The sequence below is a fragment of the Saimiri boliviensis genome, chromosome 13 (genome assembly GCF_048565385.1).
Source record: "Saimiri boliviensis isolate mSaiBol1 chromosome 13, mSaiBol1.pri, whole genome shotgun sequence".
NCBI lineage: Eukaryota > Metazoa > Chordata > Mammalia > Primates > Cebidae > Saimiri > Saimiri boliviensis.
The window spans coordinates 95,357,357-95,477,917 of record NC_133461.1 but is presented as its reverse complement, the minus strand read 5'-3'; the positions used below and the strand labels follow the sequence as shown (position 1 = coordinate 95,477,917).

Here is a 120,561-nt window from a genome sequence, read left to right as displayed (position 1 = left end):
GGCAAAGCCAAGATTCAAACCCATATACTATGGTGGATATTTTGTAGTGTTTTCACTTAATCTTTAACAGTTTATTGTCCCCAATTATAATAGGGTCAGAGATAGTAAATAATTGTCGAAATTCCCATAATATAATGGTAGAACACAGATTTCATCTTGGATCTACTGTTCTCCAAAGCCCAATATTTTCCACATTAGGCTACCACAATCTGAGGACTGTTCTGCACAGCAGGAACACAGAGTGACAGAAGGAATCTCCACAAGATTTCAGCATCTCTGAGTTCCAATCCCAGTTCTTCTAACTAAATCTGGGTCAGTTACTTAACCTCCCTGAACCTCAGGTAGTGAGCAGTAATGTTCCCCCTGCCCTATCTTCAGAGAGTTGCAAATAACAATAGTAGATTCTAGTGAGTTGAGGTGGGCTTGGGGGTTTGTGCTGACAACAGCAATGAACTTGGAATCTTTCCTGGGCTCCTGGGAAAAATTCTATTCCTTCTTTTTGCATGGCAGCAGCAGAGTACCATGTGCTTCCCCAGAGAGTTCCAGTCGCCTGAATTTGTGTTAATATCACTTCCCATATGTCGGTAATTGTATTTCTCAATGCAAGGGGAAGACCAGGGAATAGAGCCCACAGCAGAGCTGGGGAGAAGTGCCAGGTCTGATCTAAGAAAAACATCCTGTTGTCCTCAAGCTGGGAAGCCAGAGCTTCCCATTCTAGGCTTCTGTACAGGTCTGTAGGGGAAAGAGCAATGGCTCTATTTATTGTATCCTGTTCTAGAAAGGGAACTCACCACCTCTAAAAAATTTGATTAGGAGTGGTGAATTTAGCAGTGTTCTGCCTTGGGTAAAATGGTCCATTCATCATGTCAAAGTTCTGCTGCTGTCTTGGAGTCTTGGATTGTCATCCCCTGGAGTTTCATTTGGTGATACAACATTACCTAGGAAAAGGCCCAACATTACCTAGACAAGATGGCAAGAAAGAAGTCCCATTTGCTGCCCAAGAGAGATCCTGGGCACAGCCAGGGCACACTGGCCAGATATAAGACCCTGGATTTTAGAAATCATGTGGGCTCCCTGTCCCCACCCATTTGGGGACCTTGAAATGAAGAAAGCTATCTTTGCAAAGTACATGGCTAAGCACTGAATTTCCAAAAAAAAAAAAAACAACAACAACAACAACAAAAACCAGATGGCTTAAAAATGTTGGAATTCAGTGATAACTTGGTTTACTTTAGCACAGTATACAAAAGCATTAAATTAGCAAGGATTTTTTTCTCCCCTATTACAAGTCAGGATAGTGGTTTCTGGAGAGAAAGGAGATGGCTAGTCATGGATAGGGGACAGGATGGGGACCTCTGAGAGGCTGGAGGTCTCTTAAGGTGTTTTTGGTTTTAGTGTTTTAACAAGAAAGAACACCCAGCACTAGTGAGGGTGCAATGAAATCATGGTGAGACCAAAGGCTGTCACACATCTTTTTTAAAGCAGTGGAGCTAGTAAGTCAAGAGCTTTGGTAGTGTTCATATTCTTTGTCCTATACTTTTGGAAATCTCTTAAATATTCCAGAATACAGATGAATATTTATGTACTAACGAATCATCACAGTATAGGCAAAAGTCGAAAATACGCTAAATATTAAACAGAGAAAATACGGGTATATTTACAATACAGTGTTACATAGTATAAACTGAATGCTTAATAAGTACAGTTTCCCATGCAATTAAGAGGCAGAATGCAAAATTTATTTTCTTTAGCTTCAACTATATTAAAGTACTTGGAGTCTTACAGTAAATAAAGATCTGGTTTCTTTTTTCTTTCTTTCTTTTTTTTTTTGAGAGGGAGGCTCACTTTATTGTCAGGCTGGAATGCAGTGGCGCAATCTCAGCTCATTGCAACCTCTGCCTCCTGGGTTCAAGTGATTCTCCTGCCTCAGCCTCCTGAGTAGCTGGGACTTCAGGTGTGCACCACCACGCCCAGCTAATTTTTGTATTTTCAGTAAAGATGGGGTTTCACCAAGTTGGCCAGGATGGTCTCGATCTCTTGACCGTGATCCACCTGCCTCAGCCTCCCAAAGTGCTGGAATTACAGGCGTGAGCCACTGAGCCTGGCCAACTTGGTTTCTTAAAAAATGACATTAAGGGTATCTTTAAAAGCTCAGTATATAAGCTAGATATTACTTGCTTCCTGAACAAATTCAATTATTTGGCATTATAAGAAACTCCACCCCAACACACTGCCAATGAAAACATAAAAAAGTGCACTTTTGTCAATAGTTTGGTAGTTCTTCAAAAGGTTAAACACAGAGTTATCTTATGACCCATTTGGAGGTATTCCACTCCTAGGTGTATACTCAAGAGGAATGAAACATATATCCACACAAAAACTTGTACATGAATGTTGCTAGGAGGATTCATGACCCCAAAGTGTAAACAACTCAAATGTCTGTCAGCCAATGAATGGATACAAAGTAGTATATTCATATAATGGAATATTACTTGGTAATAAAAAGAAATGAAGCATGATTATGTGTTGTGACCTGAATAAACGAAGGAAACATTATGTTAACTAAAAGCACTGTATGATTTCATTTATAAGAAATATCCAGAACAGGCCAGGCGCAGTTGCTCATGCCTGTAATCCTAGCACTTTGGGAGGCCAAGGAGGGTGGATCACTTGAGGTCAGGAGTTCAAGACCGGCCTGGTCAACATGGTGAAACCCTCGTCTTTACTAAAAATTCACAAATTAGCTGGGCATGGTGGTGCATGCACCTGTAATCCCAGCTACTCAGGAGACTGAGGCAGGAGAACTGCTTGAGCCAAGGAGGCAGAGGTTACAGTGAGTCAAGATGGCACCACTGCACTCCAGCCTGGGCGACGGGGCGAAACATCTCAAAAAAAAAAACAACAAAAAAAAAACAAACCAAAAACAAACAAACAAACAAACAAAACAGACGAAAGGGGCTTTTGAGAAGTATTGCCAAAGGACCACAATTCCCCTCATGGTACATGTAATCTAAGGAATTCAATAGAACTTTGTTATTTTGAAGTTACTTTTGTTTTCCAATAGACCCCAAATTAAACAACATGGCTGTTTTGTAAGTGCATCTACTGAAAGTTTACACCTTAAACACAGCTCTTCTTGACATGATTTCTATAATTATATACGTTATATATATATGTGGTCCTCAGGAGAAAGTAGCCAGAATTGCCATGGGTTTTGGCTTAACAAGATAGAAGGGCAAAGCCACAGTAGGTAGAGGCATGATTGTTAAAAGGTTTGGTATAAAAAAAAATGTTAAGTTTCCTCTAAGTCATAGGATTATGGGACTCTCTTCTTCATACTTACCTGCACTTTCCAAGTTTTATCTGAACAATGAAAGTCTATTAGGTAAAACACTAACACAGCTTCCTTAGTGCTAGAGCCACACTTGAGTGCTACTGATTAGCAGATCCTGGGGGAAAAGTCCAGTAGAACCAGTAGAATTGAATGGCTTAACTCAGAGCACACAGAGGCTTCCAGCAGCCGAAGCCGGAATCAGAGTCTCAGCCTCTCTGGGTTGGTCCCAAGTCCTGTGTTCAGTGCTTGCTTCCAGCTCCAGCTTCCTGCTTGTGAGAGGCTTTGATTTCCATGAGCTGATCCTTTAGATTTTGGAGATCTTCTATGGACAGCACAGACCCACAAACAGAGGTACTATGTAAGGAGGCTAGATCTGACTTCTAAAACTGTTCCGTCACCAGAGAGATGAGTAACTTCCTTACTCATAAAGGGAGGGCTGTAAAGAACTAGAACTATTTAGACTGAAGACTTGGAAGTCGTCAACTATCTTCAAAATGGCAGAGGATTAACACTTGGGAGAGCCCTAGGGGACAGCCCAAAAATATTCCCTCTGTGAAATTATAGGGAGGGAAGCTGCTTGGTTTAGGAAGATTATTCCAACTACCAGAGATGCCGATCCCTGAGTGGACTGTCACACCTTCACCAGAAGCTGGATCTCACTGCTTCAGATGCCCAGAAAGCCCTTCAGTTACCAGGAAATGGACGGAAGAGATATCCCTGCCATCTCTCTACCCAGATCTTCCGATTCCACAGTACAGGGATCCTTGCACCGATTTCAGTTTGTTTTTATCAGAGCATGTCCCCTTATAGCCCCCAGGCTAACATGCAGCTCCAAAAAAAGCACCATTTGATTCAGTGAACCGTTAATGGCCACTGAGCCCAAAGTGTCTGTTTCTGGAACTCAGTGTTTAGCCAGTGCGACACCGTTCAGGGACTGCTGCCCTCTTGTGGCAATGAGGAATATGAATGCTTAGAAAAGGAATCAGATGCACTTTGAGGCTATTGTCTACACACATACTCCCATCTTACCTTCCCCACAAAGCTTAACTTTTTAGTGTAAGCCCTGAAGTCCTTAGGTCCGTACAGGCCTTTTGGTTTACATTCACGCTACCATTCTGTCCCCTAGGATACCGGAACTTTAGCCAAAATACAAAATCCTGGTTTCTAGCGAGACTGACATCGGTGAACGCCATTTTGATGTGTGGAGTGGCCTTTGAATGTTAACCTTGTGCTGGGGGAAGAGCTCTGGCCTAGGCTTAAAGACCCAGGTTCCAGCTCGTGTTCTGCCATTCCCTTATGACCCCCGACAAGTCATTTTCTAGTTGGGCTATATGACCACTGTTACCTGGAATGCTGTAATTTATTAGATTTAGAAAATGCTCTAGAGTTTGGAGATGAAATTCTTTGGAGAAAAGTGGCGTATCACATGTGCACTACTTATAGCTGCCAACCACAGCAAAGAGCCATGTGTTTGATTCTAGGTTAGGGGCCCTCAGGCTCCTACAAAGGAGACCTAGCTATTGTTCATGTGTGCCTCCGTCTCAGGGTCAGCCATGGTCAGATGCTTTGCTTTTCCCTTTACAAATGTGGCAGACAGATGAGGGAGGGTCCCACAATTCCTAGCTTTCAGATTTATCTGCAAAACATTTACTAAGTTTTCTGGATGGGTTCTGCCACTAGCTCAGGAAACAAAGCTCTGTGACCCATTAGTGACTAGAAGATTTCACACTGTTTCCAAACATGTTACCCGCTACTGTTGCCAGTGCAGGGCTTCCTATGGAGGAGGGGCAGCTGGGGACACCACATGGTTTGCCTGAATGCGAGGCAGGTGTTCAACCCGAAACTGGAAAAATGGCTCGGAATAAACCTACAGTTGGTAGCTGAGTAAGGAACATGACTGTTTCATTTAAAAAACCCACTTCCTTCCCCTTAAGTTTTCCCACAAAGAATAATTTTCCCTCAAGAACTGCCTTGCCAAGTTTTTCTTGCTGTAGTCTCTAAATGCTATTTTAAATGCAGTCTGGGGAACTATTTTCTGTTGGCTCCTAATACTCAATTAAGTTAGCTTTTCCTTACTAGAGTAACAGAAAATTCCAAGGGCAGAGGATGCTTTGTACCTCCACACTTGCTGAAAACAAAACATCTTAGTGAGGTATTGATGACATTAGTCTGGAAATATTTTTTCACTGACATGAAATCTTACACAGTTAAGTGACAGTCAACTGCAAGGAGAGATGCTGAATGAGTCACTTAGCCTGACCTTTGAGGACACCTGACTTCTTACCAGGGTTTCTCATTAGATCTTATTCTGGCATAAAAAGGCTCCTTAAGAAAGTGTTTTCAGTAAAAATAAAGTTACAAACTCACATGAGTGCTGCATAACCAACAAATTCTAAGTATCATGTAAGAGTAGTAAGGCAAATTTATCTTAAAAAAGGTTTGCTAGTAACAGTGGCCTGCTATGGACCAGGCACTGCCCTAGTGTTTTACACACAAAAATCTCCAGTCCTTATAATAACCCTAAAAGGCATACAAGCAGACTCAAATTTGCTGAATGACTAAGCACGGCCATCCAGTACCAGTAGAACCATGAAGAGAAGTCAGGTCTACCGAGTGCTTCTTCTAATTAAGCTTTTTCTTCTATGTCTCCTGAAAGCTGATTTGAACTGCAGGGGAGAGAAATGGGAAGCTCCATGACAGCACGCCCTGTTTCTTTATACACTGGACACCCCTGTGAGATTGTATATGAAATGAGTTCCGGCTTGCCTCAAGCTGTATTTCACTATTTAGCACCCTCTTTCATTCACAGAAGATGGGTTTTAGAGGTCCTGACAAAGTCTGAAATGAGGAATGCTGGAGAGCCCCTGTAGGAACGCTGAGCCCCAGATGGAACTACAGCGCACTGCAAGGGACAGTACTAAAAAGAACGGCAAGGACAGCCTGGAAGACATGTCCCTGCAACACAAGGGCTACTTCTCAGTCCTGGTTATGATGCTCAGGCCTGTGAATTGAAGAGAAGCAGGATTACAAATTTGCTTCTTGCTTTCCTCATTAGAAGATACAGAGTCACATTAGTTAACTTCCATTTAATTTAACATTTATTTTCATTTTATATCCAGATGTCACATTTTCTACATTAAAATATAATCATGCTGACTCCCCCCACCCACAGCCCTCCAAAGAAAACAGTGAAGAACTTAACATAACATGAAAGATGGAATGCGCAGAGTAGAGAAGTTGCTATTGCACCCAAGTGACGAAGAACACAGAGACGCAACGGGAGACACGGCAGAACTGCATAGAAGATCGCTCAAGGCTCACACCGACAAGGCGCAGGAATTCAGAAAACTCTAAAGCCTGGAAATGCTATCGTTTGTGCCACAAAGATTACCCTGAAAAGGTAGAGAGAGGTCAAAAAGCAGAACCAAAGAGAGGATTTTCAAAGGGTGCTCTCTAACAGAGTTTAAAATATCCATCAACAGACGTGCTTCTGCTCCCCACCTTGCCTTCAGCATCTGGTCAACACTTTAGAAACTGAAACCACTGTGAGCATGTCAGAATGTAGAAAGGCTGTAGGGTTTCTATTCTTTTCTTATACCCCAAACAACAAGCCTATTCGCGATTTAAATCATGTGACTTCTCTGCTTGGAAACCAAGTAAGCATTACCAAGACAAGGAGTCTCACAGCTACCAGACAGATACCAGCTGTGCAAAAGTTACAGGATTCTGTGTATTACTTGGAGAGGGAGAGTTGCAAGACACAGGAATCCCAGTACATATGTACTAAAGAGAAGAAACTCCTTTCACTCATCTATTCGTTATACGGGGAAGATCAAGTAGACATTCAAAATCACCTGCTTCGAGCAGCAGCACAGCCCATCAACAGAGGCACACCAACACACTGAAAGCAAACATTCAGGGAAACGCCTCTTGGACCTTCTAAAAGGAGACTTCTTTCAGACCGGATCTTGCCCCTAATGCAGAGACCAGAGCATTATCACTTCAGAGACTGGTACTCTCGAGGGAGTTGAGAGGTAAGGTCTAAGAGACCCAAATCATGAGACCCTTATCAGGAAACTAACTACAACGCTATGTACAATACATACATCAATAAGAAAACGTCACTCCAGCCCCGCAGCTACTTTAAACACAGCACTGAGGACCAGGTTTTCTGAACAGGGGATATTTTAAAGTCTGTTAGCAGTTTAAAACATTGCAACACTGGCACAATATGTTACCTATTCTTTGTTTTTAATAACAGGGTAACACAGTAAACTCCAACACAAAGGTGGGGATGGGGGAGTGCAAAAGGAATAACGAAAACAGAACCAGTATTTCACAAGAGCACGGAGCAGTGCGGAAGCAGAAGCTAATGCTTTGCAGAGTCTCGAGGGTAAAATTCGCTGAGGGTGCTCTGAGGAATTCTCTTCAGCATTTCTTTGGGGAAGATTCGAAGTAGCTGCCAGCCAATGTCCAAAGTCTCATAGACAGTGCGATTTTCGTAAGGACCTTAAAAATTGAGATTGAATTAGTAAAAGCAAACGACTTCCAACTTAGCAATGTTACTCAGTACACATTGTTATATGACTAGCAGTGTATTAAATGTGTATTAAAAAAAAAGGACTCCTAAGACTAAATGAGGGGTGAGGAAAAGAGGGCATAGACAGTGAGTACCATAAGGAACCAGGGAAGAAGAGGTGGGTGGGCTAAGAGGGCGAGCGGTCTTGCGGGAGAGCGTGGGAAGACAGACCTGAGATTTGACAACTGGGTTGGATACTTGAGCAATGGAAACTAGAATCAATGTTTTGTCCAGAGATTAGTGAGAAAAGTTACCCAAGCACAGAAGGTTCCCACAAGGAGAAAAGGTTGAATTTGAGGGTGACTAACGCAGATGGTCAGAAGGCCATAAATGTCAGTCAAGCACCTGAATACACATAACCCCCTCAAGAGTATCAGTAACCAAAGGTCAGTGGTTTTCTGAGTTGTTAAAATTATTTTTGATGGCAGAATCATCCTGATCCCACAAATAAATCTTATTCTTTGATTCCAAGGCTGGAGGATTCTTTTTTCTAGATGAAAACTTTAAGATATTCACGTTCTGCATTAAAAAATTTCTAATAATCATGAATATTTTGGGATTTTAATATTATTAATGTATCATACAACTGGAAAGGTATACAAATTCTAAGTGTACAGCCTGATGCCTTTATTCGAAAGTAAAAACACCTGTTGTAACCCTCACTGACATTAAGAGACTATTACCAGCATTAGCAGGGGTGACAGAAGAGACCATGCAAAACAGCTTGAAATTCCTGCTGATGCTATGTCATAAAAATGATTACAGGTATTTTTAGTAGAGGGACAACCAATAAAATGAGTAATATATTTACCCTGGCAGTGGTACATAAGGAGTCAAGGAGACTGGTGAAATGTTGGCACCAATGGCCAAAGATGATGGGACAAAGGTTTGGACTAGGACCTTTCGACTCAAGAGTGGCCAGAGACCAGCAGCTTCAACATCACCCAGGAACTCACAGAAATGCAGCATCCCCACCAAGGTCTGGTGAACCTGAATTTACATTTTAGCAAGATCTCTGGCTGATTCAAAAGCATACTAAATTTTAAGAAATACAGGACTAAGGTATTATAATGGGAATAAAAACAGAATAAGGTTAAGGTATTTCAAAGGAAAACAACACAAATTAGTAAATAATTGATCACTGGAGAATAAACAAAGAAGGTTAAGAATAATGCCCAGTTACTAAGCTTGGTTAACTGGGACAATGATTATACCAGAGGTAGATAAAAATTGAAAGGGCACTGCAAGGCAGGTCAGTTGGAAAAAAACTTTGGTTCTGAGTAGACTGAGCCTGAGGGGCTGGTGGCGTAAGCAACAATGGTGTCCCTATGGCAGCTAGATATATGGAATCAGAGGTCTGGACAAGAGGTAAAGGTCCACACGTCATAGTCCACAACAGACTGAAAAGTGGACACTGGGAGGGAAAGCAGAAATAACAGGTAACTGAGCTTTCTGGAATATTAACGATTAGGCAGAAAGGTAAGAAATGAGAAAAGGAGATAAATACAGATGAGTCAGAAAAGTTCCAAGTCCCAAATGTCAAAGCAGATCATTGCTGACAAGTTAGCAAAAAGGAGAACTGGCAATGAAGTTGCAGAGCAGAGGGCCTGGGAAGGAGGATTCTGAAGGGCAATGGAAGAAGGAAACAGTAAGATGGTAGCTAAGTCACTGGAAAACCAGGTCAGTATCTTCCCAAGATGTTTAGAAGGCAGAGGAGAATCAAAGGGTTAAGGCAGGCAGGTGACAGAAGCTTTTCTCTAACCAGAGACATAACTATATAGAAACCAAAGTGAATTCTCTCAGACTTGGAAAGTAGTTTTCAAAATTACATACAAGGCTTTTTGTGTCTGTAAGACAACAGTCATCTTACCCTGAGCAATAAAGTTCCTCTCAAACTTCTGCAGAAATTCCAAGTAGAGAAGATCATCTGAGGTGAGCGCTTCTTCTCCCACCACAGCTTTCATGGCTTGCACATCCTTCCCAATGGCATAGCATGCATACTAAAGAGAAGAGGGCTCCATCAGCTTAGACAAGCTCTCAAAATGCCCGGGCATCTGGGATACAGGAATGGATTGCTCTTGTTTTCCTCACAAGAGCCCAAAGAAGGAATTTACAAAAACAATTCACATAAAGTTCACATGAAAGCACCAGAAGGAATATATTCTCACTCAGAAAGGAGTCTTCAGGCATACATTACACAGACATTCCTAACGCTCTATAAAAAACACACTTCTTCAATATGTTAGTGAGCTCAAAATTTACAGAGCACCTGAAAATCAGAAAGCATAAACCATGGAGAAATTCATGTTCAAGTTCTATTTTTTTAAAAAAAATCTGTGATATCACAAGTTTACCATTTCTACTTTATGGTCGTAAGTATTTTTATAACTATACAAATCAAGGATTTCAGAATCTACATAAAACTGTACATGTTAGTGCTCTGGTGATGGCTTAATATGTTAACCAAGAAATAGGTTAGAGTAGCCTTTAAAGAATACTATATAATTAACATTAACATTGCTGATAAAATTTTAAACAACCGTATTGCTTGGCTTTTTATTTAGAAACTAGATACCATTAGACACAAGTTTCAAGCTCATCTTGATCGTCAGCAGCTATCCTTATGAGAAAAGGCGGCTTTGGTTCTAATGAATGATTATGTATCCCACTTCAAGCCTACACTAAAATTCCATGTGGATGGGGAAGAGAAAAGTGGTAAGGGTTAAAGACAACAGGTAAAAGCCAGCAGAAAGTATCCATTTCTTTCAAACACCAATCTTAGAAGAATGCACGTACCAGCTGGTTAGATACATCGGCATGGTCCTTCCTGGTCATCCCCTCTCCAATGGCAGACTTCATTAACCGTGATAGTGAGGGCAGCACATTGATAGGCGGATAAATCTTGCATAGAATGAGAGGGGGGAAAATACTACATTTAAGTACAAAACTCAAGTTTTATTGGTAATAAAAAAGCATTTGGAACTCATTACTCCTTAAGTCACAGAAAACCACTGCATTTGTCTTCTAGATGCAACCTACTCTTTCTTCCTGGGAAGAAAAGGTAGTAAGAAACACTTTATAGCATAATATTTCTTTCCAGAATCAAATCCAACAAAGTGTCATCTGTAACACTGTACAAGGCTATTTTAAAAAACTAAAACTTTCAACATCTGCTTGGCAAGTACTACCACATTATGGAGTCAAAATGGTCTGAACTCTGACTCAAAAAATTATGCACAAGATTAAAAGATTAATAATAATTCCTAAAAGCTGATTTTCAAAGTCAGCATCTACTAGGGAAGCATGGAAAAGTCTGTTTTTCTATTAATAACAAGATTGGTAGATGTTATCTGTCTTCACCATTATGAAACAGAATTCCAAAAAAAGTTCTTGGAGACAAGTGACTCCATTTTAAGACACAATAAAGAAAAGTCACAATTCTTAATTCTGGCACTCTGCCCACACCAGAATTTAAGATTAAAAAAATGACAATTTTATACCTATATTAAAAACAATTCAAGTTGATAACTTTCTAAGCAAAGCAATTCCTAAGAGCACAATCCAAGTCCCTAAAGAGTAATGGATGAGCAGGTCTGCAGGCTTCACAGCACTGCTCGCATTTCATACCTGTCTGTTGTGCAGCTGTCTGTCCACATAGATCTGCCCCTCTGTAATGTAGCCAGTCAAGTCAGGGATTGGGTGAGTGATATCTACCGGAGGAAGACAGATAACATTAAGCATGGCATCCTTAGGTTATGAGTTTTAAAGTGGCCATCTCAGAACCAAACCCACAAGAAGTACATCTGTACTACCTACAGCATTACTCAGAAGAGTATTATTACAGTCATTTTCTGTGATGCTGGAAATGTTCTGTCTCTGTGGTGTGCACTTCAGTAGCCATTAGCCAATATGGCTATCCAACACTTGAAACGGGGCTAACAAAACTGACATACTTAATTTCAATTTTATTTGATTTTAGTTAACTTGAACTTAAATAGCCAAATGTGGCTAGTGGCAACTATACTGGCCAGTTGAGTTTGGTTGCAGCAGTTAGATGTGTGCTGGCTCTATGAGGTAAACTGGCTACATTTATAAAAGATACTTTCTCCCCTAGGTAAGTGCTCTGCCCTCAAAATATAAATTAAGTTTCATTTTAAACATAAAGTTCCCTTATAGAAATTTGTCAACCTGATGTATACTGAGAACATTCTTAGTTCATAACCTATCTCGGATGGATACACATTTCACCATGCAAAATGTAGGCATGTACACAAATAAAGCAACACCACACAGGCTGCACCAAAAAGGGCACACAAAGCAACACATTTCCAAATCTGTTCCATTACATCATTTTTGTAGCTACTCCTTTGGAACAAACCACATTTTCATATCAGAGGCAGTACAGAGAAACAGTGTGAATTATGAACTCAAACTGGGTCCTAAATCTTATCACTTGCTAACCCTGACAAATCATTTTACCTCCCTGTGCCTCAAACAGCACCTGCCTCAAAGCTGCTATGAGGAGCAAATGAATGAATATTTATAAAGCACTCAGAACAGTGCTCAACTACAGTAAGTACTAACTTACTGTATTTCGTAAGTGTTTTTCAAAAACTGAAATAAGGACAAAAAGGCAATACAAAAGAGGAATTCTGAACAGTCGTACCCCAGGAGCCACCCTGAGCACACATGCAGACAGGCATGGGAAAGTCATTTCTAAACAGCCCTTGGCTAAAAAAATCTGTCTCTAAGTCTAACGGACTTTAGCAGCTGTACTCTTCACGTGGCACTTAACATGGCCATCTTAAATTACTGGTGCACACACATTAAAAAAAAACCCCAACTAGACTGGTAACTTATAGTAAGTAGAGACCATAAATTCTTTTTTAAAATTCTTTACATTTAGGACACTGTCCTGAAAACAGCAGGCACTCAATAGTACCTAATAAATGAAAGTTAAAGTTAAAAACTTAAAATTATGAAGAAAATTGCTTTTCCTCCACAAACGGATAATGGTAACTATGGGTAATTTTCAGATAAAAAAAAATTTTATTTAGGCACAAATAACCAAGATAAACTCTTAGGGGATGTGCTCTCAAAATAATTTCAACTCAAAAAGGTAGATGGGTCTTCTCTCTCCTTAAAATGATTAGGTGTGTTATAATCCAAAGACCAAAACTTACCATCATTAGGCATGGTAAGAATAGGGATCTGAGTAATGGAGCCGTTTCTCCCTTCCACTCGCCCAGCACGTTCATATATCGTGGCTAAATCTGTATACATGTAACCTGGGAAGCCTCGTCGACCAGGAACCTCTTCCCTGGCTGCTGAAACCTGACAGTAAGTCAAGGAGAAGAGTACCAGGCACCAGATTAGAACAAGCTTTGTTAGAACATGTTTGTTTGAACATGCCTAAGTACAAAATTGAAAAGCCCATCGTGTTTATTTTAAAGACTGTCTTTAAGGATGATTCAGAAAAATCTCCCAGCAACATAAATTCAAATTATTCTGTAACAAAAATATTGACAATGGGGGACCAGAAGGTTTCTGCTAAAATCTTATTGCCATAATTTAAGTTTTCAAATAGTTTGCTAGAAGAAAATCTGACTACAATTTTATAAATCAAGGGAAGTTAATTTTAAAACAGAAAAGATTCTTGGTCCACAAGATTTATTCCATGCGGTCAAACTAGCCATATTTATGTAATCTAATCATAAAAAAGGTTAAAAGGGAAGGAAATGCACACCAGGAATCATCTGCTTCACTTTACAACATTATTTAATCCTCACAGCAACCCTATGAGGAAGGTGTTACCTCCAATTTACAGCTGGAATCGTGGGTCAGAAAAATTAAACAATTTCTTAAGGTCACAAAGCCAGGAGTCCATTCCACTGCACAAAATAGGAATGGTGATAAATGATCTTTCCCTTAGAGTCATGGATACTGGAATACAGGCGTGCATATTAACCTACAATCAACTAGAACTCTAAAGCATTATGAAATGCAACTTCTAAGGGCTACTTTGGCATCTTCAAAGGAGCTTGCTACAGCAGTGCTCCTCACAGTGTGGTCTGCAGACCAGCTGTTATCAATGAGCAATAATCACAGAGAAAGCAAGATACCCATTTAGAAACTCTCATAGCAATTAGGAAGTCTTTAGAAGTCCTTTTATGTGCTTAAAAGAGTAACGTACTCAAAATTTCAGTAACTTGTATACAACAAACACCCCAAAACTTCTAGGGGGTAACTGTTCAAACCTTTCCTTTACTTAAAATAAAAAGCAAAAACAAAAACAGATCTTGCTTTGTTGCCTAGGCTGGAGTGCAGTGGCACAATCATAGCTCACTGCATCCTCTAATTCTTGGGCTCAAACTGTCCCCCCACCTCAGCCTCCGGAGCAACTAGGATTACAAGTGCATGTGTCACTCTGCCCAGACAGTTTCTTAATGTTTTTATGGAGTTGGGGTCTTGCCATGTTGCCCAGGCTGGTCTTGAACTCCTGGCCCCAAGTGACCCTCCTGCCTTGGCCTCCCAAAGTATTACAGGCATGAGGTACCATGCCCAGCCTGCTAGAATCTTAATATTTTACTAAACACTTGGTTGTCTGAAGAAAAAAGTGCTGAAGAGAGTACTGTCAGATTATCGTATTTTTAAAAATATTATCATTTAAAAGGGATTACAAAAAAGGTTAAAAATTAGTAGTCTGGACAGAAATAGAACTTCCTGGGAGAGTAACGAATAAACAACTTGCATTATTTACTCCCTTTTACAATCAGTTTAATCCATGGAGAGAGTGACAGTAAGATAAACAGGCTAACCATTTACATCTTATCCTCTAATTGCTTCTACCAGGCTCACAAAAAGGAAGTATTTTCCTTTCTGATTTATTAAGGCATTCTACTAATATATGAATAGTGAAATTAAAAAAAAAAAAGTAATTAAATAACGAAAACTTACAGAGCGACAAGTTAACCATGAAAATTAACCACTTTTGTGTAACTGAGGGAAGAACATGAACGAGTTACCTCTCGAAGTGCTTCAGCATAAGAACTCATGTCTGTTAGGATAACCAACACATGTTTCTCACATTGGTACGCCAGAAATTCAGCTGTGGTGAGAGCCAGCCGAGGAGTAATAATTCGCTCAATGCTGAAAGGGAACGTAAGTCTTAGATTACTCAAACCAAAAGACCAAAAACAAATGATTCTGGAAATAACAGTACAATTCCCCTTTAAAGTTTTAAATAAATCAAAGAGAGTAAAGCAATCGTTACTTTACAAATTCTTATGTAAGGTATTAACAGTTATTTATAAATGTCCCAAATCTCTTAGTTACACAGTTTCTCAACACTGGGATTGGGCAGCGGGGTGGGAAGGAGAGAGAGGGAAGAAATGAAAGCCAGAATTTTCAGGTAAGAGGAAAAAAATCATTTATAGAGTTGATTGTATTAGGTAATTTATAAGTATGATCTCATTTAATATGCAAAACAACTCCATGAGACAAGTATCAGCTGTCACATTTTATGAGTTTCAGAGCCTAAGTAATTTGCCCAATGCCAGATAACTAACTACCAGAAAGCAGGACTGGACTTTAAATATAGGGTTAACTCACTGCTAGGTCCAAATGCTGTCATTACCACATTTTACCTCACCAGTCCTAAGAAACACTTTTGATCCTAAGTCTGGGGCACAAAGAAATAGCTGTTTACTTACGTTGGGTCATTAGCCAAGTTCAAAAAGAGGCAGACATTGTCCATTGAGCCATTTTCTTCAAAGTCAGACTTGAAGAACCGGGCAGTTTCCATGTTTACCTAAATAACAATAACTTCATCAGTGCTGGGAGAAGAAAGATCCTTAACATTTCTTTCTGACAAAAGCCAAGGTACAGATTTGAATTGCTCCTTCTTTTAAAACCTCGAGTACCCCAAAAGTTTTCACAAAAGTCAACAGAACAAAGAGGCTGCTTGGGCACAAACAGTATTATTGTTAAATTTCAAATTAGTTAAATGCTAAATTTTAGTCCTTAGTTCGGCCAAAATGCCAGACTGCAAATTCTTTACCTAAAGAAAAATTCAACTATATAGTTTGTTACATTGTTCTCACAACACAAGCACAATTTTATATATCATACTAAAACAAACAAAAAACTTCTACTTACACCCATAGCAGCAAATACAATTGCAAAATTTTCCTCACTGTAGTCTACTACATCTTTGGATTTCTTTACCAAACCAGCCTGGCGACAGATCTGAGCTGCAATCTGATGAGCAAAGCAGAAGAATTCAGCTGAAATCTACAATAACATTTCTACAACAAAATAACTTTTACTGTAAACTTTCTGGAATCGTAATCATAAATGAAACTGGGATGTTTTCGCGGATTTACTCAACAAAACTATTTTGTACTTTTTGCAAAGATATGCAAGGGTAAGCAAGAAGAAGCATAAATACAGATTTAAGGTAACCGGATTAACAAACAATAAGACTGAGTATTTACTTTGAAAACCCTTTATTTGGCTTCTCAATAACAGTGATGCATTTAGAAATTCTTGTCCGCTAAATTTCATACCAAACTGACCCCAGTCCTCACCTCATTGTGTGGTAACCCAGCAGCAGAGAAGATAGGAATTTTCTGCCCCCTAGCAATACTGTTCATACCATCGATGGCTGAAATGCCAGTCTGAATCATCTCCTCTGGGTAGATTCGACACTGAGGGTTGATTGGCTGACCTAACGTATTTCCAAAAGGGAAAATGTTAACATGTTGGCACAGTATTCATGAATGAAATCAGAAATCTTACCAAATTAAAATAAAAAGCACCAGAAGACCAGAACTACATAAAGCATCTCTCTACTACAAAAAAAAAAATCAGTTATTTTTCAAATCTGAAACTTGAAATAATTTTTTCCTTTATTCTTTTGTAGACTCACAAAACACAGGATAGTAGAATTCAAGCTCCTAAAGTAAAATAAAGGAGAAGTCCTAATTTCAAATTCATGGTTTTACCATACACATTTCATGTATATCCTAGATATTTTACAGTGTCTTAACATATTATTAATACATAAAATTTTAAGATAATTTCTAAAAAATATATAATTAAATAATAAAATAATTTATAACCTATGGAACGTGTTGCCTATCTACTCTAAATGATATCACAAAAATCACTCCCTATCTGGCAAAGGTACAAGACAGAGAGAAGTTATTTTTCTCCCAAACACAGAAATCCATCCTACCCATGATATCAAGGAAGTCTTCAGCCAGTACAACAGGGCCTCTGTCAATGGGTTTTCCTGACCCGTTGAATACCCGACCTAGAAAACAGTAACAAGAAAGGATGGAGTAGATGCTGACTTTCAAATGTTTAATTTTTAAACGACCTTATGGAAATACGTTTAAAATGAAACAGATCTCTGCTTAGAATGAATAATATCCATTTACCAAGCATATCCTCAGACACTGGTGTTCGGAGAATATCCCCAGTAAACTCACAGGACGTTTTCTTAGCATCTATACCTGAAGTCCCTTCAAATACCTATCAAGAAAAAAAATTAATCAGAAGGGTAAATTAGATCACAGGCATGTTAAACAGCCCTTATAAACTGAAGCACATGAACGTACACTACTGTTAATATAATGAGCAAAGAAATACGATAATAAGTCAAATTGTCAACCTTTAGATCAAGGGTTCATGCTTACAGATCAAATTCAATAAGCTAAGCATGGGGTGTGTGTGTGTGTGTGTGTGTGTTGTGTGTGTGTGTATTTATATTTTAATTGGGGTGTGTGTATTTATATTTTAATTGGGGTGTGTGTGTGTGTGTGTGTGTGTGTGTGTGTGTGTATTTCCATTTTAACTGGCCCCACAAAGCCTAAAAGCTTTACTGTCTGGCCCTTTAAAGAAATTCTGCTAATCCCTGCGATTTCTAAGGGGAACGTTATTTGAAAAAACTGCCATTACCCAGAGTGAGGTAACATTAAAAATTAGGAACTATATGAGACGATTTAAAGAAACAGACTCAGACAGATGACCCTTTTAGTTTCATCATATCATCAGTGAATTCTGCTTTTCATCTCTCCTTCTACATGACTATCCATTTAAAAAAAAGCCATTTTACTAGTGAAGCCATTGGATTAAGTGGAGCTTAGGTGGCTGACATTGAGCAAAAAAACGTGCAATAATAATTTTTTTTCCCTGCAGCTAGTAACCAATCTCTAAAGACTCTAAAAACACTTAGGCAGTGATCATCACAGAGAGAAACAAGCAGTGCTCCCTATGTGTGAGCAACTAGGAAACAGTTCAGCTGGCCAGGTTTTGAAAGTGAACCTTACCTGAACTACGGCCTTGGAACCACTAACTTCTAGAACTTGCCCACTTCTCTTCGTACCATCTGGTAAGGTCAAATGGACAATCTCAGCATACCTGGGAAACTAAAGAGGAAAAAAAAAAGGATGAACGACCAATGTTTTAAAAGCCCCTCAAATTACTACACATGCTCTGTCTCTACCATGGCCTGTCTGAATGTGCAACCCCCTACTCTCCAGACACAGTTTACGCTGAGAGCTTTTAATATCCTCAGGTAGTTTAATTCCTTACAACACACATCATTGACACATATACTAGCAAACAAAGCATAAGGTATAGGAGAAGGGTCTTAAATCCATAGAAACATGGCAATTAAATGTACTGCTTTTCCTCGGCATGCAAGTTTTAAAGTTTTGAGGTTACAGAAAGGTATCGATAAACATGTTCCCCCCACCTAGAACTGATATTTGCTTTCTAGGCTGTGTGTGTAATCATCTGTGTGCTCCAGGTGTGGTTGATAGGGGAAGAATAAAATGTTACTAAACAGGCCAAGCGAGGTAGCTCATTCCTGTAATCCCAACACTTTGGGAGGCCAGGGCAGGCGGATTATCTGAGGTCAGGAGTTTGAAACCAGCCTGGCTAACATGGTGAAAACTCCATCTCTATTAAAAATAAAACAATTAGCCGGGCATGGTGGCACACGCCTGTAATCCCAGCTACTCAGGGGGCTGAGGCAGAATTGCTTGAGCCCAGGAGATGGAGGTTGTAGTGAGTAGAGATCACACCACTGCACTCCAGCCTGGCTGACAGGGTAAGACTCTGTCTCAAAAAAAAAAAGTTACAACAAGTATGTCAGAATTTCCCAAAGCCATTTGATGGGCTACATACAGGCCATGCCCATTTTCTGCCAAAGTAACTCTGCAAGGAACCTTATTAATTTATAATCTCTCTAGCAGCATAAAAAAGTAACATTTCCCTCCATCTTTGCCAATCTTATGTTTTTAAATTTAACTTTTGTCATTTTAATAATAAAAATGGCATCTTTTTAGTTTGCATTTTCTTGACTTCTACCAATATTGAGCATCGCTTCATGCTTATCACTGTCAATTATTCATTCATATTACTGATAATTCAGACTTTATTATCAGCAACTGAATTGCTTATTAATATTCTTTCCTCACTTATCAAGTAAATCCTTCTTATTCATTTATAGAAGTTTTGTAAATTATCTGTATCAATAGATCAATCCTTTTGTGAATATCTTCTCTTAGTCTACTTCCTGTCTTAACTTTGCTGATGGTATCTTGTCACAGATAAAAACACTTTTTAATAAAACATACTGTGGTCCTTTATGACTTTATGCCTTTTATGTCTTGTTTGGAAAACAGTCTGAAGTCATAAAAATGGTATTCTGTATTGTCTTCTATCAGATTTACGTTTCATTTTCTAGATCTTTAATCCATCCGAATTTATTTTTGGTAACTAATTTTCTTTTATGTTTCTCATCAGTATATGGAAAATCAATTGCTCTAGCAATATTCTGAGCAGCACAGTGTCCCCCATGGCCTTGTAATGTTGAATTTACCAAGTTGAATTCTTCTGAATTCACTTCTTTTACCAAGTGAAAAGAGTTAATTTCAGGGCTCTTAATTTTGTTCCACTGACACATCTGCTTATTCCTGAACCAAATCCTCATTTTTAATTACTCTTCTCTCATTGTGTTAACTGGGGAGGCGAGTCTTTTCATTCATGAACATGGAATCTTCACTTATTTTAGGTCTTCTTGTATGGTCTTTCACAAAGTTTTATAGTTTTCTGTAAATAGTGACTCTGGCATACAGAACACTGAAAATTTTTGTAAACTGACCCTGTATCCACTACCTTGTTTTCTACCATTGTTTCTAACTGTCTGCCACTGAATGACTTGGGTTTTCTGATTCATTAATCAAATGATCAAGAAATGATGATGGTTGTTCTTTTTCCCGTAGAATCCCTTTATATCCTAATTTCTTTTCCCCATATCTCTGGGCAAGTTTTTAGCAGAAAGATGGTGAGTGAGGATTGGAAATTTGAGTCCCATCCCGACTTCCTGACAGAGTAGCGGTACTGGAAATTGACTAATCACCACTGGTAATGACTTGACCAACATGCTTAGGTAATAAAGTCTTCAAAAAAAAACTTCAGCTAATAAAGTCTTAAAAATAAAGTCTTCAAAAACGGAGGGTGCTTGGAGAATTTCTGGGTTGGGGGGCAAGAATGCATCCACGTGCCAGCAAGGTGGTCCACCCCAGCTCCATGGGGACAGAAGCTTCTGTGCTAGATACTCTTCAGGACCTCACTCCATGATAATCTCTTCAGCTGGCTATTCATTTGTATCCTTTAATATACCCTAAATCAGTAATAGTAAGTAAACTGTTTTCCTGAGTTCTGTGACCTAATCTAGCAAATTATCGAACTTGAGAAGGGAATCTTCAAACTGTAGCCAAGTTGAACAGTAGCTTTGGGTAACCTGGGGACCCACTACTTTTGACTGGCATCTGAAGTGGACTGTTAAGTCTTCCAAGTAAGCCCTTAACCTGTGGGGTTCACACCAACTCTTTGCAGTGTGTCAGAAATGAGTATTGCAGAAATAGGTGTCTGCCACAGAACTGAATTGTTGTAGGAAAAAACACGTAACTCTGGTGTCAGAGTGAAGTACATACTGAAAACAGCAGTAGATAGGAAACACGAGTTTTCCTTTTACTGATTTCAATGGGAATGTTTATAGTCTTTTAAGTACATGGTTTGCTGCAGGTTGTGGTAGATACTCATTAAGAGTTGGTTATATTTCTTATTTTCCAAGAGGCCTTTTTTAAAATAAGTAATTTAATCCATTTTTTTCTGTATTTATTGAGAAGACATAAAGTTTTTTCTAGTGTATTCCATGAATCTGTTGAATTACATTGTATCTAATATCAAATTATCTACTTTTGCTGACATTTTACATAGATATTTTTGGTAATATCTAACATGTGAATGTATTTTATTAAGACTTTGGAATTTATGTTTATATGTGAGAACAGCTATCTTTCTTTTCTAACACTATCCTTTTTCTGGTTTGGAGTCAAAGATATGCTAACGTCACAAAATGAGTTGGCAACAGTGCTTCATCTTCTTCTACTCTGATATAATTTGCATAAGATTATCTATTCCTTGATCCTGTATGTTTTATGTTAAAAACAAAAGCCAAAATCTAAAAACAGAACAAAACATACCACTATAAATCTCATGGTCTAAATCGATTTTTCTACAACTATATAAAATTTATTTACCAGTGTTTCCTCACTTATAACTATACCCCAATGTAACATTCAATGAAACTTTTTTAGCTCTCTTAAAATTACTTCCTCAGAGATGGTTTCTAAGTTCTTCTCAGTATCATCTTTCACAGCACCCTAACTGACTCTTCACAGCATGGACCAATTAGACATTGACACTGTATTTACTTATCCACTATGCTAAGCTCAAATAAGGCAGAGCCCATTCTCATTGTTGACCATTATATTTTCGTATTGGCCTCAAGCACTTAACACAATTGAAGCCCAAATATTTTTTGAGCTGTTTCAATAATATACTTTTACTAATACTAAAACAACTGGTAGGGTGCAGGGGCTCGTGCCTGTAATCCCAGCACTTTGGGAGGCTGAGGCAAGTGGATCACCTGAGGTCGGGAGTTCAAGACCAGCCTGACGAACATGAAGAAACTCCATCTCTACTAAAAAATGCAAAATTAGCTGGGCATGGTGGCACATGTCTGTAATCCAAGCTACTCGGGAGGCTGAGGCAGGAGAATCTCTTGAACCCAGGAGGTGGAGGTTGCAGTGAGCCAAGATTGTGCCACTGCACTCCAGCCTGGGCAACAAGAGTGAAATTCTGCCTTAAAAAAAACCAAAAAACCCCTGTATTTTAAAAATGAGTTCAAAAGTTTATTTAACAGAGAATACAGAAAACATTTACAAGATAAAAAAACAAACAAAGCTTTCTAATATTTTCCTCAAAAAGCAAGTGTAGGCGCTATTCTTTTATAAAACGTTAATGGGCACCTGCATAAATCTTGTACAACTTAAGTTTGATTAAGGCTTTGAATCAATCTGCAGCACACTACAAAACTGCAGTCAGGAGTAAACTTGCTAGGTTTCATCTTGAGATTAGTTTCTACAGGTACCTTATCATACACAAAAATATTACCTTAGTGATAAAGGAGAAGAGACAACGCACTTTGCCCTTTCTTTGAAGAAATGTTTCTCAATGTATTTTCTGCTTCCAGAGGGGTCACATGCCAAGCACAAATGCATCATTAACCTCTCTCAACAAACTAGTAATTGTATTGCTCTTCCCTGACCCACCCCAGTAACCAATGCATAATTACTGTTCTAGAAAACACAGAAATTATTTTCTTGGATGATATTTTGGTCATCTGGCTCAGGGAAAAAGCTTAGCCCAGGGTACCCAATTAGAGACTATATCCTGTATCTCTCTTTCTAAGATGATAATGTCGTCATAATTCTTAAGTATAGGTCTTGCTTAAAACAAAAACAAAAACATGTAACTAAAGACCTTCACAACAAACTGAATAAGTAAAAACTTTCCTTTGCTTTTAAGGTTTTGAAATAATCTGTTTTTACACATTCATTATTTGAGTATCACTGACAGACTGTCAAAAATAAAAGTAAGATTGTTTATTCACTCAAGGGCTTAAAATTTAGTAGAAAAGATAAATACTATGAAAAAAAAAACAACCCTGTAACATTTGACAGTCTATGACAAGGGCCATAAGATACTATACATTTTTATAGTACCCTACGAGTTATAAGAGACACTCAAAAGTATTACTGCTGCTTTTTCCTCCTAATAAAACTGTTAGGTAAGACTGACTTTTTGTCTGTTTTGTAGACAAGGGATTCAAGGAAACAGAACTCACAGCAGAACCAATACTGGAATCCTGTCTTCTGACTTTTGGTCTAAAAACTCTTATCTCCTACATAGCACTGACACTCAGTCTAAAGCATCACTGAAAAATCATAACAAAAATTTAAAGTGTACTAAATAGGACTCAACACCACATTTTAAACTACATAAATAGACCATAACAAATAGTGGTATTACCTTAACGTGATCTAAGATCACTAGTGGACCATTGACTCCAGATACTGTCTTGTATGCTGGAAAGAAACATAGAAGAGTCAGCTTTAGTCAAATAGCACAAAAGCTTAAATTATCTCTCTGGCATTACTAAAAATCCTTTCTACTTTATCAGACCTATTAGAATACAGAACACTCAAATAGCTATGAAATTTTTCAATGCATTTATAAAACATGTCTGTGCCTATTCAACTTTTCATAACCCAGCGTCATCCAGCCAAAAACATTTTGAGTCCTTACTAAGTCATTATTCTAAGCACCCAGTATACAAAAACAAGACACAGAAGGACAGATTCTGCTTGCCTTCAAAAATTGTCTATGCGAGGGGGTGGAGTTAGAATGTGATGAGATAAGGTCGCTAACTACGGCCTGCAGAGGGTTTGTGGGAACACAGTAAAAGAGAGGAATAGTTCTTACCTCAGAGAGAAAAGGAAAAACTTCACAGAGGAGGTGGCATTTAGCTAAGTAGACAAAGAAAGGGAATCCTTAATGTTAAATAGAAGTGACAAAAGTCACAAAGGAAATCAGAGAAATTGTAGCCTGTAAGGTAAAAAGCCACAATTAAATGGTGTCATAAAAACTAGGAGAAAAGGGCTGGGTGTGGTGGCTCGATCATGAAGTCAGGAGATTGAGACCATCCTGACCAACACGGTGAAACCCCATCTCTGCTAAAACATAAAAAAATTGCCAGCCATGGTGGCGCGCACCTGTAGTCCCAGCTACTTGGGAGGCTGAGGCAGGGGAATCGCTTGAACCCAGGAGATGGAGGTTGCAGTTAGCCAAGATCGTGCCACTGGACTCCAGCCTGGCAACAGAGCAAGACTCTGTCTCAAAAAAAAAAAAAAAAAAAAAAAACCACACACACAAAACAAAACAAAACTAGGGAAATAGAGCTTTTGAAGAAGGGAGCAGGCAATGGAAAGAAAGGCCAGGGGTCAAACAAGATAAGGAAAACATCCTTTAAAAAATAAAAGTTAAATGTTAACTGCAAGGTTAGAGACTGGGTTTTCCACTGCAAAGTATGCCCTAGGAATAAACTGCTACTCTATTTCAGCAGGTCCTACCCAAAGCCCTCACCCTATCACACCTGTGTGGCAAGTGCAACGGGGGAATAGGTGTAAGAACACTCAGAGGAGAGTAATTCTACCAGACACCTACAGAATTCATTAAATTTCAAACGCAGAACAGCTGAAAAAAATACATGAACTAAAGTTTTGAAGATAATTTACTATAAGGCCTAAAATAATTAATGTGAAGCTGTGGAGCAATTGGGAGTTTTTCACTTGCTTGATTTCTTTTGAGGTCTTCTAATGAGCTTGCACAGCGATTCCTGGCACATATGTGGACTCCGAAGAATGAGGAAACCATTTACTAACCAGTCTGTCCACTCAACGGGGTCTGGAATTCAAAATTACAACTCCTCTGGCCTGAGTGAGGTTGAGAAGCCAGGACCCTCGTACAAATGCTGGGATGGAACAGACAGTGCTATCACGGCATCCATCTTTCATGCTAACAGGACGTTTAAATTGATCCAGACATCAAATATTTGCTTGAACCCATCAGTAAGCGTACTGTAACTGTCTCAACAGAGGCCCTCCACAACTGAAGTGTATTTTTTTTTCTCTTGAAATAAAAAGCAAGCTACTTGGATGGTAAAAGGATTAATCATTCCCTTAGAGTACTAGAAAGACCCCATTTGCCGCCACTTTTATGAAAACTATCCCCACTGTTTTAAAATGTTCTAATACTCATAAAAAACCTTATTCCAACCCTATAACAATTTTCTTCATTGTTCTCATTTAAAAAAGACTCCCAACACTGCTTTTCAATTACTTTCTAAAATTGCTAAGTGGAAATGGAAAGGGAGTACATTAGAAACATGTTTTCTTGAAGGCAGTTTTCAGAAATACAGAAATGCAGACCTTTCCAAAACGTTTACCAAACAGCTGGGGTCGGGGAGGGGATATGGTGTTGAGATTTATGAGAAACTGTTTTGAATAAAATGCAACATCAGTAAAATATATCAGGTTCTTAAAATTCTCTTTATTTTTTCAACACGATTATAGCTACTTTAAATGTCTCATTTCTACAACATTACTTCAGAATCTCACGGCTAAAATTCAAGCTCATTCTAAACTACGAAATTTTGCCAGTCACAAGCAAAAGTAAGACCAAGAAAGAAACACTAGTCATAGCTTCTCCTGGAAACAGTGAATCCAGTTGACTTCTATTACAGAAAACAAGATTCTACTTCTTCAAAAAATCTCTAAATTTGCAACAATGTAGACAGCATTTTAAGAAGCCAGTAAGCAACCTTGCAAGTTAATTGGTAACACCAACACACATTTATAAGTACTTTTTAGTCATTCTCATTTAATCTCCATAACAGATATACGAGTGAGCTATCATTATTCTAAGTTTTAGAAGAGAAAAATTATTCTCAGAGAATATACTGTGTCTTGCCCAAGGACACAAGTAACTAGCCCAAGGATCTGAATCTACAGTCTGGCTCCAGAGTCACTTATTCTTTGACTCTACTACAGCCCAAATTCAAAAATTGAACTGGTCCATTTTTTGTAGTGTGGTATCTTGTTAGAATTATGAAGCAACATCATCCTAAAAAATTTCACAAGCCTGCAATTTTAGTTATGAAAAATAGGTTTTTACTGCTTAACACACTAGGCAGTATTTCCCTGTGTCTATCGTAATGAGGAAGGAGAGACCCAGGTATCTGGAATCACCTCCCCCTCAACTTCCACAGTACATTTCAGTAGAAGAAAAGGCTGGCCAACTGGCACCTCCTGAATCCCCTTCCTGTAGATGGCACGCTTGGTATTGGGGAAACTCTCCAGAAGACACTGTTTTTACTTAAAACAAGATCAAACCTCCATCCAGAGACCAGAACCTTTTCACATGTGATTCCTAAAACTATAAACGCAAAACCATTCATATGCGATTTCTAAAACTGTAAACCCGAAACCCTTTCATATGTGATTTCTAAAACTGTAAACCCAGAAACCTTTGCACATGTGGTTCCTAAAGCTGTAAATCCAAAACCCTTTTCACCCATGATATCTAAGGCTGTAAACCTAAAATTTTTCCACCTGCAGTATCTATAGTGTAAGGCTATATAAAGGCAGAACCTTCCTTTGTTAAGAGAGCTGGGTTTTAGACAAATCATTGCCCAGCTGGGATCAAGCCCTTTTCCTTCCTATTCAGTGTTCAAGAGCAGCAGCTCTGTTTCTCCCAGCTGCTCCTGCTACGGTAAAACAAATCTTTTTCCAGTGGAGTCATAGCCACTGGAAGAGTTTAAGTAGAGAATGGAGTATCTGGTGGAGGTGTTTCAGCAGTTTTCCTGCAATGGAAATCATAAAAAACATGAGGCGATCAGGAGATACTTCTGATACAAACTAGAGGTGAAACATGCTTGGTATAAATTCAACTAACATATAAAAACTAAGCTAAAACGTGTTATAAACCAAACAAGATAAAAATTCGACCCAGCTTTATAGTTGAAAAGAGCTTCATGCTTTTACAGAGCATCTTCAGACAGGCTATCTGATTTCATCTTCACAGAACACAATGAGGTGGGTGCTATGGTTTAAACATCCCCTTTGAAACTCCAAAACAAGTTGAAACTTCATCCCTGATGTAGCAGCATTGACAGGTGACACCTTTCTGTCAAAGGGTCTCTTTCAAGTCCCACAAGAAAAAGGTTCTTATCAGATGTGGCCCCTCTACTTTGGACTTCAGACTCCAGAGCTTTAAGAAATACATTCCCTTCCTTTATAAATTACCCTGTTTCAGGTTTTCTATTAAAAGCAACAGAAAATGGTCAATACAGTAGGAAAGGCTGATCTATCCTAAAGAAACTAAAGTCCTAAGTTTGTTTTTAAATGGGAGAGCCAGGCTTCTGTTTCATTTTTCTTTAATTTTAAAATTGGTGCTCTAAGACCCTTATAATATTTTTGGCCGTAGTCTCCAGTACAATTAAAAAGTATAAAGAACATACAGCTTCTAGCACTTGGACTGTAAGTGGGGACTAAAAGACAATTTTTATAAAACTACTACTCTTTTCGACATTACCTTGTTCTTCAAAAAAGGCAAAAACGCATTTACAAATTACCTAAATATTTCTATTTAGCAAAATACTGACCACTTTTCTCTCCAAATGAACAAGAATTTGAGTCTGTAGATGGGTGTATGGGGATAATCAGAACTTCTGACAACACAGAAGAAACATGCTGATATTATATTCTGAACATTTTTACAACCAAAATGTCTTGGCTTTGATTCTTAACTATCATATAAAGCAGACAACATTTATGAAGTAACATTTAAAACCCCAAATCTACATAGGTTTTAAGGAGCATATATTTTGTCAGATGACATCCTCTTCCTCCTGCAGTAAAGGTTGTTCAACACTACTAACACCATTTAATGATTATGAAATACTCCGAAAAAAAAGTTGGCAGCCATTGCATAGTAAGAGTCCTAGTCTTTTAGCCTCCGCCTTATTAGCAAAACAAAAACCCAGAGCAATCATTTTCTCTTGTGCAAGAAGAGCAGGGACCCACACCCTGAGCAGTGGGCACCTGAGAAAAGGTTCTAGAAAAAAAAGCAGGAAGATTCCTATTTTGACCTTTTGCAGGGATAGCTCTGCTTTATGATTTAAGAAACTTTATGGTTTAAGAAACTAAGGTCAGTTGATCTAGGGTCTCAAGAAAAATGGAGATGACCAAACTTAAAATACATAGCATCCAACAGGTCTATGTATGTTGTTGAAGCCTTTCTTTTAAAAGAAAATCAAGTTTTCATTCCTTGGGACTTCAGAAATACAACTAAAATGCTCAAGATAATTTCCTAATTTCAAGCCTGAATATGTTTTCCATTTCTTGTTAAAAGTCCTATCATCTTGAAGCTGTTTTTAAAAAGGATCTAATCTGTACAGTGGAGCTGTCGATATTACTCCATTTCTTCACTCAAAAAAGCACACCTTTTTGAGTTTAAATGCAAGTTACGCAATTACAAGACACATTCTATGCATCAGGCACTGTGCTAGGCAGTGGGGACACAAAAACGATCCCTGACCTCTAAAGGTTCGCGTGAAGCTTTAGGCTGGGTGCCATAGCTCACACCTGTAATCCCAGAACTTTGAGAGGCCAAGGCGGCCTGATCTCTTCAGCTCAGGAGTTGGGAGACCAGCCTGGGAAACATGGGGAAATCCCATCTCTACCAAAAATACACACACACACTAACTATAATTGCACAACCCCTTAAATGATATCATCAATCTTTATTTACAAAATTAAGAGGTTGGCCACGTGCGGGGCGGTGGCTCACGCCTGTAATCCCCGCACTTTGGGAGGCCGCACTTTGGGAGGCCGAGGTGGGAGCACTGCCTGAATTTAGGAGTTGGCAACCAGCCTGGACAACACAGTGAAACCCTGTCTCTACTAAAATACAAAAAAATTAACTGGGCGTTGCAGCATGCACCTGGAGTCCCAACTACCCGGGAGGCGGAGTTGCAGTGAGCCAAGATTGCCCCACTGCACTCCAACCTGGACAACAGAGCAAGACTCTGTCACAAAATACATATATAAATAAAACGTTCATCAGTATTTATTCAAAAGCAATTAAAACTTTTGAGTAGAATTAAAAGTGGGGCAAAATAAGAAGATATTAAAATGCAACCAGTTGTTAGCCTAAGTGTGTTATCATTTATGCTTTTTAGATTACATGGAGACATAAGGGAAACAACTCAACCGGGCATTTCAACTTCCTACTCTTTGACTCCACCCATTTCAGGATCTATCCACTGAATTATTAGAGCAAGGAGCTGAAATGCAAGTTACACAATTACAAGACACATTCTATGTGTCAGGCACTGTGTTAGGCAATGGGGACAAAAGAAGGACCCCTGATCTCTAAAGGTTCAGTGTGAAGCCCTATGCTACAACAGTTTTGTCAATAATTTCTAGAAAAATCCTTCAGCAATTAGCTAAGCGCATAAAAACCACAGAGAAATCATATTCATCTCTTCTAAGGGTTTACAACCTTAATCATGGAGTATTCTTTAAACAACATTATTTCAGTTGATATTCTGAATTGACACTGAATGATTAATTATATGGAAACTACTGCACCCTTACAACCTTTTTTGAGAGGCACTACTAATGTCGATCTGTTCTGCCCAAAGAAAAGCAATGCATACAAACGCAATTCATACAGGAGAATTTGCAATTCATAGGTATAAATTTATTGCCAAGGTCTGCATAAGAATGTAACATCTGTCGATTTCCTGAATTATCTACTTCAGCTCATATAAGCCCCAACAGACATTTTCTAATTCGAAGAATTCCCAGTGTAAAAGGCACATCTCAGCAACCCACCGAATCAAATGTTTTCCTCTTTCTTCACACTGCAGTGCTATCACATGACCCAGTGACAGATCAGGATGTGGATTAGTCAGGCTTCAGATCACCCAGACTAACACCCTTCATCTGAAATCCTTTTTTAACGAATCGGCCACCTACAGACAGACACTCGGGCAATTAACCAGTGAAAATGCAGTCTCACCACCAGGGGAAACATCATGTGCTTTTCCCAGTTTTTTAAAAAGTCTATTTCGAGGGCTCTTCGCCAGTTCCCAAGAAAGCTGTGAAGAAGTTAAGACGCTACACAACTGCAATCTCTAGTAATCAAGAACCATTGCTTTTGGAATTGCTGAGCTATCCACTTAAACCTAGTTCATTAAGGCCTTTTTATTTAGATAATCGAAACACTTAAGCCTATGCACACATACCAACTATGGGCAAAGCCACTTGGGTTCTCCCAAAGAACCTTGCCCTCAACCAAGGTTGGTTAACTAGTCAGTAAATGAAGAGGCCACGGTAGAAAAAGGCCCAGTGGAATTTAAAAATTTGGATTTTTAGTCCCTGCTCTGCCAATAAAGTGTCTGAAGGATGGCAAATCCTACCCCTCCCAGAACCTTGGGCTTCTCACCTGTAAAATGAGAGGGTTGGACTGCACGACCTGCAGGGTACTTTTCAGCTCTAGCGTTCTCTGATACCTAGGTGTCCTCTTGTGGAGCAGCCCCTCCACCGAACACCAAGCTCCATCTCCCTCTGGCTGCTGGCCTGACCTCCATCCACGAAAGGCCTGACCACGTCAGCGATGGCTGCTACCGTCTGCCCTAGGCAGGAGCTGAAGACCCCCACTGAGGTCCTTACCAGGGGGAAGGGAGGGGAAGAGGCGTTCCCTCGACCCTAGACATCCAAATGAAGTCTGGGGAAGATCAGACTGGAGTGACAAGAAGTGGCCCTCGGGGACAAGAAGCAAATGCCTTGAGAAGGCTCCAGCCTAGGGAAACTGGGGAGGCGAGAAGGGAGAGCAATAGCCAAGAGCCCACCCACCCCAGGAAAAAGTTCCCGCTGATGCTCTTCCCCACGGTCCATCTCCCGGAAATACAAGGTACAGGCAAATCTCCTTCCAAAGAGACAAGTGGGTCAGGGTAGGAGGGGAGACGCAGGAGGGAAAAACAAATCCCACCCGCTACCCGCTGGCTAAGCAGGTGAGTGGGAGCAAAGGGCTAAGCTAGGGAGCAAAGACCGGAGACGTCTGGCTCTCTGATACTCACTGAGACGAGGCTGGGAGAGGTAGTTCCGACTAACTGCCAGCGCCTGCTCCCGAGCTCCCACCGCCGGTCCACCGGCGGGCACGGGTAGCTCGGGCGCGGCCCCGTTGACGATTCCCCGCATAGCCCGCAGCGCCATCTTGTCTCCTCCGTCCCGACTGGCCCAGCAGCGACGCCGCACATGCGCAGATATACCAAGGCGGCCCGCGCCCCCGGCTCCGCCCACACGCGCTGCGGCGTCCCTGCCTCGCTCCGCCCCCTTCGCGGCCGGCCGCCCCCAGCCTCGTGACTCGGCGCCGCGCGGGCTGGGCGCGGGCCTGCGGGCGAGAGGAGCTGACCAGAGTGCTGGGAGGCGGGCGCGGGCGCGGAGGGACGGAAAGCGAAAGAAGGAAGATGGAAGGAGAGAGAGGAAAACGAGCCGAGTAAGACGCGGCACAGCGGGGTTGACGGGGAGGAAGGCAAGCACGTGCAGGCAAAGGTCAGCAGATGTCCATTTCCAGTGGGCTTTCATGACGCTGAATGGAGAGAACGCAAGCTGTGAAAACCGCTTTGAAAAACAGAAGCAATGGAAAACATGTTTCACTGATTATTAACACGTGGTGGTATCATGTAGTTCACTTTACTCCCTACCCAATTCGTTCACGCCTGTATCCATTCAACAAACATATATTGACTTGTTATAGGATGTACGTAGGGGTGTGAAACATAGGAACAGATTTGGAAACTGTCTAAGGGGTGGGACTAGCATAGGATGACAGCCCAGGCTGGAGACTGGAGCCAGGGAATGGATTGTTATGGAGAGGGAGTCTCATTCTGTCGCCTAGGCTGGAGTGCAGTGGTGTGATCTCTGCTTACTGCAACTTCCGCCTCCGGGGTTCAAGCGATTCTCCTGCCTCAGTCTCCCAAGTAGCTGGGATTACAGGTGCCCGACACCAGGCCAAGCTAATTTTTGTTTTTAGTAGAGACAGGGTTCTACCATGTTGGCCAGGCTGGTCTTGAACTCCTGACCTCAAGTGATCCACCGGTCTCAGCCTCCCAAAATGCTGGAATTACAGGCATGAGCCACTGCACCCAGCAGTTTATAATTTTTAAGTTTAATGTCCAAAGTTGGCACGAGTAAAATTAAACAGAAATTGTAATACTTTATTGATAAGAGCACAATTGGTATAATATTTAGAAGAGCAATTTGATGGTATCTCATTAAAGTATTTTGGTGCTAGGAACTTATGTTTCTCTCTCTGTGTAGATATATCTGTATGTATCTATGTACTCAGTACAAATATTTTCCATACATTACATCATACACTATATGGTATATATTATTATATATGGTCTACACACATATACATTTATTTATACATACACACAGATATTCACTGAAACATTTTTGTAATAGCATAAACCTAGAAATACTCTAAATGCCCATTCACAAGTTACAGCCTATTAAATCAAAGGTGTCTCTCAAACTTTTGAAAAGAATTCAGCGGAGCCTCAGGTGTTGAGATTTAAACAGCAGCAACAAACCTCCAAGACACATTATTAAGTTTAAAATAAAAAAGCAATTGCAAAATGCCATATAGATTAATATGTGAACTGCCAGGGGAAATTTTACTTCTAATTTAACAATCTTTCTATGTAGTTTCACTGCTTTAACATATGTTTGTACTGATTTTTTCAAATACAGTTAATGACAACTTTTTTCTCCAAATCACAAATCAAGTCTTCTCATGCCAGATTTTCACAATGGTACATAAATTTCATATATGAATATCAGACTTAGTTATTACAATTTTTATCTTGTTATTTTAGGAGTAGTTCATGGCTTTTACTTTAAAAAAAACTTATTTTAAAACTTTTTACTCTGGTATTGGAAATTAGTTCTGGTCTAACGTGTATAAGTAGAGTGGTAACCAACATTTATTTAACAAATATCTGTTGAGAAAATATACATGTGTATTGGGTGCTGATCTAAATTCTGGAGATATATTTATAAATAAACAGTCTGTCCTTCTGGCACCTATTGGAGGAAGAAAGTCAGAAAACGGACATGTAAATAAAGTGCCTGGTTGTGATAAGTATGATGACAAATGATAAAACAGGATAAGGGGAAAAGTGATCAAGATGAAGAGATTTGAGATGATGTGATCAGGGAATGCACCTCTCAGTCATCTGAGACCTGAATGGAGACAGAAAGCAGATCATGGGAAGCTCCAAGAGACATGTGGCTCAGACAGAGGGTTTGCAAGTGCAAAGTTCCTGAGACAGAAGAAGGAAAGTGGGGCTAAGATGGACACAGCTAAGCAGAGAGCATCAGGAGAGAGGGCAGGGCAAGATCACGTAGAGCTTTGGAGGCTATTCGATAGAAGTTTGAATTTCATTCTTACGGTGATTGTAAAATTTTACAAAGGAGGAACATCATCTGATTAGGCTTTAAAGAGACATATTAGCCAGGCATGGTGGCTCATGCCTGTAATCCCAGCACTTTGGGAAGGCAAGGCAGGTGGATGATGAGGTCAGGAGATTGAGACCATTCTGGCCAACACAGTAAAACCTTGTCTCTACTAAAAATAGAAAAATTAGCTGGGCGTGATGGGGCATGATGTGATCCCAGCTACTCAGGAGGCTGAGGCAGGAGAATCGCTTGAACCCGGCAGTCAGAAGTTGCAGTGAGTCAAAATTGTGTCAATGGACCCCAGCCTGGCAACAGAGCGAGACTCTGTCTCAAAAATAAAATAAAATAAATAAAGAGACATTTTGTTCTACTGGGCAAAATATGAATTGGTGCAGAAGGCAAGAGAAAAATTGAGAGGCCAGCTAGCTATTTTAATTTTCTGGGTGAGCAACACAGACTCAAACCAGATGATGGCTTTCCTAAATAGCACGCTGATCTTAGCTCTGTCACAGAACTGATTGCAATAATGATATCATTAAAAAGTGGCCATTTATATCTTTCTCCTCCACTTTTCCACTCTGTAACCTCAGATATGGAATGAGGGGGGTGTGGAGCACAGTGCAGCTGGGAGAAACATTTCAATGAAAAAATTGATAGAAATAAGTCCAAGATTGCTGTAAAACAGGGTTACTAAGTTGGGCCCCTTACAAGTCTGTGAAACCTTATGCAAAATGTATACATTGGACATTTTCCATAGAAATGACCCACAGATTTCTATCAGATTGTCAAAGGAGTCCAAAAGTCTTAAAGAAAACAACCAGATAAGCATCACTAACTAATTGGGTAAGGGGTATTGCCATTTATGGAATCACAAGTGTTTAATCAATTTGCTACATGGTTGTATCAGATAGTTGGTATAAATTGACACCATCTCTAACTTCTCAGACAACTACATGTTTAACAATTGCATAATTTCTTTGTATCTTATGATGGTACCTGCACAAAGTGCAGGTAAACCAAAAATGTTAGTCAATTGAAATTGAGAGTTTCTCAGAATTATTTAGCAACATTATATAAACACTTCTCGGGTTTTAAAAAAATATCTCCTTAATATGTAAGAAAGACAAAGAATAAATCAAATGTTATGTACATAGAAAAATACATTTAGGAAAATACAGAAAATTTTTAGTTTCTCTAGTAATGAAGAAATTCAAACTAAAATAACCATGAGTTTCTACCATATCTGTTATATTAAGAAAACTAACCAAGTGATATTTTTTTTAAGTATTAGCAGAATTCGGGGCTAAGCGTTGCATCAGCACATTTCTGGTGGCTTTGGAAACTGGCCAGCCCTTTTGGAAAGCAACCTGATATAGCTTAGGGATCATAAAGTTGTTCATACAATTTGCTCCAGTAATTTAATTCCATAATCTCAATGATGGGATTATGAACTCAAGGAATAAATGTTTATAGCTTGTTATGGCAATGCTATTCTCCATAGTGAAAATGAAATAGTAACCTAAATATCCCATAATAGTAAACTGCACCAGTAGTGTATATTTAACAGATACTGACATGAATATGATATATAGCTGGTGGAATTTAAGCATATGGAACTATATATACAAAATTATATTGAGTGAAAGCTGAGCACAGATATAGACCAGTTGCAAGAGTGTAAAACATGTTTGTACGTTGGTAAAAAGCAGGAGATTGTGCAGTGATGTCAATAATTGGTGCTGCAATTTGGAGAGAAAAAATTTTTTTTTCCTCTAACATGTGTATTAAATATCCACAAGTCACATATACTCACACAGAGAGTATCATTGGGGGGTGGGGTCACTTGCATAATATTAGGTGTAAGAGGTGCTAAAACAAACTAACTATGGCCTGAGAAGGATTTTGTACTTCTATATTTGAGTCTTTGTGGATGAACTGCAACCTAACTTAATATGTAAACAAAATTGAAAACCTAACTTAACAGTTTGCACCTGTAACAGTAGCTGAGTCTTGGCCAGTCCCCACAGTGGTACTTCAGCCACTCATGCACTGCTGAGCATTCAAACTGTGTTCAAATAAGGCAAAGACTGAGCTGTAACCAATCCAGCTCTATCTGTACCTCATTTCTGATTTCTGTAGGTCACTTCCCTTTTCTATCTATAAATTTGTTCTGACCAGGAGGCATCCCTGGAGTCTCTCTGAATCTGCTGTGATTCTTGGAGCTGCCTGATTTGCAAATCATTCATTGCTCAATTAAACTCCTTTAAATTTAATGCAGCTTAAGTGTTCCTTTTATCAGGTGCATGGGGTATGGACTCTGAAGTCAGACAGACTTACTTTCAGTCCTGAGTTGATTAGTTCTATGACTTTGAATAAAATTCTTTCTCTCTAGGTCTCCTTTTTCTCATTTATAAAAATGAGAATAATAGTATCTTCATAAAATTGTTATATTAAAAGAGATAAAGAATACAAAGTATTTGGCCAATAGCAAGGGCTAGGCATGTCTTAACTAACATTGTTGTAACATTATTACATGCTTCCATTTACTGATTAATAGAATATTTATGTATTAATATGTGTCAGGCTGTTTTCTAAGAGCAAAATGGCATGTCTCCTGGACTAGTTGCCTAGTTTGTATTAAGCAGGGACTGTATCTTATCATTTTCTTGTCTTCTATCTGAAGTACCTAGCAAGGTAACTTGCACAGAGTGCTTAATAAATGTCTATTAGATAAATGAAAATGTGTTGCTCTTAAGAATGAACAGTTGCCCACCAATATTATTCTTCCATAGGGAGGGTTTTGTGTGTGTGTGTGTTTTTTTTTCCCCCTAAGGAAGAGTCATCCTACTGAAACTGTACACTGGTTATTGTCTTCCTGTTATTTACTGAAATCATACCCTTGTTTTATGTTCAAGGAATGCAGAAATCTCAGGAATTCCCCAGGAGGAAGGAATGTGGTCAAAACATGAGACTCAGAATCACCAGCCTGGTTTCAGTGCTGACTGCCTCCTTATACACAGTGTAACCCTGGGCCAGTCCTCGATTCCTTCTGTCTTTGAATCTAGGAAGATTTCATGTCATGCCTGCTTCTCAACAATTTAAAAGGAGCTTTCAGAAATCAACACCTTAGGCAGAAAGCCAAACTGTTTTTCTTTTATTACAAGTGATCATTGAGGAAGAAAAAAAGAGAAGAGCAGGGTAAGAAAATCTCATGCCGGTGACTTGAGTTTTTCCTATATAATGTATATTTCTCTTTATTTGCTGGAAAATTCTAATCAAGGAAAATATTATGAAGACAAACCACAACAGATTAAATAAATAGACCTATGTGTTTTTTTGTAACAAGGCATACGCCAATATAAAATCATCAATACAAAATTTTCAGCATAAGATGGGAGAGGAAGCTAATTTGTTTCTTAGATATTTTGTTGTCTTGTTGTGTTGCCTTTTTTTTTTTAAAATGAGTCAGAGTCTTGCACTGTCACCCAGCCTGGAGGGCAGTGGCATGATCTCGGCTCACTGCAACCTCTGCCTCCTGGATTCAAGTGATTCTCACACCCCAGCCTCCTGAGTAGCTGGGATTACAGGTGCCCACCACTGCACCCAGCTAGTTTTTGTATTTTTAATAGAGACAGGGTTTTTCCCTGTTGGCCCAGCTGGTCTCCGAATGCTGATCTCAGATCATCCGCCTGCCTTGACCTTCCAAAGTGCTGAGTATACAGATGTGAGCCACCGCACCTGGCTATGTTGGCTATTTTTAAATTCTTACCATCAGATGCAGAGTGAGGTTTATAGGCTGAAAACTGTACATTAATCTCCCAAAACTGAGATCTCTGGTTCTCTTTCAAATCCCATATTACTTTTGTTGTCAGTGGAGTCACAGATGTGCTGTACAATAGAGAGGAAAGAGCGGAGGGTCCCCTATGATCAGAACAATGGCTACTTAAGAGAGCTATGCAAATGTTTAAGTATAAAAACCAGGAAGAGGCTGATGAATGGAAGGTCTTTTATTGAGGGCTGCTTCCTGTTGCCTGGCCATCTGAAATGGGACATGTGTCGTTGAAACTCCAAATGTGCTTTGTCACAGACCCTCTTTTGTTGCCAGATCACGACAGCCTTTTTACATCCCAAGTGTTCCAACAAAAAAGCATCAGATACTTTGACTTGATGGAAAATTATTCAGACATTAAGATGAACAAAAAACAGTCAAGCATGGGAAAATTTTCACAGTACAGTACTGATTAGAGCATTCTATATGAAGTGGCATACACAGTATAATTTAACTATTTGTGTTCCCGTATACTTGGAAAATATTGTAAAGAAATGTATACTGATATTAACAGTGATTACTCTGAGTTATGAAATGTTTTGCTTTCTTTTTTAATTTATCACATTTTTGGCTTGAACATTCCTTATGCTTTTGAATCAAAAGCACAATGAGAAATAGTAAGGTGCTTCTGTTTAAAAGGGTATCATTTTCATTTTAACAGGGAACAGGTTTTATGGCTGGTGGTAAAATAAGGATGCAATCAGGTAAGTTAAAAGTTCTATATTACAGAGTCCTGATAGAAATCAGGTCAAAAGAGTTAGTAGCAGATGCATAGAGTCAACCTTAGATGAGCACTCATTGTTTTATCTCTGAGACCAGTATGATTGTAAAATCTAGAATAGATCTTAGGACTCAGCTAAACCCCCTCCTTAACAGATGAGGAAACTGAATCTTAGGGAAGTAAAGTTATTTTCCTAAGTTCTGGAAGTGAGATACCAGCAGTCTAAGCTTTCTAGACCATAGTCCATTCCTTTTTAACTCCCTTGCCTCTGAAGCCACCTAGTTCTGGCTCCGTTGTGTGTATACAAATTTGGGTAAGTCTGGGAAATCCTTTCTGATGCAGAGTAATTATAGAGGGTTTATTCTAACCCCATCTAAGGGAAGCTTAGGAGATCGAATTAATTCTAAGACAGTTGTGGGTGTCTGATCTTCTGAAATAAAAATCTAAGGCCGGGACTCTGACCTGGCATCTGCCCGAAGCCTCTTTTCTGCATCAAAGATGTTCTGGGGACCACCTGGACTGATAACATAGGACAGCATCCGGAAAAATTCTAGGGACATATTCAGATTTGGATCATTTCCACCAGTTGTCATGGCAATGTAGCAGCACTGTCTCAAAGTCTGAATCTGAGCCAGGAAAGGCCTTAATTCTTGGCTTATTTATGATGTGTTTATCAGAGAAGTCAAAGCACTTGAATGACGTTTTCTATCAACAAGTACATACCGAGTGAGCACTGCTAATGAATTCCACATAATGCTGAAAACTGCAGATGCTCGGAAGGACTGAAGGATGTATTTCTGCTCTCAGTGGTAAGTACATTGGACTGAGATTGGAGGAGCAGCCTCAGATTTATTCCTAACTAACTCTGTGCCTCTGGGCTTGGGTGGCTGTTGAGAAATGTTAAGTTGTTGAGAAATGTTAAGTTTATGAACATTGTGAAATGGTTAGTGTATGGTAGAATATAATGTTTACTAGGAAGAAATATGACAAGAAAAACCTAGCTGTCCCCCACCCTTTAAGTAGAAAACTACTTGGGGCATTCCAAAGTGGCAGGACAATGTATAAATATCATCCACCGGTTAAAACAATTCTTTTAGATATTTGCCCCTGCCCCTGTGGCTTCCTCGTGGAGAATACTTTTTAGTTTGTGATCAATGGTAAGTGGGCACCAGCTGCCTACTTGGCATATTTTGTGTTATGAGAAAACACCAAACATCTGTTTGTTAATAACGATCACCTGTTCAGAGAGAATAAATGTGTGGGTCAGCGTCTACTCGGGGCCCTTCGGCCTGAAATGCTGTCGGCCCCTGAGGCCCTCAGCTCAGAAGGCTGCTGGCCTCCCCTAGCCCGCCCCTGCCATAGACCCACTTTGCTGTTCCATCTGGGTGTTTGCCTCTCTGTTCCTTCAGCGCAGCCTGGATGGGCGTTTCCACGGCCAAGCTGGCTCTCGGTAGGTCACATCTTTAAAGCAAAGGCAATGTGGCTGTATAATACACTCTTTCAGAGCAGTGAAAGGCTGAATTGTAGAGATAAGATTAACACACACGACTTTCCATCCAAAACAGTATGGAAGAGGATGCTGAGTTGTCTACTTGATAAGAGAAAGGTCAAAGAGGGTTGGCTTAGGTCAGGTGGTTCTCATGGGGGTTGGCGGGGGGTGTGCCTGGGGAGGAGAGGTGGGCTTTTTCAGTTAGACATAAGTTGGGAAGGATTTGGATTTGAGCAGCAGTATTGGGTGGAAGTAAGTCTTGAGCAAGGCTTATGCATTCTCACAGTTAGTATGACATAAGCGTTCTGAAGCAGTTCACAATGAATGCTGCATTTACAAGAGGAATTTATTTTAGGGAACTTAGTGTTTGGAAATTCTCTCAACAAAAAGAGGAGTTGAGTGAGAGCAGAGTCAGTGTTTTACTGTTTCTGTGATAAGTAAGTGCATAAGGTAAATATTATGTGCCTACTGTGTGCCAGGCCCTCTTTTAAGTGCTTATTGTTCATTCATTTTTTGGATCTTTGCAAGAACCCTCTAAATCAGCAAATGAAAGTACTGAGCAATCAGGTAGTTTGTCCAGAGTCTCACAGCTAAGTAAATGGCAGACCCAGAACTAAAACTAATCATTCAGATGCTCCTTTTCTGTGTCCTAGTGTTTCTAACAGGTATTTGTAGAAAACATGGCATTTGTCTCTAAGAGACATTAACATAAACATCCGTTATTTCAATGGAGCAGACATTAATTTCCTGCTCCATTGAAATTATGGATATTTCCACGGACTCTCTGCTCACCCACCATGATTTTTGGGGTGCTGGATTTTCTGTGTCTTGCATATAAATTAAAGTTAACAAGGAGCTATTGAGATCAAGGCTAAGATCTCAAGAATCTGTGGTGGGTTTTAAGCTACTCAGCTCTGCCTGTGGAATTCCACTCACAATCAAGGATGGGTGGGTTTGGCCTGCGTTCCAAGTGAAAGGTGGAATTTCCTCATTCCTGTTCTGAAGCACCAAGGCTCTAGGAGGTGCATGTCTCCTTCAAAGCTTCCAGGACCTCACCAGTCTTATGTGATGCTCAGAGAGGCGAGCATGACTCCTCATCATTACCAACAATGACAATCAGCAGTTATTGATCACCGTGGCTGGGCTAGATGCCTGGTGCTAGGTGGAATACCAAGATGAGTAGGATAAAACCCCTGCCATTAAGTAGTTGAGGCTCTAGAGACAGATGACCATAATCCAGGGCAACATCTCCCACATGTCACAGAGCATGATATCTCTGCTTCTGGATCTGGCCAGTCAGCTGCTTTTTTTTGTTTTTGTTTTTGTTTTTTGGTTTTTTTTTTTTTTGAGATCAAGTCTCACTGTTATTGCCCCGGCTGGAGTGCAATGGCACAATCTCAGTTCACTGCAACCTCCACCTCCCAGGTTCAAGTGATTCTCCTGCCTCAGCCTCCCAAGTAGCTGGCATGCCCGGCTACTTTAGTATTTTTAATAGAGGTGGGGTTTCTCCATGTTGGCCAGGCTGATCTCAAGCTCCCAACCTCAAGTGATGCACCTGCCACAGACTCCCAAAGTGCTGGGATGCCACCGCCCCCAGCTACCAGCCTGCTTCTTAACCATCTCCTGCACAGCTCCAAGGTGAAACAAAGGGAAGGAGGTAGAAGTTCTGGCCAGCAGATGTAACTGTGGCTGCATTCCCCATGCAGAGAAGGTTTGAGCCAAACTAGGCAGAGATGATCCACACAGAGATGATCCACATTGGATAGTTAGGGAGGGTTTTTGAAATGGTACACAGTCATCTCTCAGTATCTGTGGGGGATTGGTTTCAGGACCTTCTCTAGGAGCTAAAATCCATAAATGCTTAAATTTCTGATATAAAATAGTGTGGTATTCGCACATCCTCCTGTAGACCTTAAGGCATCTCTAGATTATTCATAATCCCTGATACAAAGTAAATGCTATGGAAGTAGTTATGGTACTTTGTTGGTTTTTTATTTGTGTTATTTTTTATGGTTGTATTGGTTTTTGTTTTTTTGTTTGTTGGTTAGTTGGATTTCTGTTGTTTTGTTGTTTTTAGACATGGGTCTTGTGCAGTGGTGCGATCATGGCTCACTGCAGCCTCGATTTCCTGGGCTCAAGAAATCCTCCTGCGCCGGGCGCGGTGGCTCAAGCCTGTAATCCCAGCACTTTGGGAGGCTGAGGCGGGTGGATCACGAGGTCAAGAGATCGAGGACCATCCTGGTCAACATGGTGAAACCCCGTCTCTACTAAAAATACAAAACATTAGCTGGGCATGGTGGCGCGTGCCTGTAATCCCAGCTACTCAGGAGGCTGAGACAGGAGAATTGCCTGAACCCAGGAGGCGGAGGTTGTGGTGAGCCGAGATTGCACCATTGCACTCCAGCCTGGGTAACAAGAGCTGGGATTACAGTCGTCTGCCACCACACCCAACCTGTATTGTATTTTCTTTTCCAAATATTTTTGATGTTGTGAAGGGATGCCAGTTTTAGTGGTGGGTCAGGGGTAGGGCTTGAATTTCCCTATCTGTAGTCCACTTATTGATTGCTGTGTTTGCTACCATTGTTCCTACAATAGAAATGCTCAGTGGGATTCCAGCTGATGTTGATTTTGCTTTTTTAGAGCCTCTTGTTTCCTTGGATCTGAAACCAGCACTTCCCTTGCTTTACAGTCATAGCAATTCCCGATCTTTATGGAGACATATCCCCTCCTACAGGGTCCACAGTGCCCTGTAGATCATGGCCATATAGTTTCATCCCTGACTCCTTCTTGGCTTTCTTTTCAGAAGCCCATGACTTCTGAACCAAAGTCAGTCTCCAGTTCAAGGCTGGGGTGATGGCATATGTTGAATGTAAGAAGTCGGAACTGATTGTTAAGTATTTGAACAGCAAGGGAAACAGGAAGCAATGAGAAACAAAATCACCCTCCAGCTCTGAGTCACAGGACCATCTCCTCTGGAAGGCCATGTCAGCTGCAGCCCAGGGTACGTGTAATTGGGTTATAGATATTATTTGGCCTGGAGAAAAAGCTGTCTGTCTGAGGATGTTGTATGCCAACCACTTTAACTGGAAAGATAACAGAACCACTATCAAAGAGTCTCAAACTTCCATTTCAGTCTCGAAAAGGTCTCAACAGGATGCTCTGGCTAGAAATTAATATTTCTTTGCAAGGGCTCAGAGTCCACCAGTATACCTACATGTAGACTGAGCTGTTACTTTTTACTGGCAATGTTTTGTTTTTAAATTTTGTTCATTATTATTTAAATAATAAGTTAAAAATCTTCTGTAATTTTGCCATTGGGCCTAACCACTTACGTGATCACAATATACATAAAGTATTATTTTTATATTTTTAATTGTGGCAAAATACACATGACATAAAATTTACCATTTTAACCATTTTTAAGTGTATGATTCAGTAGTGTTAAGTATAGCCACTTTATTGTGCAACTGACCAATCTCCAGAAGCTTTTCATCTTGAAAATCTGTACACATTAAACAATCACTTCCCATTTTCTTCTTCTCTCAGACCCTGAAAACCACCATCCTATTTTCTATTTCTATGAAATTGACTCTTGTAGTTACCTCATATAAATGGAATTATGTAGTATTTGTTCTTTGGTGATTGGCTTATTTCACTTAGCATAATGTCCTCAAAATTCATCCATGTTGTAGCATGGGTCAGAATTTCCCTTCTTTTAAAGCTAATGTTACGTTGTATATCACATTTCATTTATCTGTTGGGCAACATCTGGGTTGCTTTCACCTTTTAGCTGTTGTGCATAATGCTACTTTGAATTTACATAAAGGGTTTTCTTCTTTGTTTGTTTTTTAAGACAGAGTCTGACTCTATCACCCAGGCTGGAGTACAGTGGCACAATCTCAGCTTACTGTAATCTCTGCCTTCCGGGCTCAAGTGATTCTTGTGCCTCAGCCCCCCAAGTAGTCAGGACAGCAGGCATATGGCACCACACCTGGCTAATATTTTTAATTTTTAGTAGAGACAAGGTTTTGCCATGTTGGCCAGGCTGGTCTTGAACTCCTGACCTCAAGGGATCCACCTGCCTCAGCCTCCCAAAGTGCTGGGATTACAGATGTGAGCCACTGCACCTGGCCCCAATTTACATAGAGTTTTATATTCTACTTGTTTACCTTCTGCCATAACTGTGTATGTACATGTTATTATATATGTAATCTATAAATTAGTATTTATATATAATTTTTTCCAGCTTGATATATAGTATTCATAATAACCTTTTTAAAAAATCTGTTTTAATGGCAACATGACAGTCTTTTGTGCTCATGGACTTAAATAATTTCTACAGTTGGACATATGAGATGTTTCTAGTTTTCCTCTAAATCCTATGATAAAAATTTTGTACCTATGATTTCCCTCCCTCCCCCCATATTTTAGCATACCTTTTAAAATAAATTCCTAATAAGTCAAATTACTGGATCAAAACCAACATACATTTTATAACTTAAAAGGCAAAAGATAGAAAGCCACATTGTTTTCTAAAAGAATGATATTTGCCTAACTACACTAATGGTGTGTGTGAATTTGCATTCCACTCTACTCGCAGCTTCATTTTTTTTTTACATTACGTGACTAAAGGGAGGAATATGAGAGCTCATTCATTTTTAATGGACAACACTTTGATTATTAATAGTGATGGGCATTTGTAAGTAAACCCCAGACTTGGCCAGCGTATGAATACCAGCATGGTTACAGTAAACTGGAAAAAATAAAACATAAATATATACATATCTATGTATATATATATTTGAACTACTATGTATTATGAATATAATATATGAACTGAAAAAAATATCTATTTGATATGGGTATGTATTAGAAACATGCCCAAATAGTAGGTAATCCATAAGTGATAGCTACTGTTATTGTTGCTGTTATTATTGCCCAGCATATGATGATTCTTGGTCTATACCTGTTTTCCCAGGTCTTCAGTTTCCCCAAATCATGATTTCCCAATTTTTGGGGGGCATCCCCAGTTAGGTGGTATCTCGGAACAGCTTTTCTTCCCTGTGAGGCCTTTCTACCCAAGCCCTCTGCCTCTAACGCCTTGTATGTTGCACAGCTGTATTCTGCTGGTGGCTGTCACCACTCAGAGTTCCAGTACTTAGGGTGGAGGGCATGCATAGTGGCAGAATTGTCACCTGGGCCTCAAAAGGGATGCTACCTTTTTCCCAGAGTCTTGCCAATATCTTTATTAACACAGACCTTCATTTTTTGGCCCTAACCCCCTCTTTCCATGAGGCTCAGGCCACAGGGCCTGCGTGCCTGCGTGTAAAGGGGGGCTGTGTGCCATGCCCCCTGCAGGGAGTGGGGCAGTGGCACCCCAGAGATGTCCACCTCCTAATCATAGAACCTGTGAGTATATTACCTTACATGGTAAAAGGGATTTTGCAGATATGATTAAGGATCTTGAGATGCAGAGATGATCTTGAAATATCTGGGTGGGCCCAATGTCATCCCGTGAATCCTTATAAGTGAAAGAGGGAGGCAGAAGGCTCAGAGTCAGAGGGAGAGTTGAACATGCATTGCAACTAGCTTTGAAGGTAGAAGTGGCCAGGAGCCAAGAAATGCAGGAGGTTTCTAGAAGCTGGAAAAGGCAAGGAAACAACCCTCCCCGAGAATCTCCAGAAGGAATGCAGCCCTGCCAATGCCTTCCTTTTAACCCAGTATGAGGTATTTTGGACTTCTGACCTCCAGAACTGCAAGATACTAAACACATGTTGTTTTAAGCCACCAGTTTGTAGTAATTTGTTACAGCAGCAACCTATAGGAACTAATACACTCTGCTGATGTCTTTGTTTCCTCTCCCTATTTCTCTCTCTAGGTTTGCATTTTAAAACTCTTTCCATCTAGGCCAGGAGTTGTGTCTCACGTCTGCAATCACAGCACTTCGCTAGGCTGAGGCGGGAGGATCACTTAAGGTCAGGAGTTTGAGACCAGCCTGGCCAACATGGTGAAACCCTGTCCCTACCTAAAATACAAAAATTAGCTGAGCATGGTAGTATGCATCTGTAATCCCAGCTACTCAGGAAGCTGAGATGGGTGGGTTGCTTGAATCCCGGTGGCAGAGATTGCAGTGAGTCAAGATCATACCACTGCACTTCAGCCTCGGTGACAGAGCAAGACTCTGTTTCAAAAAGAAAAAAAAAGTGAAAAATAAAAAACTCTTTCCTCTTTTAGCATTAAATCAAAAGTCCTCTAGTTAATTCCCACAATTGGGAGGACCCACCAGTTCCACAAATAGGAAACCTCTGCACTGCTCTTGCTCATGAATTGTATTTGCTGTTTCATAAATTGTTTATGTTCTTTGAACCACCAATGATTTAATGTCAGAATAATATAGATCAATAGAGCCTCTCAAGATCCTACAATGAGCTGCACTCTCTTCTGTAGCCAACTATCCAGTCGTCCATACAAGAAATATTTATTGGCTGCCACCATGTATCAGGCATTGAGCCAGTACTGAGATGTGAAGACACAGTGCACCGTCTAAGCCTTTACAGAGGCCATAGATCTTGGATTTTTATGGCTTGAGAACAACATGCATTGTTTATTTCCAGGAAGCTAATTGGGGCATATGGAGCCTCTTTGACTAAGTAGCAAGGAACGGGAAATGCACTCTGGTTTCATCTTGGCTTCTAGTTTGTGTGTTCAGACCCAGGTAAGAGTTAAAGAGTTTGATGATAGATAAGCACAGATGCAAAACAGTGCAGTCTAGTGCCTCTTTGCTTAGGATGCTATCTCCCCTCTCTTTATCCTCTCCGGCTCTGCCTTCCTGCCTTTGACGCAGGGAACTAAGGGTCTGAATAAAACCTGTTGGAGGTTGCAATTAAATCTTTGTGGACAAAGGGAACACACACGCGCATGTACACAGCATCCTCAGATAACAGGAGGCAATAAATCCATCAGCACATCCGCATTCAGAGAACGGCATCCCTGCTGTCTTGCTAACAGCTGCCAGTACCTCCCTGAGTGCCTCTCACCGAGATGGGCTCTAAGGTAAGATTTTTCTCTCTCCGGACTGATTTAATCTTTCCTTGTCATTTGTGTCTCTCTCAGAGGATTTTGACTGCTAAGTACAGTTTACTATTGATTTGTTGGCAAATTATTGGTTTTGTTTGTTTTTGTTCTGGGATTTTGGGGTGTGTGTGTGTGTGTGTGTGTTTTCTGTCATCGTAGTACTGACTTCATTCACTAAATCTTTTACTTTTCCATAGTTTGTCTTTTATTCTTATCCATACATGTCCTAAGTCAATTTGTATTCAGAAATACCTAATTTATACAGAGAAGTGAAGGATCTTAAGTAATTGCATGCATTTACTGGTTAAAACTTAACTGATAATTGGTTCAGTTAGGACTTTGGTCACATTAATTCATAGTAGGGAGCGGGTTCTTCTAGCCCTGGGCTTAGAACAGAGTAGCTCAGTGCTTGAAATACTCCCAAAAACTGAGGCTGACTATTGAACTCCACTGATAATTATTTAAAATTATTTACCTTAATTATAAAAGTAGCTCATTATATAATATTTAGAAATACACAGAAGATAACTAAAGTCATTGATTATAAATAACTGGCATTTGGGTATCCTTCTACTCTCTCAAAAATGTGCCCATATATTTATTTTTAGACAATTGAGGTCAAGCTGTAAAACAGTTTAAGTTCCCTTTTTTACTTAACATTATAGTAATAGTATTTTCTACATCATTAAAATTATTTGAAAATATAATTTTTAAGAGCTATTTAATAATCTACCATTAACATGTTTGACTTTTTTTCACTAATAAAAATAATTCAGCAATTGATCGTTTTGAGCATAAATCTTTGGCTGTACCTCTGACGTTTTTTTTGGGGTGGGGGATAGGTTCCTTGAAGTAGAGTTGCTAAGTCAAAGAGTATATGATTTTTAGGGCTTGACAGATTTCATGATGGTAATCTATTTTAAAATTTAAATGACTGGTATTGTTTATACCACAACAGAAACCATGTCAAAGAAAATGAAATTCTTCCTAGAAACTCTTATTACTTGAAGTTCAACAAGGTACTGTGACTTAATGCTGACGAATGATATAAAATCCCAAATAGAAAACTAATCAGAAAATCAGTATTTTATTTTCACAGACTAAGGCATCTTTCTGAGCAGGGGTTTATAGCTCAAACAGAAGAAGGAGAGTGCATCTAGAACCACAGAGCAAGGGGAAATGGTAGAGGATAAGCCTGCAAATTGAACAGTTTGGGGTTTTATTCCGGTTTGACTCTAATTGTGCAACCCCAAACAAACCTAACCTCCAGAGGCTCAGGTTTCTTATCTGTGAGATGAAGGTTGCTGTAGGCCAGTGTTTCTCAATGGGCAGCCTAGGTGACACTGTGCCATGTGAAATATTTTGGGATATCACCTAGAACATAGACCATACTTTTTTTTTTTTTTTTTTTTTTTGAGACAGAGTTTCACGCTTGCTACCCAGGCTGGAGAGCAGTGGCGCGATGCTCACTGCAACCTCCGCCTCCTGGGTTCAGGCAATTCTCCTGCCTCAGCCTCCTGAGTAGCTGGGATTACAGGCATGCGCCACCATGCCCAGCTAATTTTTTGTATTTTTTTTTGCATGCCATATAAAATTACTTTTTAAAACATCCAATATCAGTATTTATGTTGGCTTTAAAATTTTTTTGAGAGATGGGGTCTTGCAATGTTGTCCAGGCTGGACTCAAACTCCTGGGCTCAAGATATCCTCTCCCTTCAGTCTCCCAAGTTACTGAGACTCCAGCACATGCCACCATGCCTGGCAGTATCTCAACGTTTTAAGAGAGTGTATTTAGAGGAAAAGATGAAGTAAATGGTAGTACAGGTGGTCCTCAGATATGACATAAACCATCAAGGTGATAGGCAAGTAAATATCAGATGTTTGAAAAACACAGGGTTAAGTCATCTGTAGAGCAACTATTTATGTCTGGATTTATATCAAGGCATTAATTTCAAGAGAATTTAATGAATTATAGATTGATTTCAAGGAAATTTATGTCTCGATATAAATCCAGAATCCAGACATAAATAGCTAGTAAGCAATGCTCACCTAGAAGGCATCTGGGAACCAGGTAGAGTTATTGAGATGTGTAAGAAGTGAACAGTGATCCAGACATGGAGATGTTTCCAAATATTATCCTACTACTTGCAACCCTTTGCACTTTTCGTTTTAATAGTGAGTTTCATTCATTTGGGCAGACTCCCTCCCCTCTTCTGTAAAGGCTGCAGGAGACCTGTAGCTGTCACAGGACCTTCCCTAAGAGCCTGCAGGGAAGACTGCCCCAGCCCGGCCCTCGTCATGCTCCGGACTGTTCTGGATGCTTCCCAGGGGTTGCTGAAGGAGGGGAGAGAGTCTCGGCAGCTGGTCCTGGTGGTGGTATTTGTTGCTCTGCTCCTGGACAACATGCTGCTTACTGTGGTGGGTACGTTTGGGTGTCTTTGTGCTGAGGGTTAATTTGTTTGGGCCCCAGGAGGCAGCGTACATCTTGCTGGATTTCAACAGTGAATGCATCTGAGAATTTTCCTTTTTATGCTGAAAAACATACAGAGGTTGCTGAGGACTGGGAAAAAAAAAGGCAGAAAATGGAGTCTGAAGTTTATCAAACATAGCTAGAAGACTCCAGAGGTAAAGAAAAGGGGGTCCAAAGAGGGTCTGACTGGAGAAGAGGGTGGTCTGGAGCCAGAACTGCTTTTCTTTCTCCCAAAACTGTCTTTCCAAGGTGCTAATGACTCCAAGTGCCTCTGGGACAGCAAGCATCTTCTCAAGGTGGTGCCTTTCCGGCCTCTGCTCTATAAAAATAGCATATTTTATTTGGATATCTGATTTCTTATCAAGACCTTACCTTTTACATGGTTCTTTTCTTTGGAATCCTGCTTTTTTTAGTTGATACTCTTCTAATCACTACATTAAGTTATACCTGTGTAGAAATGGGTACTAAGAGGTTTCCCCTCTTGGGTAAAACGTGTGTTTTTTGTTTGTTTGTTTTGTTTTGTTTTGTTTTGTTTGAGATGGAGTCTTCCTCTGTTGCCCAGGCTAGAGTGCAGTGTGTGATCCTGGCTCATTGCAACCTCTACCTCCCAGGTTCAAGCAATTCTTCTGCCTCAGCCTCACAAGTAGCTGAGACTATAGGCTCCTGCTACCATGGCCAGCTAATTTTGGTACTTTTAGTAGAGATAGGGTTTCATCATATTGGCCAGGCTGATCTTGAACTCTTAACCTTGTGATTTGCCTGCCTTGGCCTCCCAAAGTGCTGGGATTACAGGTGTGAGCCACCACACCTGGCCAAATATATGTTTTTAAATAAGGATCTGTCTGAGACAAATTGTTAATCCAGTACAATCAGTTCTCATTATTCATGGTTCTGTCATTACAGTTATGCTCTATAAAGTTGCTGCAAACAGTGGATTAGTGAATACTGAATCATTGCTCCCAGGGGAAACACACACAAACACACACATACACACACACACACACACACACACACACACGATTATAATCTTAAATCTTAAACATCTTAAACATCCTGGTATATCTTATTTTTTTTTATAAAAAGAAAAATAAGTTCAGAAATATTAAGTGACTTGCCCAAGGCCTCTCCACTAAGAGGTGCCAGAGTTGAGATTCAAGCCCTGTCCAGTGGTCCCAGAGGAGTTGAGGCTCCTCTGACCACCCTGCCCTGCCTCTTCCCATCCCCCTCCTCTGGCCATGTCTGTGTGAGAGTTGGACATGTCTGTGAAATGTCATGGTAGCTCAGTGTGTATTGGTTTGGGTGGTTACATGTCAATCTAAGTGAGTAGGAGAATTAGGCAATGTGGAATCCATGAACAATGAGAACTAACTGTATAAGGTCAGAATTTAGCTACTAAGATAACTTGGGCAGGCACAGTCTTTTAGTAGGCTTTAAACCATGCCACTTTAGACACCATCCTTGGGCATAAGGCTGAACCTCATCATAGTGCCCCTGAACCACGTAGTGGCAAGATGACATCTTTCCTTACCTCATATCACCTGATGTCTTTGACTTTCAGTGGTAAGATGACATCTTTCCTTAGCTCCCATTACCTGATCTCCTTGACTTTTGGTGATAAAATGACATCTGTCCTTATCCCCATCACCTGTACTCCTTGCCTTTCAGTGCCAATTGTGCCAACCTTCCTATATGCCATGGAGTTCAAAGAAGTCAACTCTTCTCTGCACCTCAGTCATGCCAGAAGTTCCCTGCATGCCCTCACCTCTCCTGCCTTTTCCACCATCTTCTCCTTCTTTGACAACAACACCATGGCTGTTGAAGAGAGCATGCCCAATGGCACAGCATGGGTGAATGGCACTGCTAGCACCGTTCCGCCTCCAGCCACTGAAGCCATCTCAGCTCATAAAAACAACTGCTTGCAAGGCACAGAATTCCTGGAGGAAGAGAATACCAGGGTCGGGGTTCTGTTTGCTTCAAAGGCTGTGATGCAACTTCTGGTCAACCCATTCGTGGGCCCTCTCACCAACAGGTATCTCACTGGGTGCAGGGCCCCGCAGAGTACTCAGGAGTGGGAGGACTAGAAAAGTATAAAAAGGGGTTTGGAAGTGAAAAAGAAGAGATATTCACTTCTCTGGTTTCCTGGGGGAGTTAGCTGTTTGGAAAGCTCATTACTCAAATAATAACATGTTATTGATGAAATGTCATGGGCTCAGATTTTCTTTGTGATATAGTGCATATTGAATACTGAGAAGAGAACCAGTGAACAGCAGTGTACTGTGACGTTCTATCAGTGACCTGGAGCATGCCTTGAATGGGAGGAGGGTAGGAATGTGTCAGCCCTGTTGTAATCTAGAGCGCTGGCTTCCCAGTAGTTGTATTTAAGATTATTCTGATGTTTTCAAGAGATATGCACTCTGCCTAGGCTATCCTTTCTGGAAATGAGAATGTTGGTCCTGATCTATGGTCATATTTGCATGTTTGTTTATTTGCTAGTACTCATTCACGTGTTCTATTTCATTTCCACACTACATTCAGAGCCATGTTTTACCATACACTCAAATAGCTGCATTTCTGCTCCTACTTACACTTAAAAATGTCATCCAAGTATAAGAGTGACTGCTGGAAATGTTTCTTTTTTTCTTTCAATTCCCTTTTAGGATTGGATATCATATCCCCATGTTTGCTGGCTTTGTTATCATGTTTCTCTCCACAGTTAGTAAGTAATTTGCTTCCGCTTTTCTTCCCTTCACTGATTACCATTGATTTTATCAAGTGAATGTGGTATAGATAGCAGGGTAACCTCGAAAGTAATTAGGCATCTTGGCCGGGTGTGGTGGCTCATGCCAGTAATCCCAGCACTTTGGGAGGCCAAAGTAGGTGGATCACTTAAGATCAGGAGTTTGAGACCAGCCTGGCCACCATGGGGAAACCCCATCTCTACTAAAAGTACAAAAATTCACTGGGCTTGGTGACACATGCCTGTAGTCCCAGCTACTCAGGAGTCTGAGGCAGGAGACTTGGTTGAACCCAGGAGGCGGAGGTTACAGTGGGCTGAGATCACACCGCTGCATTCCAGCCTGGGCCACAGCACGACTTTGTCTGAAAAAAAAAAAAAAAAAAAAAAAAAAAAAAAAAAAAAAAAAAAAAAAAAGCAAGTAATTAGTCATCTGACTAAGCAGACTTGGATATTGATTTAAATGTTCTGCTATTTTTGGTATGTGGACTAAAACAGTAGTGACAATTCAGTCTAGTTGGAATTGGTCTATTCTGCTACAGAACAGATATTTACTTCAGCTGGACATCATGAAAGCTGTTTGAATATGGATGCTCTGGTGTGTGTGTGTGTGTGTGTGTGTGTGTGTGTGTGTGTGTGTGTGTTATGTATGTATCAGTAATCCCTTGAGCAAGTTTAATACAAATTTTCCATCTATGAGAAGAAATGATATTACTTTGATATGCCATTGTAAAGGGCAACTAACAGAAAAAATGGAAATTAGACAGTAACATCTGGAAAATTCCAAAAAGCCTACTGCTTTTCAGGTAAGGACTTTAAAGGTTAAGCTTAGAAAAGTAAATTTGCTAAAGAAACAAGAGAGGGAAAGACAAACAGTCTATCCAGGATCAGCTAAATGTTTCTAATAAAATGGAGATGGAATAAAAACAGTACATGAGAAAAATAAGTCTGGAAATTGATGCTGACAAGCAAGGGAAGAAGGAATGAAAAGGGGTTAGCATTTGGAGGTGAAGCGGGGGGAAGGCAGGCTATGGATCCAGCCTTGGTTTCTGATGGCCCTACTGATCCTTTCTCCCTCACGTTTTTCTTATTACCTTTCTGTTACTTACCTACTTTCTCTCTTCCTCCTCTTCAACGTTTCTTCTTTCCCAGCATAGGACTTGATTCCTATCAACCCAATATTTAACAAGAATTTTTTGCATTCTGGGCTGGAAGGCTGCAAAGCGCAAGAAGTTGAGATGTGAGGTTCTCTCTGAGAACTGCGTCTTATTTGTGAAATTTTAGCCGACTTGAAGAAATTCAAGTTAGCACCATTCATGGAACTTCTAGAAGCTCAGCCTATGTTAGTCAGCAAATCAAAAAATAATAAGATGCCCTATTTAATCAAATGAGGCTTAAAATTTATTCCATAAAACTTTATGCAGTGTGTGTGTAATGCCCAGATGACTACAGTCACATAAAGAATGAAACGACGTGATTCCAGGTATCAGAAGTTTATGATGGTTGCCTGGGGAGATGTGAGACACACACTGAGAAGTAAGAGATTGCCATGTGTTAGTGGATCTCAGACTTTTTAGCATGAGGTTCTTGACTGATTCTCTGCTAAGAATTCATGGTTTAAAAGCTTTTCTTATCTACCACACCATATATATTAAATAATGATTATTTCCATAAGGTAGCAGTGTTGCTATACTGACTTGGCCTAATTCTAACAACAGCAACAAAAAAATACATTTGACGTTTAGAGTATCCTTGTAGCATTGTCCAATGTTTTAAAAAATACTTGAAAGAGATTGCTGATGCCCATTACTACCCTTAACCCCTCCAACCCCCAACTAGAAGCCATGCCTAATGTAATCAAAAGTGAAATGGTGGCCCATGTAAAGGGTGCAAAGTGGAAAAAAAAAAAAAAAAAAAAAAGCTTTGGTTTCCTAAATAGAATGACCAACTCTCCTGGTTTGCCTGGAATTGAGGGGTGTCTTAGTCCATTTAGTGTTTCTATAAAGGAGTACCTGACACTTGGTCATTTGTATTAGGAAGAGGTTGGTTGGCTCATGGTTCTGCAGGCTTTACAAGAAGCATGGCGCCAGCATCTGCGTCTGGTGCTGGCTTCAGGAAGCTTCCACTCATGGTGGAAGGTGAAGGGGAGCTAATTGTGCAGAGATGAGAGAAGAAGCAAGAGAAAGGAGAGGGAAGTGCCTGGATTTTTTTTTTTTTTTTTTTTTTTTTTTTTACCAGCAGCTCTTGAGAGAACTGTAGAGTGAGAACTCATTCACCCCCTAAGGGAGGATATTGAACTACTGATGAGGAATTCACCTCCATAATGCAAACACCTTCCACTGGACCCCACCTCTAACACTGGGGATTAAATTTCTTTTCTTTTTCTTGAGATGTGGTTTCACTCTTGTTGCCCAGGCTGCAGTGTAATGGCCAATGGTGAAATCTTAGCTCACCACAATTCCCACCTCCTGGATTCAAGGGATTCTCCTGCCTCAGCCTCCCTAGTAGCTGGGATTACAGGCATGTACCACTACACCTGGCTGATTGTGTATTTTAGTAGAGAGGGGGTTTCTCCATGTTGGTCAGGTTGGTCTTGAACTCCCGACTTCAGATGATCCGCCCTCTTCAGTCTCCCAAAGTGCTGGTATTATAGGCATGAGCCACCGTGTCTGGCATGGGGATCAAATTTCAACATGAAATTTGGTGGGAACAAACAGCTCATATCCACACTCTAGTGAGGGGCTTCCCAGGATGGAAGACTTCCTGTTCTTGTGGGGTTTTTTGACTTTCAGTCTTAAAAACAAGGAGGTTCTGGGCAAACCAAGATGAGTGGGTCACTCTGTTCTCAAAGAACTTTGGAAGATTAGACTGAAGAGACTGGAAATAACAAAGCCTGAGAAAAGATGCTGGTGGCCAGGAAAGGGAGACCAAGAATGTGCATCTTTGTGAGACAAGGAGTAGTTCAGTGTGATCATGTCTGTCGGGAAATAATGGGAGAAGCTTATAAACACAACCGAAGACGTCGGTAATGAATGGGCAAAGGGATTAAAGTTCTTCTGATTCAGACACTTTAAGGAGATTATTCTTACTCTAGCAGATGTTGTTCTGGGATTGGAGTTGAGGCATGTCTGGACTCAACTACCCTGACCACCAGCACCCTCTGATTTAGTTTTCGATAACATATTTCTGTAGGTTCTCAGTTTCATGTGTGTTCATCTTCAATAGACTGACCCTCTTCAAGGGCATGAACTAAATGTTATTTTTATTTTGCATTTGCTACAGAGTCTAGCAGAGCTGCATGTTCAGTAAATAAATTTAATAAATGCTGATTCTGTCTGATTAAAAGATCTTTCAATATAAGATAAAAAGAAGGATCTGATTGTATCACAAGATAGTATTTTCTACCTTATTCCTATAGTCTTCAAAGCACCTACTTACTGTCACTGTACTCCAGATGACCCTATGGGACCCAGCAATGATAAAGACCAGACTGGGTGTAGCACATGTAGAATCCAGAAGTATGGTCTAAGAGCCAGTTTCTAGCCCAGGACACTGTGCTTCATGGACATCCCTGATTTCTGTGGACAGAATGTTGGGCTCTTGGCAAGAGATGTAGGGATTCAGGCTTCCATCTGCTGTGTGGTGAATTGGTTTATACTTTTGTGGTTTCTCAGTTTTCTTGCCATTTAAAAAGCGGTTCTGATTGAGGAGTGGGAAATTAGACAACTCAAGAAACAGGGAACAGTCATCATGCTTTATTAAAAATGTATGCATCATGACTCATATCTGCAGTATCATAAGCATGTTCCCTGGCAGCAGGGGAAGCAAAGGCAATTTGCTAACTGCCGTTATCTTGCTATTCTTTTTACCCAGTGTTTGCTTTTTCTGGAACCTATACTCTACTCTTCATGGCTCGAACCCTTCAAGGCATTGGATCTTCTTTTTCATCTGTTGCAGGTAACACTGACAACTTCATTAAGCACACACACATGCACACACACACATACAAACATCTGTTACTACCTCAGACCCTATATTTATATGAAGAAATTAAAGAAAACATCATCTGTATAGGTAGACATTGTGATTCAGAAATAAGGGAATTGGTCTGGGCACAGTAGCTCATACCTGTAATCCCTGCACTTTGGGAGGCCAAGGCAGGAGGATAGCTTGACTCTAGGAGTTTAAAGGCAGCCTGGGCAACATAGTGAGAGCCTGATCTCTATACAAAATAAAAATAAGTTAGCCAGGCATGGTGGTGTGCACCTGTGGTCCCAGCCACCTGGGAGGCTAAAGTGGGAGCATGGCTCAAGCCTGGGCGGTTGAGGCTGCAGTGAGCCATGATGGTGCTACTCCACCTCAGCCTGGGTGACAGAGGTAGACTTACTTAAAAAAAAAAAAAAGAGAGAGAGAGAGAGAAAAAAAAAAGAAACAAAGGAATTGTAAAATTGCTGACAGGGTCCATAGAACCCTGAGCCTGACGTAAATTCCTGTTCTAAGATTTCGATGCAGGTAGCTCAGGTCAGAACAAGCCTACAGTAAACCATGAAGGCCAGGCTTTTATTTAGTGCCATTCAAGGGTCCTTTTTCTGTCCTCCTCTTAGTACTTTATAGGAATAATCATGTTAATACTACTGGTAATACCAGCACAGTTTTCAAAGTATAGCCGAATACAATATCTAATGCAATCCTATAAGGTTGGTATTTTATGCCATTTTACCATGACTACGAAGGCCTGAGAGTCCAGCTGCTGTGCAGCACCAGCTCACCCTCTCTTCCAGGTCTCCAGTGCTTTCTTGCTCTTCCCTGGGCACCCCCATTAGATAGAACAGTCTGTCTTCCTAGGGTTTCCTTTCCCTGACCTGCTCTGTAACCCCTCATTCAGGGAAATGTGCTAGGAAATGAGAAAAGGCTGTGAAACATGGTATAATCAGATAATGGATTTTCTGTGTTATCCTTCCCAAAGGACTTGCACTTTCAACAGCATCTTAAACAGCAGTGAACAATGTGGGGTTTTGGAAGACTAGGAAGCGAAGTACTTAAAAAATACTATGGGTTAAGTTTTGTAAAACCCCTGGAACTGAAACTCTAGCTAAGATTGTCACTGAAGAGGTAACAGGGTAGGACCAAGGGCTCTGGGAGGCAGACAGAACCCCCAGGGGTCAGCTGCATCTGTCACTCTCTGTGCAGGTCTTGGGATGCTGGCCAGTGTCTACACCGACGACTATGAGAGAGGACGGGCCATGGGAATCGCGCTGGGGGGCCTGGCCCTGGGGGTACTGGGTAAGTGGCACCCGCAGGAGGGTGGGACTCTAGGAAGTAGGTGTTCCCGAGGTGTGGAAGACAAGTATTTTCCTTCCCTCATTGGCCCTATCCTATTTCGACTCCTTCAGAAATATCCCTGAGAAAAGGTGAAATTTCCTTCTCTGTAAGAAGCTGGGAACACATAAGGGCCGGGGAAAGGTCCAGAAGCCCAGTCTGCTGGAGGAAGTGAGCATCCTGGTGTTAGAGGCCACTGTCTTGCCTTCGCTCCCACGCACACACTGCCAGAGCCTGGCCATTGTCAGATGCTCTGCTAAAGCTAGTACAAGCATAATCTCTTTTATTCCTCACCACCATGAATAAAAGGAGAATGATTGTCCCCATTATAGAGATGAAAATAAGAATGGTGAAATAGCCATCCAAAGTCACACAACCAGGACACGCAGGAGCCAGGATACAGACTCAGATTTTCTGGCCTCAGAAAGAAGCTCCAAACCATAAAGTTACCCTTTCTTTGAGGCTCATCCCTCATACTATTTAACTGACAAGCTGCATACTTTCACATACTACACACCAAACACAATGCCAGCATAGTAGGGTGGGAAGCACCAGGCATATTCCTGCCCTCCAGGAACTTACAAGCTCATTGAAAACACCTGAAATCTCTTCCCTGGCCTATGCCCCACCCTCAAGCCCCATGGGGAGCAGAGGAAATAGAATCCCTATTATTTGTTAGTATCCATCAACCCAAATGGCCAGTCTAAAACTGGTGCATTTTGGACTCCTTTATCATGTCCCAAATGAATAAGCTCCCAAAGGAACAAGCTTGTTAGATCCTCGACAGTCACTGCGGGCTCCTTGTCACTTCTAGGTTAGAATTTGGCAGCAGCTTCCCTCTTTTATGTTCCCTCCTTCCACCATGATGCTGCCTGAAGAATCTTCCTGAGCCCAGAGCAGGTGGTGTTTCTCCCTTGGTATTTCTCCATAGGCTGCAAGGCCAAGTAGATGACTCGTCTGCGTATAGAAGGCTCCTGCCGATGCAAGGCTCTACTTTTCTCCTCTCAAATACTCATAGTCTGGTAACACTCACTTTCTTCTTTTTCTTCTCCAACAACATACTTTTTTCTGACACCTCTGTGTTCTTCACACAAGCTGCTTCCCTTCCAGGTAGTCTGCACTTGGCAAAGCCCTCGTGGCTGCCTGAATTCCTGAGACATCTACTGAGCTTTCATTGCATGCAATATTTTACTGTCAAATTTTCACCATGCTTTAATTATTTGGGTCCCTCCCTACACACACACACACACACACACACACTTCCTCCACTGAGAACAGGGGTCATGTCTCCATCTCTGAATTCCCAAAACCTCAGGTGGATCTTAGCCCCTATTAGGCGTTCTACAAATGCTCATGGGGTAAATGTGGATAATTCTCACTGGATGGGACTCACCCTCACCTCTGGAATCTGTATCTGCTTTGCCTTTCCAGTAGGAGCACCCTTTGGAAGTGTAATGTATGAGTTTGTTGGGAAGTCTGCGCCGTTCCTCATCCTGGCCTTCCTGGCACTACTGGATGGAGGTGAGTTACCATCAGAGCCTCCAGCAGCTGATAGCCCAGGTCAGGTTGGGAATGCATTATGCTGTGGTGTCTGTCTTGAGTAAGAATGGGTGGCGTGGACATGTTTTGATGGATCAAGGGCTGCCCCATTGCAGAAAAGAGATAAGCTCAGGAAGTTAAATTTATGCGTAACAGTTTGATAGCACTATAGCTGTTACTGGAGCCCCCAGCTAATCGGTAGACACACTGAACTGTCTCACCTTCTTTCTTTCTTAGCACTCCAGCTTTGCATCCTACAGCCTTCTAAAGTCTCTCCTGAGGTAAGCAGACACAAAGCTCCATTGCTAACATATACAGGATGGGTGAACACAGGAGCCCAGGCATGCCTGCCAAGCCATCAGAAGAAAAGCGAAGAGGACAGAGTCAGGGAAAGTGAGAACTGTGTCTGAATTCTAGGACCCATTTCAGGGAGTATGGGGGATAGTGAGGTATTTGGCTTGATGTTAGAGAAAGATGGTTGAAGAGTCTTGTGAAGAATCAAAGCAGCTATGCAGAATATGTATATATATATATATATATATATATATATATATATATATATAAAATATATGGAGATCTCCAGATACATATGGATAATTATATATGTGTTTGTATATATATTTGGGTACCTCCAGATGTATATGAATATATACATATATGGCATGAACCGTCACCCATTCTTTCTCTTTCTAGCAAACAAACATTATTATTATTACTAATTTTTTGAGTCAGTTGACAGTAAATTGATTATATCATTCCCTTACCACTTGATACTTTAGTGAGTTTTCCCTAAGAACAGGATTATTTCCTTATGTAATGACAATAGAGCTATCAAATGCAGGCAATTTAACATTGATGCAATACTTTCATTTGCAGTAGTGCCTACTCTGATTGTGTCAATTATCCCAATAATGTCTTTCATGGGAGCTTTTTGTTTTTAGTCTCTAGTGCAGGGCCTGGTCCAGGATTGCATAATACATTCATGCGTCACATCTCTCTAGTCTCTTTTAATCTGGAAAAGTTCTCAGCCTTTATCTTGCATGACATTGACATTTATGAAGACCACAATTATCTATAGGGTATTCCTAAATTTGGTTTGTCTGATGCTTCCTCTTCATACTGTGGCCTTCTGAGTGTCACGTCTGGTGGTATGTAATGCCTGTTCACCTCTCAGTGGTGATGTCCATTTTGATCAATGGGCCAAGGTGTTGCCCGGGTCTCTTGTGTAGTTATTATTTTTCACCTTGTAACTAATAAATAATCTGTGGGAGACACTGTAAAATCATATAAATCTCCTACTCCTCCTTGAACTTCCTCTCTGCCTAGATTTGTTATCCATTGATGATTCTTGACTGAACCAACCTTTAATGTTTACAAAATGCTGGTTTTTCTAGTTCACCAATTCCTCCAAATCATCAGTTGGTACTTTGCTGTAAGGAATAGCCATTCTTCCAAGGTAGGCGGATCACTTGAGACCAGGAGTTTGAGACCAGCCTGACCAACATGGAGAAACCCTGTCTCTACTAAAAGTACAAAAAAAAATAGCTGGGTGTTGTGGTGCATACCTGTAATCCCAGCTACTCTGGAGGCTGAGGCAGGAGAATCCTTTGAACTCAGAAGGTGGAGGTTGCAGTAAGCCAAGGTCGTGCCACTGCACTCCAGCCTGGGTGACAAAGTAAGACTCTGTCTCAAACAAACAGACAAACAACAACAACAACAAAAAGGAATAGCTATTCCTTTCTTACTCTCTTTATGTATATATATTTATAAATATTTAGACCTAAATAGATATATAATAATTTTATGTCAATGTGATTATATTCAGAAAAAACCTTTAAAAATAATAATATGTTATTTGATTATTAGCAGTGTGGAATCATGGAGTCCTATTTTTGTAGTTCACCACTCTTCTTACTTATTTACTTATTTATTTTTTTTTTTGGAGACAGTGTCTCATTCTGTGACTCAAGCTGGAGTGTAGAGGTGTGATCATGGCTCACTGTAGCCTCCAACTCTTGGGTTCAAGTTATCCTCTTGCCTCAGCCTCTTGAGTAGCTGGGACTATATAGACATATTGCCACACTCAGCTTATTTTTAACATCTTATAGAGATGGGGTCTCCCTGTGTTGCCCAGGTGGTCTTGAACTCCTGGCCTCTAGTCCTTAATTATTCTGATGCTTAAATTGTCCCAGATTTGGCAAGTTAAAGCCCTTTAATTGGTCGCTGTGACATTTTAACATGCCTTCATTGTTTTTTTAGTAATGCTTTACTTTTTGATACAAAACTATGTCCTATGTTCATCTTGTACTTTCTCTGACTCAGCCATGGAATCATTTCTCCAAGGAGACTAGGTTCTTATTAGTAGGGAATGATGTTTAGAAACCAAGCTATAGGCATTCGATGTATCCTTTGCTACTGGGGTCACCTTGTTTCCCTGCCATCTGAGTGACAGAGCTAATACACACAGGAGTTCATACTGAGACCTCCACTTCCAGTCCAGCTCCACGGGATTTTTCCCTGCCTTCACCTTTCCATACTTGTATTCTCCTTCTTTCAAAGCGAGAAATTTGGCTCCCCCTATTATACATACAGGTAAAAAACATTCACCTGTTTGTATAATTCTGTAATATGTACCCATGCTACTACAAAAAACAAACCTACCAAGTATTAGTCTGCTCAAACTGCCAGAACAAAATACTACAGATTGGGTAGCTTAAACCACACATATTTATTTTCTCGCAACTTGGGAGGCTGAACGTCCACGATCAAGGTCCTGGTGACAGTTGGTTTCTGGTGAGGCCCCTCTTCCTGGCTTTCAGATAGCCGCCTTCTCACATGGCCTTTACTCATTTTGTATGCACAGAGAAAGTGAGCTCTGATGTCCCTTCCTCTTTTTATAAGGATGCCAGTTTTTCAGATTAGAGCCCCCACTCTCATGACCTCTTGTAACCTTAATTACCTCCTTCAAGATGCTGTCTCCAATCACAGTCATATTAGGGTTAGGACTAATTTGACCAAGGTTGGTGGGGGGGGGGGTACTCAATTCAATCTATAAGACTGAAATAATTTTATTTTTTGAATATATAGAACATTACTACCTAAAAGTTAAAATTATTCAAAGAGTCATACTCAAGAGAGTGTCAATCCCTCCACAGTCTTTCTCCCCTTCCCCTCCCCCACCCCTACCACTCATGGATAACCACCTTTAATGCTTTCTGGTTTGTCTTTCCTGTATCTTTGTGTTTTTTTTTTCACAAAACAAATAGTTTATGTGTTTTCTTATTTTTCCTTTCTTACATGAAAGGCAGCACACTGTGCATTTTTTTTTTGCTTTCTTTTTTTTCTCTCAATAATATGTTCTAAAAATTACTCTATTAGTTCATAGAATCCTGTCTCATTATTTTCCAGCTGTATGCTCTATACATACACACAAAATTGTGTGTGTGCACACAATGGTACACAATTGTGTGTATACCATATTTTAGTCCATGTCTTATGTTTAGGTAGTTTTCAGTATTTTGCAGTGACATATAGTGCTGTAATTTGCATCTGTGCATTTTTATAATCTTGGTATTAATTAGAGTCAATTCCTAGAAGTGGGACTGTTGGGGCAAAGGGTTTATTGGAATTTTTAATGCATATTCTAATGATTTACATCTGTTTCTTTACTTTGAATTATAATGGGGTGAGAGCATGATTTTTTTAGTTTAAAAATCTCTAAATTTCTCAATCCACTATTGTGTGTATGCAGAGAGGTTTATCTTACCAAAATGATCAAATCTGTTACAAGAGAGAATGTAGTAAACACCATAAAGGATTAGGACATAGCGTTCAGGGTGTTTGAAAGAGGGAGAAGTCCCAGCTACTGAGTTGGGGAACAGTCTGGAAACAAAGGAGCCATTTAAGCTTGACCTTAGAGAATGGGTAGAATGTGGAACTACGGAGAAGAGAAGGGCCTGTAGTTTAGACAAAGGTAATAATGATGGTTGAGGGACTGCTGGGATGCATGGAAGGAGGGTGGGGCGACCAAGTTTACATGAGAGTGTGACCTGGATGTTTAGGGTGGAATTGTAACCCGCTTCTTCTACCTCAATCCAGTGTGGCTCAAAATGATCAGAATAAAGAATTCAGAAATCTTGAGAGGCTTTTTGAGTTACGGCCTCTATGCTCGCCTTTGAGATTCAGTGCTCTGCCTGTGGTTGTCCCGGGACAAACATTAGTGCCAGGGAGATCTAGTGGAAACTAGGAAGCCAGACGCCTGTTGTCCAACACTGGCCTTACTACCAATCCACTCTGACCTGGTTGATGGTCATGTGAAGGCAGGAATTATGGCTGGAATATGTTGCTTCTTTATCTGTGACTACTGCAGTGCCTATCTTGCACACAGGGGCCCTGCCTCCAGCTCCCTTTGTGGCATCAGGCAAGTCACTTTCTCTCCCTGACCTGGGTTTCCTGGTCTGTGCAGTAAAGGAGCTGCCATAGATGGTCTCTAAGCCCCTAATTGCACCTTCTCGGATTCTGGGAAAATAGGAGAGATACCTGCACTGTACAAATGGGCATTAATTTTTTCATCCATGTTCTCAGAGTGCCAAGGGGACTCCACTCTTTACGCTTCTCAAAGACCCTTACATCCTGGTGGCTGCAGGTAAGTTGGCGATGACCTCCTATTGAGCCATGGGTGTCTCGGCTTCAGGCAGCCATGGCTGCTCACAGAACGATCTCCGCAGGGTCCATATGCTTTGCCAACATGGGAGTTGCCATCCTGGAGCCCACACTGCCCATCTGGATGATGCAGACCATGTGCTCCCCCAAGTGGCAGCTGGGTAAGTGACCTCAGTCCCCCGCTTAGGGCCTGGCAGGAGGAGGTGAGCCGTGGGTGCTTTTCTCTCAGTGTCGCACAGGGACAACGTGCTTCCTTTGTAGAATGACTTCCCATGTCCACACCCGTGAATCAAGCCCAAGTAGGTGTGCGGTCCCTCAGAGAAGCAGTCTGAGAAAGGGGAGGGCGGGAGGGGATGCAAGGGGCTATGGAGAGGTCACATACCTGGTTGTGTAGTAGAATGATTAACAATTTCCAGTCCAAGGATTCAGGTTTTCATTTCAGCTCCTTTGATTGTCTGTAAAAACTTGTACAAATGCCTTAAACTGTCTAAGCCTTGATTTTCTGAGTGCTAAAATAAGCATCAAAATAGTATCTAGTTCAAGGGAAATTGGTTGAATAAATGACATATGAGGTGGAAATGCTTTGTACTGTATACAACATTAATGTGCATGTTCTTCTCCCTTCAACTCCTCATCCTCAAGACTACCCTTTGGCTATCTTTCTTTCTTTGACTTCTGAAAGCATGTTTATGTAGCATTCACTTAGGAAAAGCTATGGGCCCAGGAGAGAGAGGTTCTAGCTTCCTCTGTTGATGTAAAGACAGAGAGGAGCTTGGGGAGGAGGCTCTAGCCCTTCCCAGGAACCCTGAGGAAAGAGGACAGGGAAGGCTACGTGCAAATTGCTCCATCACTGCAGGGAGGAGAGGCTTACAGGGCCAGAAGGGAAGCTGATAAGAACCTGATATAGTTCAACATGAAATAAAAAGCACTAAATCTAATTTGGGGGTGGGGGGGGGGGACAATTCTAAGCAAGACTCCCAGCTGCACTCCCAGTGCCAAATTGAATTTTTATGGGTTGCAAGTGCTTCTGACCATGACGGTTAATTGAGTTAGTTGCTGCTCAGTGCAGATGACGCATCCTCTGCCCCAAGGCTCTGGCCACTAAGGCTCTCGACTGGTGAGCTGCTACAACACAGAGTATCCCCAGCAGCCTACGCACCAGCCTCAGTTGCCAGTTACCAATTACTCCATTACAGTCACTCAGTTACCACCATCTTTTACAGCTTTCCTCAGTGTTATCTGGTCTGTGAAGTCGGACATCAAAAGTTGTCAAATAGTTACATCAGAATCACCTGGAGAGTTTGTTAAAACTTTGGTTGCTCGGAGCCAGTGAGCAGTTCAGTCAAAATAAGTTTTCATTCCTAGTAAGTTTCCAGGTGATGCTGATACAGCTGGTCAGTGATTACACCTTGAAAATTGCTGCTGTACATGGGGAGCACCCCTCAAGATTGTTGAGGGGGACACAGGAGTCCATGCTTTGGAAAGTCATGTATATTCTGCCACTGAGTGCTTGCTATGTGGCCCACCATATGCTAGGTAGCATCATCAAGGGGAGGAAATAGCCCGAGTCCACCTGGGTTTGAATCCTGACCAGGTCACTTACTGATTGTGACCTTGGATAAGTTATTTAGCCTCTTTAACCTCTGATATGGTCTGAATGTGTCCTCCAAAATTTATATGTTGGAAATTGAATCCTTAATGCAAGTCTTGAGAGGTGGGGCCTTTGAGAGATGATGATATCATGGGTATACCCTCATGAATGGATTCAGGCCATTATCATGGGAGTGAGTTTGCTATAATAAAAAGAGGGTTCAGCCCCCTTTACCTCTCTCTCATGTGTGCTCTCTCCATATGATGCCCTTTGGCCATGTTATGATCTAGCAACCAGGCCCTCCCCAGATGAACAAACAGATGCTGCAGGCTTGCCCTTGAACTTCCTAGCCTCCAGAACCCTGAGCCAAATAAATCTCTTCTTTTTATAAATCACCCACTCTGGTATTTTGTTATATTATAGCAGCTGAAAATGGACTAAGATGGAAAATGGGTACTGAGAAACAGGGCTGCTGCTATAACAAATAATTGAAAATATGGAAGTAGCTTTGGAACAGGGACATTGGTAGAGGCTGGAATGATTTGGAGGAGCAGGCTAGAAAGAGCATGTATTGCTGTGGGCAAGGCATTAAGGGCGATCTAGTGAGGGCTCAAAAGAGGAGAGCTGCAGGGAAAGTCTGAATCTTCTTAGACTTTGGTTAAGTGGTTATGACCAGAATGTTGATAGAAATGTGGACAGTAAATGTCATTCTGATGAGGTCTCAGATAGAAATGAGGAACAAAGTGTTGGAAACTAGAGTAAAGGCCATCCTTGTTATACAGTTATAAAAAATGTGGTAGACTTGTGTCCATGTCCTAGGACTTTATGGAATGAAGAAGGTAGAGGCAATACAATAGGATATCAGGCAGAAGAAATATATAGGCAGCAAAGCTTCAGGCTGCTGTGTGGCTGTTTAAACTGCATATATAGTGCCATGTGAGAGCAAAGAAATGACTTAAAGGTGAAATTTATGATTAAAAGAGAAGCAAAACAGAAAGACTTGGAAAATTTGCTGCCTGGCCTTGGAAAGAAGGAAAAGGTGTCTTTAGGAGAACACACCAAAAGTGTAGCCAGGCCACCTAAAGCAATTAGTGTAGGTGAAAGGGAGCCAGGTACCATCTATCAAGGCTGTGGGAGAAAGACCCCAAAAGCATTTTAGAGATCTTTGGAGCTGTTCCTCCCATTGCTGGCCCAGAGATCTAGGAGAGCAGAATGGTTTGGGAATAAGCCTGGGGCACTCCATGGGCTCACTGTGCAGGACCACCTTGGGGTTATGCTCACTGCATTTCAGTGCAGTGCCCCTTAACTGTGCCAGCCATGGCTCAAGTGGGCCCAGGTGTGGCCTGGCCTCCCACTCACTCTGGAGGGTGCAAGTGGTAAGCCTTTGTGGTGTCTATGTGGTGCAAATATTGCAGGTGCACAGAATACAAGAACTATGGGTGCATGACTTCTTCCACCTAAATTTCAAAAGATGTCATGGACAGCCATTTCAAAGATCACCAAACTGTAGGGGCACCAGCATGGTGGCCTGCAAGCACAAGATTCCAACCCATGAGAGCTGCTGGATAGACTGAGCCCAGAAAAACCATAGGGGTGGGCTGCCTGACACCTTGTGGGGGTCCAACCTCCACTCCAGTGTACCCAGGATTTTGAACATGGAGTCAAAGGCAATTATTCTCCAACTTTAAGACTCAATATCGTTCTCCATTTTGGGTTTTGGGCTTTCTTGGGACTTGTTACCCCCTTCTTCTTCCCTGTAACTTGCTTTTGAAATAGGAATGTCTATTCTAACCTTGTCCCACCATTGTTTTTGAAAGTACATGCAGTTATCCCCACAGAAGATTGGTTCTAGGACTCCTCATGGATATCAAATTCCAAGTATGTTCAAGTCCCTTACATAAAATAGCATCATATTTGCATATAATTTGCATATCTATCTTCAGTAGATTATATGGATTATAGTACATCGTCATATGTACTATATCTCTAGATGACTTGTAACACCTAATGCCATGTGAATGCTATGTAAATAGTTGTTATACTATATTGGTTTCTTATTTGTATTATTTTTATTGTTGTATTGTTATTTTTAATATTTTCCCTCAAATATTTTTGATCTGCTGTTGGTTGAATCTAAGGATGTGAAACCTGCAAATACAAAAGGCCAACTGTAATTCATTTTGGTTTCACAGGCTCACAGCTGGAGGGAATTTGTATCTTGAATCTTACCCATATCTAATTTAGACAAGAATCTGGACTTTGGACTTTTGAGTTTATACTGGAACCAGTTAAGACTTCTGAAACTATTGGGATGGAATGAATGTATTTTGCATTGTGAGAAGGACATGAGTTTTGGAGGCCAGGGGTGGAATGCTATTTCTCCCCAAATCTGTGTGTTGGAAACTTAGTCCTGAATGCAACAGTGTTGAGAAGTGGAACATTTAATAGGTGATAAAGTCATAGGGACACCACCTTTATGAATAGATTAAAGCAATTATCTTAGGAGTGGAATAGTTACAAAAGGTGGGAGTTTGGCCCCCCTTTCCTTTCTCTCTTGAATGCCCTTTCTCCATGTGGTACCCTTAGGCTATATTATGACCCAACAAGAAGTCCCTCACCAGATGGCCAGGCACATGCTGGTGTCATGCCCTTGCACTTCCCAGCTTCCAGCATCATGATTCAAATAAATCTTTTCTCTTTATAAATTACCCAATCTGTGATATTCTGTTACAGAAGCAAAAAGAAAAAAGTCTAAGACAAACTCCAGTTTTTTTTAATTTGTAAAAATGTAGCTATTTTTCAGGGTTATTTTGATATGGTATTTTAAATGGATTAGCACAGTGCATGGAATATAGGATATACTCAGTAAATAAATTGTTTTTATAGTTTTAATAATTATTTTTGTTTAAATCATTTCGATAGTCATAAAATGTGTAATCCCTTATCCCTTAAAGATTTACTGTGAAAAACAGATGTGTATCTATAGGCACATATCCTATTTTTGCATAAAATACTGCTAAAATGTAAGATACAGTCAGATCCTAAAGAACAAGCAACATGGATTGAGAAAAATCCAATTCAGGAAATTTTGCGCTGTTTAAAATGATGTCAAGGAGATCTAGGGGGCTCTCGCATGTCCTAGAGGTGCTTACTTCCACATATTAGATAAACAATTGAGTAGTTTTAATTTTTTTTTTTACCAATTAAATATAAACAAATGAGTACAGTTTGCAATGGATTGCCACCTGTCCAGATACCCTAGACAAATACACTAAGGTGTGCTTACTTCCCCTCCATAGAAGAGAATATTAAAAACAAACAAGCTGTCAGCCAATAACTGTTCAAGTGTTGACTTTTGATTTAATTATAGTTGCCATGGTATTTTTTGTTAGGCTGTATTGTTTTTTTCTGGACTTTGGACTTTTGAGTTTATACTGGAACGAGTTAAGACTTCTGAAACTATTGGGATAGAATGAATGTATTTTGCATTGTGAGAAGGACGTGAATTTTGGAGGCCAGGGGTGGAATGCTGTTTTCCCCCAAATCTGTGTATAGAGAGGGATTAAAAGGGCTGGTCAAATCCAGAGAAACTCACTCTGCTAATCTCAAGCAGTCCCTTATACCAGAGCCATCTGTGCAACCCCACTGAGGAGGTAGGGTAGTGGAAACACCTTGAGTTAGAGTGAGACGGACTGGACTCAAGTACTGACTCTGTCACTCACCAGTTATGATGATAATAAACAAGACCAGTACTTGTAGGGCACTTAATCTGTGACAGGCACTATGCAAAATGCTTGATATGTACTATTTCGTTTAAACCTCTCAACTGGCCTGCCTAGTCTGGTAGAAATTATGATTATCTCCGTATTTCAGAGATTTCTTGATCTGACTCAATTTCCCAATGCTCTTTCAAATCCTGGGCCTCTCATCAGCAAGCATCCTATGCCCTCATCCTTGTCTCTGAGCGTGTCTTTCATCTTCTCGCCCTACGGAGACCCTGATGTTTTCTGTGAACGTTGTTTTTCTGCAGCATCTAGATGGAAGTTCATGTTCTACACCTTGCTCTCTTTGCTTCTTCTGAGTCATTTCTTCTCTGTTCTCCTTCAAAGACCTCAACTCCTTTGAAGATCATGTTGTTAGATGACACCAGCCCACGCTTCTTCTTTGCAGTCATCTAGTGACCCCTTAGTTGCCCCTCCTCATTCATTAAAGCTGTTGACATCTGGCGCATGTTCTTTTCACCTCTACTCCTGTCACCATTTTTGGTGACTTCAATATCCAGGTGGTTAACTGGATCTTGGCCTCCTAATTCCTTAATCTATTCTTTTGCAATGATCCTTTTTTTCCTTTCTGCCTTAACCAGTTTAATCCTATCTATGTCCTCACCTCATGTATTAGTTCATTTTGCATTGCTATAAAGGAATATCGGAGGCTGGGCAATTTATTTTAAAAAAGAGGTTTACTTGGCTTATGGTTCTCCAGGCTGTACAAGAAGCCTTGCACCAGCATCTACCTCTTGTAAGGGCTCACAAGGCTCACAACCTTCGAGGAAGGCAAGGGAAGCCTGCATATCACATGGCAAGAGAAAGAGCAAGAGAAATGGGGGGAGGTGCCACAATCTTTTAAACAGCCAGCTCTTGCGTGAACTTACAGAGCAAGAAGTCACTCATTATCATGAGGATGGGGACAGCATCACGCCATTCATGAGGGATTCATCTCCATGACCCGAACATCTCCCACTCACCCCCACCTTTAACATTGGAGATCAAGTTTTAACATGAGATTTCAAGGGGACAAATATTCAAGCAATATCACCTTGACATCAGTATTAATTATATATCCTCTGAAATCTCAATTCCAAACAATCCACTTATCTTCTTACATATTCCCAGCTCAGATGTTCTAATGGTCTCTATCAACATTTTTTGACCAATCTCGGATCATCAGTTCATTGGCCTCAGTAATTTTTCTTCCATTACTACTCATGTCGTCACTTATTTCTTTACTCAATGTGGATTCAATGGCGCATGGTTAATGTCACTCCTCTGAAACTCCTCTCTCCCTTTGGGCTTCTCACTTGGCAAAGACTTAACTATGGCTAAGCTATCTTGTTGCCTACTCCTTGTCTATAAATGAGCCATGGCATGGGGCTGCCAAAAAACGCACAACCAGTCTGTTTGGTCTCACTTTATATTTATGGCCACACATCTAAAGTGGGTTTCACACTGTCCAACAATCTTTCTATAAGTCCCTAGTTATGTTCTTCTTCTTTTCCAAAATGACTATTTTCTATTTCTTTGTTTTAACCTCATATGCACTCCCATCCCTTCACTATCATCATTCTCAGCTGTTGACTTTGCCATCTAGTCACTGAGAAAACGGAAGCAATGAGAAGGGGACTCTTATGTTTCCATCACTAAATGTACCCAATTTCCTGAACCTGTGCCCACATTCACAGCCTTCTCACTAATTATGTTGGAGCATCCCAGCCCTGATCAAAGGCCAGACTCCTCTTTTGGATTCCATCTCCCCTCACCTTCTTCATTGGCTTCTCCTCATAACCTGTGCTATTTCTGCCCTCTTTGCTAACTTTTAAGGGTAGGAGTCCCCCAGGGCTCAGTCCTTGGATCTCTGTTCTTTATTTAGTCTTTCATAGGCAACCCCATCCATTTGCATGGCTTTAAGAACCATGCGCAAACCAATGTCTCAAAGTTCTCTCTCCTTGGAGCTCCAGATTTGCATATCTAACTGCCTGACAGCTCTGCTTGGATATCTAATGGTCACTTCAAACGTCTCATGTTTCCCCCACGTTCTTGCTCTTCCACCAATCTTCTCTATCTCCAGCTACCCAATTGATTAAGACAAAAACCTAGGTTATCCCTGATTTCTCCCTTCCCCTCCTCCAACTACATCTGTACCCAATCCAACAGAAAATGCCACCAACTCTACCTCCAAAACCTTCCATTTTATTCACTTCTCACCATCACTTTTCTGTGGGATTCTGCAAATAGTTCTGGCTTCCACTCTTGTTCCATGAACCCATTCTTCCGAGGGGACTTTAGAAAATATAAATCCAATTATGTCCTTTCCTTCCAAAGCTTCCATTGCCCTTGGAATAAAATCCAGGTTCTCTCTAGGGGCTTCATTTTCTCAACCACCACTTTCCTCTAATGTGTCAGCCACACCAATATTCTTTCTACTCTTAGAACAGACTAAATGATTTCTTTAAGGGCTTTTCATTTGCATGAGGTGCTTCCTATTTTCTGCTTGAAATGCTGCCTTTCAATTATTAAGGTCTCAACTTGAATGCCACTTCCCCAGAGAAGCCTACCCCAACCCCAACATCCCGGGGAGCCGTTCTGAGTCACTCTGCCATATCACCACATTAAATTTCCTGCACATAACTCAACACTTTTCAAAATTATCTTTTTCTGTGCATTTGTTTCCTTGTTTGCTGTCTGTCTCCCTCCCCTGGAGTATAAGCTAGCCGAAAGCTAGAATTTTGTGTGTCTTATTCACCTCTGTATTTCCAGCCCCCAGAGTATCTGGCACATGGCAAAAGTTTGTTAAAATGAATGAATGAATGGATGAGACTCAGAGAGGGTAAGTAAAGTGTCCAAAGTCAGAGAGCTAACAAGTCATCAAGCCATGATTTGAATGCAAAATTTGGAGTACTTCCTTGTGTTGTCACCAAAAACCATGTGGCCAGACTTCAATTTACAAAATATTTTTACATGCATTATCTAATTCGTTCTGCACTGTAACTTGGTACAATGTAGTCATAGCTTTGCTTTTTCCAAATGTAGAAACCAAGGCTCAGAAAGGTTTAGTAATTAATCCAAGCTCCCCCTCTGAGCAACAGAAAGGCAGGTAAATAGCAAGGCAGGAATTCACTTCCCAGGAAGTATGTATGGGTATATGGCATCCAACCACACCACCTCTTAAGCCCACATCCTCATGCTGATAACCAAGGGTGTTTTATACATGGGAATGGCTTACCAGGGTCATTAATTAGGAATCTAAGTAGGGAGTTGGAAGCACATTAAATGTACTGAGGCTAGGCCAAGTGCAGTGGCTCACATATGTAATCCCAGCACTTTGGGAGGCCAAGGTAGGCAGGAGTTAGAGATCAACCTGGGCAACATGGTGAGACCCCATCTCTACAATAAATAAATAAATAAATAAATAAATAAATAAATAAATAAACAAAACTAGGTGTGGTGGTGGTCCCAGCCACTCTGGAGGCTGAGCTGGGAGGATTACTTGAGCCCAGGAGGTCGAGGCTGCAGTGGGCTGAGATTGTACCACTGCACTCCAGCCTGGGTGACAGAGTGAGACCTTGCCTTAAAAAAAATAAATCACTGAGGCTAAACAGAGCCCTGCTCCTGAAGAAAGCAGAGGTATGAGGTCCTATGGCAACTACTGTGGGTTTGCAAAGATCCTCAGATCATAAAACACAGTGGCTTGGGGATCTTGGAAGGTTACAGGGGTGGACTTCACTGTCTTGTAGGAGACCAGGCATTTGCGAGTAAATTGAACATGTCCTAAGGTAAGCACCTGTGTCCTTCCCCAGGTCTAGCTTTCTTGCCAGCCAGTGTGTCCTACCTCATCGGCACCAACCTCTTTGGTGTGTTGGCCAACAGGATGGGTCGGTATGTAGGCTGGGGATCTGGGACGAACAATAGAAATGTAAGATGGGAGAGCACCTGTCCCTGTTCCTGGAATGATGAACAGCTTCCCCAGGGTTGAAAGTTTAGGACAAGCACACACTGATAAAAACTTCCCATCTGGAGGATGGGCAGTGGGTGGGTGGTGAGGGCAGGATGGAGAATGGATAGTCTTAGCTCTGAGCTGATTGGTATAGAAGAGGCAGTGGAGACATGACGGGTAGCCCTTACTTTCCAGCCATTTACTGTCCAGTTGAAGAGATAAAATAACCACGACAAAGAACAGCTATGAAAAATGCAGTACTTTGGGAAAGTGGTTTTTAAATTATGTTCCGTGGAAGCCAGGGGAGTTCCATGGCCACTGAGGAGGAAGGGTTGGGGGCCAAGAGGTATGGGTCTAGATTCCGTCCCTCCACTGTGGTAAGGACAGATTCCGTTCCTCCACTGTGGTAAGGACAGATTCCGTTCCTCCACTGTGGTAAGGACGGATTCCGTTCCTCCACTGTGGTAAGGACAGCTTTAATTTTATCTTTGGAGTTCAGCACCAAGATTTTAGAAGCATTGCCATAGGACATCAGAGAAGGAAAGAAGTTTGGTACTTTCTGTGGTTTTTGAGGGTGGACCTCAAGGACCAAATAAAATATGGACAGGTGGGAGGCAGTCTGAGCTTGGCAACAGCATGAGTGAAGTTTGAGGGCTACTTCCAAGGGTCAAGTGCCTTCTGAGTCAGCTGATTCCTCCTGTAACGGAAGGAAAGATGTGTCTATGGCACCTCCTCTGCCTTTACTATAGAAAGAGGGGGTGGAGCCAGTGGGCACAAGGAAAGGGCAGGGAGAGAGCTCAGTTGGGTACAAACTGGTCATGTAGGGATGCAGTCCTCAGGTCCTAAGTGGTTGCTGGGATTAGGGCTGGTAGGACAGGCCAGCATAGTGGTGATGGGGTCAGGTGTCGGGGAGCTCTCCTCTAGCAGTGTTTGATGATGGCTCTTTTCTTCCAGGTGGCTGTGTTCCCTAATCGGGATGCTGGTAGTGGGTACCAGCTTGCTTTGTGTAAGTATAATGAGACCTGGGGGAGGGGGAAGAGAGAGAGGGAGGGAGGGAGGGAGGGGAGGGGAGGGGAGGGGAGGAGAGGGGAGGAGAGGGGAGGAGAGGGGAGGAGAGGAGAGGAGAGGAGAGGAGAGGAGAAGAGAGGAGAAGAGAGGAGAAGAGAGGAGAAGAGAGGAGAGGAGACAGAGAGACCCAGACATTTAAAGACTACTTTCCTTTAAAATCAGCAGAGTAAGCATGGCAAGAACCGTCAGAAAGACTGTTTCTGAGTAGGCAGGAATTTAGCACTGGGGGAGATGCCACCAGCTGCACTTTGCCCTGTCTGCTGTTTACCAGCTGGAAGTACAGGTAGAAGGCTCTCCTCCTAGGGTCCTGGAGGTCTTTGACCCTGAGACATTCTCCAGGTCAACCACTTCCCATTGAGGGGAAGTGGGAAAGGAGAGGGAGAGGGCTGGAGGGCAGCTAGAGCCAGAGGTCTGAGGCTCTGTGTGTGGATATATGAAGTGATACATGTTGGTATCCATTTCTGGGGGCAGCAAAATGGTGCATTTTATGACTTCATTTACTCATCCCACGTGACAGATCCCCATAAGTCCCCAGGGAGCCATCATTTATGCCCCAGTCCCTGGCACCAGAGGCTTGATAGAAGAAGAAAGAAGGACTTTCCCATTTCTAGGAGTCCTCCTCAAACTCTCTAAGCCTTCATTTTCTCTTCTCCCCAGTGGAGATGAGAAACACAGAAACCTCCTAGGATTGAGGGAGAGGAGAATAGGGCTACAAGGCACTGTATGCTGTGCTCAAGACCAGCTGATGGTCATGAGCAGGAGCAGGGGATCTGGGTTCCATGGCAGGTTTGCCACTTTCTGTGCATGTGACTTTGAGTGGGTTACCTCATCTCTGTGTGCTCAGTGTCCTTGTCTATGTGGAGAAAGTTCTGATGGTGTCCACAGGGTTGTCGAGGTAATCCATGTAGACCACAGTGGTGAGCACGTGGTGAGCCCATAGAGAGTCTCAGCCAATACGATTGATAAATTATACACATTTCTTGAGACACGAACCCTAAAACTTGTTATCAGCCAGTAAACAGTATGCTAAACCCTTGAGAGGTAAGGGCCCTGGGGTAGCAGGTTTGAGTGACAGGTGCCCAGAGAGGGGGATGAGGAACCTACAAAAGAAGGAAAGGGTTTTTGTTGGAAGACTAGGAGGGCAATGGGAATGAGTCTCACAAGCTCCCTGACACAGCACCCAAACCACACCACCTGCCCCATCTAGCTTACAGCTAACTGGTAGTTGGGGTCTCTTCTCTGTCTTCTTTCTCCAACAGCTACCATGTTTGAAGTCTAAACAAAACCTTTGGGCGATATCATTAATGGAAAACAGAGGAAACTTTATTCCATGAAGAATGAGGCCGGGAGTGTACATTTAGGTGGAGAGCCGTAGAGGAAGGGGAGGAGGTATCTAGTTAGAGCATAATGGAGTCAAGTCTGAGGTCCAGATTTCATCTTGCCACTCATTAGATCTGTTGACTTTGCAAAGAACAATAAGCACAATGTCACTGGTCAAGTTGTCATATCCTTAAATTGGAGGTGTAGATTCTTCTGTGAGGAGGTGTGAGAGTACAGGAGGATGATGTATGTGGCCAATAGTGCACTCTGAATAAACGCATGTCATGTGAAAACTCTTTGAACCTTGCTCCCACCTGAACCATCTGGAGTCCTGATGACTCTTCCTTTTTCTCCTTGCAGGTTCCTCTGGCTCACAACATCTTTGGTCTCATTGGACCCAATGCAGGGCTTGGCCTTGCCATAGGTAAGAAGTGCCCTCAAAGGAAACAAGAAGCCCCTGAATGTTAGCTTTGGGTCTGATGCCTTTCGCTCCCTCCCTTTTCTCATCAGAGGAGGTAGGTGGAGAGGCAGAAGGAGCAGGAGGGCAGCTGGCAGGGATATGGAGAGATGAGCTCCTAATTCCCGCATGGAACAGATGTTGGTCTGAGGGAGAGGACAGTAGGCAAAGCCAGTGTACTAATGGAGGAGCAGAGGAGGGGATGTGGATGGGGCTGACTGTGGGTGAAGCTGACTGTGTCCTGTTTGCTCTGGCCACAGGCATGGTGGATTCCTCTATGATGCCCATCATGGGACACCTGGTGGACCTACGCCACACCTCGGTGTATGGGAGTGTCTACGCCATCGCTGATGTGGCTTTTTGCATGGGCTTTGCTGTAGGTATGTTGGCAGGACCTGGGTGCCCCACTTTCCCCTATCTACTGTTTACCAGCTGGAAGTGCAGCCAGTAGGCTATCCTCCTAGGATTCTAGAGATCTCTGACCCTGAGACATCTTCTGGGTCACCCATTGCCCTAGCATAGCATCTTATGGGTGATAGAGGCTCCTTAGACACTTGTGACTTTGATGTGTCTCTCCCAGGTCCATCCATTGGGGGTGCCATTGTGCAGGCCATTGGTTTCCCCTGGCTCATGGTCATCATTGGGGTCGTCAACATCATCTATGCTCCACTCTGCTACTACCTGCGGAGCCCCCCAGCCAAGGAGGAGAAGCTTGTAAGGAGCTCTGACTGCTTTTAAAAAAAAAATCACTTGTTTCCTTCCATCGTCTCTCTCATTCCATTTCATCCTGGGCTATTATTTCCTTCCTCTATTCCTGTGTTGATACTCTATCTGCTTTGCCGTGTTTCTCAATCCCCTTCATCTTCATATTCTTTTGTGTGCTTCCTTGATTACCCTTCTCTAAGTAATCACTTCCTCTTTTTCTGGGGCTGTCAGGAAGGGTCTTAAGTAGAGAAGGGAAATGGGGGCAGAGGACCATCAAAGATATCCTGTAGTTACTGTTCCTAGCTTGCTAGTTACTAGCAAGTTGTGAATTACCAAGTTATCTCCCTCATAAGTGGGCAGAATTCCATTGGCACATCTGTTCATTCATTCTAGTGAACCATTATCCTTACCAGGTGACCTTTTTAAAAATACAAAAACTGGGGCTGGGTGTGGTGACTCACGCCTGTAATCCCAGCACTTTGGAAGGCTAAGGCGAGTGGATCACAAGGTCAGGAGTTTGAGACCAGTCTGGCCAATATGGTGAAACCCTGCCTCTACTAAAAATACAAAAAAATTAGTTGGGTGTGGTGGCGTGCACCTGTAGTCCTAGCTGCTTGGGAGGCTGAGGCAGGAGGATCACTTGAACCCAGGAGGCAGAGGTTGCAGTGAGCCAAGACCCCACCACTGCACTCCAGCCTGGGCAATGGAGTGAGATTCCATCTAAAAAAAAAAAATAAGTGGGGGGCCGGGACAAAAACCCCAAGGAAGAGATCCACACCATAGAATTTTCTTTAATGACACACTTTCGACTTACTGCAGCACAAGCATCCTGAGGGCCTTGATTGGTTTGGGATGGCTTCAGAGGCTGCTCAAGGGAACCAAAAAAGACAGGAAGGTGTGATAGGGAGTGGTGTTGATTCCACTACCACTGTTAGATTCAATTAAACGCATATGAGATATTTGTCCCCACAAGGGTTGATATACTTGGTACCTCGGGAGGCCAGTGCATGCAGTTTCTCGAGTTCTCAGCAATGCCAGTCTCAGATGAGCTAGTGGGGAACGGGATGGGGAGACTGGTAAAAAAAGATGTGCAGTGGCTTCTCTTCTTGCCTCTCACTGCAGGCTATTCTGAGTCAGGAGTGCCCCATGGAGACCCGGATGTATGCAACCCAGAAGCCCATGAAGGAATTTCCCCTGGGGGAGGACAGTGATGAAGAGACTGACCATGAAGAGTAGCTGCAGAAGGTGCTCCCTGAATTTTATGATGCCTCAGTGACCACGTCTTTCCCTGGGACCAGATCACCATGGCTGAGCCCAGGGCTCAGTGGGCTTCACATCCCTCTCCCTGGGTATTTCTTTCTTCCCATGGACACTGTCCCCGATGCTCTCTCACCTGTGTAACCCGTAGCTCTCCCTCTATGGCTCAGTGGCGCATCTTTTGTGGAAGGACAGAGTGATGCACCCTCCCAGGCTGCTGTGAGGTTGATTAAACTTGAGCTGTGACGCATTCTGCAAGAGGTGACTCATTTCATGGAGGCGGCAGTGAGCAATGTGTGCCTGGAGCCAGTGGGGCGACTGACAAACCTTGCTTATCTGTTGCCTGATTTTCTTTGGCATAGTCCCAACAGATTGTAAGAGTTTTATCCTCTGTTCCTCAACATGTCTCTTCCTGGGTTTTCCCAGCTGAGTTGAGAAAATGTTCTCAACATGTCCTCCTGCCAAGTGCCAGCTTGAAGAGTTTTTTGCCTTTTTTTTTTTTTTTTTAATAAAGTGAGTGATTTTTCTGTGGCTAAATCTACAGCTGCAGAAAGGGCTTTACCCTCAGTAAAAAGCATCTTCTATTTTTGTTATTATTCGGAAAGGGGAAGAGCCCATTTCTCTTATGCTGGAGTTATTGACGTTCTCTTAACCTCCCCTGTGTGTTCCTACCTTTTCTGAACCTCTTAGACTCTTAGAAATAAAAGTAGAAGAAAGGCAGAAACATAATTCATGAGACCCAGGATTTCATGGGAAGTAGTGAAAAGAAACTGCCTTGAAATCCCTCCCGATTGTAGATTTCCTAATAGGAGGAGTGTAATGAGGCATTGTTCATACTTGCTAATAAATACGTCATTGCCTAATTCAGACCTGGTAAACTAGATGGTGTTTTATAGCAAAAGAAAGTGTGTGGGCAAATAGAGCAAGTACTTTAAATATTCTCACACTGTGCTACCTTTTTGAAACACTTATTGGGCGATGGGATTTCAAAGAGATGGGAGACGTGGCACCCCCTTAAGTAGCTCCCGATCGATTTGGGCAAACAAGATGTGCACAATATAAAAAATTATTAATGCTTCAAGTTAGTATACATTTTGTGTTCAGGTACAAGGTGCTCATAGGCTGGGTGGGAAATAATGGCAGAGATAGAGGCAGAAGCAGGATGGAGAGACCCACAGAGACAGGCTTCTGGGGTACCTGGATATCAGATTGGAGTTTTCAGACTTTATCTGGAATAACATCTGGCTCTGATTTTTGCACTGCTCTGTAGAAGTCTGCTGGCTCCAGTACAAAACTTGAATCACCAGAGCATATTCAAGCTGAACCTTTCAATGAATCTTTATCATGCAAACGATAGATACCTGACCTACTGATACGTTTTTAGGGGGCTGGCATTAATTAGACTCACCTGATTTCCAAAACCAGCTGTATTATAATCATCTTTGGTCAGGATGACATTTTTTTTCAGATTTTGAAGGAGCCCAAAGGTGAAATTAGAAAATTGTGTGTCAAAATATATAAACTGTAAGTACAAAGGCACAGTGAGTGAATGACCACTGGGATGCCTTACACAGGTGGGAGTGGGATGGGGCAGGATCGGGAGTTCTGGAAGTGATAGCCTGCTTACTCTCACATCCACCTGGGGCAGGGTTTATAATAAAGGCTGGGCTTGTTACAGAAATGAACACTTTTTAAAAATGTGAATTTTTTTTTCAGAGAAACTCATTCCTGGCTTGCCAACTAACATTATTTGAACAATATGCAAAGATATGGATAAAGGGAAGCCAATGGATACAGTTTGAGAATTTTAAAACAATTCTTGACAAGGGTCAACTCCAGGTCAGGTTCAGTGGCTCACACCTATAATCCCAGCACTTTGGGAGGCTGAGGCAAGAGGATCACTTGAACCCAGAAGTTCAAGACCAGCCTGGGCAGCATGGTGAAACTCCTCCTCTCAAAAAAAAAAAAAAAAATTAGACAGGCATGTTGGTGTGTTCCTGTAGTCTCTCCGCTTCTTAAGAGGCTGAGGCAGGAGGATCTTTTGAGCCCAGGAGGTGGAGGCTGCACTGAGCAGTGATCATGTGACTGCACTCCAGCCTAGGCAACAGAACGAGACCCTGTCTCAAAAAACAAAGACAACACCAAACACTACAAGTAAGTTAGGACACTTTATAGATCAGAAGTAGGTTAAAGATCATAAATGTAGCCTATATATGGAAGAGTGTAAAAAGGAGAATTCCACAAAAATAGGGAATGGAATTAGTCTTTATTAGTGGCCTTACAAATGCTGTACAGAAGAGAATGCACGGTAAACTCCCCATATTCACAGGTCAGATGAATTTCTTCTAACAATGAAAATGCCACCCAGCAAGGAGGAGCTACAAGAAGTTTCCTATGAAAGTGTCATAAAATGGCACTCAACTCCACTCCACTGTGGGACAGTTGAAGACATGCATTTTCCTTGCAGAGACTACAGCCAGGCACAGTGGCTCCCACCTGTAATCCCAGCACTTTGGGAGGCCGAGGCAGGTGGATCACCTGAGGTTGGGAGTTCGAGACCAGCCTGATAACATAGAGAAACCCCATTTCTACTAAAAATACAAAATTAGCCTGGCATGGTGGTGCATGCCTGTAGTCCCAGCTACTCTGGAGGCTGAGGCAGGAGAATCGTGTGAACCCGGGAGGTGGAGGTTGCAGTGAGCCGAGATCACGCCATTGCACTCCAGCCTGGGAGAGAGAGAGAGAGAGAGAGAGAGAGAGAGAAAGAGAAAGAGCATGCTCACTCGAGAGATGGGCTTTCAACCACCAATTACCAAGTAGCAAAGAAGACAGTGCAACTGATGAGCTGTGGTGCTCAATAAGCCAGGAAAACGTTGGACTTTATCAGAGCATTGGAAACAAAGCAGAAGACACATCCTTTCCAAAGTGAAGAAGCAGGAAAAGTTTATGGGTTCCACACTAGGGTGGGAGCTACAGCACCTTAAATTCAGGTGGTAACTACGGAGGCTGAAGAAATGCAGAGAGCATACGGGTTGATGAACGGGTGGCAGGAACAGCAGTGTGGCAAGTAACAGGAAAGTTCTTATGGGGAGGGACCCAAATTCAAGAGGATATTATTAAAGTAGCCTATGCCTTTAAGAAGACCCAGTTTTGATGGCCACAGTCTCAGAACACCTCCGCTGGAGGAACTCTAAAAATCACTGGAGGGCTAGCACTAGGGTGAGTACTAGGAAATATTTTCTCCCACTGTGTTGTCTTACAGAATTGACTTTTCCAAGGTAAATCCTAAGCCACATAAAATATATATATATTTTAAATTATAGAGACAGGATCTTGCTGTCACCCAGGCTGGGGTGCAATGGTGCAATCATGGCTCACTGCAGCCTCCACCTCCTGGGTTCAAACAATTTTCCCACTTCAGCCTTCTGAGTAACTGGGACTACAGGTGCATGCCATCACATCTAGTGTATTTATTAATTTATTTTAAATTATTTTTTGTAGAGACAGGGTCTTGCTTTGTTGCCCAGGCTTAAAATAAATTTCCTGGTAACATTGGACCCTATTCCTGAAGGCAGCTCTGTAATGCTTGTACAAGTCAGTCATCTGACGTTTACATGAAGAAAGGGCGGTGCAGCCCTTCCACACAGTTTCCCTGGATGTGTGGTGGATTCTCTGCAGGCTTTGACACCCCAGGGCTGTTATGTTACACAATTCAGTCATGCTGAGCTCACCCCTACAATTTTGAGTATGGGACAGGAGAACTTTCTCTGCAACGAGGGAGGATTGGAGCACTGTGGCTTTGGTACACAGCGCTCTCTGCTGTTGCTGGGAGGGGCTCAAGGAGAAATGGTCAAGTCACAGGTGGTTGAGGGAGGACTGAATCAGGAGTAAACACATCTAATCCTGAGGTCCTAGCCTAGCTCTGATGCTAGCTAGCTGTGTGACCAGGGAAGAGTCATTTCACATCTCTGGCCTTTGGCATCAACTTCTGTAGCTCTGGCTTTCTGTGCCTCCATCTGCCACTGGCTCATTTTGGGGTAACTTTCGTCAAGCTCAGAGGCAAGACCTGAGCAAGGAGCCAAAGACAAAGGTGAGACATCAAAGCTGAGAGCCAGCATCACCCCAGAAACACAAATGTCACTTCAGGTTTCATTTGTTGCTTTCAAGAAGTTATTACAAGTAAAGTGTGCTTCATCCCCCTCACCTTCTTCTTGCCCTCCTTGTCTTCCTTCTTCCTATCTTCCTTCTTCTCTTCTGGCTCCCCTCCTCTTCTGCTGTCCCTCTTCCTCTTCCTCCTCCACTTCCTCCTCCTCCTCCTCCTCCTTTTTCTTATCCTCCTCTCCTCCTCCCTGCTTCTTCTTTCCCCTTTTCTCTTTTGTCTGGAGAAGGAAGAGTACAATGTTAGCAGAGGCATGAGCGTGGCCAAGGTCTTTTAGGATTTGTCATCCAAACTGAGTTATTATGTGGTCTCTGGAAATCACAAGGGAGAAGAGTGCAGTTTGGGGATCATACTTTACTTGTTTTAGCCACTGATTTAACCCAGGTCAGTAATTGACAATTCGTCTTCTTTTTTATTTTATTTTATTTTGTTTTGTTTTGAGACAGAGTCTTGCTCTGTTGCCCAGGCTGGGATGCAGTGGCACGATCTCCGCTCACTGCAACCTCTGCCTCCCATGTTCAAGTGATTCTCCTGCTTTAGCATCCCAAGGGGTAGCTGGGATTATGGGCATGTGCCACCAAACTTGGCTGATTTTTTGTATTTTTAATAGAGACAGGGTTTTGCCATGTTGGTCAGGCTGGTCTGAAACTCCTGAGTTCAGGAAATCCACCTGCCTTGGCCTCCCAAAGTGCTGGGATTATAGACGTGAGCCACCATACCCAGCTGGCTATTATTCTTATTAGAATAGAATTGCAAGGTTCTGGGTGTGCTGAGGGGTGGCTGATCAGGGTACAGGTCACAACAGGTTGCTGAGCAAATCATCACAGGAAAGCAGGAAGTTTTGTGTGTTCAGGTGTGATTCAATGTGTAGGTGGCCTGGTGCTCAAGGTAGATCTGTCATGAATTCATGGAATGCCAGGGAGCAGGTGGGGAAGCAGTGTTACAACGTTGCAAAGCAAGCCCTCTGGGGAATCTCCACTACATAGAAACAGTGTGACAGTGAAAACTTTATTCGTGATGTGAGAACGACAATGACACTGGTTTTTTGTTTTGTTTTGTTTTGTTTTTCCTTTTTTTTGAGACAGAGTTTCACTCTTGTTACCCAGGCTGGAGTGCAATGGCGCGATCTCGGCTCACCGCAACCTCCGCCTCCTGGGTTCAGGCAATTCTCCTGCCTCAGCCTCCTGAGTAGCTGGGATTACAGGTGTGCGCCACCATGCCCAGCTAATTTTTTTGTATTTTTAGTAGAGATGGGGTTTCACCATGTTGACCAGGATGGTCTCAATCTCTCGACCTCGTGATCCACCCGCCTCGGCCTCCCAAAGTGCTGGGATTACAGGCTTGAGCCACCGCGCCTGGCCTCAACAATGACACTGTTGTAACAAGAGTGTAATGAAGTGGAATGAAATAATCAGAAACAGAGAAAGAACATACTTTATAAACCATAAAACCCTATTTAAGGCCAGACACAGTGGCTCACGCTTATAATCCCAGCACTTTGGGAAACCGAGGAGGGCGGATCATCTGAGGTCAGGAGTTCAAGACCAGCTTGGCCAACATGGAGAAACCCCGTCTCTACTAAAATTAAAAAAAAAAAAAAATGGCTGGGTGTGGTGGTGCATGCTGGTAATCCCAGCTACTCAGGAGACTGAGGCAGGAGAATCGCTTGAACCCAGGAGGTGGAGATTGCAGGGAGCCAACACCACTGCACTCCAGCCTGGATGACACAGTGAGACTCTTGTCTCAAAATAGTAATAATAATCATCATCATCCTATTTAAGTGCTACTTTCTATTATTAGTGAGTTCAATTCTCTTGTCCTACAGAACAGGAAACTGATGAGATTGGTCTCACTATATTGCCCGGGCTGGTCTTAAACTCTTGGGCTCAAGAGATCCTCCCATCTTGGCCTCCCAAAGAACTGGGATTACAGGAATGAACCACTGCCATCAGCCAAAAGCCATTTTTTGATAACAGCTTTATTGAAATACAATTCACGTGCCATACAATCCGTCCATTTAAAGTGTACTATTCAGTGGCTCTGAGTATATTCACAGGACTGTGCAGCCATCACCACTATAAATTTTATATTGTCATCAGCCCAGAAAGAAATTCTGTGCCCTTTAATCATCCCTGAATTTTCTTCCCACATCACCCTCCAGTCCCAGGCAACCACTAATCTTCCTTTCTCTATAGATCTGCCTATTCTGGATACTTGACATGAAAGGAATCATACATGCGGTCTTTTGGAGACTGGCTTGTTTCATTAAGCAAGTTTTCAAGGTTTATCTGTATATTATCACATCTGGAATTAAGTAAAAAAATTTTTTTAAAAATTTAAAGATTCATTTGTGTTGTGGTATATATCAGTACCTCATTTCTTTTTATTACTAAATAGTATCCCATTATATGACTATATTAAATCTTATTTGATATCTTATTCATAGCTCATGGACATTTGGGTCATGTTCACCTTTGGGCTATTATGAATAATACTGCTCTAAACATTTGTGTGGGCATATGGTCTCATTTCTCCTGGGTATATACCTAGGAGTAAAATTGTTGAGTCCTTTGATAACTTGATGTTAAAACTTTGAGGAACTGCCAGACTGTTTTCCAAAGTAGTTGCACCATTTTATATTTCCACGGGCAGTGGATGAAGGTTCCAATTTCTCCACATCCTTGCCAACATTTGTTACTGTCTTTTTAATTATAACCATCCTAGGGGGTGTGAAATGGTTGCAATGGTTTTGATTTGAATTGCTGTGATGACCAGTAATGTTGAGCATATTTTCATGTACTTATTGACCCTTTTTTTTCAGTTGGCTGTCTTTTTATTATTGAATTGTAAGAATTTTAAAATATATATTCTACATGCAAATTCCTTATCAGATATATGATTTATAAATATTTGCTCCACTTCTGTGTGTTGTCTTTTGACTTTCTCTGTGGTGTCCTTTGGAGCACACATGGTTTTCATTTTGATGAAGTCCATGCATCAGTTTTTCTTATTGCTTATGCTTTTGTCATGACGTCTAACAACCCATTGCCTACCCCATGGTTGTGAAGATGTACACTTACGCTTTCCTCTAAGAGATTTTAGCTTTAGCTCTTACATTTTCATATTTGATCTATTTGTATTAGTTTTTGTACATGGTGGGCGGTAGAGACCCAATTTCATTCTTTTACATGTAGATATCCAGTTGTCCTAGCACAACTTATTGAAAAAACGATTCTTTCCCCATTTCATTTACTTGGCATCCTTTCTGAAAGTCAGTTGACTATAATGTGAAAATTTATTTCTGGACTCTCAATTCAGTTCTATTCATCTGTCTGTCAGTCTTTCTGCTACTGTCTCATGTCTTAATGTAACTTTGGTTTTTGTTTTTGTTTTTTCCTTAGACAAAGTATCACTGTTGTCAGTCTGGGCTGGAGTGCAATGGCACCATCTCGGCTCCCTGCAATCTCTGCCTTTTGGGTTCCAGCAATTCTCCAGGCTTAGCCTCCCGAGAAGCTGAGATTACAGGCACACACCGCCACTACGCCTGGCTAATGTTTTTTGTATTTTTAGTAGAGACAGGATTTCACCATGTTGGCCAGGCTGGTCTTGAACTCCTGACCTCAGGTGATCCACCCACCTTGGCCTCCCAAAGTGCTGGGATTATAGGCTTGAGCCACCACACCCGGCCTTAATGTAACTTTCCAGTAAACTTTAAAATCACATCATTAAAAAGTGATAATAACTCAAATATATGACAGAAAAGAGCAGACTTTTGTGTCATCTTTTCCCACTCCTGAATCCTGTCCTCCACTTTTACACTTTTATCTATTTTATTATGTTTATTTTTTTTATATCTACAAAATCTGCTTACCCAGTTCTTTCTTGATGATTTACCTTTTTTTTTTCTTCATAACCTACTGTCTTTTTTTAATGGTAGATGGAGATTGAGTATCTTTACTGGCCCCTTCCTGTCCTTTAACCTTCAAACTTAATTATTTCATGATTTAGTCACTGAATAAATATTTGCGTCATAATGACCATATTAGCAGTGCTTAACGCAGAACCAAGGATGGTGTCCAATTTCACTTTCTTGCTCTACATTTTGTTGTTGGTGATGCTGATGTTGTCGGCTTTGTTTCCTTCATTTTCCAGATTGCTCTCATCCATGTTTCTCAAGTCCATTAACAGATTTATGAAGCCCCATGACTATCTGTTTCTGGGCATAGCAGGTAATTTGTTTCAGCCCTATGGCTCCATCTGTTTCCAGCCCTGTGTCCTCTGGACTCATTCTTGAAGCCACCTACGTGGCCTTTAGGCTGGGTTTTCTTGTGTTGCTCTCGGAAACTGGACTCCGGTTTCCTGAATTTGGTTTTTCTTGGTGCATTTTCATCTTTTGGTGGAGGATGTCCTTCAATAATTCCTCATATGGGTGCAAGGGCAGCATATAATTTGAGGCATCAGATGTGTGTGAAAATATCCTGCTCAATTGATAATTGCCTGGGTGCAGAATTCTGAGTCAATTATCATTTTCCCTCCTATTTCCAATGCTTGTTCTTTCATCTGGTCTCAACATTGCTGTTGAGAAGCCCCATGCCATCTGATTCTCCAAGTTTTGAATGAGATCTTTGGTTGCTTTTAGTTATTTGGATCTTATTCCAGGTCTTCAGAAATTTCACAATAATGAGTATTTGTCGGGGTCTTTTTTATTCATTGTGCTGCACACCCAATGGACCCTTTCAGTCTGGAAATTCATGTTGTCTGTTCTGGGAATTGTATTGTGCTATATCTTTGATTGTCCTATATCCTTTGCTTTCTTTCTAGAAATCCTATTGGTTGGATGTTGGACTGATTGATTAATCTTCCCTTTTCCTTCTTTCAATCATTTTAACTTATTTTATTTCACCCTCTAAGAGACTTTCTCAATTCTACATTCAGTTGTTTTTCAGAAGTTTTTTTCAGGTATCATAATTTAATTTATAAGAGCTCTCGGAATTTTCTCACAGCCACCTAATCTCATTTTATGGTTGCAATATTTTTTATCTCCCTGAGGGTGGGTCAAGCTATTTTTTCTCCCTGCATTTATGTTTCCTCAGTTCCAATCCTTCTTCTTCTTTTTTTTTTTTTTTTTTTTTGAGATGGAGTCTCACTCTGTTGTCCAGGCTGGAGCACCGTGATGCCATCTTGGCTCACTGCAACCTCTGCCTCCTGGGTTCAAGCAATTCTCTGCCTTAGCCTCCCGAGTAGCTGGGATTACAGGCACTTGCTACCACACCTGGCTAATTTTTGTATATATATATATATATATATATATATATATATATATATATATTTAGTAGAGACGGGGTTTCGCCATCTTGGCCAGGCTGGTCTTGAACTCCTGACCTTGTTATCCACCCACCTCGGCCTCCCAAAGTGCTGAGATTATAGGAGTGAGCCACCACGCCCAGCCCTCAGTTGCAATTTTTGCTCATTTTGAGCTCTTTCACTACAGAGACTTTCTTCAAATGTCTTGCATGCATTGTGAAGCTTCTGGTAGTCTACACGAAAGACTGGGGCTCGTAAACTCTTACTGTGACTAGTAGCAGGTAGCTGTTTTATTGGAGAATTCCCCGATATCAGTGTCTGTAGGACTTTTCTCTTAATTCCTCCAATGGAGACTCTTCCTCCTGGTGGTGAGGATGGGTAGAGTCAAGATTCTTGGAACAAAGTAGCTAATGGGGACTCAGAGTGTGGAACAGACGCTCAGCCCAGTCACTCTCACTGCGTTAAGTGTGGCACTGCTCCCCTGCCTCCATGGCGTCTCTCACTTCATACCCTCTGTGGTTTAATTTTTCTACACAATAAACCCTTCTACCTGGGTGACGACTGGGCTGTTGGCTGGCTTCAGGGCATGGTGGATGGACTGAAGTGTCCTTCCCTCCATTTTTTCTTTTTTCTGATGAATCTGCCTTTTTCTCCCCAGCCCCTTATCTTACAGCACCTTCAATTCCTATGCCTTGTGTTCCATGATAGAAGTTGACTCTATTGTTACTGGCATCTCCTTGTGCCTAGCTTGGTATTCAGACAGCTTCCTTTTGCTCATTTTCATATCAGTTCTCACCCAACATTTTCATTCCAACAATGTCTGAAAAGCATTTCTATCTTTCATGGGCTGTTTTCTTTCCCAAGTCATTTCCTTTTAAACCTCTTCATATGGTAGTTATCCGAGCTGCTTACAAGAGTCTTTATTCAAATCTTTCCAGCTCATTTAAAGGAAAATGGGGGGAAACTACTCATAGTTTTAATTTGCTGCCAAGGACATTGGAAAGAGCCAGTTTTTGTTTTGTTTTGTTTTGTTTTGTTTTGTTTTGTTTTGTTTTGTTTTGAGACGGAGTCTTGCTCTGTCGCCCGGTTAGAGTGCAGTGGCACAATCTTGGCTCACTGCAACCCTGCAGCCTCTGCCTTCCAGGTTCAAGTGATGCTCTGCCTCCCGAGTAGCTGGGGTTACAGCTGCGCACTGCCACACCCAGCTAATTTTTGTATTTTTCAGTAGAGATGGGGTTTCACCATGTTGGCCCGGATGGTCTTGATATCTTGACCTCATGATCTGCCCGTCTCGACTTCTCAAAGTGCTGGGATTTTAGGCGTGAGCCACTGTGCCCCGCCAGGACCAGTTCTGAGCTCTTTCATTGTGGAAGAGAGTTTGGGCCTGTGGGCCTGTGTTTATTTGCCATGCTTGCAGGAAGAGGCTAGAGTTAAGGGCTCTCTTTCTCTAACTGGTATGACAATTCTTCTTTGCAAGTAGCTGGGGCAGAGCCTTAGCTGAACTGCTTGTGGCACGCGCAGTACACTTGGCATGCAAGGGTGGGGGAGCGGATGTGGGAACTTCCATTCTTGTTGACTCCCCACACTTGAAGCACTTTCCAGACATTATGATAGCAAAACCCATGCACCCCCCAACTCTCTTCTGGCTGCCTGTCAGTCCAACCTGGCCTCCAGCCCCTGCCACTCTGAGCCAAGGGGTTTCTTTGAGAAGTCACTTCTACTCTTTCACGCCTCACAGGCTTTGCCTCCACCTGGGTTGAATCAAGTTATTTCCTTTAAATTGTTTCATATGGTAGTTACCAGAGGTTCTCAGAGGGTTAGGTCACCTTCACTCTATGTGCTCACAGCAATGGCAGCAGAGATTCTTCCTAGTCTCAGTCTGCACATGGATGTCTCTTCTCATGTAATTTTCAGAAACAATACAGGTTGTGTAGTGAACAGGTAGAAGAGACGGGGCAGACTTCAAAAAGCTGAGATAACTATCATGACTGAAGTTCTTGGATCTCTCCCGCCCCACCACTGTTTTCAGTCTTTTTTTCTTGGGCTAAGCACGATGGCTCACACTTGTAATCTCAACACTTTGGGAAACGGAGGTGGGTGGATCACCTGAGGTCAGGAGTTTGGGATCAGCCTGGCAAACATGATGAAACCCTGTCTCCACTAAAAATACAAAAATTAGCCGAGTGTGGTGGCGTATGCTTGTAATCGCAGCTACTCAGGAGGCTGAGGCAGGAGAATCACTTGAACTCAGGAGGTGGAGGTTGCAGTGAGCCGAGATTGTGCCACTGCACTTCAGCATCTCAAAAAATAAGCAAGCCAACCTTTTCATTTATTTTCTTCTTCTCTTCTTCCTCCTTTTCCAGCCTCCTCTTTTTAAAAGTTGTGTATGTAAAGTGCATGAATTTTAAGTGTGCGCTTGATACATTTATGTGTTTGTGTAACTACCACTCAGAACAAAATACAGAAGACTCGCAGCACTGCAGAAGGCTCCCTTCAGCCCCACCTCTGTCAATACCCACCCACCCCAGAGGTAACCACTGTTCTGACTTCTCTCCCCATCAGTTACTTTTGCCTATTCCTGACCTTAACAAATCCTTCTCTACTTACTTGGGACTCTCTTTATTTTTCTTACTAGGATGTTATAATTTTCTCTACCTGGACTTCTTGAAGGGGAGTCTATGACATACTGATCCTCTTAAATACATTATTTCACTTCATGTCCCTGGGGTGGGTATTGTGGTCCCCATTTTACAGATGAGAACAGCCTGAGCAGTTGAGGTCACATAGTCACTTAAACCACAAGCAGCAGAGCTCAGATTTGAACTCAGATGGGTCTGACTCCAAAGTCTGAGGCAATTCCTTAACAAATCAGTCTTTCAATACCTTTTGCTCATGAACAAAAGTCAATACAGGGCTTTTTTTTTTTTTTTTTTTTTTTTCAATAGTGAATTTTATTACTAATGTTTGAATGGGCTGTAGAAACTTTTCTGCAAATTTTTAGAAATGTGCTATGTTACCCTCACCTTCTTTCACCTAGATTCTCTTTCCTCCTGAGCCACCTACCAAATTCTGTCTCTCAACTCTCACGATGAAATTGGCCTCAGATTTCTAGTATTTGTGACTGATTTGAACAAGGAAAATAAACCAATTCCCAGTATTTCCAGAAGAGGGCAGTAGAGCCCACACTAAATTGCTCACACACTAAACTACTAAATTGGATGGGACTGGACCAAATTCTGAGATTTGAGGCTTGATGTACTTTACTCGCTATTAATTATTCTGGGCTTTACACACGCATACTTACACATTTTAAGTTTATGATGTGGTTAGGCTCTGTGTCCCACCTAAATTTCATCTTGAATTGGAATCCCCAAGTGTTGAGGGAGGAACCTGGTGGGAAGTGATTGGATCATGGGGGATGGTTTCCCCGTGCTGTTCTCGTGATAGTGAGGGAGTTCTCGTGAGACCTGGTTTTATAAGTGTTTGGCAGGTTCATCCTTCACTCACTCTTCTCTCTCCTGCTGCTGTATCAAGAGGATCTTTGCTTCCCCTTCGTTTTCCGACATGACTTAAGTTTCCTGAGGCCTTCTCAGCCATGCAGAACTGTGAGTCAATTAAACCTCCTTATAAATCACCCAGTCTTGAGCATTGCTTTGTAGCAGTGTGAAAATAGATGCATACAGTTTATTTTCTGCATTCTCTTCTTCCTTCCCTGCCTTTCTCTTGTCTACATTCTGTCTTCCTTTCCAACTCCAGCCTTCCTGAGCCAAAGGTGGTTGCCTCTCACTCTGCCTTGCTTCTGAGCTTCTCCCAGCTCTCAGAAGTGGGTGAAAATTCTACTTTCTTCAGGCTCTGTTCCCACCCTCCCCCCCACCCAAAGATGATCCTAAAAAGTAGCTTACTGGAGCCGGATGCTGTGGCTCACGCCTGTAATCCCAGTACTTTGGGAGGCTGAGGTGGGCGAATCACAAGATCAGGAGATTTAGACCATCCTGCCCAACCTGGTGAAACCCCATCTCTACTAAAAAATACACACACACAAAAAATAGCTGGGCATGGTGGTATGCACCCGTAGTCCCAGCTCCTTGGGAGGCTCTGAGGCAGGGGAATCGCTTGAACCCAGAAGACAGAGGTTGAAGTGAGCCGAGGTTGTGCCACTGTACTCCAGCCTGGTGACACAGCAAGACTCCATCTCAAAAAAAAAAAAAAAAAAAAAAAAGGAGCTTACTGGATGTGTCAATGATTTATCTCAAAGTGACAGCATTCTATTGGCTGATTTCAGTGCAACAAGCATTGCCTGTCACCCGGCTGGCACTAGGCAAATCTATAAAGGATTCTTTAAAGAAAAAAATTAAAACAGTAATAATAAACACTTACTGTGTGGTATAGCATGTGCCTGTAGTTCTAGCTACTTAGGAGGCTGAGGCAGGAGGATCAGTTGAACCCAGGAATTAGAGCCTACAGTGAACTATGATGGTACCGCTGCACTCCAACCTGGCCAATAGAGTGAGACCCTACCTCTTAAAAACCAAAAGACACCCCAGAGTCACCCAGGCAGCCATAGCCACTGCCAGTGTCATTCTTACTATTCAGGGTTTGTGAATGGCATCTCCTCAGGCCAGACTGTGGGCTGAAGGTTACTCTGTGCTATACATTGCTCTTGCTTTTCTCAGAACTTTCTGCAATGCATAAGCTTGGAAAATCTTGGTAGATTGGAACTTGGAAAGGGAATCCCACTGGGAGTACTCACTAGCTGTCATTTCCCTAATCTGGGTTTACTGTCCTCATCTATGAAACAGGCAGGTTGGTGCTTACCAGCCCAATTATTCTAGGATTCTGCATATGCTGCTTTTAGCTTTTATTAGGACCTTGGAGAGAAACTCCAAGCTGGAATCGGCCAAGTTCCTTCGGTGGACCACTGGAATGTTGTACTCACCTGTGACTGGCAAATCCATTTACTTCCTATGACTTTTGAGTATTAACATTTTTCATGGGACTCCTCAGATCCGTGTTAAGTAGTGATAGAGAGACAGAATTGGGGCTGGCGGAGGTCCCTGGGAAGTTTCCACCACATCAGGTAAAGTGTTGGCTCCCAGATGCCTCTTCAGAAACAAAAGAAGCATTGCAGATAGCATCACTGCAAGGCTGCAGAGAAATGGAGAACAAGACTTCTGTGCTCTCTGGGAGTCAGGCAGGGCTTTCCTTGGTATAGGAGTGAATTAAAGAAAAAAATCTGTGTTCAGATGAATGACTTGTTGAGTAGCTCTGTTGATGCAATATAATTATGTCCTGTAAATCCCATGTTAGATGTTATACACTTGATTCAATTGCTTCACATCACTTTCATTCTATTACAAAACCGAACTTTTCATCATTGATCAGACCTGAAATGAGGTTTAATGTTGGGCATGGAAGATCATTAAAAGACACGATGGTTAGAGATTATTCACAAATAGCACTGGGCTGGGTAGGATGGCTTACACCTGTAATCCCAGAACCTTGGGAGGCCGAGGCTGGAGGATCACCTGAGGTCAGGAGTTTGAGACCAGCCCCACCAACATGGTGAAACCCCGTCTCTACTAAAAATAAAAAAATCTGGCCAGATGTGGTTGTCCATGCATGTAATTTCAGCTACTGGGGAGGCTGAGACAGGAGAATTGCTTGAACCCAGGAGTCTGTGGTCGCAGTGAGCCGAGATTGCTCCATTGTACTCCAGGCTGGGCAACAAAGAAACTGCGTCTCAAGAAAAAAAAAGTACTGGGCACACGTCATGGGTATTAAACACTTGAAAAATCATGAGTTTTGACAGGTTCATTTTCTAAAATAACCATGGCATACTGGATGGAGGGGCCTGGCTTCAAAATCAAAGATCTAGTTTGGATTTTGACTGCCCTGGGAGACCCTGGGAAGACGTCTTCTCCTCTCTGAATCTTATTCCATGGCGTGTAGTAAGACTTGGTAACTGCATTTGCCCTGCCTCTCCCAGGATTGCTGCAAGGATCAGAGGAGGGGACGTGTGTGCTGGTAACTGCAAAACCCAGACAATCTGCCAGTGACAAATGCTGGTCTGTAGTCACTGCACCCATGGAGGGAGCGGCATGACAACTATTGTGCTGGATTTCTGCTTATCCTGGAGTTCAGGATTAGGATGGAGCCTGAGGTGACAGAACAGAGAACACCAGCTTCTGCTGTGGGTCTTCTGCAATCCCTGTGGTGCTGCTTTTTCCTATAAAGGCTACTAGAGTTGTAGCTCAAATCCATCAATGAAATGGACCACAGATATTTACCACTAAGCTGTTAAGCCCAGCTTAGATGGGAGGTGTAGACAAGGCAGGACCCAGCCCATCCTCTAGAGGCTGGGAGGACCTAGGTGGCAAGTGCAGGAGAAACACGTATGTGGTGGGGCCAGGCAAGTCCTGGAGGGATTAGAGTGATGCTCAGAGGGAGGGGCCAGGGAGGTCTTTACAGACAACTGTAGTCCCCAAAAGTGGGTCCTGTAGGATGGGAAGGAATCAAATGACTGGATGACAGGTGGAGTCATTTGGAGCCAGGGGCCGCAGTGAGCAAAGGCCAGGAGGTGGAGCAGTGAGTGAGGAGCTGGTGTGGGAGGGGCAGCAAGGCTGGGAGGGTGGGGTGGGCTGGATTCTAGAAGAAGGAAGCCATCGGGCCAGGGTGTGTGAGCTGTTTCCTAAGGCACCGAAACCAAAGAAAGACAGACAGGCCTGAAAGACTGGCCTGGCTGTCACACAGGATGAATGGGGAGCAGGGAGGCCCTTGTGGGACCCAGTGGTAATCCCAGCAAGCTTCCTCCGTTTTCAGAGACCCTGGCCACGTGTTCTCCCCATCTGGCCACCATCTGTTTTTGCAGTTGTAAGCTGTTATCCATTCCTTTGGTTTCAGCCTTCTACTATCCCTCACCAGCAGGCCACTCATTGTCCCCGTAGCTGCCCTGTGGTCCCTTCTGTCTTCCTGACAGCCTCACAAAGGGTGGCCCTGGGGCCACCGCTCAGCCCTGGTGTTCTCTGAGCTGCGTCTGTCAGGAAAACGCACTGACCTCCCAGAACTTTGGGAGACCGAGGCAGGTGGATAACCTGAGGACAGGAGTTTGAGACCAGCCTGACCAACATGGCGAATGCCATCTCTATTAAAAATTTAAAAAACTAGCCAGACATGGTGGTGCATGCCTGTAATCCCAACTACTTAGGAGGCTGAGACAGGAGAATCATTTGAATCCAGGAGGCAGAGATTGCAGTGAGCTGAGATCGTGCCATTGCACTCTAGCCTTCCAGCGAGGGCAACAAGAGCCCAGACACCAGAGTGAGGGTAGGGCACGCCAGTTAGTGCCTGGTTCTTCTGCCTGGATGGGACCTGGCCTGTGTTGAACTGTGATCTCTGACACTCAAAACCATAACAAGCCACCACCTCAGCCCAGCACCCAAGTGTGGCTACAGTGAGCTCTGAAGACTGATTTTGGTGTCTATGGCCTGCTCGCATCTGCCTGGCACATTCCGGCTGGAGCTGCAAGCCCTGGAAAGTCCTCAGCTCACTTCAACTCACCCTGGATCCCAGCCCTGTTCACCTCTTGCCAAGGGATACTCAAGCCTTGCTCAATGGGCCATCTGGTATATGCAGAGAAGAACCCAGACTTCAGGGTCAGTAAACCAAGCTTGCTGCTCCACTGAGTCTCTCCATGGCTTCAGCAGGGCATCGCCCCTGGGCCTTGCTTTGCTCTCTGTCTGTGGGAGGAGGTTTGATGACACTGGCACCAGACCCCTGGGTCCTAATGGAATGACATGTGTGAAAGTGCATTGCATACTCTAGAGTTCGCACAAATGACATGTCCCAGGCTCTCAAGAACTTTGGGAAGATTACCTTCCTTCCCAGAACGTTTTTGTGAATTGAGCTGGGACTTCTGGAGGCAGGATTGCCACCCAGAGGCATGATGGATGCTGCGAAGGAGAACAGAGTGAAGAGAGTATCAGCTTCTCAGCATCACTGGTGTCGACAGATCCAAGGTTTGCTTTAGGATGCCAGGAACAGCAGGAGGCAACGGGACATGTTCGCTGCAAACTCCTCAGTGAGTCACAGCAAGTCCCGCTTGGCAGAGGGAGGTGGCACAGCCTGACCCATCTGATTAGCATATGTTGATATGGGCCAAGGAACAAGATAAACATTTTATTTGCAAGGCTTCTGTGACCTTCTGCTTGCACCTGTGAAGTCAGGACTCCGCTCACAGTGTCTTGCTCAAGGTCCACGTAAACACATTATGCTTGCATTTGGGCATGGCCCTGCCTGGCAGAACTGAAGCCGTGTACATGATGCATATGTGTGTATAGTCCAGCTGCTGTCTGATGCTTATAAAGTTGGTGAAGAGGATGCAGAGAGAGAAGAGCCAGCATCTGTTCTCGGCTGTCTAAAAGTCCACTTGAGATCAGATCGTAGGAAGTGAAATGTTTGAAGAATGATTCGGATAACTTTCTCTGTAGCCTGGGGCAAGTCACTTAACCTCTCTGGACCTGTTTTTCCATTTCCCATAGGAGAGCAGGAACTTCCACTTTCAAAGGGAATCGTGGCCTCTTAGCTTTGGAAGAAACCTGAAGGGGGTCTGTTAGGCCAGCCTCCTTTAATCCCAAACCTCACTTCTACCACAGCCTGGACAAAAGAGCCTACCCTATCAGTTTTGCTTACATACCCCCCTCACAGGGACCTCACTACCACTCCTAAAACCCATTCTTATGTTATAAAGCTCTGATGGTTAACAGGTTACTTCTCATTTTCAGAAGAAGTTTTGGTAGCCAGGTTGATCAGGGAATGTTCAGCACGAGAGACCCCTGAGCTGGCCTAGCCACTGCCAAGGAGGGTGATGCAGTAGCTGCACCTGCTGCTCTCCCTGGTTCTGTTGTCTGCCTGGACCAGCTGCCATCATCCCTCATCTCTACACCCCAGTTTACACTGTTTCTGAAGACAAGTTTCCCTTACACTAGACAGAAAGCTTGCTATAGTCCTTCAAGATCTAGCTTAAATGTGCCATCTTCCATGAAGTCCTCCTAGATTTATCGAGGCCTCCTCACTCCCCGCCTGCATCCCCAGAACGCTGAGCTCTTGCCTCTGTTATAGCCAGAGAACATAGCACAACAGTTGTTTTGTTACAAACCATCTCCCGCAATAGACTCCATGCTCTTCCAGGCTAATGACTGGGTCTCATATCCATGTTTTCTGCCTCAGCACAGGTCACAGCATATAGAGTGAATTCAATATTTGTGCTGACCCATCTAGTCAGAGACATAGATAAAAAATATGTATATACATATTTTCCTTTGTCCCTCCCTCCTTCCCTCCCCCCTCTCCTTCCTTCCTTCCTTCTTCTTTCCTTCCTTCTCTCTTTTTCTTTATTTCTCTCTCTTTCTCATTTTTTTTTCCTGCTACAAGCTTTTGCATATGGAATACAGAGCAAAATGCTCTTAGAATAACTGTAGTTTGTAAGAGAAGAGTTCTTGTTTCCTGGAGGTTCAGAATTTCTCATAAAACACTTATAATTATGTGTGTTGGGTACATTTAAACAGCATAGTTAGTGCGTTTATATTTAGTATATCAGTGTATAAAGTAAAAGCAAATTAGAAAATTTAACTTAAAAGAACATCTGGATTTCTAAGCAAAAGAGGTAAGGCTGTTGTTTGAGTCTGACCTGCGTCCTTGCTTCCAGTCCTGCCCCAGTCAATAAACTCTTCGGGCCAGGCACGGTGGCTCACACCATAATCCCAACACTTTAGGAGGCCAGGGTGGATCACGTGAGGTCAGGAGTTGAAGACCAGCCTGACTGACATGGTGAAACCTCATCTCTACTAAAAATACAAAAAATGTAGACAGGTATGGTGGCAGGCACCTGTACTCAGCTACTTGGGAGGCTGAGGCAGGAGAATTGCTTGAACCCGGGAGGTGAAGGTTGTAGTGAGCCGAGGTCATGCCATTGTACTCCAGCCTGGGTGACAAGAACAAAAATCCATCTCAAAAAAAAAAAAAAAATCCTTTCGATTTCTAGCATTTATATTACCTTCTATGGAGAATGAATGATGGATGCCCTAAATTGTATAATACCCAGAAGTATCTGCCCAGGTAGGATTTTTGAGGTGGGCGAGAAAAGTCTGCCTTAGAAACCCTTTGCCCACAGCCCTGCCTTTGCACCTCTGGACTCAGAGGTGTGTGAGGCTTGGTCTTTGAGGAATAGCTTGTAGTCTCGAGGCTCTCAGGGCCCCTAAACTTCATTCCCTTTAGCTCCCTCCCTGTTCCTGGAAACCTAGGGTGTGCTGTGGTGACACAGCCAGCAGGGGGTCCCCGGGCTCTCCACAGCCCCGGTCCCCGAGGGCTGAGTGCTCCTGCCCCTACCAGGACCCCAGTGCAGACTTCACTCTTCTGGGATGGTGGGGCTCTTGAACTTCTCTAGAGTCTTAGTTAGGAGAATTTCAGTCGTCTCTACATACGGGAAGCCAATGGCAGAAACTGCCACTGTGGTTCATTTAACAGTGACATCTGGAGTACGTTCTCCGCATCTCTTTTGTTTCAGGATAGTTATATGACCCATAATGTGTCTCAGGGCTCTCTCTCATGTATGCCGGAGCCTCCATGTGGGGAAGCATGCAGGTGACAGTTGTCTTCCACGTAACCCTGCCCATATTGGCTGTGGCTGCTCTCTGGGCCCGGTTAAGATCTTTGGTTGGCCTAGATCAGAGATTGCCACCCATGCCCCCAGAGCTCTAGACTGTTCCTGGAGATGGGTGGGCAGAGTTTGGGGTTATCCCGCTTCACAGGTTCACCTAAAAATCTTCTTTAAAGGAATGATTATGCTGCTTGAAGAGCAAAGACAACACACTGGGGACTGCTGCCCCAGGGGGTCTCTGGGGTCCAGCCAAAGCCTCCTTCACACCCAATCACTGAAGCCCCAGGGTAATCATTATTTTCATTTGTTTTACTTGTTGGACATCCAGGTAAGATTGCATTTGAACACAGGGTTCTGAGGGTAAAAATCATTTAAAAACATGTAGAACTACATTTATGCAGCTTCCAGCCCCCTTGAGAACCATTTCTGTATGTAGTCATGCATCTCTGTCCTTTTAACACAGTTCCCTCCCTCCTGGAAGCCAAGTAGTAAAATGGTCTATAAATAGTGGGTGGAGTCGGCTCTAGCTGTAGATAAGGCACGTGTATTAGTCCGTTTTCTGCTGCTTGTAGCAGAATGCTTGAAAGTGGGTGATATAAAAGGGATTGATTTCTCTTTTTCTTTCTTTCTTCCTTTTTTTTTTTTTTTTTTTTTTTTTTTTGATGGAGTCTTGCTCTGTCACCAGGCTGGAATGTAGTGGTATGATCTCAGCTCACTGCAACCTCTGCTTCCTGGGTACAAGGGATTCCCCTGCCTCAGTCTCCTGAGTAGCTGGCACTACAGGCATGTGTCATCATGCTTGGCTAGCTTTTTGTATTTTAGTAGATATGGGGTTTCACCATGTTGGCCAGGATGGTCTTGATCTCCTGACCTCATGATCCACCTGCCCTGGCCTCCTGAAGTGCTGGGATTACAGGTGTGAGTCACCGTGCCCAGCTGTAATTTATCTTACATCTCTGGAGGCCGAGAAATCCAAGGGGCTGCATCTGGTGAGAGCCTTCTTGCTGGTGGGGACTAGACGGTGTCCTGAGGTGGTGTAGGGTGTCACATGGAGAGGGAATGAGTGTGCTAATGTGCTAGCTCAGGTCTTAGTTCCTCTTTATAACCCACTGTTCCATTAACCCATTAGTCTATGAATGGATTAATCTACTCCTGAGGACATAGCTTTCATGATCCAATCACCTCTTAAAGGACCCTACTTTTCAATACTGCCACATTGGGGATGAAGTTTCAATGTGAGTTTGGGAGGAGACATTCAAACCACAGTAGCACTTGGTCAATGCTGTTCTTAATTCATCTCACAGGTGAGGAAGCCTCCTTGCTGGGAGCCTGTCTCTGATGTCTCCAGGCAGAGCTAGTGATACGGTTCAGCTCTGTGTCCCCACCCAACTCTCATGTTCAGTTGCAACCCCTCATGCTGGAGGTGGACCCTGGTGGCAGGTGGTTGGATCACTGGGTGGTTAGCACCATCCTCCTTCCTCACCATAGTGAGTGAGTTCTCATGAGACCTTTCCTCCTGCTCCAGCCATGTGAGATGTGCCTGCTTCCCCTTTGCCTCCTGCCATGATTACGTTTCCTGAGGCCTCCTTAGAGGTGGAAGCCACTATGCTTTAGTCCAGCCTGCAGAACCATGAGCCAGTTAAACCTCTTTTCTTATAAACTGCCTAGTCTCAGATCTTTCTTCCCTCCCACCCTCCCTTCCTTCGCTCCTCCCTCTCTCCCTCCTTCCCTCCCTTCCTTCCTTCCCTCCCTCCCTCCTTCCCTCCCTTCCTCCCTTCCTTTCCTTCGTTCTCTTCTTCCCTCCCTCCTTCCCTCCCTTCCTTCCTTCCTTCCTCTCTTCCCTTCCTTTCCTTCCTTATATTTCTTTCTTTTCTTTCTTTCCTTCCTTCCCTCCCTCTCTCCCTTCTTTCTTTTTCTTTCTTTCTCTTTCTTTCTCTCTCTCTCTCCCTCTCCCCTCCCTCCACCAGGCTGGAGTCCAATGGTACAATCTCAGCTCACTGCAACCTCTGCCTCCCAAGTTCAAGCGATTCTCCTACCTCAGCCTCCTGAGTAGCTGGGATTACAGACATGTGCCACGTCGCTCAGCTAATTTTTATATTTTAAGTAGAAACGGGGATTCACCATGTTGACCAGGCTGGTCTCAAACTCCCAACCTCAAGTGATCCACCCACCTCAGCCTCCCAAAGTACTGGGATTATAGGCATGAGCCACTGTGCTGGCCTCAGATATTTCTTTATAGCAGCGAGAGAACTAATACAGGCAGTGTTTCCCCGTCAGTGCTCCCTGAGTATCTCTGCCTTATATAAGGTGCATGATGCCATGGCTGTTTCCAAGTCAGTTTTCTTTGCTGGAGTGAGAGCGCCATGAGGGAGGGAACATCTTATTCATTCTCTACTCTGGCACCTGGAATGTGGCAATCAGTGATAGCAGAATTATGGTTCAACAAGAATGTCCCCAGCCCAATCCCTGGAACCTGTGAATATAATCCCTATGTGGTGAGAGGGGTTTGCAGATGTGATTCAGGTTAAGAATCTTGAGATAAGAAGTTTATCCTGAGGTACTCCTGAAGGTCCATCTAATCAAACAAATTCTCCAAAGAGGAGAAGCTTCCCCAGCTGAGGTTGGAGTCAGGGAACAGCACAGCAGCTGAAGAAGGTCCAGGAAGATTCGACATTTTGCTGGCTTTAAAGGTGGAGAAAGGAGCCATAAGCAAAGGCATGCAGGGACCTCTGGAAGCTGGAACGGCAAGGAAATGGGCTCCCCCGAGACCCTCTGCTTTCAGAAGGAACACATCCCTGCCAGCCCCTCTGTTTCAGCCCAGTAAGACTGGTTTTGGACTTCTAATCTATAGAACAGTAAGATCATAATTATTTGTTGTCTTAGGCTACTATGTTTGTAATAATTTGTTGCAGTAGCAAGAGAAAACTAACAGGTACAAAAACAGAGAAAATTGAACTGGATAAGAAGATAATTAGGAAGCATTCTTAGGCCGGACACAATGACTCATGCCTGTAGTCTGAGCACTTTGAGAGATCAAGACTGGAGGATTGCTTCAGTCCAGGAGTTTGAGATCAACCTGGACAACATAGTGAAACCCTGTCTCTACAAATATTTTTAAAATTAGCCAGGTGTCGTGGTATGTGCCTGTAGTTCCAGCTACTCAGGAGGCTGATGTGAGAGGATCATTTGAGCCTGGGACATTGAGGCTGATTGCACCGCTGCACTCCAGCCTGGATGACAGAGTCAGACCCTGCCTCAAAATAATAATAATAATAAAAGATTATTTTCTCATTTTATGTAGATCCACTAGGAGGAGCCCTGATCACAATATTGAAACCTGACTCCTCTTCTCAGGGGCATCTAGCTTTCTAAGTTCAGGGAGTTTTCTACAAGCATAGAAAACTGTTACTCTACAAAAAGGCCCAAGGAAAAGTTGTAACATGGTTTGTTCTGGTCATTTTTCTGCTCCCGTTCAGTATGGAATGCCCGGGCCACCTGGAGCCCTTTGCAACTCTCACACTGCTGGAACTGTGTTCTGCTTGCTGGGGCTTCTCACCTCTCCTGGGGTTCCCAAGGCAGCTCTCTGGTTCTAAGCCACCAGCCCACTTCTGTCCAATGAAAGTGACCTGGTCCTTCACTGAACTCTGGCTGGTGACCCAATAAACTACCTTCTATCTGTACCTCTGTCTCTCTCCCTCCCTCCTTCCTGAAAGTCCTTGAAAGAATGATTGCAACTCAGTAGCTCACTCGCTCGTTCATGTACTTCTATGGTCATGATCATTCATTCAGCACCTACGATGTTTCAGTTGCTCTGCCAGAAAACAAAGTCAGACAAAACCTGGCTCTGCCAGCCCAACCGCTCCATATAATAGAGGGGCTTTGGGAGGCAGGAGGACTCAAGTGTGGTGGAGGCACAAAGTGACTTACTCAGCCTTCAGCCATTCTTGGGGAAAGGGAGTGAGGATAAAAGAAAGAAACTTGACCAGAGGAGGTGACATTTGAGCTAGAGCTTGAAGCATGGACAAGAGTAACTTCTTCTAAATGGGAGTTGGACAGTGAAGATGGGGAGGAGTGGAGGGTGTACCGAGGGCAGATAATGGCAGTGGCAGCTGTAGGCAGATCTGGCAAAGTACAGTCGGATTCTTGAATAAAGATGCTTACACATCAGCCAGGGGGCATTCAGACCTGAGCTTATGTCAGGTCTGCATTTGTGTCTTAATGTGACTGTATTTGTACTTCTAAAATATCTCTTTGACAGCCATCTGGAGGCTGGGGAAATACTGTGAGCAGGAAGACCAGCTAGGAGCCTCCTACTTAAAAGTGACCTAAAAGGGGGCAGAGATAATGAAGACAGCAGGATGAATTTAAAAAGGCAGAATTTATGAGACTTTGTGGCTGGGCTCAGTGGCTCATGTCTGTAATCCCAGCACTTTGGAAGGCCAAGATGGGCAAATCACTTGAGATCAGGAGTTCAAGACCAGCCTGACTCACATGGGGAAACCACATCTCTATTAAAAATACAAAAATTAGCCAAGCATGGTGGCAGGTACCCGTAGTCGGGATGCTGAGGCATGAGAATCACTTGAACCCTGGAGGCAGAGGTTGCAGTGAGCTGAGCCTGGGTGACAGAGTGAGATTCTGTCTCAAAAAAAAAAAAAAAAAGACTTTGTAAAAATGTGGAGAGTGAGGAATAGAAGGAGATGTTGAAGCATAGAGATTCCTACCTCCACCTTGGGTGATGTTTTCTAAAGAGAGATCTTTGGCTGAGAGAGAGGTAGAGGGAGAAACACAAGAGGGGATGAATTGCAAATTGGAGATCAATCCAGTATGCAGGCAAAGAAGAGGGGAAGTCATCAGAGTGGCATAAATAAATCAGAACAAACGAGTTTATCTGAAGCGAGAAAGAAGACAGTTCAAGGAAGTGGTGGCCAGTAAATACTGAATGCCACAGAAAGGTCCTGTAAGCAGAAGAATGAAAGATGCAATTATAGGTAATGATTAGGAGTCACCAATTACACACCTTAAGAATACACTGTTTTTAGCAACGCCAGAACTTGTTACATGGGGATAAGAAAATGCAGTGGTGCTGTGATCCCACTTTTCCAAAGAGCTGCAACATCAACGATAAGGTGATAAATAGAGGGGCAGGCAGAGATGTGGAAAGGTCTTGGCTTTATTATTGTTATTATTATTTAAGAGACAAGGTCTTCCTCTGTTGCCCAGGTTGGAGAGCACTGATGCAATCATAGCCCACTGCTGCCTTGAACTCCTGGACTCAGGCCATCTTCCTATTTCAGCTTCCGCCATATCTTGGACTACAGGCACATACAACCACACCCAGCTAATTTATTTATTTGTATTTTTTGTAGCGATAGGATCTTGCTTTATTGTCCAGGCTGGTCTTGAACTCCTGGGCTCAAGCAATCCTCCTGCCTCAGCCTACCAAAGTGCTGAGATTACAGGCATAAGCCCTCATGCCTAGCCAGTTTTATGATTTTGGGAATGGTCAGTGTTGAATGCTTTGTGGACTGAGGAGAAGCAACCAGCAAATGGGATGAGATTGAATGCAGGTATATGTATTTACAACTTAAACACCCAAGGGAGAGATTTTGGTCTGAGTTCCTGGCACTACTGGTGAGCTCCTCAGGGACACTTTCCGGGGGCAGCACCCCTGAAATCCACCAGGTGGGGCACCCCCTACTTCCCCTTGCCTTAACAGACAGCTGGGTTCTGCCATGCCTTAAAGGAGGAGGGTCAGGCAAGGCTTTGATTTCTGGGAAAGCCTGCAAGGAGGAGTCGGACAGACCTGGGTATGAACCTCAGTCCTCCCAATAGTCACAGTATGCAAGATGACCTCTGAGCCTCAGTTTCCCCCTGGAGAAAATGAGGGTAATACAAACAACTATTGAGGGGCTGCCGTGAGGCTGGAAACACATGTGAACCCTCCCTCCCCACTGTTTCTGAGGTGGCAAGTGAATTCTAGGGTCCTTATTTTCACATTCATGTCCCAAAGGAGATTGCTGACCAGAGAATTCTTTCTTTCCAGAGGTTGTAGGCAGCCCTGCTTGTGTTTGCTTTTTTTTTTTTTTTTAAGATGGAGTTTCACCCTTGTCGCCGAGGCTGGAGTGCAGTGGTGCGATCTCGACTCACTGCAACCTCCGCCTCCCAGGTTCAAGTGATGCTCCTGCCTCAGCCACCCAAGTAGCTGAGATTACTGGCATCCACAACCATGCCCAGCTAATTTTTGTATTTTTAGTAGAGATGGGGTTTCACCGTGTTGACCATGCTGGTGTTGAACTCCTGACCTCAGCTGATCTGCCTGCCTCGGCCTCCCAAAGTGCTGGGATTACAGGCGTGAGCCACTGCGCCTGGCACTTGTTCTTGTGTTTCTTTGTGTCTGTGGTTCTCTGGTATGCTCATCAATGTCTGGGATCCTCCCAGCTGGGACAGGGTGCTTCTGTTTGCTACAGCTTGCCTGGTGTTTATGACAATGCTGGACAGCCTGAGTTCTCAAACACCCAGTGGAGGAATTCCCTTATTCAACAGGCTTAGGAGGGAGATGGGGACATCAGGCACAAGAAAAACAGCATGTTTCCCACTAGAAGATTCCTGGCAGGCCTTCTTTCTTAGAAAGCCCTCCCTGGTGAGTCAGTGCATTGGCCGGCCCTGACCTCCCACCAGGAGCTGGACAGAGGATTATCTTGGCACAGGCCCGGCAGACAATTTCTCTGCCTGCATGGATTTCCTGGTACCCAGTAATATTTGGCTAACCTAAACTTTTATTTTTCTAATTGAAACATTATACCATTTGTTTTAGGAACATTGCCTTTACCTTTTCTATAAGGAAAAAGTCTCTAAAACTTTCTGTATTGAAGAATTTGATTTTGGTTCATCCATGTAATGGTGGCTAGTGTTAGAGGTATGGGGAGGTCTGAGCTTCCAAAATGCTGGTTATGGCATTTGGTGGGGGGAGATGCAGTTAGCGGGGCTCTCTGCTGCTCTGAGAGTCATCTTTAAGTGCCCCAACCCCTGTAGCACCCGGCCCGAGCCTTGGACACAGAAGGTGCTCAGAAAATGTTGGATAAGCAAGTGAATACATGGGGATATGAATGAATAGATTTGACTTATTTACTCAAGTGGCAAAGAATAACATTAAGGAGCAATGGAAATGGGCTTGGAAAGAGTGATCCTGGTAGGTCATGGTGTTTGGGACAGGACAGGGTGAATACTGGCTGGCATGTATTGTATTAGTGTTGTATTAGTCCATTCTTGAATTGTTATAAAAAATACCTGGGACTGGATAGTTTATAAAGAAAAAAGGTTTAATTGGCTCACTCTATTGCAAGTTGTACAGGAAGCATGGTTGGGGAGGCCTCAGGAAACTTACAATTATGGTGGAAGGTGAAGGGGAAGCGGCATATCTTATATGACCAGAGCAGGAGGAAGAGAGAGAAGGGGGAGGTGCTACACACTTTTAAACAGCCAGATCTCACGAGAACCCATTGTCACGAGAACAGCAAAGGGGAAATCTGCCCCATGATCCCATCATCTCCCACCAGGCCTCTCCTCCAACATCGTGGATTACAATTCAACAAGAGGTGGTGACACAAATCCAAACCATAGCAGGTATATACCTAAAGTTCAGTAGCCTTGAAGCTGGCGTGTCCAGCCTTGTGAAATTCCACATGCCTGTATCACTCTCGTTCTGTGCCCATTGATAGGATATAGGAAAAATGGATTTTAGAATATTGAGAAAAAAATTCCTAGAGAGACTTCTTCCAGGGCCTATCTCTGCTTGAAGAGGCCAAATGGGGAATGATCCCAACAAAATCACTCAACAGGCTTGCTCAGCTTGGGCATGTAAACCCAGCTTTCCAAACTTGGCATTGAGAACCAAGGCATCCTGGTGATGTTTTCTGTGAATCTATTGAATTGGCTAAGGCAAAGGTTGAATAGAGCAAGTATGGTGTTAAGGGAAAAGGCTGTTGTGATTCATTTCTGGGTTTTGGCTTGTTTTTCTTGAGCCACTTCTGGGCTCAGCTCCATGGGCTGGGCTGCATACTCGGTGGCTGGATTGGTGGCGGCCACCGGGAAGCTGTGTCACTCAGCCAAGAATGTCAGCTGTGGGCATCTATAGCAGGCAGCAGCAACCTGCTTTCGGAGCTTAAGAGGATCCTTCAAACTGACCCTAGCAGCCTCGCTGGGCTCCCAGCACCATTAGGTAAGGCAGTGTCCTTGATTTCAGGGAACTCATCTCTGATTTTATTCTACTATAGCCTGGAGTATTTCAGACTTTTCAAAGTAGCGTAGAAAAACCTTACATCCTGTAGGAAAGAACAGGGTCCACTTTCTCTCTTCTTTCCTCCTAGAGTCTTAGGACTGTTTAACACTTAAGGAGGTAGAAAGATTACTGACGCCTCTTCACTTTGACTTTCTCAGCTGCCAATTCATTCTCTTGGTGCAGAAACTTGTTTTTACTGTTATGAATTGTTTTAGTACTAATACATAGCAACTTGCTTTGAGTATGGAAAAGCATGCCAATAAAAACATGCAGACATGTCTTTGATTACTTAGGGAAAATGTCAGTAGACCCAGAGGCTTCTATCATCAGGAGTCATTGGGTCTTGAGGATTCTGAGTTCTCTTCTCCAAAGCCATTTCTGAAGTATAGCAAATCTCCAGGCCGTAAGCTCAGTGAGGCTTGATAAGAAAGATCAAGAGATCCCTTTCTTCCCCAGCAATCTGGGGAGCAGTGGCCTCTTCCATTCCAAAGGCATTGCCTCGAGAGAGAGAGAGAGAAATTGATGAAAAACAGTCAAGTATACACATAAATATGAAAAACATTTAGAGCATTGGACCCAATGCCTAGTTCCAGTCCTGCAGCAGGAGAGTAAAGAATTTAGTCAGCTCTCACTGTGGGAGAAGCCCCCATTTATCTAACCAGGGAAAATGGGAGGAGGCCCATTTGTAAGAGACACTAAAGGAGAAGATTAGGAAGTCATCAGGAGGGGTTTCAGTGGACTAGACTTTGGCTTCTGTATAATGAAACTAGCATTCTTAGAGCTTCAGGAGCAAAACTCCCCACAGTTTGAACAGAATAATTTACATTAAGTCCTGCTTTACAGTAGATAACATCTGAGTGAGATTCCAGGGCAAGAGCTTAGAGTTGTCATTTAAACAAGCCAAGACTTGTCATTGAAGAATTATGTGTGCAGAGCACTGTGTTAAATACAGTAAAGAATATTGAAATGAAAAAAAATGGGGCTGGGCATGCTAGCTCATTCCTGTAATCCCAGCACTTCTGGGAGGCTGAAACAGGTAGGTCACATGAGGCCGGGAGTTCAAGACCACCCTGGCCAACATGATGAGACCTTGTCTCTACCAAAATTTCAAAAATTAGCCAGGCATGGTGGCACATGCCTATAATCCCATCTACTTAGGAGGCTGAGGCATGAGAATCATTTGAACATGGGAGGTGGAGGCTGCAGTGGGCCAAGATCATGTCACTGCATTCCAGCCTGGGCAACAGAGTTAGGCTCTGTCTCAGAAAAAAAAAAAAAAAAAAAAAAAAAGGTCTGAGCCCTCCCTTCCAGGAGCCTCAGACTGGTAAGAGAGTAAGATCTACATAAATAATCTGTTAAAGAGCAGAGTAGTTAAGACCAAGATTGAGATCCAAGCAGTGTGCTATCAAGTGCAAGACAGGGAGAGATCTATTTCATTTAGGGTGCTCTGGTAAAGCTCATTAAAGGAAATGGAATTGTAACAGGGATCTTACAGACTTTTTACCAGATTGAAGGTGGATATTAAGGTAAAATGAGTGGGACACTTGACTGGGCTACAGCATGTATAGGAGTGCAAAAAACCTGAGTAATCAAGATTAATAATATGTTAATAAAATATTTTAAAATCAAAATAAGCACAAAAAACCCCGTGGGAAACAGAACATCAGTATTTCAATAAATCCAGGATGTATTTAATGACCCTGCATTCTTGTACAAGGGAACTATTCTTTTTAATCAGCCATTGGTTCCTGGTTTCCTGCTAGGACCCTCTTTAAGGGTTGTTAGCAACCTGTGAACAGATTGGGCAATGTAGAGCTTTATATACAGTCATTTTTTTTTAACCTGTAGAGCTTTTATTAGCTTTTACACTTAATGTGGTTTGCCTGTGTCTCTACCCAAATCTTACCTTGAATTGTAATAATTTCCATTTGTCAAGGGTGGGGCAAGGTGGAGATAATTGAATCATCAGGGTCATTTTCCTCATACTGTTCTCATGGTAGAGAATAAGTCTCACGAGATCTGATAGTTTTATAAATGGGTGTTCCCTGTACAAGTTCTCTCTGGCTGACCACCTTGTAAGATGTGATTTTGCTCCTCATCTGCCTTCCATCATGATTTGTGAGGCCTCCCAAGCCATGTGGAACTGTGAGTCCATTAAATCTCTTTCCTTTATAAATTACCCAGGCTCAGGTATGTCTTTATTAGCAGTGTGAGAACAGATGAATACAACACTTGATTCCAAATATGAGAGCATATTTTGAGAAGTGCATGTCGGGGTGTGTATCTTTCCTTTTGCCTGGACTCCAGCGTGGCTCAACACAGCACTGGCCAAATTGGCAAAAAGGGAGGCCTTGTGGAAGAAGAATAGCTTGAGCAAAGATAGGAGACCCTGGGTAGGTCCTGACCCACAAGGGTTATGAATCACATGCTTGAGAAGTTGTAATGAGAGAAAAGTCTGGAAGTTTTAGAAGCAGTGAGATTGTGGAGGGCTTTGGATACCATTTTGAAGATGTTTGGAATTAATAGTGTGGATACTTTCGGTAACATAGAATGTTTTTGAACAAGGATTCTGAGCACACACACACCTGAGGCCAGTCTATGGCTAGTAGGGATCATCTATTGGAGAGTGTGAGGCAGGAAAGAGAATTGCTGGGGAAAGCAGCAACTGGCATTGAGCGGGAGAAATGGAAGAGCCCTCCTAGCCAGGCAGAGGGTCTCAGGCTTAATAGATTGTGCTGTTCAGCATATAGTTATAAGAGACTTCTTCAGCTGCTGCTTCAATAATCTAGGAAGCTTTGCTGAGTGCTTCCTGTAGATAAGGAACTAACATTCACTCGAGGACAGGAAATGCATTGTGGTGCTTTTTCCCAAGGAGGACACGGCAGCCCCACTAAATTAGGTATCCTGTCTAATGGTCTCACACCCTTATTTTCATCAGCTGCTGTGATCTCTGGGCCACCTAAATTTCTAAGTGGAGGTACAGTGAGTTCCAAAGAAGCCAGTCCTTTCCTTGTCTGCTTAGAGCTGTGTTGCTGTAAATTTCAGAGACAGAGTCAACATTCCATCTGGGATGGAGGGGAGGAGTGGGAAACCAGCCTTCAACAACTTTTTTGGGGTGTTTTTTTTCTCTCATGTTGTAGTAAGCACACTAAGAAAAGATAAAGCTTTTGCAGATGTGAGCTGATTGGAGAGGAAAATTTGTTTTGTAAAATACACATATTGTTAAACCTCACTAATTCTGTTTTAATTTCCTGAGAAATCACAGTTGATCTGATGAGGAATGATTTGTGATTGATTGTAAAGGAAGGTTGGTGCTTGCTGTTGTTAAAGGAAAAACAACAGCTGTATTAAATTTAAGAGTTTGAATAGAGCAAAGAACAATTCGAGAATCAGGCAGCCTCTGGAGCCAGAATGGACACAGAGACTCCAGTGCAGCCACGTGGTGGAAGATTTGTGGACAGTAAGAAGAAAGTGATTTACAGAGAACAGAAGTGAGGAAAAGAAACAGGTGGATTGGTTACAGCTTGGAGTTTGCCTTATTTGAACACAGTTGAAATAGAAGGCCACATTTGATTGGCTAGAACTCACTGATTGGCACAGAGTAGGCTACAGTCTGTTTATACCTCCATTTAGGTTATAATTCATGATGTACAGAGAAACCTTTAGGCTGAACATAAAATATGTAAGGCCAAACTTGATTCAATACTGGGAAGAAGTAATGTAAATACAATGGCAGGTTGGAGATTCAGGGTACTTCAGAGGCATGAAAAGCTCACCTAAGCATTTTCAAGAGTAGGAAAAACCCATTAAAATCCAACCAAGTTAACAATTTCTGTTTATACGTTAAAGACTCAAAAAGAGTTCTCTCAGATGATATGTTTAGGAAATGATTCTAGTTAGAATACAATCTTAAAAATATAAAACGAGATCTCTTGAATTCTACTCAAAAACATACTTTCACAAATGTAGACAAACTTTTCCTCAATTGGTCTAAAATGCTGAACTAGACTGAATGAGACAAATCCCTATCTGAGTGTCAGTTCCCAGCAAGGATGCTAAAGTGGGTACGACTTTGCTCTCCAGGAGAGGGCGCTATCCTGTTGGGAAGTCGAAAGTAAGAGAAAAAGAAGTTACTCAGCAAACCACTTGAAATATTATCTGCCTTAGTCAGCTCGGGCTGCCATAAGAAAATACCGCAAGTTGGGATTCACATGGAGAGATGAGTCTCAGCCAGGGTGAGCAGACGTGTGCCCACTGATGTGACAACATGGCCACTGGCATTTGGAGGGCCCCAAGGAATCCCAGAGGCCCTTTCCATGACTTGGGGAAGTTTTACTAAGGGGCTTGGCTTCAGAAAGCTAGATCCAGTTATTTTGTTTTTGTTTTTAATGTCGTATCTCCTCTAATTCCCTTTACTCTGGACCCAGTTTCGAGGTGGTTGCCAACGAGGCCTTCAGGTCTATGTTTAATGTTTGCTTTGTAGAAAAGGTCACTGGAATGCATCAACTCTAGATTCTAACTCATGGAAAGTGGAAAATCTGTGCTGGGGTGTAAGCAGACTCCAGAGATGATCAGACAAGGCAAAGTAAACTGGCCATGTTTGCTAACAACTACCCGTGCTCTATCCAAAATAGAGCACGACATGATGTTGGCCAAAACTGTTGTCCATCACTGTGGTGGCAATAATATCCAACTGGGCACAGCATGTGGAACATACTACAGAGTAGGCACACACTGCTACCACTGATCAGGGTGATCATAGCATCATCAGCAGTGTGCCATGACAGATTGGTGAAAGGTAGACCATGACAAATTCTTCTTGAAAAAAACTTACCAGAGCTTATTTTTTAAAAAAAGCAAACTAGACTGGGTGTGGTGACTCATCCCTGTAATCCCAACACCTTGGGAAGTGAGGTGGGCAAATCACTTGAGGTCAGTGGTTCAAGATGAGCCAGGCCAACATGATGAAACTCCATCTCAACTGTAAAGACAAAAAATTTAGGTGAGTGTATTGGTGCACACCTGTAATCCTAGCTACTCTGGAGGCTGAGGAAGGAGAATTGCTTCAACCCAGGAGGCTGAGGTTGCAGTGAGCTGAGATCACACTGCTGCACTCCAGCCTGGGTGACAGAGCAAGACTTTGTCTCAAAAACAAACAGAAACCATAGACTGGATGGCTAACACAACAGAAATGTATTGTCTCACTGTTCTGGAAACTGGGAGGCTGAGAGCAAGGTACCAGCATGGCTGCATTCTGGCGAGAGCCCGCCTTTCTGGCCTGCAGATGGCTGCTACCTCTTCACCTGCTCCTGTGGGCTTTCTTTGGTTCATGCTCCTGGAGAAAGGGAGGGAGAAAGCTCGCTGGTATTCCTTCTTATAAGGGCATTAAGTCCATCAGACCAGGATCTCATCCTCCTGACCTCATTTAATTCTAATCACCTCCCAAAGGCTCCATCTCCAAATATCATCACCTTGGGTGTTGGAGCTTCAGCATACAAACTTGCCGAATGGGGGACAGAAGCATTCAGCTCATAGCATTACCAAAGTTTACAATGGTGGGAGATTGATTGAAGTGACAAAGACTGAACATTTCTGAAACAGTTTAAGGGAAGAAGTCAGCCCAGGAAGGTGCTGTGGAAGCCAGAGTTTGGGCTGCACTCCTTAAGAAGGGGTTGGGCTTCAGCTGGGCAAAGAAGCTTAGGAATGTGTCTTGGTAAAGACAGAAGCAGGCATGTTGAGAAAAGCACAGATATGCCAGGGACGTGCAGGCCATGGACAGAAAAGGGGGCGGAATGGCAGAGTGGAAAGCCACCAGGAAAGAAGAGTCAGGTTGAGCAGAAAAGGGAGGAAGAGGTGGCTGGGTCTGGGTTAAGGTCAGGGGAAGCTGGCTTCCATCCTGTTGATAGAAGGGAAGGAAGCATACAGAGCTAGTCGTCCAGGAAGATGATTGGGCAGGGCCATCTAGAGTAGATGGAGGGGGCACCAGGAGGCAGGCAGACTGGTAAAGAGGCTGCAGCACTCTACCCAACCCAAGCAAGCCAGAGATCAGGGTCTTGGATTTTGCCTGCCACTGCTTTTGCCATAAGTAGCTGGTGGTTCTGGCTTCATTTTCTCTCTCAGAGTTAAAGATGTTGCATGATTTGGGGGCATGTGCAGATGTACAAGGGCCTTTTTCAAAATCCTTGTCTTATTTGGAGTAAGGAAATCATAGAATAGCAAGAAGAGTTCCAAGAAGACGCCTCAAGCCTAGAGAGACCATGAGCACATACCTGAAAGTGTCAGAGACATAAATTACAATGAGCTAATACTGAATGAGAGATTGAGATGAGATCACTTGCAAAAGAACCTGCTGGGGAAAATCTATGTTCTTTTGACCAGCAGGAAGCATGGAGACATCTAGTACTGCTACGCCTTCTACCCTACATGCAGGGGAAGTGAGCTAGAGGAAGCATAGGGAATTGAACTGATTTTGTAAGATTTACTTTTCCACTAAAAATCAAAACAACGCTCACTTTCTATCCAAACAGGGTATCTCTGGACAGTTCTCTGAAAATCATTTCACAACTCGCATTGCTGGGCCAAATGCCTAAAATATATGACTATTTCTCCTCTGAGGGCCCTGGTAAAGGAATTTGATTACATTTGGCAAAGAAAGCTAGAGACACATCCTTGTATGTGAAAGACGGCCTGATAAAACTATATTAGCCAAACTCCCCACATAGGTCATAAGCCCAAATCAAGAGCAATCTTAAGCCGTTGGCAAGCAGTGTCTGCTTTAGTTTTTCCTACCAGAGTTTGTTTCTTCAGAGTCCTACAGACGGTAAAGATATGGTGGCTTTTGACCCTGAAGCTGATGGTCCCTGGAATGTGGTCCATGGTCAAGTGAGCCTTGTTCTGCAAAGCCCCAAGATAGAAAGCTAGCTGACAAGCCACCTGCAGCCCAGATCTTGGGTACAGCCCACAACTTGATCTATTAGGGAAATAGCATTGTAATATCCTGTTCTATTGTGCATCAAGTTGTGTTCAGATAAAGAATGAGAGTTCTGTTTCTGGCAGTCTCTCTGGAAGGATCTTGAGCCACATTCAGTCTTGAGAAGAAGAATCATAGCACATTCTAGAACCTCCTGTCTTCTCAAGTGTCAAAGGCAAACTTTAAACCAGAGAGAGGGTCTCGTTTGGCCTTGAGAGAGATGGAGATTTTGTACAGGATGTGAATGTGGAAGCCTCTAATGGGAAATAATACTAATAACATCTTAAATGTATGTGGCACCTTATAACATATAGAAACCCCTTCATTTGATCCAATATGAACTGGCCGGGTATCATTCACTCTACTTTGTAGATGAAGACACAGACATTCCGGGAGGCTCAGCGTTCTGCTTGGGCCACATACTGAATGAGTGGCAGAGTCAGAATGCAACTCCCCATCTTTTGGCTCCCCTGCACAGTACTTTCTGAACACCAGAAAGAAGGCTCTGTTAAAGGAACATATTTACTTGTCTGAGTAAATAACCTGTAGAAATAGTGGTTATAACAGCCATTTTACCTGATTTTTATTCAGTTGACAATCGCCATTTATGATAAAAGTCAAAAGATGCTTGTTTTGTTTTGTTTTGTTTTGAGACAGAGTTTTGCTCTTGTTGCCCAGGCTGGAGTGCAATGGTGTGATCTCAGCTCACTGCAACCCCTGCCTCCTGGGTTCAAGTGATTCTCCTGCCTCAGCCTCCCAAAGTAGCTGGAATTACAGGCACCCACCACCATGCCCAGCTAATTGTTTTTGTATTTTTAGTTGAGACAGGGTTTTACCATGTTGGCCAGGCTGGTCTTGAACTCCTGACCTCAAGTCATCCAACTGCTTTGGCTTCCCAAAGTGTTGGGATTACAGGTGTAAGCCACCACGCCCAGCCAAGGTGCCTGATATTATGCTACTTCTAGTGCAAGTCGGAGATGAGGAAATGAGACAAGTTCTGAGCTCGGTTGCAGCCAAGGTCATTCGTTACTTTGCCATTCTACTTTTTAGCAAAAGTTATCCTTCAACTCCCCCTTTCCACTCCAAACATGCAAAACATACCTCGAGTTGTTTCTAAATCATTTACCTATACGAAAGCTCATTCACATTCCCCCCAGGCCCTGAGACTTTGGAGGAGGAAGGGTTGGCAGGGAGAATGTGTAGCCTTTCATCTCATTTCCCTTGCTGAGTTCATGAGATTTGTTTCTTTACAGGGAGCTCTGCTTAAATCTCCAGCCTGGAAACATATGTTCTAGCAATCCATTCTCTAGCATAAACTTCTACCAAAAACAAATCATAAATACTCTAAGGTTGTCACAGCGACATTTTTTGGTGGGTGATACTCATTTTCTTTTAGAATTTGCAAGTGGAAGAAACTTAAAATATTCAAGTCATGCAGTTATCTCTGGACCAGATTTTGTCTTAGAACATTTAACTCCCCATTTTGAGTTATGTTAGCATAAGTGTGTGTGTGTGTGTGTGTGTGTGTGTGTGTGTGTGTGTGTATGTATATGTAGGTAAATACAATTTTAGAAAACAAAACCTAACATTTGTGAGAGTTGTTGAGAATGTTGGTCAACATATGCAAGTTAACTTCCTGGTGGAGTCACTAAGTTAATGGAATTGGAATGAGTGACCAATAGGCTAAATAAGAACTTGGCGTCACCCACTACTGTGTTTCTCAAAGTTTTCTCTCCATAACCTCTTCAACAAGGGGACATAATGATCTTATAATCTGCTTCTGTATTAGTTGAAAATTTAAAAAATGATTGCCATTCATGACGAATTTAATAAAAATAGATCAGAGCAAATGAAAGCTCTGCTTTGATTTCACACGTCATGTCACCCCTATGCCTCATGGGACAACAAAATCCTAGCCCAGCCCAGCTTTGTATTATAGAGGAAACCAGCCAAGAGAAGGGAGGTGGCTTGACAGTCAGTGTGACCAGTAGAGGCCTGAAATGGAATCGGAACACCTGAATTTTAGGTACAGATGCTCACTTTAGCCTGTAGGACCTCCTAAAGGCTTCTGTTATAGCTGTTTTTATTTTGTTTTGTTTTGTTTTTTTAAAGCTTTTATTTTGCCTCTTTTTATCAAACTATGTCAAGATCAAGACATGTCATGGTTATAAAAGCTACTTGTGGAAGTGATAGCCTGCATGCATGGGGCTGAAGGATGCTTACTGTTACTCTAACAGAAGAAATGGATTAAATCGTTGTCTCTCCAATGGAGGGATTCTCAGTACATTTGATTCTGGAGACCTCCCCGCCACCCCATAGTTGATCAGCTTTCTATGACCGACCCTATTCTAGCTTCCTTTCTGTGGCTGCCAGCACTTTCCAGGCCCCTAAACTCACATGTTCTTTTCTCTTAGGACTCCTAAAATTCTCAGCACAAGGTAAATAACTTAGAAGTGGGTAAAGTCACTTGTAAACACATGCACTTACAGGGTGTGGGCAAGGCCACTTGAGGCCCAGGTGAGACAAAGGGCCACACAGAATGGGGCAATTTCCCACTTCCTGTCCTGAACCCCAGGCCTTCAGAAAACCAGGAAAACAATCAGCAGGGACACCCCGTAGGATGCAGGGTTAGAGAGGCAATTTTCAGGCATTTGCAAAGGCAGAAGAGGTGGCAAGGGCCTCTTGCAAATGTGGTTGTCAGAGGCAGATCTCCAGGAGGAGATGGCCTCAATAGAAGAGTATCCACGTGTGGTGATGCATGTCCAGCTACTAGGGAAGCTGAGACCGGAGGATTGCTTGAACCCAGGGTGAACTAGGGAACCTGAGACCGGAGATTTGCTTGAACCCGGGGTGAAGCTGCAGTGAATTATGATCGCAACACTGCACTCCAGCCTGGGTGACAGAAAGAGGACATGATTCTTCCTGAAGCTTATTTATTTGAGATGGATTGTCACTCTGTCACTCAGGATGGAGTGCAGTGGCATCATCTCTGCTCACTACAACTTCTACCTCCTGGGTTCAAGGAATTCTCCTGCCTCAGCCTCCTGAGTACCTGGGACTATGGGCTCGTGCCACCAATCCTGGCTAATTTTTGTATTTTTTTTTTTTCTTGGAGAGAAATGGCATTTCATCATGTTGGCCAGGCTGATCTCTAACTTCTGGCCTCAAGTGATCCACCTGCCTCAGCCTTCCAAAGAGCTGGGATTACAGGCATGCGTTTAGAAGGGTTTTGATTCCATGGCCACATCTGACATGATTGGAACTCACGAAATAAAATAAGAATTATTGACTCTATGTCAATACAAATCAACAAGTGAATAATTAAATAAATGAAGGGAGGCTGGCCACTATGGCTCACGTCTGTAATCCCAGCACTTTGGGAGGCCAAAGCAGGCAGATCACCTGAGGTCAGGAGTTCATAGACCAGCTGGTTTCAAACATGGGGAAACCCTGTCTCTAAGAAAAATACAGAAGTTAGCCAAGTGGCACATGCCTGTAACCCTAGCTACACAGGAGGCTGACTCAGGAGAATTGCTTGAACCAAGGAGGTGGAGGTTGTAATGAGCTGAGATCACACTACCGCACTCTAGCCTGTGTGACAGAGCGAGACTCGGTCTCAAACAAATGAAGGGAAAGAAAAAGCTTTTTCTTTGTGTAGAATTCCGACAACTAAATACAAAATGGCTAATAAAATAGAACATCACCTTTAGGCAAACACAACAGTGATAATTGTTGCAGGCAAGAATCATTAATGTAAGCTAAACTTAATTGACAAAGATATCATGAGAACATGGTCTTTGCATGTTCTCAAAGGATCTAGTTATTAAGTACCAAAGGGAAAATATTAACTTTACAATGGAGAAACACAACCTTAATAAGTGATTCAAGTCACTGTCACCAGTAAAGGGACAAAGAGATATCATGTGTCTCCTTATATGATGTCCTGACACAGATAAAACAGTTATTCGGTGCTATTCTTACTTGAAATGGAAAGCCTGAACACAAGTCATGAGAAAACACCCGATAACCTCAAACTGAGGGACATTGGGCAACATAACCAATCAGTACTTTTGAAAAGTATCAGGATCATGAAACCCAGAAAGATTGAGCAACTGTTTTGGATTAAAGACAACCAAGCAGGCCAGGCACAGTGTAATTTCAGCACTTTGGGAGGCCAAGGTGGGCAGATCATGAGGTCAGAAGTTCAAGACCAGCCTGAACAACATGGTGAAACCTTGTGTCTACTAAAAATACAAAAATTAGCTGCACATGGTGGTGTGCACCTGTAATCCCAGCTACTCAGAGGCTGAGGCAGGAGAACTGCTTGAATCTGGAAGGCAGAGGTTGCAGTGAGCCGAGATTGCACCACTGCATTCCAGCCTGGGAGACAGAATGAGACTTCAACTCAAAAATAAAATAAAGACAAGCAAGGAGAAATAACAACAAAGTACAATACATGATTCTGGTTTGGATCCTGGACCAAAAAAAAGTGACATTAGTGAGACATCAGTAGATTCTATAACTATTACTTATACCTGTGTTGATTTCATTGTGATCATTGTACTGTGATTATATAAGATGTTAACATTCGGGGAATCTGGGTGAAAGTACACTAGAATTCTTTGTGATATTTTTGCAATTTTTGTGGAAGTCTGAAATTATTTCAAAATGAAAAGCTTGAAAAGGCAAAAAAAAATTTTTTTAAAGAACCCCACATACAAGTACTCATGAGATTTCCAGGGTTTCAGAAATAACTGGGAGTTTGGTGGAAGAAGGTGAGAAGGTCTTCAGTGAGGTGTGGGAGAACAAGCAGGTACCAAAAAGAGAAGCTAATATCTATTATCACTGGCTACAAAGTTAAATATAGCATTTTTCATTCACATCACCTTTATGTGGCTATTTGGGGGTTAAGTAGAATGGTGCATATAAAATGCTTAGAGCAGTCATTGGCCCAGAGTACATGCCTAATAAATGCTAGCCACTGTTTTGTTATCTCCTTGGTTGCCATCCTGGTTGTTATAGGTCTTGAAGCCTAGGAGTACGCTGGTTACGCATATATTCCACTTGGAAATGTTCACATCTGCACTTCCGTTCCCTCAGGTACAGACTCAGTTTGACTCTGATATGGTTTGGCTGTGTCTCCACCCAAATCTCACCTCGCATTGTAGCTCCCATAATTCCCTCATGTTGTGGGAGGGACCCAGTGGGAGGTAATTGAATTGTGGAGACGGTTTCCCCCATACCGTTCTTGTGATAGTGAATAAGCCTTACAAGATCTGATGGTTTTATGAGAGGAAACCCCTTTAGCTTGACTCACTCTTCTCTTGTCTGTTGCCATGTGAGCTGTGCCTTTCACCTTCTGCCGTGAGGCATACCCAGCCACCTGAAATTCTGAGTCCATTAAACTTCTTTCTTTTGTATATTGCCAAGACTTCAGTATGTTTTTATCAGCAGTGTGAAAATGGACTAGTATAAACTCTTACTCAACTCCACCATTATTTGTTAGGAAATTAAATATAGGAGTTATTGATGTATTTTTTTTTTCAATAAACATGTCCTTAGAAATATCTAAGGACTCCAGAATTAGCAAATGAATTTGATCTTACTAAACCTTGGATAGAGGGGCTTGTGAGTTGAGACACAGCTAAATCAGTGGTGAAAAAAGGAGAGACACTTTCCAGAAAATGAGGGTAACTCAAAGAACATCAAATCATTCTCTTCAAAGTGGCTTCTTTAGAGAGTTCAAATGCCCACGTTTAAGGTGGCAGCATCGTTACGCAGCCCCCAGTCCCACGTTCCAGTGTTTGCTGTCTGTTGTAGACTTACTAGGGAGACAAATCACTTAATCTTGACAGTACAAACAATACTAGAAATAATCAGCAAGGATTAAGGGCTCTAGAGCAGGTGTACACTGAGATAGTCTGCTGTGAAGCAGGCCATATTATCACCCTATCTATATAGGGGTGCAGCAGGGTTCTTTCCCTACTAGCATACCAGCTATAAGCCACCAAGTGAGGGCAGCTGGCATGCACCCTCAGATAGGGTGACTTCTCCCACACAGCCTTGCTGGCATCCAAACAGGTTGGACAGAGCCACTGTTCACTCTACTCCACCCCCTTCTCCCTCTGTGCAGCCTTGGCTCCCTGCTAGGGAAGTGCCAACCTCACGAGTCCCTGTCCAATTGTGCAACACCATTTCCACTGCCCCTTCCTCCCCGCCCCAGTCCTTGCCTACCTTCAGTTCCTGCCTTTCTGTCTGGCACGCTCATGGAACCAGTTCGGTGCATCAGATGCCGTCTACTCAGCAGAGATGAGGGTGCCAGAAGAGCCCTGAACACCCCCCACCATTGCCCCCCAAAATAACCTCCCACACACTCCTGTTTGCTGATCTTTGAAATTCTTTAGCAGCAGATAATGCCTTTGTCCAGGAAACAGAGAGACATGGGGGAGGAGGCCATGGCTAAAAGAACAATGAATTTAGAGGACTTGGCTGTTTATCGCTTGTGCTTGTGAGACTCATTTAACTCTTTCAGAGTCAGGTTTGCTTGCCTAAAGGGGAGGACGGTAAAACTTGCTCTGGATGTCCCAGAGCTTTGACGGTTTAATGACCTAACACACATGGAGCTGTTGTGTGCATGGCAGATGGCCTCACTGTCATGAGACAAGGTGATTGATCGCACTCTTTCCAGGGGGAGGAAATACAGTGAGATTTTAAAATGGATTAAAATCAATCCAATGGAATGGAGAACTGGATGCTGACTGCTATACCTAGGGTTATAGTTGACATATAAGTATGAAATTTTAAAAAAGACTGAAAGGTTTTTAAATCATGAAACAAGATGTGTGTATTTCATAGGTGCCACTTCCAAAAGTGCTTTGTAGTTGATTATTTTCTCCTGCCTCCCATGACACTTGGATGAGAAACCAAGAAGATAAGATAAAAGCAGATTTCCCCGGGTCCCAGCTTCTTGAATCTCTTGTTCACGTTTGTGAGATGCCAGGTAATTTTTAGGCCTTAATTCCTGCAATAAGATGCTCAGAAAGGAAGTAACAGGTATTAATCAGGGACCAGCCAGGGGACAAAAATCATACAGATACTTGAATGTGGAATGTTTACTATAAAGAATTATTCACTGGAGCAAGACATTGAGGTAGTGGGGAATTTGTCAGTAATGAGGAGAGGAAATCCCAAAGAATATAGGATTTGCAGCTACAGAGAACAGTTGCTATCCCTAAAGCTGAGACCCAGACTTCTTGCAGAGCCCAGCCGTGGCTCACTGCTCAGCCACCAAGTTGCAGAGGTGCCATGTTGGCAGAAGAAATCTGCCCTCTGAGGTGCCAGGGAGAACTGTTCATAGGGAGGTGAAAGGTCTCAAGACTCCCTGCAAGTTTCCTGAGGAGGTGCCGAGGCCCTGCAGGAGCTGGGTACAGAGGTGGTTTCTCATTGCTGGGCTCAGACATTGAACAGACTGTGTATTGCAAGAACCCAGAGAAGAGAGTGCTCTGGAACCCAGAAGAGAGCAACCCCTTCTGGAGGCAGTGTTCTTCCAATACTCATATGTCACTTATATCTCTTATTTTTAATTATCAAGTGACCTTTTGTGAGCTCAGGTGTAATTAACCATGTATCTCTCTATCTGCCAATTACATCGTTGAAAGTTTTTAAAAAATCATAAGTTTTCAAATAATATGGTCATGGGCTATAACTCCTTATTAAATATAGATGTGTTAAATTCTGAAATGATAAAATAATTCACCGTATTAGGCATTTACAGGTGGAAAACTGAAAGGGATATTGTCAAGGGAAGAAAGAGAACAT

At 42.4% G+C, this 120,561-nt stretch overlaps 2 protein-coding genes and 1 long non-coding RNA gene across 7 annotated transcripts; 1 reads left to right on the top strand and 2 right to left on the bottom strand.

The window, feature by feature from the left end:
- Nucleotides 1–6,409: 6,409 nt before the first annotated feature.
- Nucleotides 6,410–31,218, bottom strand: ATP6V1B2 (ATPase H+ transporting V1 subunit B2). Its single transcript, XM_003935588.4, has 14 exons — nt 31,042–31,218; nt 23,367–23,422; nt 18,248–18,346; nt 17,357–17,450; nt 17,152–17,229; nt 16,502–16,641; nt 16,071–16,172; nt 15,626–15,723; nt 14,939–15,062; nt 13,097–13,247; nt 11,541–11,623; nt 10,710–10,814; nt 9,784–9,913; nt 6,410–7,843 (listed from the first exon to the last, which is right to left on the bottom strand). Exons 1-14 carry the CDS (start codon nt 31,175–31,177, stop codon nt 7,704–7,706), a joined length of 1,536 nt encoding a protein of 511 aa, XP_003935637.1. The 5' UTR covers nt 31,178–31,218; the 3' UTR covers nt 6,410–7,703.
- A 100-nt stretch (nt 31,219–31,318) lies between these two features.
- On the top strand, nt 31,319–78,368 carry SLC18A1 (solute carrier family 18 member A1). 5 transcript variants are annotated; one of them, XM_010346112.3, is made up of 23 exons: nt 31,319–31,516; nt 36,346–36,628; nt 37,921–37,963; nt 38,658–38,789; nt 42,273–42,470; nt 45,348–45,444; nt 46,084–46,184; nt 46,314–46,522; nt 48,742–48,965; nt 50,679–51,042; nt 51,671–51,729; nt 55,621–55,704; nt 56,938–57,030; nt 58,498–58,587; nt 58,843–58,886; nt 63,190–63,250; nt 63,333–63,428; nt 72,432–72,510; nt 73,523–73,574; nt 75,317–75,380; nt 75,674–75,793; nt 75,994–76,127; nt 77,241–78,368. In XM_010346112.3, the coding sequence occupies exons 7-23, from the start codon at nt 46,137–46,139 to the stop codon at nt 77,352–77,354; spliced, it is 1,935 nt and encodes a 644-aa protein (XP_010344414.3). In that variant the 5' UTR covers nt 31,319–31,516; nt 36,346–36,628; nt 37,921–37,963; nt 38,658–38,789; nt 42,273–42,470; nt 45,348–45,444; nt 46,084–46,136; the 3' UTR covers nt 77,355–78,368. The 5 variants fall into 5 exon arrangements, with proteins under 5 accessions (XP_010344414.3, XP_074240134.1, XP_074240135.1 ...); XM_074384033.1 differs by lacking the exon at nt 45,348–45,444; XM_074384034.1 differs by lacking the exon at nt 75,994–76,127.
- Nucleotides 78,369–104,825: 26,457 nt separating this feature from the next.
- LOC141580956 (uncharacterized) lies at nt 104,826–119,130 on the bottom strand. Its single transcript, XR_012513384.1, has 3 exons — nt 118,978–119,130; nt 110,608–110,754; nt 104,826–106,271 (listed from the first exon to the last, which is right to left on the bottom strand). It is a non-coding gene; the product is annotated as an uncharacterized LOC141580956 (long non-coding RNA).
- Nucleotides 119,131–120,561: the final 1,431 nt, after the last annotated feature.

Bases quoted from the DNA above. Each gene is read 5' to 3' on its own strand.
- SLC18A1 (XM_074384033.1), top strand. From the start codon at position 46,137: ATGCACTCTGGTTTCATCTTGGCTTCTAGTTTGTGTGTTCAGACCCAG. The intron at 46,185-46,313 runs GTAAGAGTTAAA...CCTTTGACGCAG, and splicing joins GTTTGTGTGTTCAGACCCAG to GGAACTAAGGGTCTGAATAA. The intron at 55,705-56,937 runs GTAACACTGACA...CTCTCTGTGCAG, and splicing joins TTCTTTTTCATCTGTTGCAG to GTCTTGGGATGCTGGCCAGT.
- ATP6V1B2 (XM_003935588.4), bottom strand. From the start codon at position 31,177: ATGGCGCTGCGGGCTATGCGGGGAATCGTCAACGGGGCCGCGCCCGAG. The intron at 23,423-31,041 runs GTGAGTATCAGA...GTTTCTTTCCAG, and splicing joins CCTCTCCCAGCCTCGTCTCA to CATACAAGACAGTATCTGGA. The intron at 15,063-15,625 runs GTAAGTAAACAG...GTTCCCTTTCAG, and splicing joins AACTTGGCTAATGACCCAAC to CATTGAGCGAATTATTACTC.